A 105874-nucleotide genomic window follows, 5' to 3' on the forward strand; every position below is an offset into this window, starting at 1 on the left:
TCTATTCTGCTAAGTCAGTTACCCTTCTTCCACCTACTTTAAATCTTCCAAGTGTTAACCCCTTTCTTTTGCTATTTCCTCTCCCACCTGCTTGTCCTTGTGTTTATGCTTGTTTTGAGTCCTTTGCTATCAACACAGAGGGAGGGTGCAAACCTAAATCTAGGTGTTAAATCCTCTGGTCCAGAATCAGGGAAAACATTCTCACACTCTACCTGCCAGACTCTAAAATGTATCAACTGATTCATTTTATAAGACTGTAAAAGATTCAGAATTCCAAGAATCCAAACATTAGCCAGAAGAATTTTTCCACAAAGTCCTTTTTATTTATTTCACTAGAAATTACTCTTTATTGATTAAATCTCCAGGAATTTTCAGCACAAGATCGAACATCTTAATGACCACCAAGGTTTGGGCTCTGGGGTTTGTTCTGCCTCTCCCAGTCCTTAAAGGGGTTTAGAGGGAGAGACGTCATTAACAGAGACCAAATCAGATGGTTGCAGGTCCTCCTTTCCCAGTCATTGGACAAGCTGCTCAATTCTTGTCCAGAGCAGGAAAGAGCCAGTACTTCAGAAAAATCTAATAAAGAATTTGACAATGCAATGTAAGATCTCTCTGAACAATTTAGATTTATCAACAGTATTGGTCCAAACTTATTTGCTTCTTATCTAAATCATTTTGCAATTTACCTTTTTTTTTTATGTGTAATTCTTATTAAATAACCTCACTCCCTGTGCAGACATGAATCAACCCAGTGCCAAGAAAAAATCCCTCAAACCAGAATAGCCTCATCTTGCTCTTGGAAAGAAGTAACAGAGGTTTTTCTGCTCCTCCTCCACATACTAGATGAACAAACCTGCCCCTAAAGTCCAAAATGTTACTTCTGGCCTTGGAATGTGCAGCCTGTGGGGGGCTGATTCAAATCACCTTGAAAGGGCCACTGGAACTACTATGCAGGCAGCCTTCTTTGGAAATTTCTTCTTAAAATAAAGTTCTGAGAATCGTTCATGATTGTGTACAAAGGCTCTAAGGTCCAAACAACTTCTGCTATTCCATCTCACGAACTAGGCTCAGAGGAGGCATTGGAACTGTCAGGAACGAGAGCAGGAGCAGTGGCCCCACGAGGTAGGACCTCAATAACTCGAGGCTTGTCAATGATCCGGGCTGTCCGGTTTCCCTTTTCCACAATACCGACGATCCATGCTTGGTGACCCTCTCCATACTTGGAAGATTTTATTTCAGAACAAAAGCGAGCTGCTTGTTCTCTTGGCAGACAAATCAGTAACCCCCCAGAAGTTTCCGCTGAGGTTCCTTGAAGGAGCCCAAAGCGCCCACTGGCCTTGCTGATGGCAGCCATCTTGGCAATAATTGGCAGATTATGAATCACAAAGGACACCTCATTTCTTTGTTGTTTCGCAAGGTTCTGAGAGTGTCCTAGAATGCCAAAGCCTGTGATATCTGTGGCTGCGTGTGCGTTAAACGTGTGCATTAATCCAGCAGCAGTCCTGTTTAGGGTAGCCATATTGAACATGGCTTCCTGATAAGCCAGCTCTACCTCTTCTCTGGAGACCACCATATTTATTTTATTCCATCTCTCAGGATTATCCAGCCATTGGTGGGCATTGACAGCAACTTGGGTTCCTAAGGGTTTGGTTAACACGAGCACATCGCCAACAACTGCACTGTCAGGCATGATGAATTCATTTGGCTGACATACCACAGTGGCAACCCCACCGACGATAATCCAAGGGTTTACCACCGTCTGTCCACCAGTCACTGCAGTCCCTCCTTCCTCAGCAGCATCGCGAAAGCCTTTGATCATGAGTGGTGTTATCTTTTCTCGTTCCTCCTCGGTCATACTCTGGCTGACGCTGAGTAACATCAACATGTTGTCACATTCAGTAATGCCCATGGCGTAGAGGTCACTCAGCACGTTGGCACACGCTATGCGCCCCATCATGTAGGGATCTTCCACCAAGGGGTAAAAGAAATCCGTGGTCTGCACCAGTGACAGGCCCCCGTGTCTCAGGGGTATGACGCAGGAGTCCATCCCAATGCCCAGGGCTGGAAAGGTGGGGTTGGGTTCGGCCCCGGCCGGCAGGCCGCCTTCCTGGGCCGCCTCTTCATGGCCTCCGACCAGGCCCAGGCCCAACGGGGGCCGCACGTCTGGCCGCGTCAGTCCCGCCAGGAGTTTGAGCAGCGTCTCCTGCGGGACCTTGCAGCCTCAGCCCTTCATGCCGGAGAAGCCCGTCAGCCGCCAGCTCGGGCTGAGGCCCAGCGCCTGGGGCTCGAAGGGCCGGTAGCTCGAGAAGCCCCGGCCCAGAGACAAGCCCGCGGAGCCCGAGCCTTCCGCCGCCGCCACCACCTCTCCGCCGGCGCCCGTCACCGCGGCTTCCGCCATCGCGCCCGCCGGGCAGGGAGGGAAAAGAGGAGAGGCGAGCTCCCTTCTCTTCTCTACTCCAGTGACTACGGACTAACAGTCTGATATTACCGCAGAGATTCTCCCCGGCACGACTCGCGCCACCGGACTCACGCCGCCGCACCGCGCGCTCCTGGCCTTCCTGAGGGAGGAGCCGCCGGCCTCCTATACTTATAGTCCCAGTGATTGACAGCCGTACCATCCAATGACGACCTCGCTACCGAGAGGCGGGCTTCCTTTCGTCTAAAAGATAAATTACAAATCAACCAGCAGCTTGCGAAATTGGTCCCGGCGAGATGACCGGCGAGTGTTGTGGTTCGCTCCCCTAGTTGTGATTTAAACGATCTCTTGGGAGTGGCTGGCGGAACTTTGCTCCCCTAGAGGCAGTTTACCAAGGGCAGCATTTTCGAAGATGAGGAAGATCGGTCACTGGGCAGATTTCATGCAGGTCAGAATTGTCCGAGGGTCATTTGACAGCGCTCGTGACCAATCCAGGATAGGAAAATAGCCCAGGGAAAAAATTCGGAAAGAATGATGAGAAATTAGATATTAAGTTACTACCATTAAGCTAGCAAATCCTCGCATCCAAATCATGAAATGTTAAAATGGGCTTCAAAGAATTTTAAGACTCAGGGGGGGCCTACCTGCCTCAGTCGGAAGAGTATGCGACTCTTGATCTCCGGTCGTAAGTTCCAGCCTCACATTGGGGGTAGAGATTACATTTAAAGAATAAGATCTTAAAGTCTTTTAAGACTCTTAAATCCACCACTAACTGTGTGAGTCACTTTTCCTCTCCCAGCATCAGTTGACTCATCTGGACAAAAAAGTGGCTTATCTTGTTCTGTTCTAAAGTTTCTATATATCTTTAAGTGAGTATATATGAGAATCTGTGATGTATCCATTAAGAGCAATTTGCCAATATCTATTAAGCATATAACTGCACATAATATCTTTGACTCAGCAGTTCCAATTCTCGGACTTTATCCTACAGATGTACTCACAAGCTGTGAGTGGGAAATGATAGAGTTGTTTTATTTTTTAATTTTTTTTCTGTGCTGTTTGTAATATCGACCTACTGGAAACAACTTTAATGTTTATGAACTGTGATTAAAATAAATCGTGGAATAAATAAAATCTTTTTAAAAAATAAACTAAATCATGGTACGTCTATATAATAGACTACCCAAGCAACTCTAAAACAATGAGAAAACGTTGATGTAATTATATTGATAATAGTTACAATCCTAAGAGGCACAGTTCTAAATGCTTTAGTATATTAACTACTTAGCCCTTACAATAACCTTTGAATTAGGATTCTTTCCACATTTTACAGATAAGGAATATAAAGCACAGAGAGATAAAATGACCCACTCAAGGTCATAGCCAGTTTAGAAAAGAGCTGGATATGAATCCAAGCATTCTGTTCCAAAGAGCACCAGGCGATATTGCCTATGATGTTTGTTAAGAGAAACAAGCAAACTTCAGAGCAGTATTTATATAATACTATTATTTGTTGTAAAGGGGGGAAATATATGCAATGGCGATATTTCTGGGAGGAGAATCACCAGAAACCGGTGAATTGATTGCCTCTGGGGAGGGAATGAGGTGGTTGGGATGGGAGATTCTTCATTGTATTGTCTTTTTGTTCTTTTAACATTTGGAACTTAAATTTTTTTTTAAAAATATTTGAGTGTATTACATACTTTAAAAAAAGAAGAACAACCTGCCTATGGGACTGTAAATTGGTGTAACCATTTTGTAAAGGAGTTTGGCCTTAACTGATTGAATCAAGCATGTGCAAACCCATGCATTCCACCCATAGGTGGAACTCCCCAGCAATTCTACCCATAAAACATGCCCTAGCCTGGGTGGCTCAGTCGTTAAACGTCTGCCTTCGGCTCAAGTCATCATCCCAGAGTTCTGGGATCGAGCCCTGCATCGGGAAGCCTGCTTCTCCCTCTCCCACTCCCCTTGCTTGTGTTCCCTCTCTCGCTGCCTCTCTCTCTAATAAATAAATAAAATCTTAAAAATAAATAAATAAAACATGCCCTGGAGAAACTCTTGCAAAGGTGCCCCAGGAAACACATGCAAGAATGTAGGAGCTCTGGAGACTGATTACACAGCGATGTGAAGGTACTTAACACTACTGAACTATCCACCTAAAAAAAGGTAAGATGGTAAATTTCATGTTACCACAATCAAAAATTTTACCACAATTAAAAATATAAAAACATAGGAGTACCTATAGCTCTTACAGCAAGTCATTACATTTGGTGTTTATTATTCTGCAATAAGTATTAAGTATTAAGGAGTAAATTGGAAGAAACTCGAACGTTAAAATTAGACTGAGCTGCAGTCTTGGCTCTCCTAATGACCTTGGGCAAATTATCTAGCCTCTAGGAACCCCAGTCTCACTCCCTAAAAAGTAGTCCTTTCACCTGAAGGTAATGATAGACACCAGATGGAGTTTTTTCTGAGAATTAAATTTTAAAATGTGTGTGAAGCTCCTAACACAGGTCCTGGCTGATGGTAAGCTTCACATAAATGATAGAACCTAGCATTCTACACTACTGTTAACGTGGATGTAGGGGCTGGAATTTAAATTCACAACACTTAGAACATCTTGGAATTTTTAAAAATAAAAACAAGTCCAGGGCGCCTGGGTGGCACAGCGGTTGGGCGTCTGCCTTTGGCTCAGGGCGTGGTCCCGGCGTTATGGGATCGAGCCCCACATCAGGCTCCTCCGCTATGAGCCTGCTTCTTCCTCTCCCACTCCCCCTGCTGTGTTCCCTCTCTCGCTGGCTGTCTCTCTCTCTGTCAAATAAATAAATAAAATCTTTAAAAAAATAAAAAATAAAAAAAATAAAAACAAGTCCATTTGTCTTCGTAAAGAAAAGGCAGACTGTAACGCCAGAACCCTGGAAACAACCCATGGGTCTGTTAACAGGGAATGCATAAATGAATCGTGGTATAACTACACAATGGAATATTGTGTCTCTGTGAAAGTGAATGATAGGTCTAGGCATCATCAGTACGGGTAATCTCAAAAACAAAATGTTAGGAGCAAGAGGCCAGTTACAGAAGAATACATCAGCTATTTATATAGAGTTCAACACCAGGCAAAACAATAATATATTGATAAGATATGCAAAACAAAAAAAAAAGTTTTTAAAAGTAAGAGAGTGGATGATGAACAAAATTTAGCGTAGGGATCACTTCTGGGGAAGAGGGCCTAGGGCACCCGTACGTTAAGTTCTGTTCCTTGGGCTGGGCTGTAGAGACATGATGTTCTTTAAACCGTACACATCTATTTTCCCACTCTCTTTTTGTAAGCTGTGTGTCAACATTAAAAAAAGAAAAGAGAAGAAAATGTGTTATATTTCAGAATTTAAAATTAATACTAAAGGATTAAAAATAAATCCCCGAATGAAAAATACTAAAGGAAAAACGAGATAATGAAAAAGCAAGAGATGTGGAAGCAAAAGACCTCTGGATTTTGTCTGACCTTGGGATTCACGGTCCGCGACCTGTCTGCCCTTGAAGAAGTGATACGCCTCTGTACACCTTAGTTTCCACTTCGGTGAAATGAGGGCCATCATCTCTGCTTAGGATCTGGTATAAGGATCGTATGAAAATCTCAACTGTGAAAGTTCCTTTGCAAAATGTCCAGTGTGCTGTACTTGTGAACGATCTTCCTGTCACTAAGGCAAACATGAAAACGCCCTAGCACGTCTGTAGTCAGCTCACCTGGGTTAAAAAGTGACAAGATCAGGTGCCCCTGTTTATAAGCTCTCTTTGTTCTTTGGACTTTCTCCTCTCAGCTTTTAGGACAGTTTGTAGTTTTGTTTTTTTTTTTAAGATTTTATTTATTTATTTTACAGAGAGAGAGAGTGAAGGAAAGTACAAGCAGGGGGAGGTGCAGGGGGAGAGGGAGAAGCAGACTCCCTGCTGAGCAGGGAGCCCCATGCCATGTGGGGCTCGATCCCAGGACCCCAAGATCATGACCCGAGCTGAAGGCAGATGCTTAACTGACTGAGCCACCCAGGCATTCCCCCCTCCTTTTTTTTTTTAAGATTTTATTTATCGGCGCCTGGGTGGTTCAGTTGGTTAAGCAACTGCCTTCGGCTCAGGTCATGATCCCAGGGTCCTGGGATCGAGTCCCACATCTGGCTCTCCCTGCTCTGTGGGGAGCCTGCTTCTCCCTCTCCCTCTGCCTGCCACTCTCCCTTCTTGTGCTCTCTCTCTGTCAAATAAATAAAATCTTTTAAAAAATAAAGATTTTATTTACTTGAGAGAGAGTGAGAGAGAGCACAAGTAGAGGGGAGGGGCAGAAGGAGAGAGAGAGAAGCAGACTCCCCGCTGAGCAGAGAGCCCCAACGCTGGGCTCGATCCCAGGACCCTGCGATCATGACCTAAGGCAGCTGCTTAACCAATTGGGCCACCCAGGCGCCCCTGTAATTCTTTATTCATGTGATTAGGCCACGAATGTCTGCCCCCTTCGTCTGTAAGCTGCACAGGGCAGGGGCTACCCTGTTGCGTCCACCCTGGCTCCCCTGGCATTGTACATGGCAATGACATGTGATGAATGAATACGTCATTTTATGCAACTGGGTTTGCTAGGCCAGGCATGGTGCTGAGCGTTTTCACTTACTCATCTCCTCATTGAAGCTCATAGCAGCCCCAGGGAATTGGCATTATTAGCTCCATTTTAGAGATGAGGAAACTGAGGTCCCTAATAGGTCAGGAGTCCTGCACAGGGTCACCTAGGGAGAATACAAACCCAGCTCTGTTTGACCTGAAGGCTGGGGCTCTATCCCTCATCTTGCCCCTCCTCTTGAGAGTACTAACAACTCCCATCATGCCCCTCGAGGAAGCAGGACCGTTTGGAGGGAAGGGCTCATCCCTACAGCTCCCTGCTGCTTCTATTTGGAAGCAATGTTCATTCAGGCCAAGAAAGTCGTGAATTTGCCTTGGTCGGGGACCAACCCACCCGGCTCCGAACAAGTTCATGTGCCTTTGTGAAGGTGATCCACACGGGTCCTTCGAGGGGGATCCTTGTGACTGTAGCATTTGAAAGCATCCCTTTCATCTCATTCTTGTTTTTCACCGAGAGATCCATTGAACCGTATCTATAGCCTGGGTTAAAGCTATGGGTCAAAGATTGCAAGAGTAAAAACCTGGAGGTGGGGCTGGGAAAGCAGGCAAAGGAGAGAGAGGTTTTATTTATTTATTTATTTATTTATTTATTTATTTAGATTTTATTTATTTATTTGACAGAGAGAGAGACAGCCAGCGAGAGAGGGAACACAGCAGGGGGAGTGGGAGAGGAAGAAGCAGGCTCATAGCGGAGGAGCCTGATGTGGGGCTCGATCCCAGGACTCTGGGATCACACCCTGAGCCCAAGGCAGATGCTTAGCGACTGAGCCACCCAGGCGCCCCAAGAGAGAGGTTTTAAAGAACAAAAAGGTCTGAATACCAGCCCATCATTTGGTTTTCACATACAACAGAAGCACTGGGGCTAGTGCTATAGTATTTTTTTCTCATTATGATAATTTCCAGTTATAACACTACACTTCAAGATTCAGTACACTCAATTTTTCATTTTTTCAAGATTTTAGTTTTAAGTCATCTCCACACCCAGTGTGGGGCTCAAACCCACAACCCTGAGATCAAAAGTTACACGCTCCAGCCAGCCGGGCACCCCAGACTCAGCACACTTTATTTTTATTTTTTGAAGTTTATTTATTTAAGCAAACTCTACATCCCTAATGTGGAGCTTAAACTCACGACCCCAAGATCAAGAGCTGTATGCTTTACTGACAGCCAGCCAGGCGGCCCAGGTTCGGCACACTTTAAAGAATTTTTAAATTGTGGTAAACTATACACTCAGTGGTATATTTCTAGTATACCGAAAATACTTCCCTAGGTTTAGTAGACTTTTTTTTTTTTTGGTTTAGTACACTTTTTAAAAAATATTTTATTTTATTTTTATTTTTAAATTTTTAAAAAGATTTTATTTATTTATTCGACAGAGAGAGAGAGACAGCCAGTGAGAGAGGGAACACAAGCAGGCGGAGTGGAAGAGGAAGAAGCAGGCTCATAGCGGAGGAGCCTGATGTGGGGCTCGATCCCAGAACGCCGGGATCACGCCCTGAGCCGAAGGCAGACGCTCAACCGCTGTGCCACCCAGGCGCCCCTATTTTTAAATTTTTTAAAGATTTTATTTTTAAGTAGTCTCTACACCCAAGGTGGGGCTCGAACTTAAAACCCTGAAATCAAGAGTAGCACGCTCCGTTGCCTGAGCCAGAAAACTTATTACAAGATCATTACGTGTCATTGGAGAAAAATCACAAAATGCAGCTTAGCAAAAAGGAAGAAAGTTAAAATAACTCGAAATCCCTCCTCCCAGAGAGAAGTACTAGCAACAGCCGAGCAGTGAATTTTAGACATTTTCCTCCAAGGTGTAAGGAGAGCCACTACCTCATACTGGACTCCAGGGGGCGCCCTGTCACTCCCTCCAGGCGAAGAGGAGCTGTGTGCTCTGTGTATTTGCACGTACTTTCTAACTTTTTAAAACAAAAACTAGATCATTCCAAGTATTTCTAGTAAGAAATAACATAATGGATGAAAATAATCTGGCATGTAATAGATGCTCAACACTCCTGCTGGGTTCATTCATAAATATTTATTGAAAACTTTTTTCCCCAAAGATTTTATTTATTTATTTATTTATTTATTTATTTATTTATTTATTTGAGAGAGAGCACAAGCAGGGAGGGGCAGAGGAGGAGGGAAAAAGAATCTGAAGCCGACTGCACTGAGTGCAGAGCCAGAGGAGGGGATCGATCCCATAACCCTGAGATCATGACCTGAGCGGAAACCAAGAGTTGGATGCTTAACCAATTGAGCCACCCAGGTGCCCCCTATTCATTGAAAACTTTTGTGCACTAGATACTGAAGCTATAACAACGAATGCCAGGCAAAAATCTCTGTCCTCATGGAGCTGACATGCTAATGGAAAGAGATAGCAATAGGTAAGATCAATCATTTGTTAGTTAGAGTTAGATATTGAAGAGGGAAAAATGAAGTCTGAAGAGAAGGAGGGTAGGAAGTCTGGTATGTGGATATGCTTTGTGTAATTGTCGCCAGGGAAGGCCTCACTGAGAAGGTGACTTTGAAGTACAGGCCTGAGTCAAGAGAAGAATAGCATGCATTTCCCAGATATCCGGGAAAGAGTGTTTCAGGTGGAGAATGGCAAGTGCAAAGGCCCTGAGGCAGGAGTGTACCTGGGGCGTTCTAGGTGCAACACGGCTGCCAGGATGACTGGTGCACATTAAGTGGAGAGAGCTGAAGGAAATGAGGTCAGATAGCTGCGTCACAAGGTTGGTGGAGAGGGCACAGGACACAGGGCCTTCAAGGTCAGTGTAGGACTGATGTAATCTGACTTTGCTATAGCTTTTACTCTGCATTCAAACCCTAAAGGTCAAAACATTCCCCATTGGTCCGAGCCCCCACCACCCTGGTCCAACATCCAGGTCAGTGTCCCCATCCCTGGCCCCTGAACCCAAGCCTGACCCAGGCCAGGCACAGCCTCAGTTCCCAGTCCCCACCTCCCCTGGGTTTGCCCCGTGGGGCTTCCAGCAATGGGCTCTAACCTTGGGAAACTTGAGAACTGACACCCATGTTCACAGCCCCTCACACTGTTAACCATCTTCCATCACCTTCTGGGGCAGGAAGTTTCATCTTTGCATCTGGGGTAAATGTGAGAAGCCATACTGAGTTACCTCTTACCATAAGAATCTGAGAGACATAGGACAGAAAGAGACTCAGTGATGGCAGAACTCAGAGAATGGAAGTTTGGAGATGGAGATAAAGAGCAAGGAGGTGATTGGGAATGTGCTGAGGGAGGGATTCATGGGATAACTTGCCAGAACAGCATTCCTGGCAGAAAAGCACCCATGGCAAAGGCCCCAAGACAAGCAAGCCTCATGTGTTGGATGGAGGCCAGTGTGGCTGGTGACAAGTGAGCGAGGGAGAGAGAAGGAGGAGGTGATGCCAGAGAGGCAATGAAGGGCCGGATGTGCAGGGCCCCTAGACTAGGGGATGGCCTTTGTTTTTGGCTCTGGGTAAGACAGGAGCCACGGGACGGTTTAGACCAGAAGAGTGACATGGTCACTCCGGTTGAGGTGAGGGTGGACAGGGTTGGCAAAGTGGATACACAGAGACAGTGAGGAGGCTCCTACAAAAACCCAGGGGAGAGACGATGATGACTTGGTTACATCGGAGATAATGACAGGTGCTCATATCCTGGATATTTTTTGAAAGCAGAACCAACAGGTCTCCTGATAGATTAGATGCAAGATCTGATAGGTTGGGGCGCCTGGGTGTCTTAGTCGGTTAAGCATCTGCCTTTAGCTCAGGTCATGATCCCGGGGTCCTGGGATCAAACCCCACATCGGGCTCCCTGCTCAGTGGGAAGCCTGCTTCTCCCTCTCCTCTGCCCCTCTCCCCTGCTTGTGCGCGCACTCTCTCTCTCTTGCATGCACTCTCTCTCTTTCTCTCAGATACATAAGTAAAATCTTTTAAAAAAAATATCTGATGGGCCATGTGAAGGAATTTTGGACTTTTTGTCCTAAGAGAAAGAGGAAGTCACAGGACTGGTTTTAAGCAGGGAGGTGGCATGGCTGTATTTGTGATTTTGAAAGATCACTCTGGCTGCTAGATCAAGAACAGACAGGAGGGGAATGATGCGGCAGAGGATGGTGGTGACTTGCACTAGGGTATAGTAGGGTATGGCATGAACAGAGCATAGCATAGTTCTTTCTGCCTCAGGGCCTTTGCACTGGCCACTCTTGCCCAACAGCCCTTCATGCCCAACAAACACTCTTATCTTCAAGACTTCGGGAGGTCCCTCGCCTGTGATCCCATAACCCTGTGATTTCCTAGATTTAGCAATTATCATGCTAGATTTTCTCTAACATCTGTGAGCTCCTCACAGCTGGAACCATGCCTCACTGGATTCCAGGAGCCCAAGGCCCAGCATGGGCTCTGGAGCAGTGAAGGCCTTAGAGAACATTTGTTGAATGAATAAATGGAAAGAATGTGAATGAGGTGAGAGGTTGACATCCTGTTATTTGGGGTTCATCAAAGCACTGCAAATCCTTTATTATTATTATTTTCTGATTATTAAAGTAATGTGCTCTTTATAAGAAAAAACTACATATATATAATGAAAGATCTCTAAAACCTCATCCTTTATACTCTAGAAATAATTCAAGACATCTCTAGAATCTAGAAATACCTACATAGAGTCCAGTAAATACCCTCCCCCCCCCATTTTTTTAAGCTTATTTAAGTAATCTCTTCACCCAATGTGGGGCTTGAACTCACAACCCAGAGATTAAGAGTCATGTGCTCTTCCAACTGAGCCAACCAGACAGCTCTCTTTCCCCACCAATTTTTTTTCATGTATACACCAAAAAATGAAGTGTTTAAGATGTAACACACAGTAGTGGGGTGCCTGGGTGGCTCAGTCGGTTAAGTGTCTGCCTTTGGCTCAGGTCATGATCTCAGGGTCCGAGCCCCCCATCGGGCTCTCTGCTCAGTGGGGAGTCTGCTTTCCCTCTCCCTCTGTGCTCTCTCTCTCTCTCAAATAAATAAATAAAATCTTAATAAAAAAAGATGTAACACGCACTAATAATTTGCTTTTCTTCTCCTTACATATAATGACAATCTTTCTACGCTAGCACAGGTAAATCTACCATATTTTGTAAAAGGCTGGATAGTATTTCATAAAATGGACTTATTTCACTGGTATAACCAACTTCCTATTATTCTTAATCAATTTATTTTCTCCTTTTTTAATTGAAGTATTTCCTTGAATGTCCTCATTGTATTTATTTCAAGGCACCAGATTTTAGGAGGATTGTTGAAACGGGTGTTCCTCCTGGAGTGGTCAGAGGACTTGAGACTTTGTCTTATGAATATTCAATATATTCATATATATTGAATATTCAATATAATTGAGGATGTTCAGCCTGGAAGAGAGACCCGTAGGCCTTGTCTACATTTCTGAAGGGGCTTCCAGATGGGAAAGAGAACAGATTTGTCCCAGGCACTTCAGCTGGGCAGAACCAGGTCTAAAGCATGGAAGCCACTAGCATGTAATACAAGACAGCAGGTTCCTACAAGCAGAGCTTCAGGAGACGAGTGGATCTCCTTGGGAAGTCATGAGCGTCCTGTCTCTGGAGGTGTGGAAGGAGAACCTGGTTGAAGATTTAAGAGGAAGTAATATTTAAGGGACTTTTGTGCAGTAGGCCAAAGTTGAATTAGGTGATATCTGAGAGTCCTTTCAAATCGAAATTTTGTCACTACACTTAAAAAAAAGATATTTATTTATTTATTTACTTACTTACTTGAGAGATTGAGAGAGAGAGGAGGGAGGGAGGGGCAGAGGGAGCAGGAGAGAGAGAGATTCCCAAGCACACTCCCTGCTGAGCGTGGAGCCTGACACAGGGCTCGATCTCATGACAGCAAGATCATGACTTCAAGATCATGACCCGAGCTGAAACCAAGAGTCAGACGCTTAACCAACTGGGCCACCCAGGCGCCCTGTTACGACACTTCTAACCGAAGGTATCATAAAGGATGGCCCAAAGAAGTTGGCGCGATGCCTCAGGGCTGGGAAGGTTTGATGAGGCAAAGGGGATAGGTTGGTGAGAGATTAAGGGGGAAAAGGAGGGCACGAAGCTAAAGAAAGTTATGGCGTAATATGGAGCTTTACCCCAGGTAACTAAGAACTTCAGAGGTTGAGGGTAAGGTGGCCAGATGCTGGTTTGTGTTTAGGACCCTGTTTCCTTGGCAATAGCCGATTACTGTAGGTTGAACATTTCAACCCAGCTGGGCCAGATTTTCTTTCCTAAGAGTGTGGACATTCAGAGTATATGGAAAGTTGGGCTGAGGTCGGCACCGAAGGGCAACCTTCTTCAAGCTTTGTGGAAGGGGTGGAGAAGGGTGCCCTCTTCCAGCCACCTGGAAGACCTGATCGTATTTGGGTTCTTCTAAGGGCTTTGTGATATCCTTCAGACAGATGTATTTGTCTGCTTTCCATCAGCTCAGATGGGTTCCTCTGACTTGCCACGACATGACATTTGGCCAAGACCCTCTAAATCAAGAGAGAGTCACCCAAGGCTTTGAAGGGAGTCGTCCACAGCTTCTGAAGGAGCTTCAGGAACATTCAGCTGGAGGACCAGTGGCAGAAGGGGTTGAGAAGAGTCTGATAGGTGGTGAGACCAGGGAGGAGGCCTTCCTCATCACTCAGATAATCAACAAAGCCACTGCTTCCCCCAAACACTCCACCTCATTGAACAGTGCAAACACGTCATGCAATGACAAGTCTTCTGGGTTCTATTTGACTTGTTTTCTAAATGGACTCAAGCTACCTAGTCAGAAGACAGGAAAGGTTTTCCTTTTTCCCACAGAAGTGGAGCGATGGCAGGGAGTTCACTTTCCTTGGTGTTAACAAATAAGATAGGCTGGGGTTACCTATATCCCCACTGTAGGCCAGATGTGAGTTTTGGTCTTTTGGGGAGTTCAAGAACAACTGGGGTGTCTGGAGAACTAATGGGGTGACCCAGTAGAAGACCTATTCAAGAGGGAGCGTAGGCGTGCCCTGAGGGTGGGGGGGCTCAGACTAGAATGAGCTTGACCCAGGAGTGAAATTTTGGTTGTCAGAGGGGGATAGTGGTCCTTCCTGTACATATAGCTCTTACGCGGGTCAGTCTGGCTCAGCTCCCTGAACATCAATCAGTGAGAGAGAGAGAAAGATTGGGACAGAGACAGAGACAGACTGAGACAGAGAGACAGAGAGACAGAGAGTCATAAGTAAAAGTTGAAAGAGTTGTTTTACCAGCTTGTACACACTGGAGCCCAAGCAGGTGGAGCTTGGGGTAACTCCAAGCGGACAGCGAGGCTCTTCCTGACTCCAGTACAGCTTTGTTGTTTTCGGGGCTTGGGGCGAATAGCCAAGAATTGTTATATCTACGGTTTTGGTTATAGAACAGCCAAGATGGGAAGCCTGGAGCGGCTCGCATACAAGGGAGTGGAGCCCAAGTGAAATATGTCTGAAGACTTGCTGAGATAGCAGAGAATTTGCAGGAAGCTGGAGATCTTGTCCTAGCAGGTGGGGGTAATAAGCCAACAACATGGGAGAATTACCATTTGAACTCACAGACTGGTGAGCCCTGCAGAAGCCCGAGCTGTGTAGGGAGGAGGGAACCGAGGTCCAGAGAGGTGAAGGAGGGTATTAGCACGACATAGCAAGACAGTACTGCTTGGAACTGGTTCCCAGGCTTCTGGCCCTGAACGATATGCTCTTTTGGACACAATCGACCATATGCCGAGAGGCTGGAAGTGGAGCCCCTGGAGTGAGGTCACCCAGTGACAACAGGGCCCGTGGACTGCATGCGAATACTCAAGAATGCCATCTGTAGAAAATCCCTGCCTGTGCTGCATTCAGCTCAGCCCTCCCTCAGAAAATCCCAGGTAGAGTTTCTAGAACGTTAGAATGCCCTGGTGCACCTAGCCATGAGATCATAAGGGCCTTGGAATAGGGTGGTGGCTTCTGAGCCCTCCCCCAACTCCACGCCCCTCTGGGCCTCAATGACCTGCCCTCCCAGCCTCCTTTCCCAGGCAGTTTCTCGCTCTAAACCTCCTGGCAGGTGGGAAGAAGGGGAAAGAGCACTGTGGTGAGCCAGATATTTCTGTTAGAACCATCCTGACCAAAGTGGCCTATGTTACTGTAGCCAGGAGGAAGTGGTGTGTGGGGAGCCCAGGCTAGGAGGGAGCAGCTGATGGCAACCAGCAGCCTTTGCACCAGCAAATCTTTGGTGTGAATCTGAAAAGAGAACTTTGCCCTGGTTTGTCCTGGGTTTGTAGGCAGTTGGGCCTGGTGGACTGGGGGTGGGGGGTGGGGAGGCCCCAGCTTGCTTTTCCTGCCGCCCTCTCCAGCAGCCAGGGGCTCAAACATGCCCGGAGGCTCCCTGCTGCCACACCCTTGCTTATTCAACATTTTATTCAAGGAAGCAGCACAAGAGAAAGTGTTCAGCATGGCCAGACTGTGGACTGGAACTAGGGAAGCCATCGGGAACGGAGGTAGCCCTCCAAGCTGTCACCACGCCTTGTGCGTAGACCTCACAATTATCTCTCATGACATCTATTTCTCTCTGTGTCTGCATCATTCTCCCCTCACTTGTGAACTGGCTGGTCCCCTCTGTGTCCCCCAGTTTCTGTTTGAAGGGATCCAACTGATTGCTAACCCGCCACCAGCTTATTATTTAATTTTACATATTAAATTAAATATATAATTTAATTTGGGCCTCCACTGTCAACTCTCCCAACCTCTCTTTCTTGGATAATACAGCTTTTTGCTCCTAAGAGTCTAGACCCTGGGAAGCAAAAGCCTCTTCATTATCCTTAGGGGCAAGAGGAGCCCCACGCATTCACTCATCAGTAAATATTTTCTGACTACACATTTGCCTACTATGCTCCAGGCTGTTTTAGGTACTGGAGATATAGCAGTGGATAGCAACAACAAATAATAATGCTGTCCCGGGGGAGTTTATATTGTAATAGTGAAGATGGACAATAAACCAGAGGGATAAGTAAATTAGATAGCATAAGCGGAAGTCTACAAGTGTTAAGGAGCAAAGTTCAAAGGAGATGATCCAAGAAGGAGCTGTGAGGCTTTTTTGGGAAAGCCAAGCAAGAGAACAGCAAGTGCAAAGGCCCTGAGGCAGAGGTGTGATGGAATGAGCGAAGAGCCGGACGGCAGTATAGTTGAAAAGGAGTGAGCAAGAAGGGGACTGGGTTTCAGAGAGAGTGAAATATCTGATAGGTTAAGGCTTTCTAGGCTACAAGGAGAACTCTGGCTTGTATTTTGAGTGAAATGGAGAACCACTGGAGGGTTTTGAGCAAGAAAGTAACATGATCTGATCTCTATTATCAAAGGATCTCTCTGGCTGTTGTGTGGAGAACAGACTATAGCAGGGGCAAGGTTGGAAGCAGGGAGACCAGTGAGGGGACAGCCACAAAGTCAAGGGATGAGGTAATGGTGGCTCAGACCAGGTAATGAGCAGTGATCAAGATGAGAAATGGCTGGACACAAAGTCTTGTTCACTCTCTCGAGTGGAGCAAGAGAAAATTCTCTCATTGTTTTCAGATGAACCCCTAGAAAAATAAGGCATAATTGGAATCATCTTACCTTACAAAGGACACAGAAGACCTGAGCCTTCCAGGCCACTGAGTGTGTCTTAGATGCAGAGATTCTGGGTACCCCAGAACTTCCCAGTCGGGGTTCTCATTTGTCACTCCCCTGTGAGATGATGTGCTTGAGTCCATTTCCATGGAACGATGGAACAGTTGGGAAGTGGAACAACCAAGCCATCCTGAGGAGAACTGGTGTCTGTTGGGTTGAGTCTATCCGAGGCGACCTCAGCCCTGGGCATTGATCTTGGGTACGGCCAGCTGTCGCCGTGCCAACACCATCAGCTTCTTTTCTTTTCTTTTTTTTTTTAAAGATTTTATTTTATTATTTTTTTAAAAGATTTTATTTATGTATGTGACAGAGAGACAGCCAGCGAGAGAGGGAACACAGCAGGGGAGAGGGAGAGGAAGAAGCAGGCTCCCAGCCGAGGAGCCCGATGTGGGGCTCGATCCAGCAACGCCGGGATCACGCCCTGAGCCGAAGGCAGACGCCCAACGACTGCGCTACCCAGGCGCCCCTAAGATTTTATTTTTAAATAATCTCTACACCCAACATGGGGCTCAAACTCACAACCCCGAGATCAAAAGTTGCACACACTCCACCGACTGAGCCAGCCGGACGCCCCAGCACGATCGGTTTCGTACCATTCATCTGATGCAGCCGAGATAACATCAAGCAGAAAGCACCCTCTGAAGCTAATTTCCTCAGGAAGGGTGACAGTATGGCGGATGCTCTGAGTTTCATAGACTCCTGTCTAGATGCTTCGTCTATTTAAACCCTGATGAGTCATTGGCTAGCAAATTTGGACCACAGAGTATGGAGGCACGGTGAGGCCCTTGAAAGCCATGCCAACAAACTTAGACGTGATCTCGTGTATGCAAAAGGGGCATCATCCGAGGTTTTAAAGCCTAAGAGAGACATGCTCAGGTTTCTCGAGGTTACGCTGGAATTCCCCATGAGGTAGAACCTTCTCTAGAGGCAGGGGAGTGAAGAAGAAAGAGCTGTAATGGTTGTAAATTGTTCCCATGGGAACTGATGGGGATTTGAACAAATGGAATGGAATTGAGAGACCCAATTAGGCCCTCAGAGAACTGACAATCTGAGATATGATGGAGGCCCGTGACTAACGAAGTGTGTATGTGTGTGTATGTGTGTGTGTGTGTGTGTGTGTGTGTGTGTGTGTGTGTGTTAAGGAAAATCCTGCCTCAGGACTTCCTCACGTGGTCCCAGCCTGAGATCTCTGCAACCCAGCTCTTCAGGGGAGTCACGTGCTCTCTCCAACATGGAGGGCCTGACACCCTAGAGTCCTTGGGGCTTCCTTGTACTTTTGTAGCTTCCTCAGCCTTACAGTCCTCAAAGAGAAGGGGAAAAAATATCCTTTTCTTCTTTTAAACTGAAACCCAGAATCTGATAAATATGTAAATGAGTACGCTTGCCTACTGAAGCATGCACCCAACCTACGATCCAAGCCGTGGAGACTCTGAGATCATTTCCTGAATTCCTTCCATTCTAGGTGTTATGACTGATACACTTGAAATTTCTATGAACTTCAGCCCTAATTTAAGAATTTAAATTTTGAAGACGGTCTAAAGGAAAACCTTCACTCTAGAAAGGGCCGATTTGACTATTAAATCTGGATTAGATATTCTGTAGTGAGATAATTACAATTTTTCCAAACAGGTCCAACCTGTTCGGTTAATTACTAGAACTAACAATTTTACTTATTTATTTTTGTCACGAAGAATGTACTGCTCTCAATTGTTACCAATGGTTATTTTTGAGATTTAGAAATGTGGGGGGGGGTGGATATTAAAAGAGAGGGTTTATCCTTTTACTTTACATGCTTCTGTAATGTTTGAATTTTTAAATGTGTATTTTTTTTGTAATTTCAGAATAAAACAGAAGAATTTGATTAGATGTAAATTGTAACTGCTGCATAGAGGATCAAAGGAGTCCGTCTGAATTATCTGATTTTAACTGAATTTGAAAAAGACTATCTGATATTATCTAAGTACCAGGAGGCAACTTGTCAGGTTGCAGCTGCCTAGCCCCAGGTGATAGATAATTGTGTGTGCAAAAGCCTTCTCCAGGGGCCGCGACCCTGGCAGTGGCCTGGCAGGCTGAGCCGCGGATCCTCACAACACAGGGAGAATCTGAAGGTCCTTCCTACTTTCACAGAAGCAAGTACAAGTTCCTCTACTGTGTTGCATTTTTAATTATTTTTATTTTTCTAAAATTACGTAAGTTATACATCCTCACTGTAAAAAAAAATTCAGACAATACTGTAATATGAAAACCTTATTCTTTCAGAAATAACCACTGTTTGGAGTTTGGTTGTGTGTCCTTTCGGATTTTATACACACACACACACACACACACACACACACACTTCAACACCTTTTTTCCTTTTTTTTCTTTTCTTTTCTCTTTTTAAGTAGGTTCCGCACCCAGCGTGGGGCTTGAACTCACAACCTTGAGATCAAGACCTGAGCCGAGACCAAGAGTCAGATACTTAAGGGACTGAGCCACCCAGGTGCCCCTTCATTTTTTATTTTTTATTAAGATCGTATTTATTTATTTATTTGTTTGAGAGAGAGCGAAAGCGACAGAGATCACAGAGGGAGGGGGAGACGCAGACTCGCCACTGAGCAGACAGCCCCATGCAGGGCTTGATCCCAGGACCCCTGGATCATGCCAAAGGCAGTGGCTCAACTGACCGAGCCACCCAGGCGCCCCGAACTCCGCCATTTTAAAGAAGTATACAATTCAGTGGTTTTTAAAGATTTTTTAAAAATTTATTTAAGTAATCTCTACACCCCACGTGGGGCTCAAAATCACAACCCCAAGATCAAGAGTCACATGCTCTTCTTACTGAGCCAGCCAGGCACCCCCTATTCAGTGGTTTTTAATATATTCATAAAGTTGCACAATCATCACCACTAATTCCAGAACATTTCATCACCCCAAAAAGAAACCCTACACCCATTAGCGGTCACTCCTCATTCCGCACTCCCCCCACCCATCCTGGCAACCATTAATCTATTTTCTGTCTCTACAGATCTACTTACTCTGGACGGTTCACTTAAACGGAATCACACCGTACGTGTCCCTTAGCACCTGGCTGCTTTCCCTTAGCATCATGTCTTCAAGGTTCATCCACTTTGTGGCATGGATCAGGGCTTCACTCCTTTTTCCAGCTGAATAATATTCCATCGTGGGGACGGACCATGTTTTGTTCATCTAACAGTCGACAGACATTTGCATTGTTTCCAGTTTGGGGCTAATATGAATAACGCTGTTATGAGTATTCATGGATACATTTTTGTATGAATCGACATTTTCCGTTCTTTTAGAATTGCTAGGTCGTATGGTAACGCTGTGTTTAACTTTTTTTTGAGAAACTGTTCAAACTTTCCCACAGCAGCACCCTTTCACATCGCCACTGGCAACGTACAAGGGCTCCAATGTCTCCACACCCTCAATACGTGTTCTTTTCTTTCTTTCTTATGCTAGCCATCCCCGCGAGGGTGAAGTGGTACCTTATTTTGGTTTTGATCGGCATTTCCCTAAGGACTAATGACACTGAGCATCTTTTCTATATCAGTGGTTGGTTTTATGTCATCCTCAGAGGCGCCTGGGTGGCTCAGTCAGTTAAGTATCTGACTCTTGGTTTTGGCTCAGGTCATGATCTCGGTGTCCTGGGATGAAGTCCGTGTTGAGCCCTGTGTCAGGCTCTGCAGGCAGCGAAAGTCCGGCTTGTCCCTCAGCCCCTCCCCCAACTTGCGAGCCTGTGCGCGTGCGCATACTCTAAGAACTAAAATAAAATCTTCTCGATCATCTTCGGAAGAAATGTTTATTTAAATTCTTTGCCCATTTGAAAAGGTGGCCCATTTGTCTTTTCACTGTTGAGTTACAAGAGTTCTTTGTATATTCTGGATACAAAGCCCATATCAGATACATAATTTCCAAGTATTTTCTCCCATTCTGTGGCTATTCCTTTTCTGTTTTTTCTAAGAGAAATAAGTTACTAAATATACTGTCTGTAACTTGCTCTTTTTCTTCAGTGTATTATGGGCATCTTCCAATGTCAAGAGAAAACTCTGGCATTCTTTTCTTTTCCCTACCTTATTTTTTTCCTTCCTCTCGCTCTTTTTTTTTTTTTTTTTTTTGGTGGCATTCCATTATGACTGTACCACAGTTTGTTTGACCAGTCTTCTGCTGAGCTGTACAGAGTCTTCAGTTCGTGTGTTGGTGAAAGACAAGGAATGAGCAGCTCTTGGGCAGGCGAGGCAGCCATCTACCTCCTGTGTTGTCTGCTCCTGGATGATGTGAAAATGCAAGCGGGCACAGGAAGTGTCTCTAACCTGCTTATACTTCCTCCCAACCCATGCGGTTTCACAACCCCTATAGGCTCACCCCCACCCAGTGTCACCAGCCTGGCGCCTCTGTGAGAAAGTCCCAGTGCAAGAGGCCCTGGGGCATTATCATTTCCTTCTCTCACCCGGTCTGGGTTGCCAGCAAATCCCCAGCGCTCTCTGAGACTAGAGTGTTGGATTAGGTCCCTCCTGCCGCTGGAAAGATGAACTCCTGCGTCATCGTAATGAGGCTACTGCTATCTGGGCCTTTTCTCTTTGGTAGGCAAGGGAAAAGGGGACGGGAGGGAAGGGCCGTGTGTCTGTGGCCAGGGAAACGGCAGGGCTTTGTGGGACTGGAGTAAACGAGCCGCTGCTGGAGGGTGGCCATAGGTGATAAGTTAGGATAAGTGAGGCTCGGGAATCTCGGAGGGAGAAGGCGGAGAGCAAAGAAAGAAAGTCAGAGTCCAAAGTCGAGGCAAGGTCTGGAGGGAAAAACGGAGAAGCGAGAGACAGGTGGCAACAGAGAAGCGGAGTGGGATGGCTAATGGGTACCTGGAGCTGTCGCTGGGGTGTGGTCCTCTTCGTGGCACGACCGTGTACCACCATCTCAGCCCTTTCCTCTTTCTGGGCCTCAGTCCATTCCTGCCAACAAATGGCCGGGCAGCTTCTCGGCCATCCTAGGACGCGGCGGAAAGAAGCCTGATGCCTGGAAGGAAAGCAGAGCCAGAAAGGACAGTTAGGGACTCGGCAGCGGATGCGGAGGCTGCTTGAGGTGGGGGATGACACGGGGAAACCTGAGAGCTAATGAAGAGCCCGGTGCACGGTGGGGTGGACAGTAAGGGAGCGTTAGATGAGAAGCAGCTTCCCAGAGAGCAGGGGATCCTGAAGCCATGAGTCTGTGGACAGAAGCCGGAGGCTAATTATCTTGGGTCTCAGGCCCAAGGGAGAAGTGGGTGTGTAGGCGGAGGCACCCTGCCATGGGGCAACCGCATCGCCCGAGGGGCCCCTTCCATCTGCCTCTATCTCACGGACCTCCGCCTTCTCATCCTTCCTTCCCTTGCTGGGAGGTCAAGCGGGCTCTGGGTAGTAAGGCTCCGCGGCTTCCAGATTTCCCCGGAGTCAAGGCCCTGAAAGGGGAAGCCCAAGGGGGAAGGTCCCCCTGGGGCTCCGGGGTGCTGGCGGCCTGCAGGAGGAAGGAGCCAGGTCTTTGTGGGTGGGCCGCCCTCTGGGGCACGTGGGCGGCGGCCAATCAGCGCTCGCGCCTCTGGGGGCACGTGCCAGGACTGGCCAGCCGGAAGTGGCTGACCTCACCCCCTGGTCTCCTCCAGCCCCGGCCTCAGGCTACAACTTGGAAGTGCGGCACGTGCAAAACTTCTCCTTCCCACACGCCGGGAGGCATTTTGGGTACCGCGTCCTGCAGGTTGGAGACGGGTGAGAGCTGCCACCCCGGACCCTCCCTGCCCCGCAGAGCCAGGACAGGCGACCGGGACACGAGCCCCGGGGGTGGGGGGCAGATCCGGGGAACCGCCGGGCCCTGGGGTCTTCCTGTCTGCAGGAGTCGTGGTGGGATTTCCCGGAAACAGGAGCGAGGCCCTCGGAGAGTAGGACGAGGACAGTCCATCGTTAAATCTCCGCATGAGTGCCTGATAAAAGGGGAAATATCCCAGCCCCTAAAAGGCGTTGCAACACTTCTAGATTCCCCACTGGTGCTGACTAGACACTGAGCGCCTTGATGGCAGGGATTTTGTTTCTCTCTTTTCCCCCCTCATCCCTAGTACATGCCCCAGCCTAGCACATAGTAGATAGGCCATAAATGACTTTTAAAAGATATTTTATTTATTAATTTATTTATTTATTTATTTGAGAGAGACGGTGAGAGCACGGGCAGGGAGGAGGTGCAGAGGGAGAGGGAAAAGCAGACTCCCCACTGAGCAGGGAGCCCAACACCGGACTCAATCTGAGGACCCCGGGACCATGACCTGAGCTGAAGGCAGAGGCTTAACTGCTTAACGGACTGAGCCATCCAGGTGCCCCCATAAATGATTTTTGAATCGATGACTGATTGAATGAACTCACAATAAGTCATTCTGGCACATCATTCTCTGCATCTCAGTTTTTCTAGACTATAAATAGAAAAGATCCTTAACTTTCTAGAAGTTTGATGTATTCCATAGGGAAGAGGGAGGGGCTGAAGAGCCTCCCTGAAAGGGACTGGCTTCACTGTTTTGAGATGCTTGTGGATCTGAACCCCTCTAATGGGTAGGAATGGGTGGGTACAGACGGGACAACTCCATCTCACAGGTGAGATTTCTCATCAGGGTTGTCGTGGGCGCTCCAGGTGAGGGGAACAGCACAGGAAACCTCTATCAGTGCCAGCCAAACACTGGCCACTGCCTACCTATCAGCCTGAGTGGTGAGTAACTGGTGAGGGGCCTGGGAGGAACGGTGTCCCAGGGAAGTCGAGGCTGGGCCCACCATACCTGGGTTACCTAAGTTCCTTCAGACCAATCTCCTGGTGCCTGCAGGTTCCAACGATACCTCCAAGTACTTGGGAATGACCTTGGCAACAGACTCCACAAGCGGGAAGCTTTTGGTAAGAATCTTGTGTAGTGTGATATCAGTCAATGCGAAGAAAGACAGATTGAAAAGAAGGAAGGATCAGTGGCGGAAAGATCCTATAGAGGATTACAGGCATCAGAGAGATTCAGACTCAATCAGGGTTTATTAAGAACCGAGTATGAGCCAGCTATTTGTGAGACCTTATTTATGTCAGTTTTTTTCCAGATATGAAATGTGGCCATTGATATACAGAGATGATATTTGGTGGTACACACACTTTTAATGTTTTATAGTTATATTTTTATTTAATGGTTTATAAGGAAAAATACAACACATCAAATTCATGATTTCTTGGATCAAATTGCTTGGGAGTAAATTTAAAGTGAGTAAAATATTAAATAAATAAATAAATAAATAAATAAATAAATAAATAAATAAAAAGTCTGCATGATGTGCCCACATGGCAGAAATTGGGAAGTGGTACACAAGTGCCTAACATTTGGGAAACACTGCTTTCTCTCTTTTAACCTTCAAGACACTCAGGGGAGACAAGGATCAGTATACACATTTTACACACGAGGAAACAAGACCCAAGGGGTTCAGAGGCTTGACCAAGGTCCCATGGTTTTAAAGAGGTAGAGCCAGGATTTGAATCAAATTCCCATTTGATTCTAAGCCCCTTGATCTTTACCATTCATCCCAGCAGCATCTTCTGACACAGGTATACGAGAGATAGAAGGCTGGCTGAGTGAAATCTTTAGCCAGCGTTTACTGGGAGCTCATTTACTTAGCTACTATTACGTGACAGCCCACGTGCTAGGCTCCGATGGGGTCAGAAGAATGAGATACAAAGATGACATGAGCCCCGACTTTCAAGAAATTGCAGTCTGGCAGGAAAGATGGTCATTAATGAAAGAAACAACATTGTATATTCTGGGAATAGTGAGTGAATTGCCTTAAACCCTTCAACACAGGAGGTGTGATTGGGAATGGCAGGGGATAGGCCTGGAAATGTCGGAGACTGTCCAACTGCGAACAGTATGAATGCCAAACTCAGGAGCTTAGACTCTATCCTATAGGCAGTGAGTATCCCCTGGCACGCAGCCTTGGCGGTAGGGATGGAGAGGTGGCGATAAGACCCGGAGGCGGAATTACCTTGTCTTGGTCACCAGTTGGATGCAGGGAGTGAGGTCAGGGGATGGTGACTCTGAAGGTTCTTGTTCTTGGCTAATGACGCCCAGAAGACACACAGGAAGAAGCCCCAAACCCCTTTTTACAACCTTTGCTTCCTTCAGGCATGTGATCCTGGGCTGTCTCGGACGTGTGACCAGAATGTCTACCTAAGTGGCCTGTGTTACCTTTTCCAGCAGAATCTGAGGGATCCTGTGCTGCAAGGGCGCCCTGGTTATCAGGGTAAGGAGCTGGGGATCCAGTGGGTAGAAATCTCTCCCAGGTAGCTGCCCATACAAAGGAAGCAGCATGGGCAGGCCAACCCATGGAGACACTTTACCAAGTCCCTTTGTGTCTGGCCTCGGTAGAATGTATAAAGGGCAACGTGGACTTGGTGTTTCTGTTTGATGGTTCAATGAGTTTGCAGCCAGATGAATTTCAGAAAATTCTGGACTTCATGAAGGATGTGATGAAGAAACTCAGCAACTCTTCCTACCAGGTAAATATTAATTAGTTTTCCTGTTTGCAGGCAATAGATGCCTACCGGAGCTAGCTTAAGGCATGAATGAAAAATTTAGTATGGGGGTCTCCAGACCCTCAAGGTTCTGGACCTCTGGAAGAGACAAAAACTAGGAAGTAGAAAGTGTCTGGGATTCTCTTCAGTTCTCATTTCTGTTTCTTTTTGGCTTTTGCTTCCCTCTTCTCTCTCCACACCCTGACTCCCTCAGCCTCTTTGGATCACATGGGTGGGTGGAAAGCTCCGAAGTCCACATGTGATTAAACTTTCAGGAGGGTTTTTTGTCCTCTCCACCAACCCCTCCCTCTGCAAATTCCAAATCCTTGGAGAACAGATTCTGGGCTAGCCTCAGCCGAGTGGCCCTTTATGGCCCAACCGGCTGTATCCAGCTTAGCAGGGTCACTCAGCAGAACCATCCCCCCCTGGGAAGGCAGGCCGACCCAGAGGACAGGAGCTCAGCAGACAGCTCTACGTAAGGGATCAGAGGTTTATTTAATTTTATGTCTGTGTTTGTGCATATATCACCTCATTTTCAAAAGAATGCTTTGAGGCAGGTGTGTGCAGCTGGGTTACCCAGCTCCCGGATAAGAAAAAGGCTGGAAGGGGTGCCTGGCTGGCTCAGTTGAAGAGCACGCAACTCTTGATCTTGGGGCTGTGAGTTCGAGCCCCATGTTGGGTATAGAGATTACTTAAAAATAAAGTCTTAAAAAAAAATAGATTGGAGCAGACAAGTAGGAAGGGATATGTAATGACGTTTCATTTCTTGCTTCTTTTTCTAGTTTGCTGCTGTTCAGTTTTCCACAGACAGCAAAACAGAATTTAATTTCTTGGATTATCTTCAAGCGAAGGACCCTGATGTTCTGCTGGGCAAAGTAAAACACATGCGCCAGTTGACCAACACCTTTGGTGCCATCAACTATGTTGCGTGAGTCCCCTTTTGTAAGACACAGCCCACCCGTCAGTTGCACTGGCTTCTTCAGGCTGCAGGGTATAGGAACTCAACAGGTGGGCTCAGCAAGGGGCAGGTTATTGTAGGAATTCAAGTGGAGCAATTTTCTTTTCTTTTTTTATTTTTTTGAAGATTTTATTTATTTATTCGACAGAGATAGAGACAGCCAGCGAGAGAGGGAACACAAGCAGGGGGAGTGGGAGAGGAAGAAGCAGGCTCCCAGCGGAGGAGCCTGACGTGGGGCTTGATCCCAGAACGCCGGGATCACGCTCTGAGCCGAAGGCAGACGCTTAACTGCTGTGCCACCCAGGCGCCCCAGCAATTTTCTTTTATTTTTTTAAAAATATTTTATTTATTTATTTGAGAAAGAGAGACAGCATGAGCAAGGGGAGGGGCAGAGGGAGAGGGTGAAGCAGACTCCCTGCTGAGCAGGGAACCCAATGCAGGACTCGATCCCAGGACCCTGGGATCATGACCAGAGCCAAAGGCAGATGCTTCACGGACTGAGCCACCCAGGCGCCCCTAGTCCAGGTTCTTTCAATTGTAAGCAACAGAAATCTACTTTATACTAACTAAATCACCAAGGGCAATTCTTGGGAGGATGCAGGGATAGCTCATGAGCCTTTGGGACAGGGAATATTGCCAGACCTCATGGGGAACTAGAGCCAAGACTCGGAAAGTGATCGTGAACATGGCAGCCAGGATCGAGTCACATATGAGATGGGGATCAGGTTTTGAAGTCAGCATGTGAACAAAAATCTTTACTAGTCAAAATTCTCCTTGAAGAATTCCTTGAATTGTTCATCAAATTCAATATGCTCCAGTCCCACAGTGGAAGCTAGCATATCCTGATTTCCTAAATCTACTACAGAAGGTTTTTCCCCCGGAGTTGAACGAGGTGGCCGTGTTTAAATTGAAACCTAGATGGATGCCGTTAGATTGTGTTGAAAGGCCACACTGTATATTTGATTTGATTTTTTTTTTGTTAATGATTATAAACAAGACATTCACTTTTCATACTTATTTGGGGGGGAAGAAGAAAAATCAGTTTGCCTTACTCGACGATGCTCTTTCTGAAAGAGTCTCCATCCAGTCCATAGAATTGGATAGGTTGCTTGATCTGAGGATTTTGTACTTGTCTTTCATAAAGAGAACTTGCTTTGAAGAGAGTGATCAAAGGGTGAGTGTCTGTGAGCAGCTTTGCTGGTGCACAGCCAGACTCCCTCTCTGAGTGAAGCTTTCCCCGCACAGGCCACACAGATAGGGTGTCTCTCCTGTGTGGACTTGGCCTTGCAGGATTCAGCTCCCCCCTGGTGTGAAAACTCTCCCTGCACTGCCTCCAGGCATAGCGTTTCAGGCCTGTGTGGACGCTGACGTGATTGACGCAGCTCCCTTTCTGACTGAAGGCTTGTCTGCACTGATCGTATCTACAGGGCTTTCACCACTAGGAACTCTTCTACGAACAGCAAGGTTGCTTTGATTCCTGAAGCTTCTTTGGCCAAGAGCACACTCGTAGGGTTTCTGTCCAGTATGGGGTCTTTCAAGCACGGCCAGACTACCTCCTTGACTGAAGCTTTTCCCACACTCCTTGCCCCGATAGGGCTTCTCTCCTGTGGGTATTCGCTGACGTGTAAGAAGAATGCCTTTGGCCCCAAAGCTTTTTCCCCAATGAGTACACTCAAAGGGCTTCGGACTAGGGTGGATTCTCTCATGCAAAGTGAGACCACATTTTTGGCCCGAAGGATTTTCCATATTCCTGACACGCATAGGCCCTCTGTCTCACTCCAGGTGAACCTTCTGGTAGTGTCCTAGAATCTGGGGATTTTTGTTCCAGTTTCTCCCTTCTGAAAGAATTCTGGAAATCCCAGCCTGCGGATCCTGTGGCCTCCGAGGGTTCATATCTGTGGTGGGCTTCTGTCGTCACAGTCACTGAAAAATGCTACATTCTGGGCCTATCCTCCATGACGGTCCAGCAGGGTAGCTGTTGGACATCCAGTCATGTCCACGCCTGCTCAGTCCCCACCTCCTCATAGGATTCTCCCAGGGGCTGCTATTGAGCATCACAGTGGCGCGTGCGCACAGACAGACAAAGGCGACGCCCAGCCTCAGCAGTGCCACTGCCAGGCGACCGAACTACAACTCCCAGGAGCCCATATTGTATATTTTAAAAATACCCATGGGGCACCTGGGTGGCTCAGTCAATTAAGCGTCTGACTCTTGATCTCAGCTCAGGTCTCGATCTCAAGGTCATGAGTTCAAGTGCCACGTTATTATTAAAAAATAATAATAATAGAATAAAACAATTTTAAAAATAAAAACACCTAGCTTTAGACATTAAAGTGGCCATGGAAACTGGAAACGACTTGGGGAATAAGAGAATTATATCTTCCATCTCATGCTCCCCGTGGGCATCCACTCAAATTGAGTGAAAGAGCAGGAAGGATCTCCTGGGCTATGACACTGATTTTTCTCATTTTCATTTCATTCTTTGCCAAGCGTGTATAGCTGGATTTGCATAAGTTAAACACGCATGTAATGCATCTCCTCAAGACTCCACCCAAGTGTTCCCAGCTCTTTTCTTCTGAGGCTCACTTGACCTGTCATGTCTAGTTCATTCTTCTCTCTCTCTGTAGACAGTTTTGGTGGGTACGTGGCAAGCCATGTCCACTGAAAAAAAAATGGCAGCCTCGGCTCCTCATTTCAGGGGAACAACCTGAATTCCAGCTTCCGGGAGAGGAAATCTGATTGGCTGAGCCTGGGGTAGGTGTCCACGTGTCCACCCGGCTCTGCTTTATGGCATCAAGTCACATGGGACAAACATGGATTCTGGGGTCCCACCTCTGTGGGAAGAGGGCAGTTTCTTAGAGAAAGGGGTCACGATAGGATGGGAGGATACCCCGAAAGGTGTCAACTGTGGGAGCAAAAAGGAGCAGTCATAGAAATATATTTTATAGGGGTGCCCGCGTGGCGCAGTCGTTAAGCATCTGCCTTTGGCTCAGGGCGTGATCCCAGCGTTCTGGGATCGAGCCCCACATCAGGCTCTTCTGCTGGGAGCCTGCTTCTTCCTCTCCCACTCCCTCTGCTTGTGTTCCCTCTCTCGCTGGCTGTCTCTGTCAAATAATTAAATAAAATCTTCAAAAAAAAAAAAAAAAGAAATATATTTTATAAATGCTTCTTGGCCACCTGTGTGCTAGGCAGTAGTCCAGGTCAGGAGTGGGCTAATTTTTTCTGTAAAGGGTCAGATGATAAAGTTTAGGCTTTTCTGGCCACATACTGTATCTCTTGCATTTTTCTTTGTTTCTTTTTATAACTATTTAAAAACAAAAATATAAAAACCATTTTCAGCTCACAGACCATACAGAAGCAAGCTGTGGGCCAGCTTTGGCCTGTGGGGTGCTGTTTGCCATGTTCTAGGTTCTGGGAATATAGCAGTGAATGAAACAAAAATCTCTACCCTCTTGAGGTTTAATCAGGGGAGATTAATCATTATATCAGGGGAGAGAGACTCAATAGACAGGACCAGTTTGTAAATTAGATAATAGAGTAGAAGATGTAAATTTTATAAAGAAAAAAAAGCAGCATTCCATAGGAAGATGAGGGAAGGGTACATTTGAGCAAAGACTCGTTGGAGATGAGGAAGGAGCCATTCCAGGCAGAGGGAATCGCAAAGGCCCCGAGATGAGAACGTGCTTGGGGTGTTCCAAGAAGAACCAGGACACCAGTGTGACTGGAGAGAAGTAAGGAAGGGCAAAAGTAGTAGGAGATGAAGTCAGAGAGACCAGGGGAGTCTGAAGCACTTAGGGCCTTGGAGGCCATAGTGAGGACTTTGGCTTTTCCTCAGACTGAGATGAGAAGTCACTGGAGGTTTTGAGCAGAGGAGGGATCCTCTGATTTCTGTTTTTAAAAGGATCCCTCTGGGGCGTCTGGGTGGCTCAGTCGGTGAAGCGTTTCCTTCGGCTCAGGTCACAATCCCAGGGTCCTGGGATCGAGCCTGTGTCGGGCTCCCTGCTCAGTGGGGAGTCTGCTTCTCCCTCTGCCCGCGCCCCCCTCCCCCCGGCTCATGCTCTCTCTCTTTCTCTCTCTCTCAAATAAATAAATAAAATCTTAAAAAACAAAACAAAACAAAACAAAACAAAAAGATCCCTCTGGCTGTGGAGCTATTAGGCCGTGGAGGGGACAAGGGCGGGAGCAGGCAGGCCAGGTAGGAGCTATTGAAAAATCCAGAGGAGAGGTGATTGTGGTTGAAACCAGGATGGAAATCCATGAACAGGAGCCATGAGAGGCTGGGGAAACCATTTGCATCCAAGATGGAACAGAGGCCCTGCCCGCATCAGAGCTCCTCTTCCCCGCGACCCCCCTCTCCGCATTTCTCCTCCACCTGCTGCTGTGGCCCCCCCCCGTGTGACTTTCAGCTTCCCCTGCCAAGGCAGGTCATGTCTTAAGTCAGGGGTTGTAGACTGGCTGCTCCGGATTCATTGTCCCTTTCTGGTTAGCTGTTGGGTAGGGAGGGAAGGGTCAGATGGTGCAAACAGAGCTGCTGTCCCAACAGAAGCTGGGGGCACACTGTCTTGCTCCAGAGGGAGGCTGCGGGCAGGCGGGACTTTGGAGCGTTGGCCTGTCCAGTGTTCGGGACTCCCTTCTTCCCTTTATGTCGCGTGTGCTGAGAACCTACTCTGCGTCTGGGGCTGGAGACACAGCAGCAAATCAGACATGTTCCTTCCTTGAGGAACTCACGGTTTGGGGAAAACTGAAACGGGGAAACAGTGACTTCAGTTCCCTAGGAGACTTGCTGTAGGCAGAGATCTACAGGCAGCCCAGCGATGGGGGTGGCGGGGGGGGCGGTTGCCAGATGAGCTTGGTCTGGAAGCGTGACTTCCCAATTTTCTCCACCTGTGGAGCCCATTTTCTGTATTGATATCTCACCTGGATCCCCAGCATGTCTAACTGATAAAAGGGTAGCTGTCATGTGGTTGAACTAGAGAGTAGGAAGCCCAGGGTCTCTCCTCACAAAGCTTCCCCGTCACTGCCCCTGGGCTCTGGGACAACCTCCTGGCCACCCAGAATTCCATCCAAGACCATGGGTCTGGAAGGAGAGGTGTGGCAGCAGGGGTGAGGTAGGAGGTTCAGAAGAGAACTTGGAAAGCTGGGAATACCTGCCTGGGGGATGAGAGAAGGACTTTTGCATAATCAGCAGGACAGTGACTTAATGAGCTGGGTGAGTGGGGGGAGACCTCATGATCTGGGGGAGGCTTTCACACACACCCCTTCCTGGACACAGGACAAAGGTGTTCCGGCAAGACCTGGGGGCCCGGCCAGATGCCACCAAGGTGCTTATCATCATCACTGACGGGGAAGCCACTGACCATGTCAACATTGACTCAGCCAAAGATATCATCCGCTACATCATTGGGGTATGGGCCCCGGGTCCAGGCTGCTTCCCAAGTCCCACCTTCCCTCTCCCGTTCCTGAGCCCTACTCCCCTTTCTCCTTGGGGCCAGGGCCTTACCTGCGATTCTGGGGATGCCAACGCTCCACTCTCTACTCCTTCACAGATTGGAAAGCATTTTGCGACCAAGGAAAGTCAGGAAAGGCTCCACGAATTTGCCTCAAAACCCGCGAAGGATTTCGTAAAGATTCTGGACACGTTCGAGAAGCTTAAAGATCTGTTCACTGAACTGCAGAAGAAGATCTATGTCATTGAGGGTGAGTGGCGGACCCGGGGAGAGAGAGTTCAGCAAGTTGTTCCCAGAAGCTCACCTGGGCAGTCAGACTAGAGACACGCTGCGTGCTAATAACAGGCACTTCCAGAGTATCCGACACTGTGCGAAGAGCTCTCCTGGAAAAGGGCCTCAGGTGGGAATTTGGGGGAATTTGGGGGAAGGCGCTTGAGGAGCACCCTGTTTCCCTCTGAAATAAAGCTCAGCTGGGTCCAGGCTGGGGCCCAGAACTGACCTCTAGCTTGCTGGTGTCAACCAAGGCCTGTGGAAGGAGCAGAATTTCCCCCCCACCTCCCCACTCAGCTCCCTCATTTTCCCTTGTCTCAGCTTATACAAGGTGGACACGTGGGCGGGGAGCCCACAGGCCCTCTTGGCCTGGAATAAGAGAAGCTTTGGACTGCAGTGTCGGAATGCAGGACTTGCTATGGGAGGGTATTTTTCCCGGGAATCCCGGTCTGCGGAAAGCTACGTGATTCCCTCTGGGAAGGCCCCTCTGCTAGGACTTGGGCTTGGTCTGCGGTTCAGCCGAAGAAGGAAGTGGTGTATCTAATAGGACTGATAGGCTAATAATACCAATCTTACCCCCTTGGGAGGTTTGACTGTTGTATTCCTTTCCTAGGGCCGTTGTAACAAAGTACCACACACTGAGCAGCTTAAAGCAACAGAAATGCATTGTCTTGGGAGGCCTGGAGTCAGAGATCAAGGGGCGGCCCCGGGCGTGCTCTTTCTCACGGGTCTAGGAGAGAACGCTTCCTGGCCTCTTCCAACTTCTGGGGTCCGCAGCAGTCCCTGCTGTTCCCTGGCTTGTGACTGCATCACTTCTGTCATCTGTCCGTCTTCTCCCTGCATGTCTGACCTCACGTCCTCTGCCCTCTGTGCATGTCTGACTCTCTGGGTCCACATTTCCCTCTTTCATAAGGACACTATAAAATATTGGATCGTATTGGATCAAGGCCCACCCCAGTGACCTCATTTTTTTAAAAAGATTTTTATTTATTTATTTATTTATTTATTTATTTATTTATTTGAGAGAGAGAGAGAGAGAAGCAGACTCCCCACTGATCAGAGAGCCCAACGCCGGGCTTGATCCCAGGACCCTGGCAGATGCTTAACCGACTGAGCCACCCAGGTGCCCCCCAGTGACCTCATTCTAACTCGATTACACTGTAAAGACCCTGTTTCCAAACAAGGTCATATTCTCAAGGTCTAGGGCTTAGGTCGTGAAAATAATCCTTTTTTTAGAGAACACAATTCAAGCCCTAACCCCTGCTTAGCAGAGTGCGTGGTACCTCGTAGGCCCTCTGTAAATCGCAGAGCTGGTTATCTCTAGCTCTGATCGTCTATCCTGACCTGCTCTTACTCATGCTTCAGATCATATCTTAGATGTCACTTCCTCTGACAAGTTCCCGCCAACCCAAATGTAGGTTGGGGGCTTCTTTCCGGGTGCCGCTGAAACGGCTGTATGTTCCCTATCAGAGCCCCCGAGCCTTACATTGTGTTAAATTATCTGGGGGCTCCTACACCACAGGGGGGGTGGGGGGAGGTCTGTCGAGACAAGCATTGTGTCTGCTTTTTCACCATTGTATCCCTGGCACCAAATGTCTAATTGCTCCAAATGTTTATGCAGTGAACGAACAAAATCTGCACAGTAATTGCCGTGTTTCTTGAACGCTTGCAGGTTTAACGGGCATTTTTTTCTATATCATTTAATTCATTCCTCTCAGGAGCTTTGCAAGGCTGGTGGGATGATGTTCATTTTATTAATTCAGCTTTGCACTACCCAGGTACCAGGTACTGGGAATAAGGCACTCAGGGATATTGTCAACGTGGAGCTTATATTCAGGTTGGATAAAGAAAGACAGAAAACGAACGAACAGGATAATTAGAGATTATGACAGGTGCTTTAAAGAAAATGAATGAACTGGATAGAAACATTTCACTGGGGGAAGCCACTTCAGCTAGGCTTTTCAAGGAAGGCCTTTCTAGAGGCTTTATTTTTTAATGGAGGTAGAATTCACTCTGAGATGACATTTGAGCTGAGACACGAAAGATGAGAATCAAACAGCCACGTGAGGAATGTGGGCAAAGAGCGTCGTAGTCAGAGAAGAGCCAGCGGCGGGGCCCGGAGGCGGGGAAGGGCGGGCAAGCTGGAGGAACAGAAAAAAGGTCATCGTGACAGGAGTGTGGTGAGCAAGGGAGACAACGTGGGAGAGATAGGCAGGGGCCTTCCAGTTCCTCATAAGCAGCTGGGGTTTTAATCTAAAGAGCAATGGCAAGGGATGAAGGGAAATGTGTGGTCTGATAGACAGCTTTTAAAAAAGATTACTCCAGCTTGCTCTGTGGAAAAAAAGACACAAAAGGAAGAATGAAGTCAGGGACCAAATGAGTAAGCGAGTGCAGCTGTCAGGCGAGAGAGGAGGATGGCCGGGCCCCTGCGGTAGCACACACACTCTTCAGAGGAAGGGACAGATGCATCTCGAACATAGAACCATCCCGATTTGGTGACGCGGGGGGGAAGCCTGAGTGGGAGCAGAACCACAGAGCTGCATCTTGGCCAGCTTCACGTCAGACTCAGCCCAAGTCACTGCCCAGTCTGACTGTCGGGTGGGCTCTTTCTACCTGGCCCGAAGGCCGGTGCCATGCTTCTTTCTCGGTCCTTTCTCGAGTGTCCACCCTTTCTCTTTACCTGGCCCCTCAGGCACAAGCAAACAGGACCTGACATCCTTCAACATGGAGCTGTCGTCCAGTGGGATCAGCGCTGACCTCAGCCGTGTGAGTGGCGGGCCTGAAGCAGGGGAGGGGGCTACGGGAGGGGATGGCATGGGCACGTGGCTAAGCCTGCTCATCTCCTCCCTGGGCAGGGCCGTGGCATCGTGGGGGCGGTCGGAGCCAAGGACTGGGCTGGGGGCTTTCTGGACCTGAAGGCCGACCTGCAGGATGATAGATTCGTTGGGAATGAACCGCTCACACCAGAAGCGAGAGCAGGGTATTTGGGTGAGTACTTTTCTTTTCTGCTGCATTCGTTTGGTCTGAGGGGCCAGGGTCACTCAGACCAACTTTCAAAACAATCATGAAAGCGGTTAAGCAACCAGCATGGACAAACTCAGAGTTTAAATATGGCTATAACATTCTTAATTTTTCCCTTAACAACCCCTCTGCCGTGTAGTCATAATGTTTTTGTTCTCTGCATCTTATGATGCTTGGACATCTTGAGGCCTCGCGAATCCCAGAGACACCGCCCCTCCCCGGGCTGGCTAATTCCTGCAGATAGTGAACAAGGGGCCTGTGAGCAGGCCATCCACATGCCAACCAGCCCACCCTGAACCCATATCCCCACCCACCTCCTTTACCTAACTTTCACACACCCAGCCAGTATTCCCCTCACCCCGACCTAAGTCCCTAGTTAGCTAAGGATCACCCTTGTAGGCCAGCGCCAGCCAGCATTATTCAAACCATCCCATCCTGAGCTTGCTCAAGCTTGCCTACCCAGAGACCTCTCTCTGCCTTCCCCATAAATTAAATCCTGGGTCCATTTTATAGCAGCCTGCCTCATTAGTAGGGGAACCAGCAGTTCCTCCTTGAGGCTTCCTCCTCTAGAATTGTCCAGAACTCCAAGGTTGATTCACCTCAAGACTTCTTCAGAGGCCAAGCGCAGAGCAAAGGCACCCCGTCAGTCCAGTTGCAGTTGCATCTCTCTGCCTCATGGTGTCACTGTTGCGAGCTCGTCCTGCACAGTTCTGTGGCCGCTGGTCCTCGCAAGGGGATGCCAGTCTCAGGCACAGAGAGGCCTCACTCTTGCGCACAGAGGCTATAGCTCTTCCGATTCACGCTCATATAGTCATCCTGTGTCAAGGCACAGACTGGCTTCAAGAGCCCTGGGATAGGACAGCTTCCAGGATCTACCTAGGAACCCCCTCACCCAGCCTCATCCATGACCCCTGTATAGGGGTGAGCCATGTCTTTATTAAACTCGCAGAACACAAAGATTTTATTACATAATTTCCTTGGGAAAATTGGTGCCATTCGTCTTGCATCTACCCTTCTAAGGAAGGCTATCCTCCATGATTCTCTCGCTCACTCGCTCACGCACTTGCTCTAGCTCTCTCCTTTTAACATTCTTTACTAAGTATCCTGTGCCAGGCACTGGTCTAAGTGAATGACATGTGTTGACTGATTTTATCTTATTTTATCTCATTTTATTCTTATAATAACCCTGTGAGTTGGTATTTTTATTACCTCTATTTTTTTTAAGATTTTATTTTTTTAATTGAGAGAGAGAGTGCACGCACTCAAGAGCACACAAGTGGGGGAGGGGCAGAGGGAGAGAGAGAGAATCCCGAGCAGCCTCCCTGCTGAGCATGGAGCCTGATGCAGGGCTTGATCCCAGGACCCCAAGATCATAACCTAAACTGAAATCAAGAGTCAGATATTCAGCCGACTGAGCCACCCAGGCACCCCTATGACCTCTATTTTATAGATGAGGGAACTGAGCCCAGGAGAGTTTAATAACTTGCCCAGAGTCACAGAACAAGTAGGTGGGGCCCAGGTACTGTAGCCCCAAAGTCTGTGCTAGAAACCACTACACTTACCCTAGAGCACCCACATTACCTCCTTCAAGGAGCTTCGTGTCGCCCGTGTACTGCGAGCTGGCCAGCCACGTTGCTCCTTCAAGAAGAAATAACCCACAGTTTAATCTCTAGTTAGGCACCTGTCCCACTAGACACACACACACTGCATATATATGTGTAGATATGGATGTGATCATATATGTATGTATTTATGTATATTATATGATACATATAGATATATGATTGTATGTACATCACCTTGTGTCAATTATACTCCAATAAAGAAAAAAAGAAACATTTCAACTCCTGCTTAAATAAATAAATAAATCATCATCATCTTGGGTGCCCATGGTGCTACTCTCCTTCAGCTCTTAGTTCAGACGTCACTAGCATAGTGCTAAGCACTTTCTACACGTGGTCGACTTGAATCCTCAAAGCCACCCTATGAGGCCGGTACTCTCCCGTTTTCTGGATGAGAAAACGGAGGCTCGGCGCATGGTGTACTTGACCAAGATCGCGCAGCTGGGACGCATCAGCACTGGGAGTAAAACCTCGCCTCTGATTTCAAAGGGCAAGTTCCGAACCCCAGGGCTCCAGGAATGTGCACGGATAAATGGGAAGGGGGTTCAGCCTCTTCGCCCCTCCTCTCCTGGCTCTGTGTTTGTCACTCATTTGCAATGACCCTAAGCTGAGAAGATGAAACTGGGTCAGTTAGTCGTCTCCTGAGCGTTCCTACTGGGTAGGTCCTGGCTCGAGCGCAATCCCTGGTCCAGTCTCCTGCGCATTTCCTCAGGTGTCCCAGGGGAGAAGCCTCGCTGCACACACGCAGGCTGTGGACTAGGAAGATGGCCCGAAGGGATAACTCTAAACAAAATGTGGTCAAGTCTCCTGCTTTATTTTGAATATTCATACAGATTTTGCATTCTTCTTACCAATATATCTCACTTTTTTTTGAGATTTTATTTATTTGAGAGAGAGAGGGCCCAAATGGGGGGAGGGGCAGAGGCAGAGGGAGAAGCAGACTCCCCACTGAGCAGGGAGGCCAACTGGGGCTGGATCCCGGGACCCTGGGATCATGACCTGAGCTGAGTCAGGCAGATGTCCAACCGATGGAGCCACCCAGGCATCCCATTATTTGATTATTCTTAAATAGTGTAGTCTCCCTTCCCAACCTTCAGGTCAGCTGAGGCTCAGGAAGATGCACCCTGTTTCCTGGCAGCCTGGCGTCTGTGGCTGCTTTTCCCTGGGCCTGTGTGTTGGCCGCAGTTTGAGAAATGCAGCTTTGGAGCAAGATGGTGGGATTTGTGCCACTCGGAGCACACGGCTGCTTTCCTCCGGAGCAGGTCCTCTGATCATTTCGGTGCATCTTTGCTACTAACCCAGTTTCCCAGAGTCTCTGCCCTTTTTGTCCCTGGGTTTTACGTTTTTCCAGCAGCCATTGTGGTTCTAATTCCAATCCGCTGTCCTCCCTCTCTCCCTCTCTCTCTCTCTCTCTCTCAATCTTTCTCTCTCTCCGCCACCCCCTTCAGGTTACACAGTGACCTGGCTGCCCTTCCAAAGGCTCCCTTCACTGGTGGCCGCTGGAGCCCCCCGATACCAGCATGTGGGGCGGGTGCTGCTGTTCCAGGAAGCAAAGGTCACGGGACACTGGAACCAAGTCCAGAAAATCGACGGGAGCCAGGTGAGCACGGCCCCAGGGGCATCCGTGGGTCAGGGACTGGTAGGACACTGGTCGCGCTCCCTGCCGTCTGCACGCACTCATCCACTCACAGTGCAGCAGGCCCTGTGCAAGCACTGTCACATTCAGTCCCCACAGGGGACTTCCCTCGAGGTAAGCTTTGTCACCTCCGCCTGCCAGCTTAAGAAACAGAACCTTAGAGCGCCCACCTTGTCCTGACTCATACAGGCTCCACGGGGAGGGGGGGTCCAGGACTTGCACCTGCATTTGAGGGACTGGAGTGAGGTGGACATGGAACAGCTGAGGGGGGAGGAGGGGTCCAGCTCACAGGGCTTCCTCAGACATCTTCCTCTCCCTGCAGATTGGCTCTTACTTTGGTGGCGAGCTATGTGGCATTGACATGGACCAAGATGGGGAGACAGAGCTGCTGCTGATCGGAGCGCCCTTGTTCTATGCGGAGCAGAGAGGAGGCCGGGTGTTTATCTACCAGAAAAAACAGGTGGGGACCAGGACATGGAATGGAGGGGGTAGGAGAAACAGATTCCCAGGCCGACCCAGGTCCCAGTTATCCTGAAAGGCTTTCCCTGTCTGAGCATGGTGAATCAGACCTTTAGAAAAACCGACAAACGAGAGCTGACTCGTGCTCAGGGAGGGTAGGCTGTGTGCAAGGCCCAGGGCCAAACCTTTTATTTACAGGATGCCTCTCTTGGTCCTCACACAGTCCCCTTCTGGGGAACTCTGAGCTTTCCTTCATAAAAGGGAGCACTGTGGCTCAGCAAGGCTGGGTCACCTTCCAAAGCCCCAGGGTCACCCAGACAGCAAGGGGCGGAGCTGGGACCTGAGCCCAGGTCCATCTGCGGCCCCGTTCCCATTCTGTGAGGGGCCACATCCGACCCTTCTTCAGCGTTCTTCATGCACTGGGTGCTGCACCCTGCAAACTCTTGCCGAGCCACTGAGGTGGGACCTGTCACTTTGCTCCTTCCCAGCTGGGCTTCGAAGTGGTCTCAGAACTGCAGGGGAATCCTGGCTACCCGCTTGGGCGATTTGGAGCAGCCATCGCGGCCCTGACGGACATCAACGGGGATGGGCTGGTGGACGTGGCGGTGGGGGCCCCTCTGGAGGAGCAGGGGGCCGTGTACGTCTTCAACGGGCAGCACGGGGGGCTGAGCCCCCAGCCGAGCCAGGTGAGAGGCATCCCGCCTGCCGATCCAAACCCGTTCCCAGGCACCTAGAAGCCTCTAAGCCCGGACCCCACTGCCCAGCCTGTTTCTTCCCACCCTCTGGCCTGTCCTCTCCCTAGCTTAGCAGAAAATTTTCTCTTGGTCTCAGCGGATAGAAGGGACCCAGGTGTTCTCAGGAATTCGATGGTTTGGACGCTCCATCCATGGGGTGAAAGACCTCGGAGGAGACGGCCTGACAGATGTGGCTGTGGGAGCTGAGGGCCGGGTGATTGTGCTCAGGTAAGAAGGAACTGATGATAATCTCAGCTCCCGTCCTTTGAACGGCTACCCACGTAGGAGGACTCCTCTGGTCTTCCCCCAACGCTGTCTGTCAGAGAGGTTCTCTTCCTACATAACCTTCACGTCTCTCTGGTTTAAATGGCGACAATTCAGTGACAGGCTGGGATTTGAACCCAGGCCTATCTGACATTAAACCCTCTAGAGAAGGAACATCCCGTGATGGCTCTAGAACCTGGTACCTGGACTCGGGCTGAAGTTCTGCCATGTACTGGTGGTCTTACCCCAGTCTCTTAGCTCCTCGGGACCTCAGTTTCTCGTCTTTGAAATGGTGACAATTCCTGCCTCTCCCCTGTCTTCCTGTTATCCGAGGCGTCGTGTAACGTCATATAGTGAGTAGACTAGAGCACGTGCTGGGATTTAAATACCGAACCAGGCACTGGGTACAGAGTGTGTATGTGGGGAAATCAATAAAAAATCAAGCACGCAGGTAGGTGATTACAACTCGTGGTGAGTGCCGTGAGGGAAGCGAACAGCGTCTGAGAGACAGAAGAGTAGCGGAGACTGCCTCTAGATTGGGTGGCCGAGAAAAGCCTCTCTGAGGAGGTGGGACTTGGGAAAAGAGAAGGAGCCAGGCTCGTGGGAGGAAAGAGGACGGGGGAGGCAGGCTGTGCGACGCGGATAGTAACAAGTTTGGATTTTATTCTGAACGCCGTGTGGCATCAGTGAAGCATTATAAGCCTGGAACTAGCTCGATAGGATTTCTCTTTCTCAAAGCTCACTCTTCCGGGGGCCCTGGGTGGCTCAGTCGGTTGAGCATCTGACTCTTGACTTGCGTTGGGGTCATGATCTCAGAGCCGTGACTTGGACCCTGTGGTGGGCTCCGCCCTGGGCGTGGGGCCTGCTTGGGAGTCTCTGTCTCTTGCTTCTTGGGTAACACCCCCCAGCCACCACCAAAGCTCACTCTTCCGTATGGAAAATGGGTCAGAGGGCCGCTAGAAGGAACTGGGAAGCCCTCATGAATTCCCATTATTATTACTATGTCGAGGAGACCGTGATGTTGAGGTCTGCTTTTGGGGAGGAGAGGCTTCTGGATGCTGGTAGAAGGAGCCCCGGTCTGACTGGGAGTGCTGCTGAGGCCCAGGGAGAGCGTCGGTTGTTTTCCGCTCTGCAGCTCCCGGCCTGTGGTGGACATCCTCACGCAGATATCCTTCTCCCCGGCGGAGATCCCAGTGCAGGAGGTGGAATGCTCCTATTCAACCAGTAACAAGAAGAAAGAAGGAGTTAACATCACAGTCTGTTTTCAGGTCAAGCCTGTCACCGTCCAATTTCAAGGTCAGTGCCGTTTCCCAGCTCCCCAGAGCAGCTGCCCACCCCAAATGCAAGCTTACGGGCCCAGCGTCCCCCACCCTTCAACTTCTGCCTCTTCTCCCTGCCCAGGGCTCCTGGTTGCCAACCTCACCTACACTCTGCAGCTGGACGGCCACCGGAGCAGAAGCCGGGGGCTGTTCCCAGGAGGGAGACATGAACTCAGTGGGAACACAGCAGTCACTGGAGACCTGTCCTGCACCAAGTTCTGGTTCCACTTCCCGGTAAGGGAGCCATCGGGGCTGCCCTAGGAAGTGCGGGGGCGGCGGAGCTGACCGCAGCCACGGGCAGCAGCGGGTGCAAGGATCAGCTCGGTCACCGGCCAGCTGGGTCACAGGGCCCTTGGGTCTCTCTACACTGCCATTTTCTCTTATGATAGTGGTAATAATACCATTAGCATATTTTCTCTAGTCCTTAATCTATGGACACGGGCGTTTTAACATAGTTACCATTAGGAAGTACTTCCTATTTTTTTCCTGTAATTTTCCCACACATCATATATTAATGCTGCTCCCCAGCTTTTCATAAGTATTTTAATAGCTACAGAATATTCAGTCATGGCAGTGCGTCCTTGTTTGCCAGGTACACATGGTCATTTATTATTACCATTCATCACAGAAAAAGGTTCTTTTAATATCAGTTTGAGCAACTGCTGAGACACCCAAATTCGGTTTGCTTCTAACAGTCCTGTGTAAAGTAGGGTTGATGGTAAATTATCCTGATCCCTTAAATATTTAATGAGACTGGGTATGGGATTGGTGTATAAGATTTTGAAGTTCGAGGACACCTGGATGGCTCAGTCAGTTAAGCATCCAACTCTTGATTTCAGCTCAGGTCAGAATCTCAGGGTTATGAGATCGAGTCCTACGTCGGGCTCCGCGCTTGGCATGGATTCTGCTTGAGATTCTCTCTCTCCCTCTCTCTCTGTCCCTCATCCCCCCTCTAAAAACAAAAAGATTTTGAAGTTCATTTTACATTTTTCTGTTATGGGGAAATTTCAAACATATAAAAGCAGAAAAAATAGCTCAGTGAACCCCCAAATACCCATCCCCCAGTATCAACAGTTATGAACTCACTCACTGTCTTAGCTCATTCATACCTGCACTCAGTGCCCCTCTGCTTCCTTGCACCCCACCCCTACACCCCCACACCCCCACAAGATCTAGAAATTTTCAACATAAATTTGCCAGAAGTGGTAGTGTGTCATGATGGGAAGACCTGGGACTTGGGAATTGGACAGATTTGGGCTCATTTCCTAGCTCCATTCCTTAGGAAGCTTGGATTAACTCTGTTGACCTATGCTCCTCACCTCTAATGTGGGGATAATAATGCCTGCGTCTTCGGGTTGGTGAAGGAGTTCAGGTGAAGATGATTTGGGTGCCTATGAAGTGCCAGTGTGAGGGATTGGTAATAGCATAAAAGGCCAAGGCCCATCCCTGTTCTCAAGGAACTAGGATATTCTAGTTATTCTAGAATATTCTTTTCTTGTGCAACCTTTGATAATGGCTGCCTAGAACAGTTTGACAGATTCAGGGGCTTTGGTCAGGACTCAATGGGAAAAGTGGGGTGGTTGATTGGCGATGTCTGCCGTGGGAGTTGGGGCTGAGGGAGATACGTGTGCTGAGAAGCGACCCTGGGCATGCTATAAACACCTGATGCTAGAATCTCATCATTTGTAAAGTATGAACCAGGTGAGCATTTAACTGGAAGATTAAACTCACAGCACAGGTGGTATTGTCATCACCCTCAGGTATGCATTCAAGACCTCATCTCTCCCATCAACGTCTCCCTAAATTACTCTCTCTGGGAGGAAGAAGGGACACCGGGGGACCAACATGCGGTAAGAAGAGATCACTTAGGGGAATTGAGAGGAAACTGGGGAGAGTAGAATTTCAGTTTAGCAAGACTGTATTATAGAGGAATCTTTGGTTTTAAGCAATAGAAACCAAACACAGCTCACTTCAGCAGAAAGGAGCGTTCGGGAGCTTGTATTTGGCAAAGCAAGACTGGGAAGAAGGGGAACCAGAGCGAAGGCTCTGGGGGCTCTTGAGGGGAGGGAATAATGGATGGACTCTTCAGAACACGGCCCCTTTGGAGACTCTGCCGCCCAGCATCAGCTTCAGCCATCACCAGGATCCTAACATGGCTCAAGGGGCACATTCCAGGGAGGACAGTGTTCCCTGATCAGCCTTCTCACCAAAGCGTATTCAGTTGAAAGCAGGTGGTGTCCTCAAAGCCGAATTGGAGGGCCATCAGGATGTAAAAGAGGAGAACACTATGGTCGTTTGCTGGACCACACACTCCCCACCCAGGCCCAAAGCCAGGTTTCCCCTCCTCTGCTTGACACTCAGCTGGTGGTTTAGCTTCAAGGCGGCAGGATCCGGTGGAAAGAGCCTGAGGCAGCCCCCCCCAAAGATGCGGATTTTGTTTTTCCCCCCCGGCATGAATGTCTGAGCAGGTTCCGTCCCTCTCTGGGACCGTGCCCCCATCTATGAAATAAGGCGGACATGGCGAGGCCTCTCCCAGAGCGAGAGCACCTGACTAAGTGCCCTCTTGCTCCTGGCTTTTGGCAGCATGCGCTGAGCGCGCCCCCAGGCTTGCTTGCGCTCCCCAGATTTGAAGGGAACGGTGGGGTGCTCACCCAAGATCAAGGCCCCCGCCCGCCCGACGCTCACCCTGCGCTCAAGGGAAGTTGAGCGCCTGCCTGTGCTAAGCCCTATTCTAAAGAAAACATGGTCCCTACCCGGAAGGGCTTCACGGTCCGCTCCGGAGGTCGGACATGTCAACAGCCAGGACGGGCCGTGATGAGGGTGTGGTCAGGCTAGATGCGTCGTGCTGATTTCAATCTTAGGCAACATGTCCGTTGCCTAAGAGGCGCCCCGTCAAGTCCCCGGGTAGAGACGGGGAGGTGGCCATTCCAAGAGAAGGCATCATGCGAACACAGGCAACAAAGACGCCAGAGCTTGTGCGTGTTGGGAGCACAGCAGGCGTGCGACGGGGGGTGGAGGAGCACCTGCTTCCCTTTGAGACGAGGGCCTGGAAATCCATGTGATGCTTACACGTCCATCTCATTGGTCAGAACTTGGTCACGTGGCCACACCTAACTGCGAGCCTGAGCCGCGCAGCCTCTGGTCCAGCTGGCCGTGCGACCAGATAAACGGGAGGCTCTGTTTTAAAGGCAGAGGGTGAGGAAGGATGTATGGAGACAACCAGCAGTCTCTGCCGTTGCTACTGATTTGTTTTTTTAAAGCCAAGCTGCGTGGAGTAGGAACTCAGGGTAAAAAAAAGAGACTTGAGCTCACAGTTGCCAAGAAGGGCTTCCTGGGGAAAGTGTCATTGGCAGAACGAGTCGACTTTGGGTAGTGGATTGAGGAGAGGCAAAGGGAGAAGCGTAAGGAAAGGTGTGGTGGTACATTCAAGGGAGAGGAGGAGGTGGGCTTAGCTTCCAGTAGAAGGACAACTGAGCAAGGCAGAGACCCCGGATGCCTGTTTGGGGGCTGGCTGTGGTCTAGTGAGTGGAGGGAATCCAAGTTGAGAGTGGGTGGGAGCAGTCAGCAGAGGCCCCAGGACCCCAGCCCCTTAAGGAAGAGTCTGGAGGTTGTTTGGCAGGTGGCCTGGGCGTGGAGGAGGCTGGAGTCTTTGTAGAACATTCAGCTAATAACTCACAGAACACTTCTATGAAGCCATTACCCTCAGGATCAAGTCCCAACTCCCAAACGTGGCTTTAAGGCCCAGGGGAACCTGGACCCTGCTGCGGTCTCCTGCCCCCGACTCGCAGCGCTCTGGCGGGTCTGAGCGTGTTCCTGCTGCACGCACAGACGCAGTCTCTAGCCTCGGGCCATCGGGGAGCCCGTCCTCCCTTCCTCCCTCTCCATTCTCTTTGCCGGGCTCTCTCCAGCTCATCCTTTAGATTTCAGTTGAGATCCATTTCTTCAGGAGGCCTCCCTGATCCCCAGGTGGGGCATAGGATTCCCTCCTACAGGCTCTGAATATACCCCGTACTTGTCCCATCAAACTCTCGAAGATGCTGGTCGTTCCCCCACCACCCCCCCGATCAGGGGGGACGGGCAGTGTGTCTCTTTTGTTCTCTGGTGCGTGTACCCAGGGCCCAGCACAGGGCTGGCCTGGAGCAGAAGCCCTAGAAATGTTGGGGAAACTGGCCTTGATCTGAGGAGAGACGGAGAGCTGCTCTGGGGGGAGCTGGGGTCTGCCGAGGAGAACCACAGGAAGAGCTAGTCACAGGCGGACGAGCCCAGGGAAGGAGGTGGGCTAGGAGGAGCTTTGGAGCTGCTTTGTCAGGGCCAGGTTCCCCTGTCCAGGGGACACCCTGAGTCTCGCCTCCCTTGAGGGGCTGCCATCTGAGGACTGCACAGGTGGCCTTGGGGCCGAGTCAGGAGGGCGAGGTGCCGCCTGGGCCGGGCCTTGGCTCCTGAGAGGGGCCGACCAAGCCAGCCCAGCTGAGCCCCAAGCTCTGAGCCCCTCTAGCCCTCCTTCGAGAGTTCTGCTGCCTCAACTAACCTGTCTTCTCTCCCGGCCCTCCCACTGCTCAGCAGGGCAAGGACGTACAGCTCATCCTGAGACCCTCGCCACATGCGGAGACCAAGGAGGTAAGAGGGCAAGAGGGGCAGCTGGAGAGGCCAGGGTCCCTCCCTCTTGGGTCTGGGGCCTGGGCCTCCTAGTCTTTCTTCGTGGCCTTTCAGATCCCTTTTGAGAAGAACTGCGGCGAGGACAAGAAGTGTGAAGCGAACCTAGAGCTGTCGTTCTCCTCTGCAGGGTGAGGCCTCCAGCCCCCTGCGCCCTCCTCTTCCACCTGGTGTTTTCCCGAGGCAGCTCCCGGGTCCTGGAAAGAACAGGGGGCTTCGACTCCAAAAACCCCCATCTGTACTCACTAGATCTGTTCTGTGGGCCTTCGTTTCCCTCTCTGGGAATGCCAGTCCCTTGGGCACGCCTGTCAGGATCAGATGAGGTCGAATCACTCAGAGCCTGTGCATGGGAGCTGATTTTGGTGCATTCAGTTTTCTAGCCTAGCGGACCCCTCAGTTCGGACAGCCCCCACCTCTGCTCCTGCCTCCTTCACCTGGGCCCCTGTAACTTTTCCCTGCTCTTGCCCCCAGATCCAGAGTCTTGCGTCTGACCCCCTCAGCCAGCCTCTCTGTGGAGCTGATGCTGAAGAACTTGAAAGAAGACGCGTACTGGGTCCACCTCAACCTGAGCTTCCCCCAGGGACTCTCCTTCCGCAAAGTGGAGGTGCTCAAGGTAAGCGCCAAGGCAGGGCCTGCCCGGGGCCACGCTTGTCCCCACAGCTTCTGCTCCCCTGGCAGAGCCTCGGGCAGACAGCACAGCCTGGAGCTGTGGGCAGCAGCTGGCGTGCAGAAGCCTTAGGTCGGCAGGCGGGTTCTCGGCCTCATGGCCCCCCTCACCCTCAGTGGGCCTCAGATCCTGCCACCAGGGAGGCTGGGGACACCCGCAGGGCTAGTGAGCGGGCCACATAGAAGAGACTGTGACAGAGGCTCGTGGATCTGGTGACCCAAACGGTGTACACAGATTTAGTGAGCTCTGGCTCCTTCCCTCCTAGAGCTGACCTGTGTGTTTTGTTGGGGGGGGGGGGGGCGGGGCTAGGCTGTTTTAAATACAACTTTTACTTTTGTCAATTACTGGCACAGAAGTAATACACGATCACCGCAGAAAGCTGGAAATCACAGAGAAGTTTAGAGAGGACTGTCACCCCCTACTCCCACAACTCAGCGGTTACTACTTTTTATTTTTTTAAAGATTTTATTTATTTGACAGAGGGAGAAAGAGCACAAGCAGGGGGAGCGGCAGGCAGAGGGAGAGGGAGAAGCAGACTCCCCACTGAGCAGAGAGCTCGATGTGGGGCTCAATCCCAGGACCCCGGGATCATGACCTGAGCTGAAGGCAGACACTTAACCGACTGAGCCACCCAGGCGCCCCAGCAGTCACTACTTTTAATATTTTGGTGTTTAGGGGCACCTGGGTGGCACAGCGGTTAAGCGTCTGCCTTCGGCTCAGGGCGTGATCTTGGCGTTATGGGATCGAGCCCCACATCAGGCTCCTCCGCTATGAGCCTGCTTCTTCCTCTCCCACTCCCCCTGCTTGTGTTCCCTCTCTCGCTGGCTGTCTCTCTGTCAAATAAATAAATAAAATCTTAAAAAACAATATTTTGGTGTTTATCCCACTGTGTGTCTACGCACATACATATAAATTACGTCGAATATTCATTCATTCTGTACTTGTTTTTACAGATTGGCATTTTGCTTTCCATTTGGTTATTTTTCCTCGTTTTTAAAACAAATGGTTATTGTGATAAAATATATATAATAGAAAGTTTGCCATTTTAACCCTTTTCAAGCGTACAATTCAGTGGCGTTAAGAATATTCGCAATGTTGGGGCGCCTGGGTGGCACAGCGGTTAAGCGCCTGCCTTCGGCTCAGGGCGTGATTCCGGTGTTATGGGATCGAGCCCCGCATCAGGCTCCTCCACTGGGAGCCTGCTTCTTCCTCTCCCACTCCCCCTGCTTGTGTTCCCTCTCTCGCTGGCTGTCTCTCTGTCAAATAAATAAATAAAATCTTTAAAAAAGAATAAAAAGAATATTCACAATGTTGTCCCACCGGCATGTGTTTGCAGAATTTTTCCATCATGTCAAACAGAAGCTCTCGATCCATTACAAGCAGTAATTCTCCATTCCCCACCCTCTGCCCCTGGTAATCTCTCATCTACTTTCCGTCTCTCTGGATTTGCCTGTTCTGGATTTTTCACAGAAGCGGAATCATACGATACTGTCGTCTTATGTCTGTCTTCCCCGCTTTGCATGGTGTCTGTGAGGTGCTTTTATGTGACAGCAAGTGCAAATTTGCTTCCTTTTTAAGGCTAAATAATACTCCATTGAATGGATAGACCACATGTTGTTTATTCGGTCATCTGTCAATGGACATTGAATTATTCTCATCCAACAACATTAGATGCTTCCTCACGGGGCATCTGGTAGAGTGATGAGGAACTCGAGATCCGGAGTCAAGCGGACCTGTGTTCACATTCCTACCAGAACCCTGCCAGATGACCCAAGGGTGGGACCCGGGGAAGTCACCGGACTTCCCCAAGCCTCTGTCTCCTTATCGAATTCCCGCCCCGACCTGAGGCTGAGATCCGTCCTCACAGACGGTGATGAAGATGAACGGTTCTGTGCTGCTTAGCCCAGGATCAGGGCTCAAGCTCACTTTAAAATGGCTGCTGTGTGGATCTCCCCGTACCCTCGCCTGGGATCGAACAGCGCGCCGAACCGTTCCTAGCTCTTTGAACTCTTTGATCACTTCTGGATTTTCACAATCACACGTAGCATCGCGGTGAACATCTTTGGGGAAGCCTCTCTGGCTGTGCCCCCGATTCTCTGCCCCTCCCTCTCTGACAATGTGCCCAGGCCGGGACGGAGCCGGGGCGCTGGGCCCTGAGGGTTGGTGGCCTCCGGGACCTTGGCCTTGCCCACCAAGAAGTCCGTTCCTTCTCTCCTCCCCCCCCAGCCCCACAGCCAGATACCTGTGAGCTGCGAGGAGCTCCCTCGGGTATCCAAGCTTCTGACCAGGACCCTCTCTTGCAATGTGAGCTCTCCCATCTTTAAAGCAGGCAGCGGGGTGAGTGCCTCAAGGCCCGAGGAGCCAAACCGCCCGGGGGCTCTGGGCTGAGGTGGGGAGGGAAGGGTGCGGGTGATGGGGAAGGAAGCCCCCCACTCCTCCTACCCCAAAGGGAATGACAGCCTGGACCGTGGAATCAGACAAACCTGGGGTTGGGTTATTCATTTTGGGACCTTACACTCAACTCCGCCGTTTGGGACTTTGTCTCCTCATCTGGACAATGGGGACAAAACACCTATTTCTGGGGCTCAGTAACGGGTCCCTGGTCTCACAGCAGTTGGGCGTGGGGGCCGCGAGGCGCTTCCCTCCTCATTCCCCTCTCCTCCCTGCCAGGTTGCCATCCAGGTGATGTTTCATATGCTGCTGAACAGCTCCTGGGGGGACTCGGTCGAGCTGCACGCCACTGTGAGCTGGTGAGCAGGCCCCAGGCAGGCCCCCGCCACACCGCTGCCCCGGCTCGCAGACGGCCCCGCGGTCCTGGCCACGCACTTCTCCTAACACTGCCCTCTACCTTGCCCCCACGCAGTGACAATGAGGACTCAGACATCTTGGGGAACAACGTGGCCACCACCAGCATCCCCGTCCTGTACCCCATCAACATCCTCACCGAAGAGTAAGTCCTGAGCCGCCCGCCAGCCCTTTCCTCCCACCTCCGCCTCCCCACCCAGGGCTCAGCCTCGCCTCCCAGGACTCTCCTTCACAGCCTCCTCCTTTCCTTAGGCCCCCCAGAGATAATTAGAACTGATTCCAGCCACAACCCCAAGAGTTTTCAACAGCCAAAAGAGGGGAGGCCCTTTAAGAGTTCTGAGGTCAGCGGTTTACTGACGGAAGAAAAAGCACATGGGGCGTTGACCTTATTTCAGACGCTGCGCCCGCTGCAGTGCACAGCTGGGCCTCCCCTGGAGCTTACAGCCCCTCGTGGGGCGGCTGTGTCTCTCTCCACATGAGCAGGGAACAGGCAGGCTCAGAGAAGGGAGGACCTCACCCAGAGCCGTAGAGCTAAGAGGCCCTGCTGCTGGCTTCTGAATTTGGGTCTAGTCTGACTCCAAAAGCCCGTGCTAGATGCCCCCCCCGCCCCGCCGCTTCCTGGGGGTGAGGAGAGCTGGGAGAGGGAAGGAGAAACTGTTCACAGAGGCTCTTGCCCACAGAGAGCTCAGAGTCAGGTAGGAGAGGCCAAGCTCTCGTGTACACAGAATCAGTGAGTTATGGCGGGAGGACCCATGGGGTCACCAGTTGGATTTTCTCATTTACAGAAAAGGGGATGAAGGCTGAAAAGCGGAGTAGCTTTCTCAAGTTGGCTCAGTGAGAGGAGGACAGGGACAGTGACTGAGCCAAGGTCTCTGGTGCTTTTGAACGCAAATGCCAAACAATGATATTGCCTGAAGTGCGGTACAAAATTAGAGCCAGGAAAGGTGATTTGGGTTGGAGGAGAGATGGAAGAGTTCACGGAGAGGTAGGGGCTTGAACTGGGGTCTGGAGAAGAAGGGGGTTCAGATAAGGGCCAGGGAGGAGGAAGGACGTTCTCAGGAGAGAGAATGGCGTAGGCCAAACGAAGCGGCAAGCAGGTGGGGGGGGGGGGGGACAGCGGGCAGGTCTGGACATGGGGAGCTGTGAGCCTGACCCTTGTGGGCAGCAGGGGCCATGGGCGGATTCCGAGCGGGTAGGTGGCAGGATCAGACAGTAACATTAGGAAGGTCATTGGAAGGATGGCATGGAGAGGAAGGCAGAGGCTGGTGCCGCTATGTGAGAAATGAAGGGTCCACAGACCCTCGTGAGGTGGGGACGCTGTGCGGCAGGGGGCACACAGCTGCAAAGGCCCATCCACCTGGGCTCCAGGCCCGGCCCGCCACGGCAGGACGCTGGGCAACAGACTGACCCCCTCCACGAGCCTTACTTTCCAAAGGGCAACAGCAGAGCGCTGGAAGGTTACACGAGAGCATGCCTGCGTGGTCCCTGGGGGTCCCTCAGAGGCTTCCCCTGGCCCGGGCCCCTGCCCTGCTGGAGACTGGGTCCTTGTCTCCTCCTCTTTCTACCTCTGCTCTTCCCTCTCTCCACAGCAAGGAAAACTCCACACTGTATGTCAGCTTCACCCCCAAGGGTCCCAAGAACCAAACTGTCAAACACTTCTACCAGGTACGAGCCTCCGTGTGAAAAGGCCCTTCTGGGTCACACAGTTTTCAGCCCCATCCCGAGGACCGAGGCTGCAGAGACACAGCCCCATCCTCAGCGAATCCAGGGCCCTCGGCCTCATCCCGTGGGCCTTTCTAGAGAGCCTCGCAGCCTCCCCTGAAGTGCCTCCCCAGCTCCTTTCCAGCACCAGATACTTTGTGGGATCGAACTTGAGAGCCGGAAGCACTCGGAGAGAGAACCTAGATTTTCACTCAAACGTTCAATGGGCCACTCTTCCAGCTAGATGCTGGGGCAGCAGTTCAGTCGGTCAGGGCCCCTGGCCACTCCCCTGACGCAGCTCTGTGTCTGGTGCTTTTTATATATGCTTATATATATATGTGGCCCCCTGTGAGTCTCACACCAACCCGTGAGAGCCCCAGAAGGCAGAGGCGTGGCCATTCCCAGCGTACAGGTGAGAAAGCCACAGCACAGAGAGGTCGAGTAACTTGCCAGGTTACACAGCTACTAAGGGGGAAAGGTCAGATTCCAGCACTTACTTGAGTACCAAAATTCATGTGTTTCACCTCTAAGTGAATGATCTGTCACTTCTCGTGCTGTAGGCTCGGGGCTGTAATAGCAATCTTCATTGTGGGAACAAAGAAGAGGGAGGCCAGCCCCTGAGTCTCGAGGAGTCTAGGTTCTTTTAGAGGTAACCTCAGAGAGAGGAGTAGCCATTGACTGAGCCAAGGGCAGTCTCGTTTTCCTGTGGGGGAAACTGAGGCCCCAAAGAGAAACTGTCTTCGCCCAAGGCCGTGCTGGCGTCAGGGAAGCCTGGGGCAGAAGCCGAGCAGGAAAGGGACCCCAGGCAGGTAACCCCTTTAGAACAAAGGCTGGAGCCTTCTCACTTGGATATGATGATGGAGGAGAGTGGCCCCTGGGGAGGTCAGATGCCCATTTGCATAGAGAATGGCCAGTAGAGTTGGTTTCTAGTGCTGTTCACTGGGAGGCCTCTGGGTTCCTGAAGGAGGTTGGCAGACTAGTCCTTTGACCAGCAGAATAGTGGGGAAGACTTGAACAGGCATGGACCCAAGCCCCAACTCTACCACTCCATCTCTGTGTGATTGTGGGCCAAGGGCTTAACCGTCCATGCCTCGAGTCCCTGCTGTGACAAATGGCGTTTGGAACGAGAACTTGCAGGTGTCGTGAGGTTGAAGTGGGTTACTTACTCCCTGTGGAGTGCTTGGCCCACTGCCCGGGGAGTGGAGGTTGTTAATGACTGAGGCGGGAGTTGTGCCCCAGCCTGGAGATTCCCCAGCCAATGCAGAAGCCTGCTTCGTTTCTTGCCCCACTCCTCTGGGAACCAACTCAAACCCTTTGCGCTCCCCCTTCCCCCCCACCCCATTTCTCTCTCTCTCTCTCTCTCTCTCTCTCTCTCTCTCTCGGGATAGTCATCAGGGCCAGATGGCTCCAGCCACCTCCAGCCACCCCAGCGCCCTCCAGCCCTCAAGCTAAGCATTTGGCTCCCTGCCGCCTGGCCCGCCACGCAGCCACTCTTGCTAAGGGTCCTGACGACCTCTGTTCTAACTAAACCCACCTCTGCGTGGAACACTGGTGATCTTTCCCTCTTGCCCGAAGCTGTCCTGTTAGGCCTTTTTTGCCACAGGGAGGTCAGCTCGGGTCTGTTGTAAGCTCCGGTGAGAGCTGGGCGGCCGGCCCATGGGGTCTTCGTCCTCACGGTGTCCCTCTCCCCTGGCCGGTCAGGTGCAGAGGCTTCAGCCAGACCTGAAATCTTCTTGAAGCTCTGCCCTTTCAAGCTGTGTGGCTTTGGGCAGTTTACTTCACGTCTCTGAGCATCAGTTTTTCAGTCGGTAAAATGGGGATAATAGCTCCTACTTTATGGGGCTGTTAGGAGGGAAAAAGTAAGACGATGCATGTGGCTGCTCTTAGCATCGTTCTCACCATCATCCAAGGAAGGCGATAGAGCACAGCCATTCCAGTCCCTGGAGGCCCAGCCTGGGCTCAAATGCCAGCTCTGCTCCCCGATCACTTCGGACAAATGAGTCTCCCTGAACCCCAGTCCTCCCCTCCATGAAATGGGGATGACAGTGCTCCCCGCCACATTGGAAGCCCCAGAGAAATCCGAGAGATCCGGCATTCAGTGAGAACCACAGGACGCCCAGGGCGCTGAGTGTCCCGAAAATGGTGATCGTTCTTACCTGTGTCTCCCCACGCGCCCCGTCTTCACGCCGCCCTGGCCACAGCTGCTGCTCCTCGCTGGCTCCCCTGCCCGCCCCACATCAGACCCGCTCAGGGTGCCTCTCTGCCCACAGTCCGAGTCCCCCTCCCAGCTCGCAGCTCCGCACTGTGACCCCCTGCTCCCCCAGCGCGCCGGGCCCGCGGCCCGCCGGGATGTCTTCCTAGCGTCTTTTTGGGCCTTTTAACAGCCCTATGATAGAATGAGATACAAGTCACAGTCCATATGATTTACCTGCTGTTTTAAAAAAGATTTTATGTATTTATTTCAGAGGGAGAGAGAGATGGGGGGAGGGGCAGAGGGAGAGGGAGAAGCAGACTCCCTGCTGAGCAGGGAGCCCAACGTGGGGCTTGATCCCAGGACCCTGGGATCACGACCTGAGCCGAAGGCAGCTGCTTCACTGACTGAGCCACCCAGGAGTCCCTCGATTTACCCACACTGATTGATTGATTGATTGGTTTACCCACTTTTAAAGTGTACAGTTCAGGGGCCCCTGGGGGGCTCAGCCCCTTAAGCACCTGACTTCAGCTCAGGTCATGACCCCAGAGTCCTGGGATGGAGCCCTGAGTCAGGTCCCCTGCTCAGTGGGGAGTCTGCTTGTCCCTCTGCCCCTCCCCCTGCCTGTGCTCCCTTTGTCTCTCTCTCTCTTAAATAAGTAAAGCAAATCTTAGGGAAAAAAAATAAAGTGTATAGTTTAGTGGCTCTTAGTATATTCGTGAAGTTGTACAACCGTCACCACAATCTAATTTTAGAAGATTTTCATTGTTCCAGAAAGAACCTTTATGCAGGGGAGGAATCCTACAGTATGGGGTCTTTGTGACCGGCTTCCATTGAGTTCACTTGGTGTTTTCGGGGGTCATCCACATTGGAGCCCAAGCCAGTGCTTTTTTACTCTTTTTTATTGCCAGGGAATGTTCCATTGTGAGGTAGGCCGCGTTAGATTTGTCCGATCGTCGGCTGGCGGACATCTCGGTGGTTTCCACTTTTTGGCTTTTATCCACTGTGCTGCTTGACCGTTGCCGTGCGAGGTGTGGTGTAGACACGTTTTATCACGCTTGGGTCTACACCTAGGAGTGCGGTTGCTCCTCTTGGGGCTTTGTCTCAACGTGTTCCAAAGTGTATCACTTTCCCCCAGGCCAGCATCACCTCAGGGGTGCTCAAAAGCACCCCTTTCCTCAAGCCAAACTTCCAAGTCTGGGTGAATGTGTCCTTCCTCCGTGCCGCCCCCCCGCCACCTCCGCAGCTTCTGTTCTGTGTTCTCTGGTCTCCTGGGCCCCCCTGCTGTCCGGACTCGGGTGCCTCGTCTTCTTGCAGCTGTTGGCACAGGCTCCCGGCCTGGACCTCGGCTTGCCTTGCCCCCTTCTTTCTGCTCTGGGCCTGCCCAGAGGGAGCCCCCGGAGCCTGCCCTCCTCAGCTATCTTCCGTGACTCACCATTGCTTAGTTGAGGGTCCCCTGATTTCTGGCCTTGGGACTCCTGGGCACATAATCTCACCCCAAGTCTCCTTTCCAGATGTACGTCCTACCTCTCCGTCCCAGGCCCCCGACCTGCCACCGTGTCACACTCACCTGCCCCTGTCCTGACTCCCCGCATTTTTGCTTCCCGGTGCCTTCCCCCATCTCCGTCTGTTCCACGGTTAAATTCAAATGCTGCCTCTGACGTCAGACCTTTCCAGGTTAACGTACCTGATATTTTGCGAGCATCCACAAATGTTTGTCGAGTGACTAATGGTAGAGCCTCTCCAACCGGGTATGAATTTCCCTGCTTGGCCTCCCTGAGCCGTTCGGAGGTACTGCTCGAGTCACTTTCTTCTCTGCTTCTGGGTCTTCCTGCCCTCGCACAGTTGGCCCTTTCATCTAGAGGGTACTTGGACTTGTTCCCTAAATCACTCCAAGGCCCTCGCCAAAGTGAGTCCTTCCCAACCTGCATTGTGCAGGCGGTTTTCACATCCATCCTTGTTAAGCACCCTTCGTTCTTTCTTTCGCTCGTTCAAACAATGACTTTTCTGGAGGCCTGCTGTGTGCTGCGTACTGTGTCAGGCAGCAGGGACTTGCCAGCGAGAGAAGCCACAGCTGCTGTCCTCACGGAGCGCGCTGTCCGCGGACAGACAGACCCAGCTGCTTTGCCGTCTTGCTGGGGACATGGAGCACTGTGGGGACACACAGCGGGGGGAGCCTCCCTCCCCTTGGGGAGTCAGCCGAGCCATCAGAGATGCTGCTTGAGCGGTACCTTGCCGGGTGTGCGAGGGTGTGCCCCGTGGAGAAGGCCCAGAGCCACACGTAGCCCACGCTGGCACTTCGAGGACGAGCTGTCCTTGCCCGGACCTCAGCCAGGGAGGGCTGCCTCTGGAGGGGCGGTTGGAGGGGCGGCTGGCATTTAGGGCTCTGCAGTCCTTTGTCCTCTGTCCTAGGTGAGGATTCAGCCTTCCATCTACGACCACAACGTGCCTGCCCTGGAGGCCTTGGTCGGGGTGCCAGGGCCTCACAGCGAGGGGCCCATCACACACAAGTGGGGCGTGGAGATGGTGAGTACAGCCCAGAGGAGGGAGAGACACTCAGGTCGGCGGGAGTGAGCTCACAAAGGAGTACAGGTGTGGGGGAAGGGAGCGAGGAGGGATGCATCGTGTTGGGCTCAGTGATTCTGAATCTCCCAAGAGCCCGGGGGAGTGAACCAGGTTGGCCCAGATGCGGAGAGCGGGGAGGGAGGCCACGTCCTGGCCTTAAGGGGCCAGTGTCCTCTCTCTGCTCCGGACTAACCGGAGACCCCGTCTCATCATTCCAGGTGCCTCCTGTGAGCTGCCATCCTGAGGATCTGGAGACGCTGCCCGGTGTGGCTGAGGTCAGGGCCCAGGAGCTCAGAAGTTGGGGTGGGGGCCACCAGAGTGCAGGTGGGCAGACAGGCCTCTCTGACCCCTGCTCTCTTCATTCTTGGCAGCCTTGTTTGCCCAGAACCAAGTTCCACTGCCCACTTGTCTTCAAGGAGGAGATCCTCGTCCAAGTGACCGGGACGGTGGAGCTGGTGGAAGAGATCAAGGTAGCCGGCGGCAGCGGACGCCGTGGCGGGGGAGCCCCAGGGCTGAGCAGCGGGCTTCCCCGCCAGATGGGCTTCCTGCATTTTTCCTTACTACCTGGCTGCAAAGCCCTGATATTTCCACAGCGGCAGGTGAAAGAGACCCGGGATCTGCTTGAAATTGGCAGGGCTGTCTTCATGGGCCTATGCCGGTTCTTCTGGGTTCTCGGTAGGAAGTAGTGCCTTCTAGAAGTGGGCCGTGGGCCGTGAGGACGCGGCGGTAGACAACTCATTAGCCGCAGTGCACACCCCCAGGGCCCAGTGTCCTCGGGTTCTCCCCCTCCGTCAAGGTGGGGTGCAGAAGTCAGCGGGCTCTGCTCCTTGTTCTCCCTGGCCTGACGTCTCCCCCGCCGTTTCACAGGCCCCGTTCACGTTCAGCCTCTGCAGCTCCCTCTCCATGTCCTTCGACAGCAGCAAGCACTTCCACCTCTACGGCAGCAACGCCTCCCTGGCCCAGGTATGGCTCTGCCTCTTCAGAAGCCTCGGGAACAGAGGTCAGCAGAGGCTCTGGGGAACCCCAGGGCAGAGCTAGAAGAACTAGAACCAGAAGCGGGAGGGCCCCATGAGAGGTCTGGGCTGGGCCCAGAAGGAAGAGCTTCCCCGCGCTCAGAGCTGCCGGCCTTGGCAAAGGCTGTGATGGAGGCCATGGGCTCCCCGCCACCACGGGGACAAGCAGGCCACAGGGTCCCCCATCTGAGATGTGTCGGGCAGAGATCAATTTGATGGCAGCTCAGCAAAGGGTCGTCACCCCGTGCCCACTCTGAACATGACGGGGGAAGTGCTCGGGAAAGCGCTCAGGAAAGTGCTCGAAGCCCAGTGAGGAGCAGCAAGGAGTGAGTGTGGGGGCCCAGGCCACCCAGGCGGAGGGCCGCTTACAGAGCAGGAAGCTCGGAGCAGGGGAAGGGAAGCTGTACCAGAGAGCAAAGCCTAAGCCAGATTCTGGAAGGTTTTGTGTGCTGAGCTGAGATTCTGGCATTTTCTTCTGGGCCTCGAGGAAGCCATCTCAGAGCTGCCGGTGGGCCGTGTGCATGTTGGCCAGCTCGCTCGGGTGGCAGCCCGAGGAGGTTCACTGGGGAGAGGCGTCCGGGCCAGCCTGGCGATGTCGGGAGGCAGTCCCGACCAGAACTCGAAGACCCAGCCATTCACAAGCATGTCAGAGGTGCGAGAGCCTTCCCCTTACACCCCCGTCTCTCCTCCTCCAGGTCGTCATGAAGGTGGACATCGTCTATGAGAAGGAAATGCTCTATGTCTACGTGCTGAGCGGCATCGGGGGGCTCTTGCTGCTGCTGGTGATTTTCGCCGTACTCCACAAGGTGGGAGCTTCTGCGAGCCACGGGCCTGGCCGAGACAGCCAGGCTGGGGAAAGGGGTTTCGCAGGAGTCAGGGCGGAGAATATCGAGATCAGGGAGCGGGAAACCTAGAGGCGGCCTCAGCCCACTCCCTCCTTCTACCCATAAGTCTCAGGAGGCCCAAAGAGCAAGCGAGACTTCCCCCAGCCCTCCACCAGGCACTGGCAGGGCCAGGACTGGGTACCCAGGGAAGGAGGGAGCACCCACGTCTCAAGGGCGGGGCACTGGGACCCAGAGAGACATACCACAGACATGCTCTTTGCCTTTGGGGGGCTCACAGTCTAATGGGGGAGACAGGTGCACACGTGATAAGGGCTCCACTCAAGGGCCTGTGTACTGGAGCCTCCCTTTGGCTGGGGGAGTCCGGGAGGGCCTCCCAGGAGAGGAGGCATTTGAGTTGGGACTGGAAGGAGGAGTCACCAGGTGAAGAATGCGGAGGGCAGATGTTCTGCATGAAACCCACAAATATTCCAGAAAAAGACAACACAGAAAGTCGGTTTCTTCCCGCCGCACTCCCAGAGGCTTGTCTTTAACGACCGTTTCGTTTCTGTTCTTCCAGATTCTAATTTTGTTGTTTAAACATGTGTATGCATGTGAGCATGAGAGAGGCAGAGAGAAAAGTCAGTGTCCGTGTCTATAGAAAACATAAATGGAAGGCTCCCAGATAAACTGCTTGGGGGCTTGTATTTCCCCCGGTTAGTCTCTCTCTTGTCTCTGGCTGTCAGCACGATCACACCCACCTCTTGCTCTCCGACCTGCCGGTTTGCTGCTGCCTGGGTGCCCCACCTTTTTTTAAACAAGATCCCCACTGATGAGCATTCAGATTGTTTGTAATTTCTACCTATTTTTTTTTAAGATTATTTATTTGAGAGAGAGAGAGCAGAGCGAGCAAGAACATGAGTGCGGGGAGGGGCAGAAGGAGAGGGAGAAGCAGGCTCCCGGCTGAGCAGGGAGCCCGATGCGGGGCTCGATCCCAGGACCCTGGGACCATGACCTGAGCCAAAGGCACACACTTAACCGACTGAACTACCCAGGTGCCCCTAATTCTTTCCATTTTAAACAGTGACCAAGAAAGGCTCTTGGCTCCCACATCTTTGCACATTTGTCCAAAACTTCTTTGGAATTAATTCCTGGAGCTGGAATGGCTGAGCCAAAGAATATACATGTTTTGAAGGCTAGAGTACGTGGCCCATTCTGAGCACTGGGTAAGCGCGGGCCCGTGCTGTTAGTATTACTGGATATGGTCCCACCGCCCGCCCCCAATATTGGCCCATGACGTTTTCATGAGCCTAAAGAATGAGCTGTTAAACGGACAGCTCTTCAGCATATCGCCAGGAAGCCGGCGTGGCAGGTGCCCTCGGCCCATGCCTGCGGCGGGCACCACGCATCCGTGGCACGCATGACACATTCCCGTGCAGGGTGCTTTCCTGCTTTGCCGAGGCCCACTGGTCCAGAGTGTTCCGTGGACTTCCCTCACTCCAGTTTTGTCTTCCTGCAGTTTGGCTTCTTCAAACGGAACCTGAAGGAGAAGATGGAGGCCAGTGCCGAAGCTTTCAGTGGGCTCCCTCTAGAAGACTCAGAGGAGCCAGTGTCCGGGGAAGAGGCTGGGGACCCGGGCTGCCTGGAGCCCCTGCACGAGGAGGAGGCCCAGGATGCAGGCACCAAAGACTGAGGCCCAGGCCCGCCGCAGAGGGCCCGGGGCTGGACTCAGGAAGCCCGGCGCCCCTCCGCCTCTGTGTCTTGCTGTGCGTCTTCGGGCAGGTTGCTGCCCCCGCCTAGGCGTCGGGGTCGCTGTCTTGAACCTGGAGCTCACTGGTGCCTGCCTGCTCTGCGGGCTCATGCCCAGGGCCCATGAGGGCTGGGCCGGGCAGGCTCCAGACAGCAGGCCTTGTCGTGATCAGCGGGCTCGGGCTTCCCCCGGGCCTTCTTAGTATCCTCCCCTGGAAGAGACTACCTGATCTAAATTTGGAAAAACTGTCATCTCAGGACCTAGCGACACTCCCAGCCCTCCCACCCACCTGCCCTTGGATGTCCCTAGAGGCCTCAGACTCCCCGAACCTTGCCCTTCGCTCCCTCCTGCCTGGAGCCCAGTCTGCTTTCCATTGGCTGCCAGGGAGCGAATGTGACCAGTGTCACCGCGTGGCTGCTGAGAGGCCCTTACTCTGTGGCTGGAGACTAAGTGCCTTAGCAGGCCTTCCAGAGTCTGCAAGGGACCCTGAACTTGCCCGTGCTGAGTCGGGCCCCTGTCGCCCTCCGGGCCTCCTCCAGAAGCTCGCTGCCTCCCTTCCCGAGCTCCAGCTACACCGGCCTTCCTCGCCAGCCAAGCTCCTTCCCGCGTCTCTGCCTTCACCCAGACTGCTCCCTCTGCCTGGAACATTCCTCCCCAGCCCTCTCCCTGGCTGACTCTCACTCAGCTTGGGTAGCACCGCCTCAGGGCAGCCCCCGCCCCCCACCCCCGCCCCAAGGGGGTCCCCACATTACGCAGCTCACCCTAGCCTGCGTTTCCCTCACAGCGCGGCCCCCAGCTACTTCGCATTCATCTCCCAGCTCCAGCCACGGACTCCACGGGGGAAGGGACCCCACCCATCGTGTTCACCTCGGTGACATCACAGAGCCCGATGCAGGAGGCGCCTGACACAATTTCACCAAACTAGTGAGGGTGCCCGTGGGAAGAGGGAGGAAACGTTTGGGGGGGCCCATGGCATCCCCACCCTTCCAGGCTCGGTCTTCCCCGGGCTCCCGCCTCCTCGCCGCGCAGCCCGCATCGGACGCCTCGCGCCCCAGGGCGGCCCCCACGGGAGGCTGAGAGCTCAAGGCGCGGGCCGCGTCTGTCCACCTGGCTCCCGGTGCCAAGAGCAGTCCCCACCTGTGTTCACCCAATAAAGGTGACAGTCTGTCCAGGCTTGTGATGTTTTTATGCTGGTGCCCCATTGCAGCCTGGCTCAATTCAAGGAACATTTCCTTCTCGAGCCTTTCTCTAAGTGGGACCCAGACAGTTGGCTCTTTTTTTCTTTTTTTTTTCTTTCTTTCTTTTCTTTTTTCTTTTTTTGTTATGACAACGCTCAGAGACGGACCTGTATGAGGCACTGATAATTCATTAAGGTGTAAGGAAGGATAGACCCTCCCTGGCCTTTTTTTTTTTTTTTAAACAACAATTGGTGAGGCTTGATCCTGAGGCCCCCAGCTTGAGGAGGGACAGAGGGGACTCATCGCTGCTGCCCTCTTGTGGTCAGTAGAACCCCGGGGTTGGGTGCGGGGACAGGGGGCAGATTACGGAGTATTTCTCAGGCCAGCTCTCTGGGTCCAGCCCTGGGAGCTGAGAAGCAACATTTGGTCTCCCAAGCAGTGACCTTGGATGGCTCCCTTCTGCCTACAGGGGAGTAAGCGAACCTTCTCGAGCCTGGCACACAAGGCCCAGAACAGTATCTCAAAGCCTGCCGGCCTCTTCCACCTCATCAACCCCCTTCTGGTCCAGCACACAAGGAACCCATGGGGCTGGCTCATAAGGAAGACCTCAGGAAGGAAGAAGTGAGGCCCGTCTTCTCAGAGAGGGAGGAAAGAATGTTCTAATGGCCAGGAATATCACAGAAATGTTAAAAGTACAAGAAGTTAGCTGTGGGCCTCTGAAGCCTGTCGGCTTCTATGGATTCGTGCAGTATTTCTTGAAAGCTCTGTCCCAAGGGCACAGCTATGAATGTGACAGACAAGTCCCTGCCCCCAGAAACGTCACCCCAGCGGGAAAACAGAGCGAAAACGTAGAAATGTGATTCCAGGTGGCGAGAGGGGGTTGTGAAGGAGAAACAAGCAGGATAGCAGGTTGGAGAGTGATGGGGACGGTCCTCTCACACCGGTGGTGCTCTGTGACACACACGCAAAAAGGGAATATTTTCATCGGGTTGGGAGCAAAATAGCACGAAAATCTGGGAGGTTCATTTCGGGAAGAGACCTGCCCTCTTCCCACCCAGGAGTCTCTATCCCAACTCCCTTAACAGCCCCCGTCCTCAAATACCTATATGTCCTTCCCCGCCTGTGTCTTCGCAAATGCTGTTCCCCTTGCCAGCCTATCCAGTTCCACCGCCTTTCTATCCTTTAAAATCTTCCTACTTCAAAGCATTTCCAAGCTTTTCTCATCTCAGTTCCCAGGCAAAATGAGCCATTTCATCTGCACTTCATACCCCATCAGAGCACATAACACTGACTGTGTGGGCTCCTCTCTCAAGACTGGGAGGCTTAGAACGCAGAATCCAGTCTTCGCTTACTTGTCTTACCGACGCTGACCCCTCACCGGGGCTGGCCACAAAGAAGACGTTCAAAAGAGTGTTTGATTCAGTGGCCTTCCCGTGTTTTACTCTCAAGACCCCTTTAAACTCTTAAAAGCTGAAGATCCCCAAAGGGTTCTATGTATTGGTGTTTATCCAATTAGAAATTAAAATGGAGAGAAATTCAAAACATATGGACACCCAAGCCCCCATGGCCCACAAGCCGTCCTATGTTCTCACAGGCCGTGTAGCCTCCAGAAAACACCATCCTCGTGGCACAAAGTGAAAAAGTAACACCTTAGTATCGTTGGGGAAATAGTCACAACTACTCGGCCGTAGGCTTGAGTCCGGGCTCTGAGGCTTTGCAGCTGCGCCGTGTGGGGCCATTCCTTACCCTCTCTGGGACTCATTGCTTCATCTGTAAAATGGACATAATAACTGTATCTCCCTCTGAGCTGTTGTGAAACTGAGAGAACACTGGCACACCATCTAGAACTTTTAGGAGCACATCTGTGCTTGATACAGGTGGGGAATAGAAATGGTTTAGTTGTGGGGCGCCCGGCTGGCTCAGCGGCCGTGCAGGCGACTCTCGACCTCGAGGTCATGAGTTCAATCTCCACGTTGGATGGAGAGGTTACTTTTTTAAAAAAATGGCTTGGGGGCACCTGGATGGCTCAGTCGTTAAGCGTCTGCCTTCGGCTCAGGTCATGATCCCAGGGTCCTGGGATCGAGCCCCGCATCGGGCTCCCTGCTCAGCCTGCTTCTCCCTCTCCCGCTCCCCCTGCTTGTGTTCCCCCTCTCGCTGCCTCTCTCTCTGTCAAATAAATAAAATCTTCAAAAGTAAATAAATAAAATCTTCAAAAGTAAATAAATAAAAATATAAAAATAAAAATAAAAAACTGGCTTCGTTGTGCAGGATGGTGTGGTCCAAGCAGCACACTGGACCGCAAGTCAAAAGACCTGGCACTGGAGTCCCAGTTCTTACCGTGACCTTGAGAAGGATGCGTGCCCTTCCTGGGCTTGGTTTGCCCGAACTGGGGTCTGAAGTTACCTCAAGAGCTGTCAGGTGGAAGAGAGGGGTGGTGGCTGAGCACCTGAGCCCCCCCCTCGCCACGCACTTGACCTGCTTTAAATACTAAGGTTTATAAGTAGCATCTGGGCTACTTTATTCAATTAAGCACCACAGGCACCGTGCCCGGGGCCTCCCGGCTTTCAATGGCCTACAAACACGTTTGGGAGCTGAAAAAAAAATTCAACTCCCAAGTATGAAAATTAAATTGTATAATTGAAATAAATGTTAAAGGAAGTGTCTCTAAATGTACTATGTTGGGTTGTCAAATGCAGTTCTATTTAACATCTGTAGTCACATACACGAACTCTACTAAATGTGGAGTATTTTAATAGTTGCAATTATGTGTGGTTGGGTATGTGTACAAAAATGTGCATAAAGTTTACAAAGGTCTTTAAAAGACCAGGAGATTTTACTTGAAAAATAATGTTCTACATCCAAAAACAACGAAAACTTTAAAAAAACACCAAACACAACCAAACTATGTTGGACTACGTGATTTCTTTTTTTTTTTTTTAAGATTTTATTTATTCATCAGAGAGAAAGAGAGAGCACAAGCAGGGGGAGTGGCCGGCAGAGGGAGAAACAGGCTTTCTGCTGAGCAGGGAGCCTGACACGGGGCTCGATCCCAGGATCTTGGGATCAGGACCTGAGCCAAAGGCAGATGCATAACTGACTGAGCCACCCAGGCGCCCCGAACTATGTAATCTCTAAGGCTCCTTCTAGAGCTTGCAGAACGTAAGAGGCTGGATTGAAATGTCCCTGGAGAAGTTATTTGCTCTTGACGAGTTATAAGGCCCTGAGGATGGGTGTGGGGCTTGCCCTTGCGGAGCCATGGTTCCCCACCTGCCGGTGTGGCCGAGCCGCTGGGACTGATGGAGCCTGGCAGGCGTGGTCTGAATGTCTCACCTGCCTTCTGTCCACGGAGGAAGCAGGTCAGAGCTCTGTGAACTCATTTTTCCTTATCCCTGAAAACAGAATGAAAAAATCCTTGCAGGGCCATCGGGCCCTTACGAGCATTCATCTCAAGACGTTCCTGGCAGCTGGGTGATTCCCCAGGGTGGGGCCAGTCCTACTCAGCTAAGGTCAAGGCAGGCCACACCCCAGGATCCCAGACTCCCCACTGGCACCGACTCTCCATTGTTTCCTGAGAGCCAAAGTATTAGGAGGGCTGAGGCTCAGACAGGAAAGAAAAGTAGGATAAAGGCCGGGTGGGAGCAGGGTGATCCCAAGAGGCCCAGGGGTCCTAAAAAGAGGAGGGGTGTGGCCAATCAGGCCCAGGCTGGTGGGTGGGTCTGAAAGGCTGGAGTTGTCTAATCCTCGCACTGGGCCCCCTGTGTGCCCCCTACAGGTGGGGCCGGGACTGCAGGGACCCTCTGTGGTTCTGGTCACTGGGGGTCTGCACAAAGTGATGGCTAGAGGTTCGGCTGGGGAGGGAGAAGAGGGTGGCACAGCTAGACGCTGGGAGCCAGAAAGAGATGGAACACAGGCTCATGCTTGGCTACGAGAACAGAGTCTGTTCTCTGGACAAGGACAGACCCTCTGTGTTTGGTAAAAGGGATATATATCCCACGAAGTCGAAGGCTTTCTCACACCTCCCACACTGAGCTCCCTCTGTGTTTGTGCAGGATTCAAGCATGAGACAAAACCTGGGGCCATGTGGGCAGGTCATGTCTCCTGAGGATCAGATTTTAAGATTCCAGGGAAACTTGCAACATAAAGTGCTTCCCAGACAGGACCCTATGGCTTCACTGGCTGCGTGTACTTATCACTGAGTGTCTCCCACTGCCCATGCACACATTTTAAGGACGAATCTTTTACCACATAAAGATTTTTATTGAACTCAAATTCAGGGGCTCCAAAGCCTGAGGAAGACAAGGGAGGCCGGGGTTTGCACTGAGGCCCAAGCCCCACCCCAGGGCCCCACTCCCCACCCCACCTACCCTCACCCCTTCCTGACTCAACGAGGGTCTCAGTAGCTACCAATCTAAGCTACCCCACTCTAATTAAGTCGCCCTCCCCCCTCCCCCCCACCCCCGCCTAGTGCTTTGCCAAGCCAGGCACCCACCAAGGGGCATGCTGTTGCCCAGGCCAGCTCTCTGCTGACCTCTTTTCTGGATCTCTCCCAGACCTCCCACTGCCTGCTTGGCCTCGCTCCAACCCCTCTTCATAGCCCATTTCCCATAAGTCTCCAGGGCACGTAACTTCCTCCACCCTGGCCCTCGACTCCACCGTCCTCCCCCAGCTCTTCCACTATTCCCTCTAAAGGTTTCTCTAGCATCCTGGCCCCCTCTCTTCGGCCCACCACCTCCCCACCCCCCGGCGGGGCCCCAGGTCAGCGGCGGCCGGCTGCGTGGGTCCGCTGGTGGCGGATGAGGTCAGAGCTCTGGGAGAAGGCCTTGCCACAGTCATCGCACTTGTAGGGCCGCTCCCCGCTGTGGACCCGGTGATGCTGCAGCAGCGTGGACGAGCGGCAGAAGCCCTTGCCGCACACGGCGCACCTGTAGGGCCGCTCGCCCGTGTGTGAGCGCTGGTGCTGGATCAGCGTGGAGGAGCGGTTGAAGGTCTTGCCGCAGTCGGGGCAGCTGTAGGTGCGGCCCGGCAGGTGGGTGCGCGCGTGGATGGCCAGCACCGAGCTCTGGCCAAAGCGCTTGCCGCACTCAGGGCACTTGAAGGGCTTCTCGCGGGCGTGGCTGCGGGCATGGGGGATGAGTGCCGAGCGCTGCGAGAAGCTCTTGCCGCAGATGCCGCAGCTGAAGGGCCTTTGGCCGGTGTGCACCCTCTGGTGACTACGCAGGGAAGAGTTCTGGCTGTAGCACTTGCCGCACTCGGGGCAGCTGTAGGGCCGCTCGTGGCTGTGGGTGCGCTGGTGCCCGCAGGAGGTAGGAGCTGTCACCGAAGGCCTTGCCGCAGTGTGGGCACTTGTAGGGCTTCTGACCAGAGTGGGTGCGCTGGTGGCGAAGCAGGTAAGAGCTGTCGGCGAAGGCCTTGCCACAACGGGGACACTTGTAGGGCCGCTCGCCCGTGTGGGTGCGCTGGTGTTTGATGAGGTCAGAGCTCTGGGAGAAGGCCTTGCTACAGACCTCACATTTATAGGGCTTCTCACCCGTGTGGATGCGCTGGTGCTGGATCAGGGTGGAGCCCCGCCCCAAAGCTCTTCCCGCAGATGCCGCAGATATTAGGCCGGGGGCCCTGCCCACCCCGGGCCCTGCCACCCCGCCGGCCTGGCCCCGAAGGGCCCCCGTCAGGCCCAGGGGATTCTGGAGCATCTCAAACTGGGGTGTGGCAGCAGGGCCCCTGTGGGCATCTCAAAAGGTGGCCCTAGGGGTAGGGCCCCTGTGGGCTGCTCCCCAACCCCTGGGTGAAGGAGTCCAAAGGGTGGACTCCCAAGGGATGCTCAAGGGATTCTTTTCCTCGGGATTCAGAAGCATTTCTGCACCTTCCTGAAATTTGGAACTCTGAGCTTCAAATTCAGGGCTTTGGGTTTTGAACTCAGGATTCTGGGGCTCATAACCTGAGCTCTGGGATTCATACCCAGGGCTCTGGGGTTCATACCCAGGGCTCTTAGGCTCGTAACCAGGGCTCCGGGGTTCATATCCAGGGCTCTTAGGGTCATACCCAGGGCTTTGGGGCTCATACCTAGGACTGTGGGGTTCAAACTCAGGGCTCTGAGAATCTGATTCAGGGCTTCTGGGTGCAAATTCAGGGCTTGGGGGCACAAACCCAGGGCTTCGGACTCAAAACCTGGGCTCTCAGGCTCAAACCTGGGGCTCTGGGTTCAAACTCGGGGCTTTGTGGCTCAAACCCAGGGCTCTGGGGTTCAAGCCCAAAGGGTATCTCTTCGACCTCATAGTCCCCAGTGCCTTCTTGTTGAGACATTTCTTCTTCCTCATTCTCACTCATGTTGCCTGCAGGATCAGAGAATTACAGAAAACCCAGATTGTGTGGGGCCTGGAAGGTCATTTGGTTCCACCACTAGTTGCCACAAACCTCTCCCTCCTCCTCCAGCAGGGTCGCTGGCCCTGGAGCAGGTGCTGAAATTCCCACCTCCCCCTCCGCCGACCCAGGACGTCCAGTCCCCGCCCCCGCCTCCTCCAAGTCCCAGGTGTCCAAGCCCCCCGCTCTCTTCCCCTCCCACGGCCCACAGCCCCCTCTCCCGCTCCCAGGCACGCTCCTTGGAAAGGCGCTCCCTCCCTCACCTTTGAGGGACCCTTCGGGGCTCCCCAGTTCGTCAGGACTTTGCACATCCCCGGGCTCGAGGCCCCACGGCGACGCCTCCCGTTCCATCCCCGCCGGCTCCCAGTGCGGCGGCGGCGGCGATGGCGGACGATCCTGCGACCAGGCCTGAGTGCCCTGAGACCCGGGCCCTCGCCGCCCGCCTGCTCAGCACCGCCCAGGGTACCCGGCTGCCCAGCCCGGGCCCCTGAGGCCGGACGTCTTGACCCTGGGCCTCTGTGGCCGGCCGGGCCCCTCCCCTACCCGCGGCCCCGCCCCCACCCGCAGGGTCTCGCCTTGCCCTGGGGCCCTCCAAGGTCCCCTTGCGTCGTGGCCTCGGAGGTGAGGGTCTTCACGACTCGCCCTGCCGCCCCCGGATGCCGCCGCCCGCCCGCGACCCCGCCGTCTGGCCCCCCAGCCCGGGCTGGGCTGCGGCTGTCCGACCCCCTCCCCCCCGCACAGGAAGTGTCCGTCCGCGGCCAGTTTCCCCCGCTGGCTAGCGCCACGGCCTCTCTAGGAGCGGCTGGAGGTGGAAACTCGTTGGCATTAACCCTGGGCTGGATGGCCCCGGCTTTGAGGTGGGGGATGACGGGGAGCCCTGGAGCCGGCGGGAAAGGCTGGGGTAGTTTGTGTGCTATGTCCTAGGTCTCCGTCCGTTCAGGACCCTGTCTATCCGTCACCCGGGCCGTGCGTCCGTCTGTGCCTGTGGCCAAGGGCGAGGCGACGAGCGAGACCAAGGTCAGCGAGAAGGAGCGACGCTTCCCGGCGCCAGCGGGGGCGGTGTCTAGCTCCCCTCCCCTCCCGGGCCTTGGGGTCAGCTCCGGCCGCGCCTCGGGAACCTGGACGGATCCCCCCAGGCCTGAGCTTCTGAGTCTGAGACTCCCACCTCCCAACCCGAACTCTACTCCTCCGCCCCGGCGCGCCCACCCCACTCCTCTTGCCCCCTCCCATCTCGGCTCCTCCTAATCTCCACCCTGCCCCCTCCGGGAGGGCTAGGATCGTTGCCAAGGAAACAGCCCCGCCTCCGGTTTCCAGAGGCACCGCCCCTACCTCCCAGGGAGTACAGCGATTGGTCGCGGGAGCTCGAGCTCTCATCGTCCCGCCTCCTTCCACTACACCAACGGCTAGGCATTAAGGGTCGCCAGGGAACGCGAGGCCCCTTTCTGATTGGCTGGAGGAGGCAGGCGGGTTCCACCTACTCCAGCGGTCAGAAGAGCCTGCGGGAGGGCTGAGCGGGAGCTGCCCGGCGTCTCCCTTCCAGTGGTCGGGCTGGTGCTTTCAGAACTTTTCCCGTCCCCGGTTACCTTTCATTATGTCTTATCTCTCTGAAGAAAGCCAAGGGATCTGGAGACCGCCTTCCTCCCCAGGTCGCCCGCATACTTCCTTTCCCAGCACTTTCCTTTCTCCCACAGGTTTCTGGTGCTGAAGGGGCCCGTAGGCGGATCCTCTCTTTTCTATTACCTGCCTATCCTTTCCACCTTCCCCAAAGTGGGAGCCTTAGTCCCTGGTTCCCGGATTTTCTCACAGAGAGGCAGGGATCCTATGGGAGTTACTTGCAGGTGAGGGTGGTGGAGTTCAGAAGTAGAGAACCATCTGGCCTTCAAGGGAGCTAAGAACTCCCCAGTCCTGTCTGACGTGAACAGAAGCTTGTAGAAGGGAACCTGGGAAACACTGCCCTTGGTGCAACTTTGAATTAAGGGAAAAGTGATTCTGGAAAGACAATTCTTGTCCCTCTTTTTACCCTTGCTGCTGAAAGTATTTTTCGTAGCGTTCTTGACAATGGATGAGCCAAATTCTCCCTGTGTGAGTGACGAAGGAGCCAAGATTGTGTTTTCTCGTTGCCTTCTCAGACAAATGAAGGGAAGAAACTGGTTTAGGAGGAAAGACGACATCTTCCACTCTCCTGAAAAGAGATGAGGACAAGAATCTGGAGAATTGCGAGTGGTAAAAGCCTAGAGAAAACAGAGGCTGACAGATAGAGTCACAACTATCTCCCTACAAATAAAGCAGGAGTACTTGTCTCCTCTGCAGAGGAACAGCTTCCAGCTCCATGGCTCTCCCCCCCCCCCCCAACTGTCGGTCTGTCCTAAAACCTTGTGTGAAGAATGGCTCACACAGTCCAGCACTAGATGGCCCACACGGGCAGGACACCCTCCAAATGCCCTGACTATGGAAGGAGCTGGCACTCACACAAATGAGAAACAAACATCTCCTTCATGACACACTTTTCTCTGACCTCCAACCTGCTTACCCATCAGAAAATTTACACAGGAGAGCAGCTGTTCCTTGCAGTGTGTGGAGAGGCCTCCAGCCACAGCTCTGACCCGGTCCCGTTGCCTGCAGCGCTCTCTGCAAGCCCCACATGCAACAGAAGTCCGGCCAGAGCTGCAAGCTGCTTTGGCACCTCCATTGCCATGTGGAAATCCAGTCCTCCAAGCGCCTAGAGTAAAAGAGGAGCTGACTTCCAGGCAGGCTCCTCCACCACCAGTCCTATCCATGCAATGGGCCCGACTACCACTCACCCATAGCAGTGAGAGGCTCTGAGCACAGGGAATCCTCCGATGTGGGTTCCAGTATGGCCCGGCACCAACTAATCCAAGGCAAGAGTCCACTGACATTCTACCACTGTGTCCTGGCGAGGAAAAGTTGTGTTTGCGTCCTGAGTTGGGTGGCCACTTTGTCCATAGGATCATTCATGGTGTGTGGCAGCCCTGGGACAGAGGTATTCAGTGTCCAGCCAACGCTGGTGGTCCAGCCAACTTGGCTAACACTTGAGCAAAGGTCCTCCATGTGAGGGGGACTCCTGCGTGAACTGCTCTTTCCCTGCATGCAACGGACAAACCCTCTAAGAGACCTTCTGTCAGAAGCTACGAGAGATGCTCCTGTATATTCAAGAAGATTTGAGGCACCAGGAAGAGCTCATCCATGGCACAGTCCCCATTGGGAAGAACAAAGAAAACGGGAGTTTTTGTATATGGCTAGGCCATTCTCTGACCTCAAGCATTTGCAAAACTAAAAGCAGCTAGAAAGTAACATTTTGCTCAGAGCATCATTACCAGGTGTAAGATTCCATCCCTGGAGATTCTGATTCAGTAGTCCAGAAATGGAGTCCAGGGAGCTGGCGACATTTTAGTTACTGAATGGGATTCTGTGGCAGAAAGGGCTTACTTTGAAAACTGGGTGGCTCAGTTGGTTAAGCATCTGCCTTCAGCTCAGGTCATGATCCTGGGGTCCCGGGATCAAGCCCCACATTGGGCTCTCTGCTCAGTGGGGAGTCTGCTTCTCCCTCTGCCCCTTCCCCCCTTGCTTGTGTGCTCTCGCTCTAATAAACAAATTCTTTAAAAAAGAAAAAAAAAGAAAAATACTGGCCTAGAGCAGGTTTTTGCTTCTTTGAGTCATAAACATCTTTGCACATCTCATTCCTAGAGACACACAAACATTCAAAAATATTTAGGGATCTTGGGGCACCTGGGTGGCTCAGTCAGTTAAGCATCTGCCTTCAGCTCAGGTCATAATCTCAGGGTCCTGGGATGGAGCCCTGCATCCTGCAACCCGCATCACAACCCGCATCGGGTTTCCTACTCAGTGGTGACCTGTTTCTCCCTACTCCCCTGCCGCCCTCCCCGCCCCCGCTTGTGCTCTCTCTCAAATAAATAAATAAAATCCTTTTTAAAAAAATGTTCAGGGGCATTTAAAAGCTCAAGTCAACACTTGTCCTTATTTTGTATGGCTTGGACAAGTTAGGAATGGGTCATGTGGTCATGACATTGACCTTTCACTCTGGCCACATAGTTGGGGCTCATTTCGTCTGGTTCAGACAAGCATTTCTCCTGATGCACCAAGAAAGCCCTAGGGAAACCCTCTTCCTGCCTTAAAGTGCTTTGGGGTCTGAGCCTCAAAGACCTCTGGTAGCAGAGAGAGAAAGAAAAGGGAGCCCCACCTCTGGTGGCGATATCCATGCCAAGAAATGAGGAGCTGAGTCTGAGGCTTAAGCATTTCGTGACACTCAAAAATCAACTAAATGGCAGAAAGTTGGGTCACAAGGGCAGGAAGGAGAGGAGCTGGGTCTGGTTTGGGGGCCCGAAGCAAGCTTTGCAAACTTCAAAGCACTTGGAGAAAGTAGTAATTATGGTACCTCTAATTGGCAAGTGGAGGGCAGGATCCAGATCTGGCTTTGAATCTGAGCTGAGAACTGGTGTTGCCAGCTGGGCTTTCCCCGGGCAGTGCGGAGGGTGAGGCAAGGGGAAGGTTGTACACTGGCTTCTCTTTAGGGAATTAAAAGCTGGTACAAAGGTAGCACCTGCTGCCAAGGGGCCTCTTTTCACTGTGCGTCCCCCTTGTGACAAGATGGCACCTAAGCCAACCTTTCCAGTAAAGTTGGGGTAAGCCAGGTCCTGGTGGGGTCAGATGTGAAGATTAAATAGATGCCAATTCAGTTGCTTTTTTCACCTGAACAGTGTCTTTCCCCCCAAATTTTCTACCTCTTCCTTTAGAAGTTTCTCTAGGTTGACAAATCTGGTTTCTTCCTAAGATAGGCCAGACAGGACATGGGGCAGAGTTGGGTGAAGAAGGCAGGTGCGCACAGACCAGCAGAAGGCGTCAGCCCCCGCTGTCACTCCTGGAGGTGAAGGTGAAGGAGGCAGGGACGGGTCTGCCCGTGGCTGGCTGCTTCATCACCGGGCCAAGGCTGGACTCTGACCACAGCGGAACTGGGTGGATGATGGGTAATGGAGTCACAAGGGACACGGCTTGGGAACACAGATGAGCGGTTCCCTTGGCTACTGACCCCAAATGTTCCTGGCCTCGTCCCTCTTTGTTCATGATGAGAGACACTTGAGAAGTGGCAAGCTTTGCTTCTGTTTGCCCTGGAACTCATCTCAGGCTGGTTTCTCCCTTGCCTTGCTTTGCTGTGTGGCTGTTCTGTCATCTTGTAACTGGGTTTCACTGACACCGGGTTGCTCTGTCCCTAATCCAGGTCATTGCTTGGGAGCCGTCGTAGGGAGGGAGCAGAGGCCTCCGGAACCTTGGCTGAGACACTGGCAAGGAACTCAGGAGTGATGTGGTAAAGACAGCAGTAAACCAAGAACCCCGGGGTCTCACTCTGAATGTGACCTTGGACAGGTCACCAGAGTCAGAGTCCCCAGATGCAAAAGGATAGAAGAGCTAAGATCTCTTCCAGTTCAAAAATGTGACGAGGCCCTCCTGGCTGGGTGAGGGTGGCTAAGGCCTGAACAGTAGGGCTCTCCCAGGGAGGCCCAAGGAGGGCTGGAGGGCACACTCAGAACCTTCCTCTTTAAAATCATGAATTGCCGGTCAGCCGACAGGCCTACAGTGGCGTGGCAGAGAATACCTCTCAGTTTGGGGCAAAATATAGAGTCCTGACAGCCTCCTGGTGACTGGGCTGTCCTTTCCAAGCTACGTGGTTCCCTCCTCAGGCAGTTATGAGGGCAAAATGAGTTGAAGGACAAGACAGTACTCTGTAAACCAGAGAACGTGATACAAGCAAACATCTGAAAATAAGCCTGCTTTTCCTCCTCTCCTGCTGCCCTTTCACACAGGTGCTGTCGGCCTGAATCCCTGGGTCAAGACAACATGAACGCTATCCGCCAGTTTGCAAACTCAGGTGACTCCGGGAGCCCAACGGGTCCCGTAAACAAGGGGACAATGCCCGACGGAGAGGGCCTGCTGTACCAGGGACACGGACAAGCGAGGACGAGGGCCAGCTGATGCTGGTGGCAAGCCAGGAAGGGCTGCTGGGCAGGCTGAACAGCTGCCCCGTGCCTCCTGCCAACCGTGCTTTTGTGGGAGCTCAGGTCGAGTTGCCAAATCCTTGGATATTTCAGAAGAGGCCAGAAACCTGAATTTTTGTGTGAAACATCCTTTAAAGTCTTAACCACGATTTGTAACATTTTTAAAGGCTGGTTGGACCAAAAATAATTTGTAAAAGGTTGCTAGAAGCCAGATTGAGTACATGGCTGTCCGTTTTTAACTCCTGCACTAAAGACAGTGGATACAGCAAACTTCCTTCTACCTCAATCCTCTTAGCATGTCTAAGCGGAGAAACAGCCTCGTCTTCCCACAGGGGAGATCCTGTGCAGGAGCCTACCTCGGCCCTAACGGAGCAGAGGGGGCTTCTAGAGTCTGGGACAGTAGGGAGCAAGGTGTCAGCAGATCAAGCTCGTGAAGGCCTAAGATAAGAGGGTCCTCATCCCCAGGTCCCCCTCTTGCCTGGACTTCTGTGACCTCCCTGGAGCTGCCACAGACGTTCAGGCACCTGAGCCCAACTCGGGCCTCGGGCAATGTCTATATCTTCACCCTTTGCCCTGACATCTCTGAGACCATCACCCACACTCCTGGAATATTTCTGGGTAGTGCTGGAAACCCACAGGTGGGTCCAGGTCCCCTTGGCCAGGGGCCAGAGGCACAGGTAACGCACTGGCACCCCGGCCCCTGTGCCCCCCGGCACCAGGCCTATGGACCCACTGGTGCTTGGCCATGGCTGACTTCTGGCCAAAGCACCTGCCACACTGAGGACAGGGGTAGGGGCGTTCACCGCTGTGGGTGCGCCGATGGGCTGCCATTTCAGAGCTCTGTCGGAAACAGCGCCCACAGTCTGGGCACGCGTAGGGCTTCTCCCCCGTATGGGTGCGTATGTGGCGCCGAAGGTCTGACGCGTGGGCAAAGGCGCGGCCGCAGTCCGGGCAGGGGAAGGGAGTCTCGCCACTGTGGACCCGCTGGTGCTGGTAGAGGGCAGAGCTCTGGCTAAAGCAGCGGCCACAGTCAGCACAGCAGTAGGGCTTCTCGCCCGTGTGGACCCGTAGGTGAGTGGTGAGGGCAGAGCGCTGGGTGAAGGCCCGACCACAGTCCAGGCAGCGGTGCGGCCGCTCCCCACGGTGGATGGCCCGGTGCTTGCTCAGAGAGGAGGCCTGGCTGAAGCCCTTGCCACAGTCAGGGCAACGGAAGGGCTTCTCACCCGTGTGGGTGTACGTGTGCTCCACGAGGGTGGAGCGCCAGGCAAAACTCTTCCCGCACACATAGCAACCATGACGCCGGTCGGCTCTTGGGACAGGGGGATGGGCACAGAGTGGGGGGCGACCCCGGCGAGGTGCCTTGGACGGCTGCTGCAAGCTACAAGGGAGCCCAGCAGAAGGGTGTGTCAGGGCCTTCAGCCCAGGACGCCGAGCTTCCACAGAAAGGCTCTTCTCCAGGGCCTCCGTCCCTTCTCTTTGTCTTTTCTCTTCCTTGTTTCTGGTATCTGCTGGAGGGTAAGGGGAGAGCTCAGACCCTGGCTTATCCTGGTCCTTATGGCCAAACCCCAAAGGGTGACAGAGAAGCCTTTTAGATACAGCCACCTTCTGGACCCACTGCTGCCTCTGGGACTCAGCTCGGTACAGGCAGGGAAGTTCCGAGTGACCTTTTCCTGAGCTGCAGAGGGCAGAAAAGACGCCGAGACAAAGAAGGAAGGAACAGAACACCATACATTCTACCTCAGAGCTGCGGAAATGGGGTCAGAGGGGACATTTCTGCTGGATCATGGAGGATGAGTGGATGTTTTAGGACACTCCAGGCAGCAGGAACAGTAAGAGAGGCAGGAACATGGTCGACATTGACAAGTTCACAGGGAAGGGATGCACTGCAAGGATAAATGGAGGAAGTAAACAGTGGCACCCACGAGAAAGGAGACGGCCAACGAAATTGTAACAGAAAGAAAGGACACTAAAACACAAGAGGTGGCAGAGAAGCTATGGTGTGGCAAAGCCGCAGGAGGGATGATGTGAAGCTCAACAGAGCTTCGAGACCAGCAAGATGTGAGGGGCACAGATCCGCTGGAGAGGCAGGTACGCAGGGTCCCGCAACCCAGCAGAGCCTGGGCCACACTCCCAGCCCCTTTCTAGGCTGAACCCTGCAGCGAGGCAGAGGCCTCGGCAGGGAAAGCAATTCAGGGAAGAAAATGAGGGGCAGGGAAGGTGTTTGGCAGAGGGCAGCTGGCTGGCTCGGGCCCAGAGGCGGTCCCAGGAGACGCAGGACCCCATACTTCACCTGCGTCTGCTTCTGTCAGACACTCTCCCACCTCCGGATCCCGGGCATCCGGGCCCCACAGGTCGGCCTCTTCCTCCACCCAGGAGATGAGAGCTGGCTTGGTGCCTCGGAACCCTGGGGGAGGAGAACGTAAACCCCACGCTGCCGGGAGGCCGCCCCCGCCGTCCCGGCTTCCCGGGCCTCGGGCCTCCAGCTGCCCGGGCCGGCCCCGGAGGCTGGGCGGGGTGGGCGGGGAGGTGGCCCGGGCGAGCAGGCGGGGCCTCACCGAGCGCGCCCAGGTGGCCGTAGGTCTCCCGCATCACGTCCCGGTACAGGGCCCTCTGCGCGGGCCGCAGACAGCCCCACTCCTCCGGGGAGAAGTACACCGCCACGTCCGCGAAGCTCACGGCGCCCGGTCTCCTCCGCTCGCGTCCGGCGCCGGCCGGTTCCCACGCGGGGAGCGGGGTAGGCGGCGGCGCCATGGCAAGGGCCGGGCCGGGGTCCGCGGAGCCGCCCGTGCCGGAGGACGCCCGGGAGTCGGGGCGCGGTCCGGAAGGCCGCGAGCGCCGCAGCCGGCTCCCCGAGGGCCCCCCCGGGTGGCCGAAGGCCAAGAGCCGCCAGCAGAAGGACCCCAGAGCATCAGAAAGAAATGGCGGCAACGCGCCGCCCGAACGTTGCTCCGACGCAGCCCGCCCAGATGGCACCTCCCCCGGGGTCTCCAGGTGGCTTTGTGCTCGAGCCCTCAGCCAAAATGGCCGCGACGGCGACAAGTGCTGGAGACGGCGGCCGGCGGGCCACCCCTGCCCCGCGAGGGGCCCGCACCCGCCGCGCTGGGACGTTCAGCCTCCGCCCCGCCCGGCTTTGGAGGCGGGACGCGCGCGGCGGGAGGTGCGGGCTGACCCGGCCCGCTCTGCCTTTGTGAGTGCCACGCTCCTTTTCGTCCCCGGGCCGTTCACGAGTGGGGTTCTGGGTCTCGGCCCGTCACTGGGTGACAACACACTTTTCCCAATGTTGAGAGGAGAAAAATGTAGTGGGTAAAAGAGAACCTTCTCTACTGGAAGCTTCTTCGAGCCTGAAGTTCTGGGAGCTTCTATTTCAGGAGATCGAGGGGGAGGTTGGGAGGGGGAGTAGGGGAAGGTATGTAAAAAAAGTCAGAAGGACCCACTTTCTGCAACCTTCCTGTCTCCGCACGTGCCCTGCAGGAGGCCGCTGCAACATCTGTGTGCCTCTTGCTCAAGCCCAGCTCCTAAGCTCCTGATCACAGAGCCACCTGCCCCCTTGCCCCTGCACGAATTCCCACTAGCACCACGCACTAGGCATGGCCCCAAATGAACTCCACCCGAGCCTTCTTCCCCCAGCCTGCTCCTCCTAGGGACTCTTATAAGCAAATGGCACCAACTCTCCCTATCATTTCTACCTCCAACCTCCCTCTCTCACTCCACACATTCATTGATGGCTTACTCTGTGTCCCCACATGCCTTCATAAATACCCTACTTAAAGAAGACTTGATGATTTTCCTTTGGTTGCCTAAATCACTGAATTTCACACACCTCTTGGAAATGCACCTCCTTTCACCAGGTCTGGGGTCTAGTCGGAGCTTCTCTCTGCATTGCTCCTTCCAGAGTTCTTCCTGAGGCTTCTGCCTAACACCTTGTATCTGGTCGATACTTCTCCCCACACCTGAGGAGCTGGGCAAGTACAGGTGATCAAAGCAGAGAAGGGAAAAGGAGACGAGGAAAAGCCTGGAAAAGGTAAGGATGCAGATTTGCCCAGGGAGCTGACTGAGCCCTAGCTACTCTTAGCCTCAGGCCCCTGAAGGACACAAGAAAAAAAACAAGAAAGAAAATTTCAGTAAGAGTAATGGCGTTTTATCATCTGTCAGTGCCCTCTCCTCACGGTGCTGCCTCTCACACACAGGCCTGGAAGAGCTCTGAGTGGTGCTGGAAACTCACATTGGGGTCTGGACGCTCCTGAGGAAGAACCCAGGACAGAGTTCACACCCATGTGTCAGCCCTTGTCCACGGCACCAGGCTGGCACTGGGGTCTGCTGGTGGGCCTCTGGCTGAAGCACCTCCCACAACGGGGACAGGAATAAGACAGCTTGCCTGTGTGAGTCAGCAGGTGGCATGAGAGGTACCAGCTGTGGCAGAAACAGGTGCCACACTAGCTGCAGGTAAAGGACCCCTCTCCAGAATGCACTGAGTCAGGTGAAAGGTCATGGCAAAGCGTGCCTGCCCCCGGGGCAGGGTGCTGTGTGAGTACCGAGAGTCGGGGGTTGGGAAAGGCCTGTCTACCTGGGGTGCTTTGACCAGAGGCTCAGAGACGAAGCTAGTGTCTTTCATGACACCAGCTCATGACAACTCCCCCAGTAGACTCCTTCTGCTGGCTCCTTCCAAATGTTTCATTTTTCTGAGTGGCTGTTTTGAAACATTGCGGATTCAAAACTTAATTTTTACCTGGTTCAGTCAAACTCTATTCAATGTTCAGGTGACAGAATCAACTTTCACAACGGCAGATGGGTGCCTAGCCTCTGGAAGCACCTGCCTAGATTGCATCGGCCAACTGAGGGGGTCACGGTGAGTCAGGGGCATTCCCACTTCAGGACCAATCCAGAGAGATACCCTCAGCCAGAGGAACAGCTGGTACAAGGCACAGGCACGTAGAGACAGAAAGGTGAACTGCTTCCATCCTAAACTTTAATTCCCACACTGCCGCTGACCTAGAGTTTGGATCATTTGTACAGTGTGACCTGATCTTGGGGCCACTGGATGCCTCAGTCAATTAAGTGAGAAAGAGAAGGTCAAGATTCTAGTCTCCAGTGGCTATCATAAATTCAGGCCAGCAAAAAGTACTAAGGAACATGTAGATGGTGTTTTTCTTTTCTCTTTTTTTTCTTTTTTTTAAGATTTTATTTATTTATTTGACAGAGAGAGCCAGCCAGCGAGAGAGGGAACACAGGCAGGGGGAGTGGGAGAGGAAGAAGCAGGCTCCCAGCAGAGGAGCCTGATGTGGGACTCGATCCCATAACGCCAGGATCACGCCCTGAGCCGAAGGCAGACGCTTAACCGCTGTGCCACCCAGGCGCCCCTTCTTTTCTTTTTTAAAGATTTAATTTATTTATTTGAGAGAGAGAGACCACGAGCAGGGAGCCCAATGTGGGGCGCCATCCCAGGACCCTGGGATCATGACCTGAGCCAAAGGCAGACACTTAACGGACTGAGCCACCCAGGCGCCCCTAGATGGTGTTTCTTTTTCTTTCTTTTCTTTTTCTTTTTTTTTTTAAGATTTTATTTATTTATTCGACAGAGATAGAGACAGCCAGTGAGAGAGGGAACACAAGCAGGGGGAGTGGGAGAGGAAGAAGCAGGCTCATAGCAGAAGAGCCTGATGTGGGGCTCGATGCCATAACGCCGGGATCACGCCCTGAGCCGAAGGCAGACGCTTAACCGCTGTGCCACCCAGGCACCCCAGATGGTGTTTCTTGTTCAACAAAACATTTTCCCTTCCAGCTAGACCTGGAACATCACCCTGACTTCTCCTCTTTCTCTCAGGTATCCACCTGGGGATCCCAAGCATCTACACTCCACGGCTGGGCCATATGAGGGCTGGTTTGGGGTCTGGGAATCCTGGGGAAGAACCCTAATCACTCAACAAACAATTCTTCATTCATTCATTTATTGAAAACATACTGGGCATCGTGTGTGTGGCAGGCATTGTTCTAGATGTTTTAGGTGTTGGGAGACATTGGTGAGCCAAGATAAGGTTTCTGCTCTAAATTTACACTAAGGGAGAGAGATGCCACCTATGAGCTCTGGGGGCACAGGTACAGAGATCTTCAGGCAGTTAAGAGAGCTAGACGAAGAGCTGCAGTTAAGACTTCCTGTATGGGGCAGAAGAGCTCCAGGAGGAACTTTTTAGGGGCGGCATTTGAAAAGGGCATTGAAAGACGTTAGATTACCATTAAGCCAGATGTGTGTCCAAAAAAACCAAAGATTCCTTGTAGCTGGAGCCAATGGCATCATTCTCCTGTAGGGAGGGAGGGGGTTTGAATTGGCGGTTAGCATGCCAGGGGCTTTCACACTGTGGTACACAGGTACTGAACTGTTTGCAGAAGTCTTGGGGCACCACGGAGGAGCCGGCCGGAGAGGCTCAGTTGTAAATTTCAGTTAGGCCGATCTCGCGGGGGTCACGGGAAACAAAGTCATCCTAGGGCAGGAGGAGTTGGGGGCCAGTCTGGCACTCAGACCTGCGCATCCCATCCGCCCCCTTCCCTTTTCACAGATCCCGGATGGCCGGACCTCATCGAGCGTACCCAGGTGGCTACCGGTATCCCGCAACACGTCTAGGCATTTGGGCCTCGGCGCGGGCCGGAGACACCCCCGTTCCTGGGGAAGAAATACGCGGCTACCTCCACGAAGTTCACGGCCTTTGACCTTATCCCCCTCCTCCATCCGGCCCGGCCTTGGCGGGTACCTCAGCAGGGAGCCGAGAGCAGGGCCAGGGACCCAAAAGCCCCTCCCCACCAGCAGCCCGGCTCCGGGGAGCTAGAGTCGTCCTGGCCTTCGCGGCCGGAAGTAGCCGCTGGTGGGGCCGCTCTAGGACAGCTAGAAACGGTCGGTTACGCGAACTCGGTGGTTCCACGACGGAGAAAATGAAGGCGCCCTCGGAAAAGATGGTGGCATTCCAGTGTTTTTCAGTTTTAGAGAGAAGCGCCTAACAAGGTTACTGTGGTCTGGAATTGATGACCTGGTGTACTCCGCTCTTGAGCTGGCTTCTGTTCCGCAAGCCGCCTTGGGAGCCGCTCTTGCCCACAGTTAAGATGGTCGCAGCCGCTTCGGCGTCCGTGTTCAGGCCCGGCGGGGCGAAAGGGGAGGAGGGCCCCGGGCCGCCAGGGGTTCGAGGGAGGGGCAAGGTGGCCAGGACTCCCGGGGACCTCCGCCTGGCGACTCCCCTCCAATTCCCTTCAGAACGCCCACTCAGTGACCTGGTCTTAAAAGAAAATTTATTTTTGGCAAGCTAGTTCATTTCTCAACTTTTTTTCATTTACAAGGTACAGAATATTCTGTGACGTGTCCTCCCCCAACCCTATTCTTCTATTATCGGTTTCTTGAACATGTCTCCAGATATAGTCTATCTGCTGTTTCTATCTATTCGCTAGCTCTTTAACCGAGGGCACTGGGCCGAATGCCTCTGAACGCCTTAGAGTTCAGCTACTTGACAGAAGCGGAAACTGAAGCCTGGTCGTTACCAAGGTCAGGCCGCCCCTTAGAGACTGAGCGGCTGCAGACTCCTAAATTCGAGCCTTTTCCACTATCTCGCGCTGCCTCCTCCAGGCCTGTTCCAGGAAAGCAACTGAAGACTTAGAATGCGCCGACCCCTGCTGACCTTGTGAAAACGAACTCCATTCTCCACTTAAGTGATGATGGCATAAAAAGTAGGTGAGTTACTGAATGACCTGGCTCATTTGTTTTAACGCTCCGTTTGAAGGTGCCTGAAGCCTTCCTAAATCCTCTACGGGAACAATGGCCAATTATGCAAGGGCTGCAGTTGGTTCTGTGGTAGGACTAAGACATTAATCATGTTGGTTTATCTTACTTGATCACTTACTATATGCCAGACTGTTCTGAGCGCTTCTGTCTGTGAACTCATTGAACCCGCACAATCCCTCAGAGGTAAGTGCCCTTCTGGATCAGGAAACAGGCACAGAGGGGTGACCTTGCCCCAGGCCACCCAGCCGGTAAGTGGCGGAGCCAGGATTCAAACCCAGACAGTCTAACTCCAGAACCCATGCTGTAATGCTTCCAGTAATTGAAGGTACGATCCCAGCAACCACAGAGCGAGGCAGGATTTTCAGCCAGGTTACCAAGATGCAGTTGAAATGTGGGGTAGCGTGTGCAGCAGCAACCTGGGGGGTCAGAAGAGCGGCTTCTGGCTGCATATACAATTCCATGCTGTCGTGTAAATGTAAAGAGGAAAAAAAACTTATATGATGGGCTATAAGTATTAAAAGTAAGTAAAAAGGTTGTATTTAAGGATCATGTCATGGCAAGAAAAAAAAATGTCATTTGGGTGTTTAGGAGGGATGTGAAATTGCCCCGGAAGAAGGGTGACAACAGGCTTCACAAAAGGTACCCTGTGGCAGCTCTCACCAGCGGGCTTCTCTGCTCAGGCCCTTGCTGATGGAGGTCTGGGTCGCCTGGCTGGTCTCTGGGCCTCCAGCCTTTCCCATCCATCAACACCACAGCCTGGTGTAGTGAAAAGAGCAAGAGCATCCACTGAGAAATCCAGAGATTTGGGTTCCAGGCCTACCTCTGCCTCTACTCCAGTGGTGTGATCTTAAGTGAGATCCTTCCCCTCTCTGGGCCTCAGCCTCTCTCAGAGCGAATTCTGTGAAATAGTGTTCACATAAAAGCTTGTGGAAAGAACCAGGCATTCTTCCCCACGTCCCCCAGAGAATCTCCTCAGCAAAGAAACCTATTCCACCCACAGCTTCCTAAACCCTGCTGAAACCTTTGAACCAGGCAAAAAGTTCCCCAAAGCTCCCTTCCAGTTCTAAAATGCTACAGTCCCCCCCTGTCATCGCCCCCCAACCCCGGCCATCCCAGGAACTGGCCCCTCTCTCCTCCTCCTCACTCAGCCAAAAATCTGATCATCATTCCTGGCTCCTCTGATGCTCTCAGCCCCCACATCCAGCCCACAGACAGGTCCTGGCCCTTCAGCTCCCAGTGTTTACGTCCGGCCTTCTGCCGCTCTCCATCTCCACTCTGCTTGCCCCACTGCGGTCCATTCTCAGAGCCGCCAGAGCGGGTTTGCCAATGACATCACCTTGCCACTCTGCTTGAAACCTCCCCGTGGTTTATATGAGGTCCCTAGAGTAATCAGATTCATAGAGAGAGAAAATGGAATGGTAGTTGCTGGGGGCTGGAGAAAGGAGGAGTGGGGACTTAATGTTTAATGGGTACAGGGTTTCAGCTGGGGAAGATGGAAAAGTTCTAGAGAGGGCTGTTGGTGATGGATACACACACAATGTGATTGTACTTAATGCCACTAAACTGTATACTCCAAAATATATAAAATGGTAAATTTTGTATGTGTATTTTACCACAAGGCAAAACCAAACATAACCCAGTGGCTTCCCAATATATTTAGAATCAAATCCAGATTTGGCATCGTGGCAAGCCAGAGTTCTATGACCCGCTCCCTTCCCCCTCCTCCAAGCTCATGATTCTCCTCCACTCAGTTCCTCAATCCAGCCACCAGAGTCCTTTCTGCACCTCACCTAAACTCAGCCCTACCTCATAGTATGGCACCTGCTATTCCCTCTGCCTGGAACCCCCACCCCCACCCCTGCCAACTACCAGCCTCTGAAACCCTGCACTCCCTCATTCCCACATCCTGCCACCTGACCCGTTTCCCCTTGGCTCCTTATCATTTGGATTTCAGTTCAGATGTCTCCTCTGCACCAAGACCTGGCCTGAGTATCCGTGTGCAACAGGCACTTTGAGGACATCCTCTGTTTTAGTACCTTTGTGATACTTATTGTTTACAAGTTACAATAACTTGTCTCGTGTACTGGCTTATCACTTGTCTGTCTTATCTTTTTTTTTTTTTTAAAGGTTTTATTTATTTGAGAGAGTGAGCGAGCAAGAAAGAGCACACGCAGGGGGGAGAGGGAGAAGCAGGCTCCCCGCTGAGCAGGGAGCCATATGTGGACCTGGATCCCAGGACCCTGGGATCATGACCCAAGCCAAAGGCAGATGCTTAACCAACTGAGCCACCCAGGCACCCTACTTGTCTGTCTGCTTTATGTGCTGGCTTATCCCTTGTTTTTACCGCACCCCTCTCGAATGTAAGCTCCAAAACAGTCTGCATGTCTGTTTTCCATGCCATATCTTGGCACACAGAATAGTGCCTGGTACATGGCCGGTACTTAGTAGGTATTTGTTAAATGGATAAATGCACAAGAAGGCAGACAGCACTCACTCTGTGCCCTGTGCTGACGTGGGCAGCTCTGTGCCTGATACACTATGCTGGGTTCTGCTCCGCCCTCCCTCGTGGGGCCTCTTCTCTCCCGCTCCACCTTCTCTTTGCCTCACCCCTCTCCAGCGCTGGTCATCCCTTGTCCTCCACACTGTCCCCCTCCTGCCTGATGGCCCCTCGCCAGGCCCTCAGGCTCCCTTGCTCCAGCTCTCCAAGCTCGAACCCCCTGGGACATACTTGTTCACAGCTCCTACTATCAGTCACTGAGCCACGCAGATTCTGTGGCAGAAGCCTCTCCTGAGTATCTTTCTCCCCAATCCCAAGGTCAGCAAACAAGGGCAACTGCAAGAGAGAGTCTTGCTTTTTAGCCTGGCCCCAGTTCCTGCTCACCTCTTCCTGGAAGCAGCTGCCCCACAGATCTCTAGTCTAGTCTCCTGCACAGGTCACATCTTCTGACAGAACTGGTCAAATAGCCCTGCTCCTGTTCAAGACCTATGTATGGCTCCTCAGTGCCTACCGGGTAAACCTCAAGTCCTCCTGCGGGGATCTGTGGCGTCCCCAGATGGCTGCGTGTGTCTTCTCTAACCCTTTACCTAGGTCTTTATGTTTCACTCAGGTGGAGCTGCTGACCGTTCCCTATACATGCCTAACCTGGTTGAAATCTTTCCCATCCTTCAAGGCCAGTTCGAACCACCTCCTCCAGGAAACCTCCCTTGATTCAGAAGACCTGCCCAGGTCTCTTTGTCCTCCTCACATACTATTTTGTATTCTTTTAGAATAACAGTAACCAGTGTTTTTTAAACACTAACGAGCAAGGCTCTCTTCTGTATTATCTCATTTAATTCATATATCACTCTTAGGGCATAGGTGCTATTATTATGCAGGTTTCACAGATGAAGAAACTAAGGCACAGAGAGGCGGGGCACTGACTTGCCGGAGATTAACCTCTACTCCACGCTGTGCCCATTTTTCATCCTTTCTATGAAACAGGCTCCCTTTGCCTGAAAATCTCGGCCCACTCCAATTCCTACTCTACTCTTCCTACTATTTCTACTAGAATTCCTACTCATGTTACGGGAAGTACAACCATCTCCTTCTCCAAGCTGCATTTCCTGGTGGATCACCAGCCAGCATGGGTTAGGTGGGGCCTCTGGACTTCTTCCAGCATAGCCCCAATCACCATGGAACATAGAACCTGAGTCCCAAGTGTCCCTGGAGCACAGCACAAAACCCCACAGAGGCCTCATATGATGTTTGCTGAGTGAATGAGTGAATGAATGAATGGGATCAGCCTGCCTCATCCTGGGACTCCCTTACCACTGAGTAGTCTCTCCCACAGAAGCCACTCAATCTATGGCCACTGAATGTGGACGGCACTTTCTAAGTGAAAGGTCACCGGCCTTGGTGGGACTCTCCATTTTCTGCTGAGACTCCCTTCGAAGGCAGGGCTAGGCCCCTGCCCAGACCCCAGTTCTCACCTCCCCCTCACCTGAGCCCCGCTCTGTTTTCTGCCCAGATGTGACTGCCCATAGAAAGGGGTAGATATCTAGGCACTGTGTGTTTCCAGTTTTGCTGCCTTATAGCAGTGACACTTTGAGAAAATCCCTATTTTCTCAGAGCCTCAGTTTACTCATCTGCAAAATAGGACTATCGATGTCCCTGTCTGCTACAGGCTTCTTTACATTTTCGGAAGCAGAAGATGTCGACAAGAATTCACTTTTTCAACAAATGTTTATTGCACATTTACTCTGTCATACATACTATCTTGTTAAAATTTCAGCCTTCACAGTAACCCATTGAGGTAGATATTTTTAATCTTTATTTTACAGATGAGGGAGCTGAGGCTCAGGGACAGCGTGTGACTTGCCAAAGAGACTAGATCTGTGCTTCTGTACCCTTCCCACCCACTTCACTTCCCAGGCTCCCTGCTGCTGTAAGTTAGCCAGGGCTTGACCATGCCCTGGGTCCCAGGGCCCCCTCCCCAGGCCTCAGTCCCCTCAGCATTTGCCTCTGATGTAGAGAAGCAGCAAGGGGAGGGTTCCGAGACGACGGTAAGATCCTGCTTGTACCAGCTGCTGAGATGAATAGTTGGAGAAAAGTCCAGCATCTCACTCTCTTCATTTTTTTTTATAAAGACTGGGTGGGGGAGTAGTGTTAAGTTTAATCTATTTGCATCTTTACAGGCACTTTTCTTTTTACAAGTTTTGAAACTTGAGGGATCCTTGAGGGGAGACCAAGGGAGACCAGGGAGACCAAATCCCTGCCCCAGAAGCCCCCCTTAGGGCTCAGGCAGTCCAAGGTCAGGCTCAACCCCAGCCTGCAGGAGCAGCTCACCCGCACTCCTCAAAGATGTCCGGGTAGTGTCGGAACAGCACAGGCGGGTCCCGGTCACCCCGCACCGGGGCCCGAGGCACAGCCCGGATCCCAGGCCTCCGGCCCCGCCGCCCCCCGGAGCACGAGCGGTGGATCCACTGGTGTGCTTCCACGGCAAACTTCCTCTTGAAGCGCATGCCACACTCCGGGCAGGGGAAGGGCCGCTCCCCTGAGTGCATCCGCCGGTGGCTGACCAGCAGGGAGGGGTAGGTGAAGCGGCGGCCACAGTCTGCACACACGTGGCGCCGCTGGCTGTCCTGAGTGTCCACGCTGGGCGCCGGGGCTGAGGGCTGCACACCTGTGCTCTGGTTCCAGGCAGCATGGGCGGGCGGCTGTGCTCTTGCCGAAACTTTTCTGATGGTCCAGTCAGGGCTGTGTTTCACCAGCTCTTTAGAAGGCTCCTTCCCAGGAGTCTTTCTGGGTCCCTTGGCTCCTGGCCCTTCCTCCAGGGCCTCTTCCTTCTTGTTTGGGGTGTCTCCTGGGAAACGGGAATTAAGATACATTTTATTTCATTTTTATTTTTTCAAGATTGTATTTATTAGAGAGAGCGCCAGCACAAGTGAGGGGAGCTATTTGACAGAGAGCACAAGTGAGGGGAGCAGCAGGAAGAGGGAGAAGCAGGCTCCCTGCTCAGCAGGGAGCCCCATGCGGGACTCGATCCCAGAACCCTGGGATCATGACTGGAGCCAAAGGCAGCTCAGGCAACTGAGCCACCCAGGCGCCCCAAGATATATTCTAAAACACATTTGCTTACACCATCTCAGGTTACAGAGTTCTTATACTTAGGGAAGTGGCAGAAAAGTACTGCCCAGGCTTTGAAGGATGATAAACAAGGTTCACATCTCCTAAGAGTGACTTATCCGGGCTTTGGCCTCTCATGTTTCAAATGGGAATCAATGGTTTCTTACTTCACAGGGTTGTTGGGAGGACTAAAGCAGGAGAAGCATGTTAGGCATTTAGTAAATGCTCAATAAAACAATATTATTATTGTGTTTTCTCGATTTTTTGTAGGATAAGACTTTACAGATGAGGAAACATATTTGCTCAAGGTCACTCTGCTAGGGGATGGTGACGGGAGAAGAGCCACATTGTTAATTACTGGGCAGTTTCTCTTGAACCACTTTGCCTTGCTTGAGGAATGTGAAAGGCAGACCTGAAGCCGCTTCCATTCCTAGGGGGTTTTAGTCGTTCTTGAAAAGGGGAGAATGAGTGGTGTCTTCGCTAAGAGGGCCCTAAAAACCTGAGTCTGGGACTTGGGTTCCTGATTCTCCTACTCTGGTCCTAAAATGACTAACTGTCCCAAGTTCTGAAACCTTGTACCAGGTCTGCCTTCTTTCCTCCTTTAGTATCCAACATCGGCGGGCTCTTTCATTCCTTTAAGGTTGCTGGAAGTGGGGATCCAAAGGAAAATTTTGTGAGACAGGAAGCCCTGGAGCACCAAGTGGGGGGAGACTTGGGACAATCCCTCACCTCTCAGAGCTCCTCCCAGGCTTTCCCCCTCCTCAGGATCCTGGGCGTCGGGGCTCCAAGCCTCACTCTCCTGTTCCATCCAAGAGATGAGGGCTGGTTTGGGGCCTGGGAATCCTGGGAGAGAACAGGGATCACAGTGCTGGCCTGAGCGGCTGTCCTGGGCAGATGGCATCCCCCTGCCAGGGTAAGGGCACCTCCTCAGAACTTAGGCTCAACCTGGACGGGGTCTGCAATGCTCCTGCCTGAAGGAAGCGGATGCCGGCTGGAAGCACTCCCTTAACCTGAGGCCCTGGGAATGGAGATGGCTGGTGCTGTTGGTGGAATAGTGCGGGATTAGGGCTCACAATCCTCTCGGTCCTCATGTCATCTCCCCTGTGAACCCCAGTGAAGGAGGAGGGGGGGCTCTGACCCGGGGCCTCACCGAGCGCGCCCAGGTGGCCGTAGGTCTCCCGCATCACGTCCCGGTACAGGGCCCTCTGCGCGGGCCGCAGACAACCCCACTCCTCCGGGGAGAAGTACACCGCCACGTCCGCGAAGCTCACGGCCCCGGGCTTCTTGTAACCAGGCCCGGTCTCCCCCAGTCTCAGCGCCAGAAGCGGGGCTGGGGGCGGCGCCATGGGGCCTCCCGGCCCCGAGCACCGGCCGCCTTGTCCCCGAGGCCACCGCCTTCCCGCGCGCGGCCTCAGCTTTCGTCGTCCACAGGAAGGGCTCCGAAGCTCGGGGCCCCGCCCAGTCTTGGCGTCCGAACGCAGTCGAGGGTATCGAGGTAGCAGGGACTAGCTGCTAGGGATTCGGGGGTGGTGATGGGGACAAACAAAACCCCTCGGTGTTTATTCACTTCATGGCAGCTTGGACTTAGCCGGGTTAAGGGACCCGGAAGGTGTCTTCAGAAAATATGGCGACATCCTGGCTTCAGTTGTCACTGGACGCTCTTAAGGGCGCCATTCCTTGATCATATCAAACATGGCGCCTGCTTGGCTTCTCTGGCCTCAGCGGCCACTTGCCCTCAACTACCATGGCCGCTGCAGGTGCGGGTTTTAGGCGAGGAGGAGACGGACCTCGGAGGAGAGGACGGGCGGGGGGGGGGGGGGGGTGCGGAGCCATCCTGCCCTCAAGAAAGATGGACGGATCGTGGCTTCCAGCACCGCTCTTTGCCCGCACTGCCCGGCGGCGGGTGATTGGCCCACAGACCAGGAAGAGGCTGCACCGCCAGGCCGCGGGTTGGCGGGGCGTTGGAAAACGCGTCTCGGTCACCTGGCCCGAACCTGTGGAGACTCTCTGCATCTGTGGAACTCGGGATTGTGCCCTCGACGATCTCTCTCTATGCCTCCCGACGGCGGGATCAGGAATCGGGTCCCTAGTCCCTGCGAGAGACGCACATACCCCTGGCCAAACCCTGGGGACAGCCGAGGTAGAAACCAGGTACACGTTTACCGTTGGGACCGCGGCTGCGGAGAGCGCCCGGCTCCTTGCACCCGCGGGACGGCTCTCAGTTTCTGGCCTGGAGTTTAGGGGGAGGAACTTTGCTCGGGGAGGTTGGAATCGGAGTGGGGAAATTTTACATTTGAATTTTCTGCAAATTAATATGGTTTTTAAAAAGTAATACAGAGGTTTATAATGAAAAAGGCAGCCCCCTGTACCCTTTCACTTTGTTCCCTAGAGACCACTTGTTGAACTCTTTTTATGAATCTGAATTATATCATACATACAGTAAAATGCACAGCTTTTCAGTGTGAAATTCGCTAAGTTTTGACAAATGCATACAACCGTGTTAACCATCACCCAAAACAAAATATAGAGCATTGATGAGCCCTGCATGTTTGGTTGTGCACACTTTTCAGTCATTATTACTAATTTTTGACTGTGATAAAATACATGTAACAAAAATTAACCATTTTAGACCTCACAATTCAGTGGCATTTAGGACATTAACAATGTGCAGCCATCTTTACTGCTTTCATCACCCCTGAAGGGAACCCCTTAACCTTGGAACCGCCACTCTCCCTTCTCCCCTGCCTCCATCCCTTGACAGTAACGAATCTTTCTGCCTCTGTGGATTTACTCTTTCTGGATATTTCACGTAAATGGAATCATGCGATATGTGGCCTTTTGTGTCTCGTTCCTGACAGCAAAATGCTTTCAAGTTTCATCGATGTAGCATTTATCAGTACCTTACTCCTTTTTTGTGGTTGGATAATATTCCATGGTACGGATACAGGTTTCCCCTGCTATTTCAAAGTAGAGCATTTCTATGAAACCTTTCATCAGCTGAAATGGTGTTAAAGCAAAGAAACAATTACCATTAATTTATATGGAAAATTTCTTGAGCATTCGCAGACCCCCAAAATAACCTCTCTTAGGCTTTACTGATACTTTAGGACACATCTTGCTAAAAGATGCACAAAATAAACGTAGATCAAGCACAGATGCTCACAGAGTTCAAAGCTATAGTAGTTTGATGCGGAGGGGCTGAGTGTAGCTCCCTGGGAAGGAGCTTGTTGGGGCCGCTGTTGGTGCTCGGGGTGTGAGCTGCCTCTAAAAGTAAAAATCCTCTTCAGATTTCTTTTGGCTAGTGAAAACAGGTACTAATGTAGGTTTTTCTTAAAGTGAAGTGGGCTAATGGGAGCTTTTGAAAAGTGAGGGGACACCTGGGGCGCCTGGGTGATGCAGTTGGTTCGGCATCTGATTCTTGGTTTGGCTCAGGTCTGATCTCGGCGTTGTCAGACTGAGCCCTGTGTCCAGCTCCATGCTCAGTCGGCTTGTGTTTCTCTCTCCCTCTCCCCCTCCCCCTGTGCTCTCTCCCTCTCTCTCTAAAATAAATTCTAAAAAGAGGAAAGTGAGGGGACACCTGTATACCATGTTTTTATTCATTCTTCGGTTGATGGAAATTTGAGTTGTTTTTACCTTTCATGTTGCTGTGTACATTTTATTTATTTATTTATTTATTTATTTATTTATTTTAAGATTTTATTTATTTGAAGAGAGAGAGACAGCCAGCGAGAGAGGGAACACAAGCAGGGGGAGTGGGAGAGGAAGAAGCAGGCTCCCAGCGGAGGAGCCTGATGTGGGGCTCGATCCCATAACACCGGGATCACGCCCTGAGCCAAAGGCAGACGCTTAACGACTGCTCCACCCAGGCGCCCCTGCTGCCTATCCTACCACACGCTGTCTCTCCTTTGTGTTCACAAATGTTCTTCATTGCTGTTAGTGCCCTCTCCATCTTTATATTTTCTTGCCCCACCCTTGCTGTTTTTCACCTGGAATGCTTCTGCCTTTTGGTGTGACTTCTGCTATTTCATCTCAACAATTACTTGCTTATTTTATAACTTTTTAAACTTGAGCCCTGGAGGGGCCTCACTGCACTCATTGTGGTCAATAGTGTAGAAATGGAATAAGGAAAAATGTATCTTCAGATAGGAATCTTCTTCTAAACAGAGAATCAACTTTACCTACAGAGAAACTACAAAGGATTTCATCAGGACCAAAAAATACCTTGTCTACTCAGCTACTGTAATATAAGTCACTTCTTTTTGTACCAGGGATGGAAAAAACTTAAGGAGACGGAGCTAAACAATAAACCTGGGTGTTAACTGATGAGATCGAAACAAACTTTCAAGACTAAAACTGCCCCATCCTGAGTGGCCGATGTCATGTTGTTTTTTCTGCCAAACATTATAAAAATACAAAGATGCTCTTGGTTTCAGATTGTTTAATTGCCCACCAAATTGTATATGTTTGTTCCAGAATCTCGATCAGATATAATTAAAAGAAGTTATAAAATATACAAAGATAATTCAAGTTCGTAAATTTTACTTGTCTATAACAGGCTGCATTTGAGTATTTTTAAAATATTTTATTTATTTGAGAGAGACAGAGTGCGAGCAGCAGGAGGGGCACAGGGAGGGAGAGAATCTCAAGCCGACTCCACACTGAGCGCAGAGCCCCACGTGGGGCTCCATCTCACGACCCTGAGATCACGACCTGAGCTGAAACCAAGAGTCCAAGGCTCAACCGACCGAGCCACCAGGCGCTGGGGCATTTGAATTTTAAGGGAGATCTGAAGTTTCTTGCCTAAACCTCGGCCTTCCCTTGAAGTGTTTAGGGATGAAGTATGATGCCTGCAACTTACTGGGAAATAAAATGTATAAATGAACAGATGGGGGATGGATTGATCGATTGACATGTGATAAGGCAAATGCAGCAAAATTATGGAATCTAGATTACTTGTAGAAAGGGCATGAGTGTTTCCCATAAAATTCTTACAACTCTTTTGAATGAAAAATGTTATAAAACGTTGGGGGGGGCACGTCAAACTATGACAACATGTGAGGTGCTTTCACGTTTTATCTCAGACAACCCTGTGGAGTTGCCAAGTGAGACAATTAAGGCTTAGAAAGGTTGAATGACAGGCTTAAGGCCCCACAGCTCGTGGGGACTGAGCCAAACCTGGAATCCAGGACTACCAGTTCAGGAGAGGCTATGTGTGTGGTAAAGTAACACCCAGTTTCCATTCATAACCATTTTTGGAACCCGCGGGTTCCAAGAGCAGTCTTTTGTTCAAAGAGATACTTGAGTCCCCCATGACCGTTCCTGGCATGCAGCTGTGCTCAGCGCCACCCACGTCCTTATTCCTTCAGTAGTCTCCTGATCAGAAGTACAGCTAGCAGATCAAAGTGGGTCAGAAGGACCCCTTCTTAACTGCTGACACATACAAGCATTACAATAAAAACTAGCCTGGAGATACTTGGCCTTGATGTCAAGCCTAATCACAAGTCATTTACTCTCTTAAACAAAAGCACCAGCATTATGTTTCCAGCTGCTGTGGCCCAAAAGCACATCTTTATTCAAAAGGCGTAAAATCCAGAAAACATGCAGATATCTAAAGAGGAAAACACCGCAGTCACTAATTCACAAAAGTTTGAGGGGGAAAAAAAACCTTTAGGCTAAGCTTGACACTTCTGTGCACGACGCGCATAGTGGGCACGGGGCAGGACAGTTCCCCACCTGAAGCCATTGTTCCCCTCCCTATGGTCACCTTCAGGATTTTAAGACCAAAGAGTGCCAACAGTGGCTTGACATTGCACACGTCTCCTTGCCAGATGTCTCATCAGCACTGGCTAAAAGAATCCTTGGATGGGCTTCCCCCGCTGGGGATAGGCCCAAGGTGTGCCTTCTGTTCCAGGGGATGCTCAGAGTGTGTATGGGCTCCTTTAATAGGTTCTTGCATCTAGGGGGCCCCATGTCTGAGGAACAGGAGAGATACAGGCCAGAAAGCAGAATGCCCTAAAGAAGAGAACAATCCAGGCAAGAAAGCCAGGTAGGTGAATGATTTGCTGGGAAGAAACTCCAAGTGAGACTTGGAAGTGGGAGCAGGAGCCTCAGAAAGTGGGTTCAGCCTTCAGGTGGCCTTTCAGATTCCTGCCTCCTTCCAAAGGACCAGCCCTGTGCTCCCTTACCTCAGAGCTTTGTTTCCCTTACATGCCTACTTCCTTTCCATTCCTTATCCCCCAATGCATAAACTTTGCCTTTTCCCTTCCAAAGAAAATGAGTCATCTCTCGTGAGCCCTGTCACCCACATTCTTGAAATATATCTGGAAAGTACCGGAAATGAACTGGGGGATCCTGGCCTCCCGAAACAAGGACTGGCGCCGAGAGCCCTACTGCAGGCCGCTGCCACCTCGGCCTTTTGCCAGAGCGATGGACCCACTGATGGGCTTCCAAGGCGTACTTGCGCTTAAAGCCTTTCCCACACTGTGGGCAGGGGAAGGGCCGGCTGTCAGAGTGAATGCGCTGGTGACTGAGGAGGAGAGATGAGTAGGTGAAGCGGAGGCCACAGTCTGGGCAGGGGTAGGGCTTCTCGCCTGTATGTGTGCGCCTGTGGATAGCCAGCAGGGAGCTGTAGGCAAAACGGAGGCCGCAGCTGGGACAGCTGTAGGGCTTCTCGCCCGTGTGCTTGCGCTGGTGGATGGCGAGCAGGTAGGGGTAAGTGAAGCGACTTTTGCAGTCTGGGCATGGGTAGGGCTTCTCCCCAGTGTGAGCCCGTCTATGGATGGCCAGGGAACCCCTCTGGCGGAAACGTCGCCCGCAATCAGGGCAGGAGTAGGGCTTTTCACCTGTGTGGATGAACTGATGCTGGAGCAGGTACTTGCGTTGGGAGAAACGAGCCTGGCACTGGTCACAGGGGAAGGGCCGCTCCCCAGAGTGGACCCGCTGGTGGTTGGCCAGGAGGGAGGGGTAGCTGAAGTTGCGGCCACAGTCTGGGCAAGAGTAGGGTGATTTGCGCGTTGTAGTGGCCTTGAACCAAGGCTTGACTGGGCTCCGCGCAGAGTTCCAGCAGAGCTCTGGGCAGGCAGCTCTGTGCCTGGCACCAGGTGGCCGGCTGGATGGTAACCACTCCTCACGAGACACTTTGTCACGCTCCATCTCTTTTTGCTTTGGACACTTCTTCAGTTCTTCTTTCTCTCCACTCTCATCCCTGGATCCTGAGACAGGGAAAAAGATAAAACTTGAAACTCGGTAGCACATTCCATAGTTCCATACAGTGGCCTGCCCTGGGAAGCAGCATGAAGGTCTGAGTGTATGGCGGTCTTGGGACTGGGGCCTCATCAAGCCCAGAAAGCTATCCTAGAGTAAAAGCAAAATTCATCATCTGGCTGGTGTTAACACAAGAAAGCTCTGAAGACTGGAGATACATGGAGGTGTCAACAATATGGAACCCCTAATCTGTCCGGTGACGAGGGTGGCGATGGTCCCAGCCTTCATAGAGCTTACAGTCCTGAACCTGCTTATGATCCCTTTGCAAAACAGCCATTAAATGATCTCCCTTGGTGCCATTCAAGGCCATCGCCAAAATGCCTACACTTGGACTGTGCTCCAAGTTCCACCGGAAGACCCGGGAACAAGCATTTATTATGACATGGCTGCAGAGAAAACACATCTTGATTTTAAAATCTCTGATGAATGACATTTATCATTACAGTGTGATCCACATGATATCCAAAAGGAACATTTGTCTTCATTTTATTACACAACAAAAAATCAAATTACAGATGTGTTCCTCCTTTCCCTTGGCTGCCCTGGCAACTCGGGCACTATTTTGCATTAAACTCGGGTTTTTCGGTATAATTAAGTGGTGCTGTAAGTCCCAATTTAGCTGCTCTATGAGCCATTTTGCAGTGAGACTGGAACTTTCTGGAGATGAGGTGTAGGGAGACACGATGGGGCTTTGGAGGGGGCAGTGTGTACTGTGTATCCGAGTTGGGGAAGGGGTTCTCAAAGGTCCCATACTGGGTTTGAAGTGAAGTACCTGTTATCTTTCCGCTGTCTCTGATGACAGCGGCTGGGCTCTCACCCTCTGGATCCTGGGACTCGGGGCTCCACGCCTCCACCTCTCCTTCCACCCAAAATATAAAAGCGGGTTTGGGACCTGAAAATCCTGCGGAAGGGAAACATTGGGTTCGGCTGAGAACCCGAGAGGGGAGGATGAGGGTGCTTCCCCAGTGCCCCACACTTCCAAACCACTTGTCTCTAGGGACATCAGTTCCCCCCTTCCCACGGATTACTGGGTCCTGGATGGACCGCCGGGCCTCACCGAGCGCGTCCAGGAGGCCGTAAGTCTCCCGCATCACGTCCCGGTACAGGGCCTTCTGCGCGGGCCGCAGACAGCCCCACTCCTCCGGGGAGAAGTACACGGCCACATCTGCGAAGCTCACGAACCCGGGGCTGCTTTCTCTCCTCGGCCCGCTCCCAGCCTCCCCGGGTACATCCGCAGGGAGCCGGGCCAGGGGCGGCGCCATGGGAAAGCCCTCCAGCGCTACGCCAAGAGAGGATTCTGGAACGTGTGGAAAGGCTAGAGCCTTCCTATCTTCTCAAAGGGTCCTTAAGGGCCATAGCACTGCCCTTGACCAACATGGCGTCCCTCCGGCCTCAACCTCCCTTGCCTTTCAGGTCTGCCCTTACGTACCAAGGGGAAAACCAGAAGGGAGGTTGGAGCCGCAAGCCGTAGATGACGTGCGTTGATTGGACAGCGCCGGGTGGACCGGGTAAGAAGTAAGGCCGTGATTGGTTGTGCGGGAGCGGCCTATTTGAAAGGCTGAAGGGAAGAAAGCCACTGGTCTGAAGGTGGCGGGCGCTGAGGGGCAGTCGGCTCTCTTCTCACCTGGCTTTTCCCGGACAGGACCTAAAAAAGAAGTTTTGACGGGTTGGAGCCACTCCCTTCTGCTACTACATGAGACCTGTTGCGAGCAGATGTAGGTGTCCCGGGCTGGGAGGTGAGTAAAAGCCGACGGGCGAAAACCGAGGCGGATTCTGGAGATGATGGAAGTGAGGGATGGGCTATCCCCGCCTGCTCTGGAGACTCAGGTTAAGGCTAGCCCCGGTTCCTCCCGGTATTTGATTTGGCCCATGCCCCGAGGTCACAGATGTCTTGCCTTATACAGACGCAGCAGCTGAGGAACAGAAAGCCCAGGTGACTGCTCCCCGGCGGCAGAGCCGGATTCACAGTTATTTTCTGGCTTCCAGGTTCAGCTAAGTGCTAAGACTTAGCTAAGTGCTTACTGTACCCTGTCTCAATCGGGAAGTTTGTGTTTAAATTACAGCTCATAAATGAGTAATAAAATTGGGAAACGAATCAGATCATCTCTTAATCTGTTTTTCAAACTTGTCCAACTAAATAATATTCACAGGAGCAGAGAAGGAAAGTTCTAGAGATATAACAAAAAAGTTGTCCATCCCCACAGTGAAACCACTTTGAAGACATAGGATAGCTTTACAATTCATGTGGATATGCATTCTATTTCGTAATATAACCAAACTCAATAGAATGCATAGTCAAAAGTAAGATTTGCATAAATGTTGAACGCTCTTCCAGTATAGGTGGAGTGTAAGTTGGTACAACTACTTTGGAAAACTGGCAGTATCTACTAAAGCTAAATATATGCATACCTATGACCTAGCAATTCCACTCCTCCCTCTATACCCAACAGAAGTGCGTACATATGTTTACTGAAAGACACGTGCTCAAATGTTCATAGCAACACTAGTTACAATAGCCAAAAACCAGAAACTATCCACAACAGTAGAAGAATGAATAAAAATATTGTGGAATATTCAGTGGAATACTATTCATGGAATACTATTCATGGAATACTATTCAGAAATGAGAATGAATGATCTAGAACTACATGCATAATATGGATGAATCTTGCAGGCCTGCTGTTGAGCCAAAGAAGCCAGACACAAAATAATATGTAATGTGTGATTCCATTTATATAAAATGTAAAATCTGGCAAAGCTAATCCAAGCTATTACTAATCCAAGTTTTTTGTTTGTAAAGTGCTGATAATATTCTGTTTCTTGATCTAGGCGCTGGTTACACAATATGTTCAGTTTGTGAAAATTGACCTGCACACTTGCGGATGTGTGTTATGCTTCAGTTGGAAAAAAAAAAAAAAGGTCTCCTCCCTCTAGTCTTCCTACCCCTTCCTAGAGGCAACCTCTATTACCTGTTTCTTGTGTCCTAGAGATAATTTAGGTACATAAAAACATGAATGTTTGTTGGTTTTTCTTTTCACAAGTAGCATAATAAACACACTGTTCGCTTTGCTTTCTTTTCTCACTTGATACATCTTGCAGATTGTTTAATTTCAGCACATATAGATCACTTTTTTTAATGGCTGCATAACATAGTGTTCCACTGTATGGATGAAACATTTTATTTAGTTCATTTTCTGTTGATGAGCAATGAGTTTGTTTCCAGTCTTGCTACCATAAAATACTGCAATCACTATCCTTAGATATACTTCTTTAGGCACATATATGGGCATGTCTGTAGAATAAAATTCTAGAAGCAGAATTGCTGATTCAAAGGGAAGGCTAGTGTTTTAAACCATTTGTTAATTTAAGTTATTAAGACTTTCTCCCAAATCCACAAAAAGTGTTGATATATCCAGAAGATATAATATTTATTTTGCATCTTCAACCTGCCCGGTTTTGAGAAGCATGTTTTTTTTTTTTTTTTTTTTTTAAGATTTTATTTATATATGTGTCAGACAGCCAGCGAGAGAGGGAACACAGCAGGGGAGTGGGAGAGGAAGAAGCAGGCTCCCAGCAGAGGAGCCTGATGTGGGACTCGATCCCGGAACGCCGGAATCATGCCCTGAGCCGAAGGCAGACGCTTAACGACTGCACTACCCAGGTGCCCCAAGAAGCATGGTTTTAAGGTCTTTTATTTATTCAGGTGACATCACAGACAGAGTAATGGACACCGAAGATGGCTATGTTCTTTCTAATCCCTGAAACCTGTGAATACGTTTGGCAGACAGGACTTTGCAGATGTGATCGAGCCAAGGATTTTCAGATGGGAAGACGATCTTGCATTATCCCAGTGGGTCTAATGTCATCCCAATGATCCCTATAAAAAGGAGGGGAGGCTCCTCTGGTCTTGGAGCTAGCTTGCAGCGACTGAAATGGCTAAAATGCACCAAGAAGGTCAGAATTGTCAGTAAATACAGGACCCAGTATGGTGCCTCCCTCAGGAAAATGGTGAAGAAATCAAAATAAGGGGCACTTGGGTGACTCAGTCGGTTAAGCGTCTGCTTTCAGCTCAGGTCATAGTCCCAGAGTCCCCGATTGAGCCCCGGCATCTGGCTCCCTGCTCTGTGGGGAGTCTGCTTCTCCCTCTCCCTCTGCTCCTTCACCCACTCATGCTCTCTTTCTCTCTCTCTCAAAGAAATAAAATCTCTAAAAAATTTAAAAATTAAAAAAAAGAAAAAAATTCAAAATAAGCCAGCACTCCCAAGTACATCTTTGCTCCTTCCGTGGCAAACCAAAGATGAAAACAAGAGCTGTGCCGATCTGGCATTGTGGTTCCTGCATGAAAACGGTAGCTGGTGGTACCTGGACCTACAAGACCACTTTTGTTGTCACAGTGGTCTGCCATCAGAAGACTGAAGGAATTTTTTTCATTTGAAACATTGCTAGCCCGTAATAAATGAGTTAATTTATGTAAGCAAAAAAAAAAAAGGGAGGGAGGAGGCAGGAAGATCAAAGTTGAAGAAGATGGGACAACAAAAACGGGTGGGAGTGAAGGATTGCCGAAAAGGGGACACAAACCAAGGACTTTTGCAGCCTCTAGAGGCTGGAAAAGGCAAGGGAAGGACTCTCCCCTAAAGACTGGCAAATGCAACCTTGCTAACACCTTGACTTTAGTCCCGTAAGACCTATTTTCAGACTTCGGACCTACAGAATTGTAAGAAATAAGTTTGTGTTACTCTAAACCACCTAGTTTGGTAATTTCTTACAGCAGCACTGGGAAACTCGTCCAGGTAACACTGAGGAGCTATCTCTGAGCTTCGTCAAGTACTGCACTGGGTGTGGGAGCACTCTCCCAGCTCTGAATTCAAGAACTGAAGATCTGAAGGAAGCATTACTCAAAGAGATCATGCAGAGGGAAGGAAGCCTGCACAGAAGAATACCCACTGGAGGATTCCAGTTGTATGCCATTTTATAGCAGGGTAAATGAATCTGTGGTGGGGACACAATTAGAGCAGTGGTTGTCTCTGGCAGGATGGGAATGGGTTTAACCAGAAAGGGAACTTTGTAGGATGATGGTAATATTCTGTATCTTGATAGAGGTTTGGGTGTAAGCATTGTCAACACTCAGCAAATACACACTTAAAATCTGTTTGCATTTGATTCTATGTCAGTTTATTTTTTAGATGTACTTAGGTATTCTTCTGATAAAATAAAGATTTTATTTATTTACTTGAGAAAGAGCACAGAGGGAGAGGGAGCACAGAGGCAGAAGGAGAAGCAGACTCACTGCCGAGCACAGAGCCCGACACGGGGCTCGATCCTAGGACCCTGGGATCATGACCTGAGCTGAAGGCAGACACTTAACTGACTGAGCCACCCAGGCGCCCCTCTATGTCAGTTTAACTATAAAACTCTGTAAAGCAAGTACTGAGCTCTAGTTAATGGTGTGTATGCTGAAATGTTCAGGGGTGACACATACTGATGCTGACAGTTTCTTTGAAATGCATCAAAAAATAAAATAAAATGGACTGGTGGAGAGATGGATAGTTCTGCAATAAAGCAAGTGTAGTAGAATGTTAACGCTAGAACGAGGTGGTGAGTACATGGATAGGAACCGTAAAATTCCTTCACCTTTACATTTGAAACTTTCCAAATAAAATGGGGAAAAAGAAAAGAGAAGCAGGCTGGATGTTACCCCCACAAGGCATGAATAACCATTTTTAAAAATGTACAACTAAGTGGCATTTAGTGCATTCACAGTATTTGGCAAACACCACCTCTCCTTCAAAACTTTATCACCTCTGTGATTTTGATTTGATTACGTTGACTGTGGATTTCTTTCGGTATTGCTGCCATCCTAACAATATTAAGTCTTCCAATCCATGAACACGGGGTGTCTTTCTGTGTATTTAAGTCTTTAATTTCTTTCAGCAGTATTTTGTAGTTTTCAGCGTACAAGTCTTTTGCCTTCTTAGTTAAATTCTTTCCTAAGTATTTTATTCTATTTAATGCTATTGTAAATGGAATTATTTTCCTAATAACTTTTCTGGATTGTTCGTTGCTAATATATAGAAATGCAACTGATTTTTGTGTGTTGATTTTGCATCTTGCCACTTTGCTGAATTTATTTCTTAGCTCCAACAGTTTGTGTGTGTGGAATCTCTAGGGTTTTTAGATAAAAGATCCTGTCATCTGTGACTAGAGATCATTTTACTTCTTCCTTTCCACTTTGGATACTGTTTATTTCTTTATATTGCTTTATTGCTCTGGCTAGAACTTACGACACACAATATTGAAAAGAAGTGGCAAAAGTTGGCATCCTTGGGGTGCCTGACTGGCTTAGTCGATAGAGAGTGTGCGACTCTTGATGTTGGGGTCATGGGTTCGAGCCCTACTTTGGATGTGGAGCCTACTTTAAAAATAAATAAATAAAATATTTAAAAAAACAAAAAACCCTGGGCATCCTTGTCTTATTCCTGATTCTATGGGGAAAGTTTTCAGTCTTTCTCCATTGAGTATGATGTTAGGTGTGGGTTGCTCATCTATGGCTTTTATCATGTTGAGGAAGTTTTCTTCTATATCGAATTTATTGAGTGTTTTTGTCATGAAAGGATGTTGAGTTTTGTCAAAATCTTGTTCTGCCTTGAGATGATCATTTTTTCCCTTATTATTGTGGCGTATTACATTGACCTGTTTTCATCTATGGAACATTCTTGTATTCCAGGAATATGTCCCACTGGGTCATAGTGTATAACTCTTCTAATATGGTGCTTTGGTTTGCTAGTATTTTTTCAGGATTTTTGTATCAATATTTGTAAGGGATATTGGTCTATAATTTTCTTATAATGTCTTTGTCTAGCTTTGGTATCAGTGTAAGAGTTTTTAAAATGTATTCTAGATTCAAATCCCTTTTCAGATATATCAGTTGAAAATATTTTCTCCCATTCAGTAGACTGTCTTTTACTTCTCTTCAGGATATCTTTTGAAGCCCAAGTTTTAATTTTGATGAAATCAGTGTATCTATTTTTATCTTTTATCACTTGTGCTTTTTGTGTCATACCTAAGAAACCATTGCCTGATCCAACATCACAAAGACTGACATCTGTGTTTACTCCTTATAAGAGTTTTATAGTTTCAGCTCTTACATTTAGGTCTATGGTTTGTCCATATTGAGTTAATTTTTTAAGATTTTATTTATTTATTCGACAGAGACAGAGACAGCCAGCGAGAGAGGGAACACAAGCAGGGGGAGTGGGAGAGGAAGAAGCAGGCTCATAGCGGAAGAGCCTGATGTGGGGCTTGATCCCATAACGCCAGGATCACGCCCTGAGCCGAAGGCAGACGCTTAACCACTGTGCCACCCAGGCGCCCCTTGAGTTAATTTTTTTTTAAGATTTTATTTATTTATTTGAGAGAGAGAGCAAGTTTGGTGGAGGGGCAGAGGGATAACCAGACTCCTCGCTGAGCGGCGAGTGCAACGCAGGGCTCGATCCCAGGACCCTGAGATCACAACCTAAGCTGAAGTCAGATGCCTAACCAACTGAGCCACCCAGGCATCCCGAGTTAATTTTTATATATGGTTGAAGGTAGGGATCCAACTTCATTCTTTTGTATGTGTCTATCCAGCCCCAACACAATTTGTTGAAAAGACCATTTCACTTTTGGAATTGTCTTGGCAATTTTGTTGAAAATCACTGGATCATAGGGGGCGCCTGGCTGGCTCCGTTGGTAGAGCATGGGACTCTTGATCTGAGGGTCATGAGTTCAAGCCCCACATTGGGCATGGAGCCTACTTAAAAGAAAGAAAGGGGACGCCTGGGTGGCTCAGTCATTTAAGTGTCTGCCTTCGGCCAGGATCCTGAGATCAGCCCCACACCAAGTTTCCTGTTCAGTGGTAAGTCTGCTTCTCCTTCTCCTTCTGCTCCTCCCTCTGCTCGTGCTTTCTCTCTCAAAACCTTAAAAAAAAAAATCACTTGATTGTAAACATAAGGGATTATTTCTGGAAGGACATTTTCTCTTACTTAATAAAGTCCTCTCATTTAATCGTTCCGTCCTTCAGCTGGAGATGAGCGTCTCTGCTGTGACCTAAATGGGAGTACAATGACCGCAGTGAGAATGTTGTAAGGTCCTTATACTGTGCCTGTGGTTTGGAGATTTTGGTCAACAATAGGTTTTTTCCCTCCAAAAGATAAAAACCTTTTAAATCCTTTAGCAGGTCCCTGTGAAAATACCATACTGTGTACAATAAAAGTGAAAGGCGAGTAGCTAGTATCTGACGCTTACCTGACTGAGCCACCGAGGTGCCCCAGTCTTTTTCATTTTAGATTAAAAACGGGCAGGAGCACCTGGGTGGCTCAGTCAGTTAAGTGACCCACTTTTGATTTTGGCCCAGGTCGTGATCTCGTGATCTTGGGGTGCTGAGATCGAGTCCTGCATGGGGCTTACATGGGGTGTGGAGCCTGCTTGGGATGCTCTCTCTCCCTCTGCCCCTCCCCCGCTCTCTTGCGCTCTCTAATAAATAAATCAATAAATAAATGGGCATACAGGGCTCGCTCCGGCAGTACATACAGTAAACTTGGAATGATACAGAGAGGACTAGCATGGCCCCTGTGCAAGGATGACACGCCGGTTCGTGAGGCAGACTCCCAGTGAACTGCCACCCTTTCCGGATGAACTTGGAGGGAACAATGTGAGTCAAAAGCACAACAGGCAGCACCGAATAATGAAAATTGGGGCATCTCACTAGAAAAATATTAAAAGTAAAATAAAAATAGGCATACAGCTAAAGAGGAATATTAGACTTAAGTTAAATATATGTGTTGAAAATTTAAGGGTAACTTCCAAAAGAATGTATAACTTTCAAAGAACAAGGGGTGAAAACCTGCGTAAAGAGAGACTATGTAGCAAAAAATCAGTAAGTGACAAATTGGGAAAAATATCTGCAAATTATATTCCAAAGGACTAATTTCACATTAAAGAAGACAAAGACTAACAACAGAGAAATAGGTAAACAATATAAATGACAATTCACATAAAAGAAAATACATGGGGCTCCTGGGTGGCACAGCGGTTAAGCGTCTGCCTTCGGCTCAGGGCGTGATCCCGGCGTTATGGGATCGAGCCCCACATCAGGCTCTTCCGCTAGGAGCCTGCTTCTTCCTCTCCCACTCCCCCTGCTTGTGTTCCCTCTCTCTCTAGCTGTCTCTATCTCTGTCGAATAAATAAATAAAATCTTAAAATAAAAGAAAATACAGCAATGTCTTAAAGCATTGGAAAAATAATCACTCATAACGGGAACGCAAGGTAGAATCCCATGGCAGTATTTTTCAGCTTTCAGATGAGCAAGGATCAAAAAGTTTACTGATGGGGGAAGAAAAGTTTGCTGAAGAGGGTGGGCAGGGGGAAAGAAGTGTGCTGACACTCCTGTCCCAAAATAGGCCCCCCTCATCACTTTCATGCCCTCACCCTGCACTGACCACGTCCTGATACTGTTTGTCTTTTTCTTTAGCCTGGAATCTCCATGAGGGCAAGACTGTCTTTTCCACTATTGCGTTTCCATCTCCTAGAACATTACATGGCCTGTGGCTATTGCCCAAGATACTTGTTGAATGAAGGAATGAATGATACACTGTGTTTTTGGAGGTAGAGGCATTCCCACATATGGCTGATGGGAGTGTAAATTCATTCAGCCTCCTTGGAAAGTAATTTGGTAATAATTATTAGAATTGCAGATACAACATTCATGTATTTGTTCATTTTTTAATGGGTACATAGTGTCTGGGAGGATGAAAAAGTTCTGGAAATAGGGGTGGGTTGTCCAACATTGTGAATGTCCTTAACGCCACTGAACTTAAAAATGGTGAAAATGGTAAATTTTATGTTTATTTCACCACAAAAAAATCTGCAGTTTTGTACCTTCCACAGCGATTTAAGAGACCAACTTTTTTTACTTCCAAAACTTATATCTTGAACACCATTTATAGGAGATTTGTACGAAGTATCCTGTGACTACAATATTTTATTTGCAAGAGTGACTCCTGGTTCGCAGCAGGCAGGACCAGGAACACAGACTTACCACGTGGCCACAGCTACAAGCGAGCTTACCTGATCCTGTTGGGACACCTTTTATTCTAGGGCTCCTGTCCCTTTCACAGGTATGTTGAATTTCACTTTCAACTTTGTAGGAGCATTTCCTGGTTTTGCTTTTAATGACATCTAAACCAGTAACTTTTCTGTGTTTGTTTATTTATTTTAAAGATGTTATTTATTCATTTGACAGAGAGAGAGAGAGAGCACATGCAGGGGGAGCAGCAGGAAGAGGGAGAGGACGAGGCAGGCTCCCCTCCAAGAAAGGAGCCCAATGTGGGGTTCAATCCCATGACCCTGGGACCATGACCCGAGCTGAAGGCAGGCGCTTAACTGACTAAGCCCCCCAGGCACCCCTTCTTCGTGTTTGCTGTTAAGCTTGAATTCACAGGACCATTATGATACTTTTTTTGCATTTTCCCAGTTTCTTGACCAGTTGTTCTTGGAACTTGGGGGGAAATGTATACATTTCCCAAGAAACGCCGAGAAGGAATTCCTACATGTATACACACTAGAAGGAACCCCAAGAGGCACCAGGAGCACTAGAAGAACATGAGGCATGAAAGCTAAGTTATGAGAGAACTTCAGTGGGAAAACTAAGATAAATAAGAAAAAAATTAAACTATTGATTTGCTAAGTCATGAGGCGTCTTAAAGGAGTTTCAGTGGGGCACTACCTTGTCTAACAGCCGGCTTTGGAGTGAGAGCTGGCTTGGAACCCTGGCCCTTAGGTTTACCAGATATGTGATCCTGGACAAGTTATTTAATGTATCAGTGAGCCTCAGTTCCCTCCTCTATTAAAGGGAAATAATACCTACTGTCAGGTGTGCAATTTAAGGTTACCCATTGTTTCGTGGATGCTGGCAGAAGACAAGAGACTCCAGTGTCCTAGACAAAAGACCTTATTCATGGCACAAAAGCCACCTGAGTATCATGTATAAATTGGCTCTTTTGCCTCCTAAGCCCCACAGAGGCAACAGGGAGGGGCCTGACGGATGCTGGGCACACCGCGAGTTGCGCTATGGGGGAGGAACAATGAACCTGGGGAACCTGGTGTTTTAGGGTAAGTAGTAAGCAAGCTGCTCTTTGTCCCACACAGAGACACTACTTCTCCTTCATGGTTACTTAATGCAAACACAGCCCTAAGAAATGGCTGGGGAGAGAGTAAACGAGTCGTCAGGGCCTTGTCGTTTTGGTTTTTTTCTTTCTGTACTCTAGGGTACAGCTTATTAAAGGAAAAGGATACGGATTAAAGTCAGCAAACGGAAAAGGTGCATGGGGCAAAGCCCGGGAGACACCAGACACGAACTTAGAAACTTCCAGGTGTCTTTGTCCAGTGGAGTTGCACAGGGATGCCCTTTATGCTCCCAACAGTGACTTGTGACAATACGTGTGAACTGTTGCCAACCAGAGAAGCTCACCCAAGCCTTGGTGTCTAGGGTTTTTATTGCGGAGTCAGTTACACAGTCGTGGAGTACTCACGTGACTGACCTCAGCTACTGACTCCGTCTCCCAGAGCAAAAACAGGCATTCATCAGAAACCACATTGTTAGGATAAACTCATCTGGTCAGACTGGTACAGCATGGCTCTCGAGGCCTCCGGCATACGAAAACCCCCTAAGCGGGCAAAATATTACAAGGGCTCGGAATTGATCTCCCAGGAATGAGCTAAGTGCCAGTACTGAAGATGAGCTTTCTTTGGAATGTGCAGGGTTTGAGCAACCTAGGCCGGCTGAGTTAACCCTTTTCTGTTGTTTTTTGTTTTTTTTTTTTAAGATTTTATTTATTTGTTTGACAGAGAGAGAGACAGCCAGCGAGAGAGGGAACACAAGTAGGGGGAGTGGGAGAGGAAGAAGCAGGCTCCTAGCGGAGAAGCCTGATGTGGGGCTCGATCCCAGAACGCTGGGATCACGCCCTGAGCTGAAGGCAGATGCTTAACGATTCCCCCCCCAGGCGCCCCAGGTTAACTCTTCCGTACACGGCTGATCTTCACGAGTCCGCTCCCCTGTGAACTACGGTGATGTTTTGGATCTCCGAGAATTAGAATGTGTCTAGATCCAATGTCCAGTAATCCCTGAAAACTCTAGTTACTTCCCCTTTTCCTGTGCCCTGCCACCCTGGGAAATGGCTGCAGGTACATTTGGAAAAGGCTAGAAGGAAGATAGCATGTTTTTGCCAGTATAACATAGGCCTTCATCAAGGGACTCAGCCTTTCCTCATTCAGGAGGCTCTAGGTCTGGAATCGGCTCATCTCACAACTTGCCAAAGGCAAGGCCTTGCTTTTCTGGCATACTCAGCAAGATGTGGTTCAGTGCGAGGGCCACGTGGAAGCACATCTCTGAACTACCCTGTGGGGTTCTCATACACATTAGATCAGACTGTATATAAAGTGCTTAACACAGTACCTGGCCCATCATGAATACTC

General features: G+C 51.0%; 5 protein-coding genes, 2 long non-coding RNA genes and 1 other non-coding gene across 15 annotated transcripts; 3 read left to right on the forward strand and 5 right to left on the reverse strand.

Annotated features, from left to right (window-relative positions):
• Nucleotides 1–301: 301 nt before the first annotated feature.
• Nucleotides 302–6170, reverse strand: SEPHS2 (selenophosphate synthetase 2). 3 transcript variants are annotated; one of them, XM_026515795.4, is made up of 2 exons: nt 5922–6170; nt 302–2659 (listed from the first exon to the last, which is right to left on the reverse strand). In XM_026515795.4, the coding sequence occupies exon 2, from the start codon at nt 2396–2398 to the stop codon at nt 1055–1057; it is 1344 nt and encodes a 447-aa protein (XP_026371580.2). In that variant the 5' UTR covers nt 2399–2659; nt 5922–6170; the 3' UTR covers nt 302–1054. The 3 variants fall into 3 exon arrangements, 2 of the variants coding, with proteins under 2 accessions (XP_026371580.2, XP_048080724.1); XM_048224767.2 differs by having other exon boundaries at nt 302–2793; nt 5922–6154; XR_008960463.1 differs by lacking the exon at nt 302–2659 and adding an exon at nt 3446–5749 and having other exon boundaries at nt 5922–6154.
• Nucleotides 6171–19521: 13351 nt separating this feature from the next.
• On the reverse strand, nt 19522–22177 carry LOC130544303 (uncharacterized). Of its 2 annotated transcripts, XR_008960479.1 has the most exons (3): nt 22067–22171; nt 21587–21740; nt 20857–20998 (listed from the first exon to the last, which is right to left on the reverse strand). It is a non-coding gene; the product is annotated as an uncharacterized LOC130544303 (long non-coding RNA). The 2 variants fall into 2 exon arrangements; XR_008960480.1 differs by having other exon boundaries at nt 19522–21740; nt 22067–22177.
• ITGAL (integrin subunit alpha L) lies at nt 21083–60342 on the forward strand. Of its 2 annotated transcripts, none has more exons than XM_026515796.4 (31): nt 21083–21313; nt 22363–22465; nt 23353–23447; nt 23560–23627; nt 24889–25006; nt 25132–25262; nt 26060–26205; nt 31508–31640; nt 31782–31932; nt 34645–34718; nt 34808–34940; nt 38044–38195; nt 38554–38691; nt 39179–39376; nt 39522–39652; nt 40824–40984; nt 41090–41241; nt 42768–42857; nt 45568–45624; nt 45718–45791; nt 46132–46273; nt 48554–48664; nt 48998–49077; nt 49191–49277; nt 50722–50797; nt 55437–55550; nt 55808–55864; nt 55961–56059; nt 56457–56552; nt 57298–57408; nt 58943–60342. In XM_026515796.4, exons 1-31 carry the CDS (start codon nt 21259–21261, stop codon nt 59114–59116), a joined length of 3507 nt encoding a protein of 1168 aa, XP_026371581.2. In that variant the 5' UTR covers nt 21083–21258; the 3' UTR covers nt 59117–60342. The 2 variants fall into 2 exon arrangements, with proteins under 2 accessions (XP_026371581.2, XP_026371582.2); XM_026515797.4 differs by having other exon boundaries at nt 45571–45624.
• Nucleotides 60343–64794: 4452 nt separating this feature from the next.
• Nucleotides 64795–67397, reverse strand: ZNF768 (zinc finger protein 768). Its single transcript, XM_026515799.4, is given in 10 exon segments — nt 64795–65644; nt 65646–65921; nt 65923–66005; nt 66008–66058; nt 66061–66126; nt 66129–66164; nt 66167–66508; nt 66511–66546; nt 66549–66680; nt 66972–67397. Coding segments are annotated over 10 exon segments (1647 nt in total). The 5' UTR covers nt 67060–67397; the 3' UTR covers nt 64795–65107.
• A 3220-nt stretch (nt 67398–70617) lies between these two features.
• LOC113267510 (zinc finger protein 764-like) lies at nt 70618–87829 on the reverse strand. The gene is made up of 6 exons (XM_044390080.3): nt 87252–87829; nt 86831–86944; nt 85322–85838; nt 75293–75747; nt 75028–75141; nt 70618–74245 (listed from the first exon to the last, which is right to left on the reverse strand). The coding sequence occupies exons 1-6, from the start codon at nt 87445–87447 to the stop codon at nt 73329–73331; spliced, it is 2313 nt and encodes a 770-aa protein (XP_044246015.3). The 5' UTR covers nt 87448–87829; the 3' UTR covers nt 70618–73328.
• A 181-nt stretch (nt 87830–88010) lies between these two features.
• LOC113267689 (uncharacterized) lies at nt 88011–99023 on the forward strand. Of its 3 annotated transcripts, none has more exons than XR_003320914.4 (4): nt 88011–88252; nt 94778–94872; nt 95007–95100; nt 96194–99023. It is a non-coding gene; the product is annotated as an uncharacterized LOC113267689 (long non-coding RNA). The 3 variants fall into 3 exon arrangements; XR_008960346.1 differs by having other exon boundaries at nt 97068–99023; XR_008960347.1 differs by lacking the exon at nt 96194–99023 and adding an exon at nt 95269–96187.
• Nucleotides 91635–94850, reverse strand: ZNF785 (zinc finger protein 785). Of its 2 annotated transcripts, XM_026515804.4 has the most exons (3): nt 94422–94847; nt 94137–94265; nt 91635–93312 (listed from the first exon to the last, which is right to left on the reverse strand). In XM_026515804.4, the coding sequence occupies exons 1-3, from the start codon at nt 94624–94626 to the stop codon at nt 92399–92401; spliced, it is 1248 nt and encodes a 415-aa protein (XP_026371589.2). In that variant the 5' UTR covers nt 94627–94847; the 3' UTR covers nt 91635–92398. The 2 variants fall into 2 exon arrangements, with proteins under 2 accessions (XP_026371589.2, XP_026371590.2); XM_026515805.4 differs by lacking the exon at nt 94137–94265 and having other exon boundaries at nt 94422–94850.
• A 2886-nt stretch (nt 99024–101909) lies between the features above and the next one.
• On the forward strand, nt 101910–102016 carry LOC113268017 (U6 spliceosomal RNA). The gene has a single exon (XR_003320995.1). It is a non-coding gene; the product is annotated as a U6 spliceosomal RNA (small nuclear RNA).
• The last annotated feature ends 3858 nt before the right edge of the window (nt 102017–105874 follow it).

Source organism: Ursus arctos, unplaced genomic scaffold (genome assembly GCF_023065955.2).
Source record: "Ursus arctos isolate Adak ecotype North America unplaced genomic scaffold, UrsArc2.0 scaffold_2, whole genome shotgun sequence".
Classification (NCBI taxonomy): domain Eukaryota; kingdom Metazoa; phylum Chordata; class Mammalia; order Carnivora; family Ursidae; genus Ursus; species Ursus arctos.

Bases quoted from the DNA above. Each gene is read 5' to 3' on its own strand.
- ITGAL (XM_026515796.4), top strand. From the start codon at position 21,259: ATGAACTCCTGCGTCATCGTAATGAGGCTACTGCTATCTGGGCCTTTT. The intron at 22,466-23,352 runs GTGAGAGCTGCC...ATTTCTCATCAG, and splicing joins GTCCTGCAGGTTGGAGACGG to GGTTGTCGTGGGCGCTCCAG. The intron at 46,274-48,553 runs GTAAGCGCCAAG...CTCCCCCCCCAG, and splicing joins GCAAAGTGGAGGTGCTCAAG to CCCCACAGCCAGATACCTGT.
- LOC113267510 (XM_044390080.3), bottom strand. From the start codon at position 87,447: ATGGCGCCGCCCCCAGCCCCGCTTCTGGCGCTGAGACTGGGGGAGACC. The intron at 85,839-86,830 runs GTGAGGGATTGT...CCCGTTTCCCAG, and splicing joins CCTGGGAGGAGCTCTGAGAG to GAGACACCCCAAACAAGAAG. The intron at 75,142-75,292 runs GTGAGGCCCCGC...CTCCTCCCCCAG, and splicing joins CGGCCACCTGGGCGCGCTCG to GGTTCCGAGGCACCAAGCCA.
- ZNF785 (XM_026515804.4), bottom strand. From the start codon at position 94,626: ATGGCGCCGCCCCTGGCCCGGCTCCCTGCGGATGTACCCGGGGAGGCT. The intron at 94,266-94,421 runs GTGAGGCCCGGC...TCCCTTCCGCAG, and splicing joins CGGCCTCCTGGACGCGCTCG to GATTTTCAGGTCCCAAACCC. The intron at 93,313-94,136 runs GTACTTCACTTC...TCCCTGTCTCAG, and splicing joins AGACAGCGGAAAGATAACAG to GATCCAGGGATGAGAGTGGA.